Source organism: Carex rostrata, chromosome 7 (genome assembly GCF_964058835.1).
Source record: "Carex rostrata chromosome 7, lpCarRost1.2, whole genome shotgun sequence".
NCBI lineage: Eukaryota > Viridiplantae > Streptophyta > Magnoliopsida > Poales > Cyperaceae > Carex > Carex rostrata.
In genome coordinates, this window is record NC_135924.1 from 12672963 (window position 1) to 12786785 (window position 113823).

Below are 113823 nucleotides of genomic sequence, written 5' to 3' on the forward strand. Positions count from 1 at the left end.
GGCTTGCGAATCAATGAGTTGAGTGGCCCAATATTTCATAACGAATTGGACTCGAAATTGAAAAAAGTTCGAACTCAACTCGGCTCACTTTTGAAAGAAAAAAGCTCGGCTCGGCTCAGCTCGCGACCCGACTCATATTCTTACTTATTTTCTTAGGTTTATTTTCATGTTGTTGCATTTTGTTATTTTTTCCTAGATCAATCAAAACAAACTTGCCTCCAAATTTCGTAAGAAATACAGAAAGAGTGGTATTCACAAAAAATGCATCGATTTTACTGTGTCACATATTAATTGTCAGCTAAAATCTAGACTCAGTCTTCTAAATATTGTTTTTTTGCAGATGTCACCAGCAAATAGCAAATTTTTCCACCGCTTTTACATTTTTTTCACCGATTTCAAATTTCAATTTTTTTCCAATTTCAAATTTTTTCCAAATTCAATTTTTTTTTCAAATTTCAATTTTTTTTCAAATTTCAATTTTTTTTCAAATTTCAATTTTTTTTCAAATTTCAATTTTTTTTCAAATTTCAATTTTTTTTCAAATTTCAAATTTGTTCAAATTTGCATTTTGTTTCTATTTTGGGTTTTAGCTTTGAGTACAGTAATTAAAGAGTCTTGATAGTGGCAGCCGAAAGAAATTAACAATCCTGTAAAATAAAAGAGGTACACAGATTGAAAAAGGGTATAGTGTACCAGACAGAGAACTAATTAATACGCTTATATAAGCACATATTGTAAAAATATGAGCCGGTTTGCGAGTTGGCTCGCGAGCTTCTGTTATATGTATAGTTTATCTTCTTCTAAATTCAATCATAATATTTCATTAGTATTGTAAAAATATGAGCCGGCTCGCGAGTTCGCGAGCCAAGTTGAGCCAAGTATTTATATGAGCTGAGCCGAGCCGAGTTTGAACCGAACCTTAATCATTAGCAACCCTACCGGAGATGCAGGTTAGCTTGCTAATTATACTGTATTTGTTCGGTGTTATAAGTATTAATTTGACCGAATTTTTTTAAATACCATAATAAAAGAAAATAAACCAAAACACCTCCGTTTTGGGAGAATTCTAACTTTACCCAAGCCGTAGATTGGCTATGCGGCCCCATTTTGGGGTACCACAGAGCCAATTTGCGCCCCACTTTGTATGTTACAACAATCCAAAACACTCCCTGTGGCTCGTTAAGTGGGGCCGAAGATTGGCTCTGCGGCCTGAATAAAGTTGGAATTCCCTCAAAACTGGAGTGTTTTGGTTTATTATTATTATTTTTTAATTATGGTATATAAAAAAAATTCGGTTAATTGGGGCATCTCCGAATCATTGAAAACAAAACTATAGTTGTAGGTAATTTTTCGAATCTTTTGTTTGTTTCCAGTAAATAAATGTTATATAGAGAATCACTTTTAAATAGTGTAAAACACAAAAAAAACTCTGATATTCAACTAGATGAAATGGGATAATAACAAAAGTAAATATGAGAATAAAATAGAACTAACTTATGATCTAGTGATCAAGGCACATGGTCTCTATATAAGAGGTCATATATTCGAAATGAAAGAAATTATTTGTTGTAATAACAATAGTATTAAATAGTTAAGTGGCTTCATTTCTAATTTTTACTAAAAAAATATGAGAATGAAATACTAGATCTTCATCTTTTTTTTTTTCTGAAAAAATAAATGTAATATGTCTACATCTAGGGGCAGAGCCAGGATTTACTAAAAATATTGAATCTGATTTAAATTGCTTATCGGATTTAAACACATTAACTAATTTGGTACTCGATAAAAAAACAATGATTTGACTTATATTTTTCAATGCTCTGACATATAATTTATGATGCTTTAACTTATAATTATAATTGCCAATCATAATTCAAGAAATTTATTTTGATTTTAACACTAAATTTAACCCGAATTACAAATTTAACATTCAGAAGGAGGCACAAAAATTTCCAGAAAGGGGCAAAGTCAATCGGTACTGATAAATCACAACTAAAATTCGAAATCTAGGGGGCGACTGCACCCCTAGTTCTATACTGGGTCCACCCCTGTCTACATCACCAGCTGCTTTTCATATCCTTCAATAAAAGAATTAAGTGCGTTAAAAGTCGTAAATATAGTTAATTTTGTGAACCACAGTAAGGGTGCAAATGGATCTAGTTTGAATTCAATTCTGACCCATATACAGACAATTCACAAATTCAAATTTTAATATGAGGAGGATTCCAATACCACATGTCTTTCATACTTTATTATATCTTCGTTTTCAAAGTTTAAACTGTCAATCATAACAGCTCAACATGATATTCATACTAAAATATGCTTAAGAATGAAATTTTATAATTTTTGGAAATTTTTTATTATTTTTAAGATAAATACAAAATTATTGTTTCTAGATCCAAAAATAATAATTTCCTACTTATCTAAAAAAATATTAAAAATATTTCAAAAATTATAAAATTTCTTACTAAATATAATGTTAATATAAATATTATGGTGAGCGATTCGAATCGATAATTTAAACAAAGAGGAGAGTTCTAACACCTGATATCTTTCATACTTCATTATCCCTCGTATTTTATTTATGAAAAGAACAACTGAATCGGGAGATATGGATAAATTTGATAATTGAAAAATTCTCCTCATCTCCACTTTCCTTCTCTCTATCTCTATCTCTCGGAGTCTCACGCTCGCTCTTTTTATATAAGTTATAGTGTGGTCAAGTGATCTGACTGGAGAACTTCCCGAGATATGTCTTCCGTGCGATTAAAACACTAGCTCGTGCAAATATTCGTTTTACACGTTAAGTGTTTGTCCTTCAAAAATCAATAGCATGACAAGCCAGTATCGCGAAGCTGCTTCGAAAGGAGAATTTTGTCCTTTATAAATTGAGAATATATATATTTTGGAGTCCGCATGGTCAAGAGCATTTTTTTTTAATTAATATATATGAGGCATCTGATTGTAAACGGAATCCATTCGATCTTGTTTAATACATAAGAATCTTTAATACTAGTGCATATTTATTTTGTATGTATCTTAAAACTGATCGGACGGTTCATATACATTAACTCAAAAGATTTCTTTTTGAGTTAATGCAAAGAATACAAATTCTAAATTTTGATGGGGATGCAGGTTAGCTTGCTAATTATACTGTACATGTTCGGTGTTATAAGTATTAATTGTGGCATCTCCGAATCATTGAAAACAAAACTATAGAGGGTAATTTTTCGAATCTTTTGTTTGTTTTCAGTAAATAAATGTTATCTAGAGAATCACTTTTTAAATAGTAAAAATAAATAAATAAATAACCAACTCATTGATATTCAACTAGATGAAATGGGATAATAACAAAAGTAAATATGAAAATGATATAGAACTAGCTTGATCTAGTGGTCAAGGTACATGATATCTATGTAAGAGATCATGAATTCAAAACTTGAATAGAATTAAATCATTTGTTATAATAACAATGTTATTAAATATAGTTGAGTGACTTGACTTTCATTTTTTTCTAAAAAAAATAAATATAATATCCACATCACCAACTACTCTTCAAATCCTTCAATAAAAGAATTAAGTGTGTTAAAAGTCGTAAATATTTTTAATTTTGTGAACCACAGTAAGGGTACAAACGGATCCGGTCTGAATTCAATTCTGACCCATATACAGATAATTCACAAATCCAAATTTTAATATGAGGAGGATTTCAATACCTCATGTATTTCATACTTTATTATATTTTATGTTTTATATCTTCGTTTTCAAAGTTTAAACTGTCGATCAGAACCGCTCAATATGATATTCATACTAAAATATACTTAGAGATGAAATTTTATAATTTTATAATTTTTTTTTACTATTTTTAAGATAGGTACAAAATTACTTTTTCTGAACTCCAAAAACAATAAATTTCTACCCATCTAAAAAAATTTAAAAATTTAAAAATTCCTTACCAAACATATTTTAATATAGGGAAGGACTAACAGTACCACCCATTCAGTTCCCTATCTGTCCCTCGCGCTAAAAGACAAAAAAAAGTACAACGGGGAATCACTAACTGACGCGCATATGATAACTACCTTCAATGAGCAGGGTTAACACGATTTTATGTATTGTCAAAACGTATAGTATTCATATCTACGAATTTATAGTATTTATACTTATTATCTATAATATTCGTTATATGTAAACACAAACTAGAGGGGACCATTAATCTTGAGTACCAGTAACGACCAGAGGGACCGCTAACTACGTCTGATAGCCTGGATTGGAGATCGCAATCGTCTGAAAGCGATATTTTCCAAGATTGGGGACCACTTCCATCTATATACTAATTATTAAGTATTCATATCTAACTAATGAAGTATTCATATATATAAGTATTCATATGTTGACAATGAAGTATTCACATGTACGAAATAATTTATATAATTCAAAATCAAACACCTCTTCCAAGATACCTTTTCAATTCATTTAAAAAAAAATCTTTTTTATAGTAAATATATTGTGTTCATATCTAACCAATGAAGTATTCATATCTAACTGGTGAAATATTCATATCTAACTAGAGAAGTATTTATAACTAATTAATGTAAATATGAAGTATTCATATCTAACCACATGAAGTATGCATATCTAATTAATGAAGTATTCATATCTAACTAATGAAGTATTCATATGTTGCACTTTAACAACCTTCGCTGGACTAGCATGGACCCCCTTCGACGGTGCACCACGCTCTCCCCACCAAATCTCATCACTAGATCGCACTGGATCTCGATGGTGCACCACGTTCTCCTCATCGGATCTCGACGATGCATGCTCTCCTCGCCGGATCTCAACGGTGCACCACGCCGAGAAAGAGAAGAGGCGGAGGCCTGATCGGAGGCGGAGGAGAGACTTCAGTCTAATTTTGTAAGCTTGTTAAAAATTGAATCTGTTTGCAGGGGTATATTTATGCATATCATAGAGGGTGCTAAGCCACCCTATAATTTTAAAATTAGTGATTATGTATATTAAAATTTAATTAAACTTTTGAGATTTTTGAATTTTATATAGTCTAGCCCCCCTCATAAAATAACAAATATGTGATGATAGTCTAGTGGTTTGAGCTCTAGTTAGTATATGCAAAGTCATGGGTTCAATTTCCACTAAGCACACCCTTTTTTTTTTTTTTTTTTTTTTTGCCTTTTTTACATATTTCATTTTATAGATTAATCCCCCCTATTCGAATTTTCTAGTTCCGCCCCTGTCTATTCGTAAATAATTTGGAGATAGATAACAGTTAGATCGTTAGAGGGACTAATAGGGGACCAAATAGCGGGGGATATAATCATTACTCTTTATACTTTCATGTTGAGCAATTCAGATCGATAGTTTAGATAAAGAAAAGAGTTCCAACACCTCATGCCTTTCATATCTCATCATACCTCGTATTTTATACAAAACACAACTGAATTTGAAGATATGGATAAATTTGATAATTGTAAAACGGATCCGATATCCGAGTTTTATTCAGAACGGATCGGAGTGGATAACATTAACATCCATCCAGTTTTCTTTTTTTAAATCGCAAGTTATCTTGACCATTAACCAAGTTGTATTTTAATTTCAATTGTGGGGCTAATGCTCTGGGAATCTGGATAGCTGCCTTTAATCTTTCAAACTTTTGACTGCATTTAATTTTCAAACTTTTCGCTCCTTTCTTCGATTCTCCATTCCCACTCCCTGCTCTTCTCCATTTCTTTAACCTTTTTTTTTTTTTTTCTTCTTCTTCTTCTTCTCCATTTTACTTCTTTTTATTTTCTAATTTGATTAGATTACCCGATAATTAATTATTCTGTATCTATATTTGAATAAGTATTTGTAGATTATCCGTATTCGTATTCGTTTAAGATGGATTTAATTTTAATTTTAATATTCATTTATTATCCGTATTCATATTTATATCTTTCCAAATAAATAGATGAATTAAATGAATTTCAACATATTTTTAAATTTTTATGTCATGACAAATTATATCCAAATTATTCTCCAAAAATATTTTTCTTCTTCTCTAAAATATCATAATTTTACATACTGGTAAGCATTACAAAAAAACTATTTCCGAATAATATTGATATTATATATATCCGTATTACTAAATTTATGACAAGAAATTCTCTGAACCACCCGGTTAAACGAATCTTGCTTTCGATGCAGTTCAATTTGGATCCATATCCTCTCAGGTACCTAACTGAACCTGACCAAAACGGACGACCCAGATTTACTCTCAGCCATTGATTATTTTACTCAGGGTGACGTAGGGAGCAGTATTATTTGTGCTTTAAGATTCGTGCCAATTAAAAAAAATCTGGACTGAGAGTAAATTTGAACCGTCCGTTTCAGTCAGATTCAATGAGGTACCTGAGAGGATGTGAATTCGTTCAATTTATGAATAGTTTAGTGGGATTAAATCGGTCTAAAAGTGTCGGCCATTAGTGTTTTAAACTCTTTTCGAGGCCAAGGAGTCAATGTTTTATTAATTAATTGATTTTTTTTAGAAAAAAGGTAATGTCTCCGGTCTATAGTCTCTCAAAAATCTCCGTGTATAAAAACCTTCTATTTTTAGTTTAGTTCTGACGCATTTTTAACTGCCACAACTGCCATAATTTCAACTGTTATAATTTCAAGTACAATATGTATGTTTACAGAATTATATGTATTTGTTTATAGGATAATATGTGTATATTTACATGATATTATGTGTATGTTCACAGAAGGTGGTCCTCAACAGATGTCACGTGTTTTCAACAGCTGTCACGCGTTTTTAACAGGTTTCACGCGTTTTTATGTTTACAGGATTTAGTATTGATGTTTACAGGATTTAGTATTGATGTTTACAGAATTAGTTGAAAATATTCAGAAATTTTTGAGGAACTGAAGTTGGGAGACTGTTAGCTGCTTCCTTTTTTTTAATACGGCACAGTACTCCTCCTTACCTAACAAGCGAGAACATTAGTGTTTATCCTTATTAGCCAAGTGAAGTGGTTTATAAGGTGATTTCTTTATTTTACAAATCCAATCAATTTTATCTCTGTTCATATCTAGTTCTAACTATCCAACTTATAAAGGTGAATTTCAAATCCTATTGCTTTTATACAAATCTACCTCAGCTATCAAAGTCTAGTTCTAACAAATGAATTTTTCAAAAATTATACACTAAAATTAGCAACCATTAATTTAATTGAGTTGGAAGTAAGTAGTTTAAATTTGTCAGGACTCAAAATGCTTCACACCAAGAGAGGAACATGTATGTATGTATATATATATATGTTTAATGTGATTTTCATTTCATTGAACAAGTGACAATAGAATAGACTGATGGTATATCTCTGAATTCGTATCACCTAAGTTAACTGTCAAAATTATTAGAATAATATAACAAAGAACAAGAACACAATCACTCCCATGAATCTCCCTTCCCTCCCTTTGTTTATTTCAATCAAATATTTATTTTTCTTACATGCTTCTCTCTTTGTTACAAAGAATATTTTATAGCAAAGTTCACCTCTTTAGAAACAAATCGTAATCCAATCTAAACTTGGAAATAAATTACACACCAATCAATCATGAAAAATAAAGGAAATATAGAACATTTTGGTCCAGCCGTATAAACCAAGAATATATGATTTCCTTCTTCATTTTCTTCTAGATCGGATGTGGACCTTGTTGTACGTATTAGCTTGTAACTTCAACACCCTCCTTCAAGCTCATACGTAGATATCTGTCATACCGAGTTTAGATAGAGATTCCTCAAATGCCTTGCTTGATACCGCCTTTGTGAGCATATCTGCCAATTGTTCATGTGATCTCACGAATGGCATTGAAATAATCTTGGAGTCCAATTTCTCTTTAATAAAATGCCTATCCACTTCAATATGTTTTGTTCTGTCATGCTGCACTGAATATTGAGATATATCTATAGCAGCTTTATTATCACAAAAAAGTTTCATTTCAGCACGGGGCTCAAAGCCTAATTCTGTTAATAGTTTTTTCAACCACAACAGTTCACAAATACCTTTTACCATTCCTCGAAATTCAGCCTCAGCACTGGAGAGTGTCACTACATTTTTTTTTTTACTCTTCCAGATTACCAAGTTTCCACCTACAAAGGTAAAATATCCCGCGGTAGATTTCCTATCAACCACACATCCAGCCCAGTCAGCGTCACAGTAACCGGTTATATTCATGTGTTGGTTTTTCTGAAAAGAGATTCCTCTTCCAAGTGCACCCTTCAGATACCTCAGGATTCTTACTACTACCTCCATGTGCTCTCTGCTTGGAGAATGCATAAATCTACTAACAACACTCACTGCATAAGCTATGTCAGGTCTAGTATGAGATAAATAAATCAATTTTCCAACCAATTTTTGATACCTTTCCTTATTTTCAGATTTTCCATCTGGGTCTATGTCCAGTTTTAAATTTTGAACCATGGGTGTATCTGCTGGCTTACCATCTATCATTCCAACTTCAGTTAGAAGATCAAGTATGTATTTTCTTTGAGAGAGAAATATACCTTCTTTGTTGCGTGATACTTCTATTCCAAGAAAATATTTCAAACCACCCAAATTTTTCATTTCAAATTCTTTTGACAATCTAGCTTCTAATTCTTTTATCTCCATATGATCATCTCCTGTAATAATCATATCATCAACATAAATTATTAACACAGATATCTTACCTCGACATTTCTTAAAGAACATCGTGTGGTCAGATTCACTCTGGGTGTACCCATAACCTTTCATTGCTTGAGAAAATCGTCCGAACCACGCTCTTGGTGATTGTTTCAACCCATAGAGTGCTATCTCCAACTTACACACTTTCATAGTTGTTTCTGGGTACCAATATCCAGGTGGGATATCCATGTAAATCTCTTCCTTCAGATCACCATGCAAAAATGCATTTTTAACATCAAATTGATGTAGTGGCCAGTCTAGATTTGCTGCAAGAGATAAGAGAACTCGGACAGAATTTAATTTTGCAACAGGCGAGAATGTTTCCTGAAAATCAACACCATACGTTTGTGTATATCCTTTTGCAACTAATCTTGCTTTATATCTCTCAATTTTTCCCTCTGCATTGTATTTTATAGTATATACCCATTTGCACCCGACTGTTTTTTTCCCTTCTGGTAATGTTACTAATTTCCAAGTACCATTCTTCTCTAATGCATTCATTTATTCTTTCATTGCTTTTACCCAATTATGGTCTTTCAAGGCTTCTTCTATTTTTTCTGGTACATTTACCGAAGATATTTGGTTCACAAAGGCTTTCAAAGGTTCTGACAATTTTTTAGTGGTTGTATAATTAGCAATAAGGTATCTTACTTCCTCACTTGTTCCATCCTCCGGAACGTACCTTTTTGGTGGTTTTCCTCGGTTATTTCTAGATGGTAATTTACAGAGAGTGTTAGTAGCACTTACTTCGGGAATATCCTCAGGAGATCTTGGCCCTTGTGATACTTGGTCGGATTCTATTACTGCATCATTTAGGTCTATCCTGATTTTCGGTTCAGATTGGATGACCCGAATTGGGTCAGATTGGATGACCTGAATTGGACCTGTTTGGATGACCCGAATTGGGTCATGGCTCTGATTTGACTGGTTTGCATTTTCGGCATGATTCTGATTTGACTTATTTCCAAATTCTATTGGATATGGATTTATTTCATTTCCGGCAGCAGGTACGTTTCCTAATTTGGTAAGATATGGATTTATCTCAATTTCCAAATTTTCGGCAGCAGGTTCATTTCCAATATTTTCGGTAATAGGTGGATCATTTTCGGCAGGAGAGCTTAAGAAATGTAAATCAGAGAAATCCAATTCTACCTGATTCTCGTCCTGAATTGGATTTTCGGTTTGTTTAAAAAAATATTCACCTTCTAAAAATGTGACATCCATAGTTGTAAAGAATTTTCTCGTGTTTGGATTATAACATTTATATCATTTTTGATGTGTACCGAATCCCAAAAAAACACATTTTTGTGCACAAGGTTCTAATTTGGACCGAAAATTCTTTTGAATATGCACATATGCAATGCATCCGAAAATTTTAGGAGATAAATTTAAAACAGACGGAATTCTGATATGAGAGGATAACATTTGAAGAGGAGTTTTGTAATCATGTACTCAGGTTGGTGTACGATTAATTACGTAAATTGCAAAAGACACAGCATTATCCCAAAAATTCAGGGGCATATTACTCTCAAACAATATTGACCGAGCAGTTTCGAGAATATGCCTATTTTTCCTCTCTGCTATTCCATTTTGTTGAGGGGTTCCCACACACGAGGTCTCATGTATAATCCCTTTATCTTTAAAGTAATTATGCAAATTTTTATTTACATATTCTGTCCCATTATCACTTCTGACAACTTTTATCTCTTTTTCGAACTGAGTTTTTATCATGTTAAAAAAATCTTGAAATACTTTCGTTACTTCATCCTTAGTTTTGAGTAAATAAAGCCATGTCATCCGTGTACAGTCATCGGTAAAAAGAATAAACCATCGACAACCAGACTTTGAGACAACCGGGGATGGTCCCCAAACATCAGTATGAACTAAATCAAAAGGAAGAAGGTTTTTATGATAACTATCAAGATAAGTTGTACGATGACTTTTAGCCTTAATACAAGTTTCACAAACTAATTGTTCATTTAAACCAGAAAATAAATGAGGTGAGAGTTTTCTCATGTACCCAAACGAGGGATGCCCTAATCTCCTATGCCATAACAAAACTTGCTCTCTCAGTTGTTTTGAATCGGTTTTTGACATAAATGAGTTTCCAGTCTTCATCTCCTCCAAGTAATACAATCCATCTCGTTTAGTACCACGGCCAATGATCTCCTTGGTGAGGATATCCTGAAAAATACAATGATTGGGAAACATGAGAGCTACACAATTTTGTTCTTCTGTTAACTGTCCAATAGAAATCAATTTTGTAGATAAAGATGGCACTAGCAAGGTGTTTTTAAGAGTAAGAGTTTTAGAAATCTGTACATCTCCTGCCTCGTTTACCGGATAAGCGATTCCATTCGCATTAAAAATACCATCCTTTTTGGTTTTCTTTCTCACCATAAAATCTTTTTCAGAATATGTCATGTGGTCGGAAGCTCCTGAGTCAATGACCCATTCTTTGTTACCCGAGTTGCTCAAACTACCTACAGCATGAAGGGCAATAGATCCAGACCCATAGCTGGTTTTGGCTTGAACTGCACCATGAATCCCTTGCTGAAAACCTGCTTCTGGTTGAGCCGAATTCACACCACCGAGTTGAATGGCCATAATTTGGGTTTGTTGTAGTGCAACAAGTTGGGTTAATTTTTCCAACAATGTTGTTGTGTTCTCATCTCGTGAGGAGTAAGAACTAGCTTCAGGTTCACTCATGATAAAAGGGAGAGATTATTGGTGAGGTTTTGGAATATTGAAGTTTTCGGATCGATCACTGCTCTGATACCATGTCAAAATTATTAGAATAATATAACAAAGAACAAGAACACAATCACTCCCATGAATCTCCCTTCCCTCCCTTTGTTTATTTCAATAAAATATTTATTTTTCTTACATGCTTCTCTCTCTGTTACAAAGAATATTTTATAGCAAAGTTCACCTCTTTAGAAACAAATCGTAATCCAATCTAAACTTGGAAATAAATTACACACCAATCAATCATGAAAAATAAAGGAAATATAGAACATTTTGGTCCAGCCGTATAAACCAAGAATATATGATTTCCTTCTTCATTTTCTTCTAGATCGGATGTGGACCTTGTTGTACGTATTAGCTTGTAACTTCAACATTAACAGAATATATTAAAGAGGCTCTTGCATTGTATCTCGAATCATATTAGTTCGAATTCTAATCGAACGGCCGTAATCCTAACAGAAATATTCTGTTACCTCAGAGGATACTTCTATATTCTAAGAAGTCAGAACCCACTAGAAGGCTTTGGATTTACCAAAACGACAAATAAACCACCCAATTAGGGGTGTCAGGTGTGACTGGGTTAACAATGATTTCAAAAAGAGTTGGCTTGACTACTAGATTTCCACTTTTCAGTAGGAATGCTTTGCTTGAACGGAACAAGATCCTTTACTTGAACGGAACAACGAACAAGATCCTGCTCTTCAAAATTCCTGCCATATTCTTTTTCTCTTTTTTTTTTTATTCAAGAGAGAAAAAAGTGGACAGCAACACCATGCTAATCTTCTTAGAATAGCATCAGATTTTGGATTCTATTTGAATAGCATAGATTGGGGAAGGAGAGTTAAAATATCGAGTCCAATAAAATATTTCTATGTAGCATAGGAATGTCGCACAGGAATGTTTACTGGACTTAACATTTTAACTTTTTTTCATAGTCTATGTTTTTATTATTTATCTTTCTTACAATGAACACTTGACATTTGAGCCTTTAAAGGCCCAGTCTATGTGGGCTCTCCTTTGCGGCCCGTATCCGATTGAATTAGATAAATTCTAATTGTATCACACAATCCGGAGGCAAACAATTAATTCAATCATTTGGACTTTACAAAATAGCAAGAAGCCATTTTCTGACAGAATTTCAACTTGCACTAGTATTTTAAAAAAAGTAGCTGAAAAAAGGCCACGCAATACCAATGTAAAATAGCTCTCTTTTAAGTCTTTAACTTCTTGTTGAATCTGTTAAAAATAGTTTTCTCTGACCTATAGTGATGTCTAATGTATGAATAGATTCCTAGAAAATGGTTTATGGTGTTTCATAATAGAGATAGATTTTAAAGCTGTGCTCCACAAACACAGAGTAAAACTTCATTAAAGTAAGGGAAAGGGAGAAGACGGATGAAAGCTCCTCTCCAATCCTCTCCAAACAGTAATTTGTACACCCCGATTTGAGAGGAAACAACTTCGTTAAAATTGAACACGGAGCTCATCTCCGAACAGTGTTTTCTCCCCTCCGCTCCATCTCCGATTATCTCCTTCTAGAGCAAGTTAACTCGCCCGATCAGATCCGGTCTGGCGAGCTCTCACCTCTGCACAGTGAATTCGCCCTTCCCCGCCCCCGCATACCCCTGTCTGGAGCACGTCCTAAAGGTGGTTAGAAAGAATAATTGATAAGATTGGATTAGTGCATTGTTTGAAGTACAAACAATATTATTATACATGGAAAGAAAATGTTTTAGTAGTATGCATTAAGCAAATTCTACAACAAATTAAAAGCTATTCAATAAAGAAGTATTGAGTTTATTGCACAATAATACAAGTTCATTCAAATTTAATTCCTAACAAAATATTATTAAAACTTTCCAAATTACACACACCAATCTTCGACCACATTATCTCATCGAGTATATATGATATCTTCAGTACTTTCCTATATATCTAGTGCCATGAAAAATAATAATTAAAAGCTCCTTATCTAATGTTACTACGCAATTAGGAAAAATAGAGATAAGCATGAGAATTAGTTTCCAGAAGAATAAATAGGTCTAGATCATGGTGCTATAAATATGATATGTTGATGCTTAAATCGCTGTTTAGGGAATTGACAAATTGCAATTCACAGCTAAATAATAATGCTAATATGTGCAGTACCACCAATTAATTATCATTACTTTCTCTGGACCATAAGGGTAAATTCCTCAGCATCGATCAAAGAATTTAACATAAACTGAGTTTGATTTAATTTTATAAAACTAAGAAAGAGTGTTTCTGTATATAATATGACCTTAATTAACTAATTATAGAGAAGGACAAAAGATTCAGAATTTGCCTCAAATATAGACTCGATACTTGGCCTTCGAGAGAAAGGAAGACAAAAAATATATATCGGGACCTATAGAGAGAGCAAAGCGAAAGAAGATCTCAATCGTGAAATCTGCATCACACCAAGCAAAAGCAGAGGTGTTACTGTAGCATTACTGTTGTGCTACAGTAACACTTCCATCCAAGATTAAAGAGTGAGTCTATGGTACTATGCATATTACGATTTGGCACCGTGTTACGGCTCTATATTCGAGTTTTCAAATCCTAACGGTCGATCCGAACCGTTCATCTTGTTCTCCATATTAATATATTAATATGTGTTTGGAGACCAAATTTTACATTTTTTAAAATTTTTTTATTATTTTTTTAGATATTTAGAAAATCACTTGATCTGAAAATTCTGGACCATCCAAAAATAGTGATTTTCAATAAATTTTAAAAAATAGTAAAAAAATTTCAAAAAATGTAAAATTTGATCTCCAAACACATATTAATATGGAGAACAAGATGAACGGTTCGGATCGACCGTTAGGGCTTGAAAACTCGAATATAGAACCGTAACACAGTGCCAAATTGTAATATGCATAGTACCATAGACTCATTCAAGATTAAATATATAGATAGATCTTATATATTTTAATTGTTTGACAAGCATGCAATTGCCATTTGCCGACATCAGAGAATAGACATGGATTTGCATTAAATTACCAATGTTTTTCATGTCGGTTTCGGATGTAATTAATTAATTGTGCGAGTGCCTTTGAAGTTTGAATGGTCAAATATATTAGATGAAAAAAATATTTTAAAAATATAATTCTGCAAGTTTTTACGGAAATAAATCTGTTATTCTTATCAACCTTTCAAATTTTCTTACATGTGAATCTCAAAGAAGTAATTTTTTCATGCACGGATCTCGACAAAGATCAACGGTTGATATCAGAATAACAGATTCATGTTATTAGAGTGGAAAAAACGTGTCGTGTTGTGCCGTACCATGACTAACACACTGTGACTTTGGTCTCGTGTCGTGTCATGACCAAGTTAATTTTTCACGTGCCGTGCGGTGACTAAAATATTAAGGGATGATCACGGCACGTGAATGGTCACGACATGGGAGTCACGCGGTGCCCAAACGTGCCTCACATGACTCGCGTAACCATTTAATCATAATTTAAGTTAGTTTATTCACATGACTCGCGTGATTACGTGCCGTGCCGTGCCATGACTAAAATATCAAGGAATAGTCATAGTACGCGAATGATCATGACACAGGATACGCCAGTCAGGGCACGTGTCGGACAAACGTGCCATGCTGTTTCGTGACGGAGCTGATTTCGCCGTGCCATTTTTCATTATTTCAATAATAACAAATCGATTTATTTCTAGTTTTTACAGACCTTAAACAACAAAAAAATATATATGACAACAACTATTCAATTAACTTAAGTACTTCAATATTTAATTCTCTTCGTTACTTGAGCGGAAACATTTATTTTTGTGATTGTTGAAATTATATAAACTTTAGCTTTAATTTCGCTAATTAATTTTTATATATTTTTAGATGATTACTGGGGTACGACCCAGTATAAATAACCTGACTCCGGTTCTTTTTCTGAATTATTAAAGTTTTTATTAAAATAAATTGTTTTCTAAAAAAGTAATAATAATAAGGTAAACAAAATTCTTTTGACTGCTTCTAATTAATTTATTAATATTATTCTCCGAGTAGTATACATGTTCCTCGCCCTTAGTTTAATTTGTGTTTATGCACTGTAGTCCTTAATTAGTCAAACCATATATATATTTTGGATAAAAATTAAAAATACATAAAATAAATAAATACAAAATAAATTATATGAATAATAAGTAATTAAATTGATTAAATATGAACTTCTCTGGACTGTTTCACCTGAATCCTCGATAGCTTGCAGATCACACAAACACCCAAATAGTCACCAACGAACTGGTCGGCTTGACTAATTAATCAATTGCTAGCTGGACGGCGTTGACGCTGGTTCACATTAATATATATGTATACGCGCTCATTGGGAACAATCCTGTCATTTTCCTTGTTAATTCTAAGAAATCTCACACGTAAAATCACACTATAAACGCGCTCATTTAATTCTAAGTAAACTTCCTCTATAACCGACTATATATAGCCTTCTTATAAAACCAATGAAGATATTCTCTCATAACATAAAGTTCATCAATAAACCTTAAAGATCATCCGGATACAAGAGGAACGATCGATGACACCTAAGCGGCACCCGGCATGCCCGGGAAAGAACCGATGCCAACTTCAAGGCTGCATTCACAATGCATTCACAATGCCCGGGAATGAAATTTCCAATGATTTACATGAAGATAATGCCAATTTCGATGGAGGACTGTTATATCAACGACTTGGGGCTGCCGAACCCAAGAAAGCCACTGGCATGATGGTTGCGCAAACGAAGATTAGGAAGGTGTCTGGCATTGTACTAGACAGGATCAGGTCTTGCTTGGGTTATGAAACGAAGAGATGTAGGTCGTAAACTTAATTAATTATCAATTCATGTGCAAATGTGTAGGATATATATTAATTAATTATAGAGTTAGGCTAGTGTCATGCGGTGCTATGTATTTTTTAACCATTGAATGTACTTCAAGATCTGTGCAAAGAAGTTTGCTTAATGAGAAAATGAAGATGGGAAAGTAAAACTAAGTCTCTGTTAGGTAAAAGAACAAAATTCAAAACAAACAATTCTCTCCTCTCTCCCTCACGTGGACGCCTCTGTACTTTTTTCTCAAATTCAAAAGGAAGAAGAGAGGACCAGCACTGCGCCTCCAGCCACCAGCCTCCTCACACCTCAAGCCGACATACGTGTCGCACCATTAGCCACCTCTTGCCTCGTGCAGTCGTGCCTCCAGCCCACTAAACACGGTTGGCGGCGGATTAACCAAAAAGGATGGTGAGGCGACAGATTGAGAGTGGTCAGGAGGCACCGGATCAAGGGAGGACTGGGGAAACCAGATCGAGAGCGGCAGTAAGGGAACAGGGGGTTGCAACTTCACAAGAGACTAGCCATCAAGTCATCAAGAGGAGGCTTTGAGAAAGATGGAGACGATTAATAGAGGAGAGGGGTCTGTCGAAGACTTCAAGTCAAACATCTAACGGAGGGATCATTTTTAATTTGTTCTCTGTTAACTTTCGCCAGCGTTTAATTTTTGCACGAATCTTAAAACACATCCGATGGTTAAAAAATGCATAGCACCGCATGACACTTTATACGCATAGCACCGTAGCCTAATTCTTAATTATATGAGAACAGCTTGGGTCCGATGGCCATGGGACCCAAAGTGGTTTCAATGGGTTCGTTCACTATTGAATCTGCTTTAGAATTCGCGCTTGCACTTTTGCATATGCTTTAAAATTCGTGCACACGAATCCTAAAACAGATCTGATGGTGATTGAACCCATTATAACTACTTTGAGTCCAATGGCCATCGAACTCAAGCTGAAGTCTAATTATATATGTTAGTTTTTTGGTGTTATGGTGAATTAAATAGTGTAGGAAAGGAAGTAACTGTATGCAAGTGTACATTAGCTCGTGTAAAAAAATTATGTAATATTCTTTTTGTTGATCAATAAAAATAATTATATATGATAGCAACTTCAAAATTATTATTGAATTATTAACTTATTAATATGATAGTAAAAGAGTCTGGCCAGTACATATGATATCAGTGTCATTTGATCAGTCTATATAACATCAACTCTAAATTATATCAAATCGACTTTAAACGGTAAATTCAAACCGTTTAAATTCATCTATTTTATTAGTTGTGTGTTTCATGCAAAATTTATAATTTTTCAAATTTATTTAGTATCAAGTCAAGCGGTCAAATGTGCAAGAAGTTAATTTTAATGCATTCATTTTTTAACATTTTTGACCGCTTAATTTGATACTAAAATAACTAAAAAATATAAAAAAATTGCATCTAAATGCATCACTCATAAAATAAATCGGTTTGAATTAGTCGTTCGAAGTCTATCCAATCAATTTTGTAGTTGGCGACATGTGACACCGATGTCATACTAACCGGACTCTGATGAAAAATATATTTTAGAAGTATACTTCTGCATTTTTACGGAAATAAACCTAATAACATGAACCTGTTATTCTGATCTTAACCGTTCAAACTTTTCTATATGTGAATCTTAAAGAAGTAAGTTTTTCATGCACGGATCTTGACAAAGATCAACAGTTGATATCAGAATAACAGATTCCTAGTATTTCAAATAACAACAGATTTATTTCCAGTTTTTACAGACATTAACCAACAAAAATATATATATGACAACAACTATTCAATTAAGTATTTCAATATTTAATTTTCTTCGTTACTTGAGCGGAAAAAATTATTTTTGTGATTGTTTAAATTATATGGACTTCAGCTTTAAATTCGTTAATTAATTTTTAAATATTTCTCGATAATTACTGGGACCCAGTATAAACGGCCATTTTTATTAATATCCCTAAAAGAAAAGAAAATTTTAAAAATGCCCCTGTTCTCAAATTTTTATCAAATCTGCCCTGACCGCTTGGGCCCAGGGCGGCCCAAAACACCCAGTGAGGCGCCCCAGGGACCGGCGGCCCATATCACAAGTGAGGCGCCACCCCCTGGGGCGCCCCATTAGTCCTGTGAGGCGCCACACACCCCCCCCCCGCCCCCAGGCGCCCCATATGGACTATGATTTAAGCCCGTTTTCTGCCTCTGCCACTTCCCGATTTGAGAACTTCTCTCGAGGCGAGAAGCTGAATGAATATGTATGTTTTAATTATAATAATTAGTCATTACTTTTTAATTATAATAATTAGTCATTACTTTTTAATTATAATAATTAGTCATTACTGTTGAAAATTTACTGTTGCAAGCACTGTAGCGTACTGTACATTTACTGTTGCACGCGCTGTAGCTTACCGTACATTTACTATAGAAATTTACTGTTGCACGCACTGTAGCGTACTGTACATTTACTGTAACAATTGCTGTACACCTATTGTAGAAAAATTGTAATTTTTTTTAACTTTTATTTATTTATTTTTCAATTAGTCATTTATTACTGTACCCATTATTATGTCATGTAATACTTGTAAATTTTTTTTTTTAAATGTAGTTTGTTAAAGAAGAGATGTTAGTTGCACTGTATGTCGGCGGCAAGCTAGAAAGGGATGAAGATGGCGTGCATTACACGAAAGAAGTCGCATTTGGCTTCGAGATTAATGAAAATACCACATTTGAGGAACTGAAGCAGCTAATATACGAAAAGACATCTGTAAACCCCAACAGGTATGAAATAGAATTGACTACACAAATTGACAACTCACGTGGGGGGGGGGGGGTAGACCTTACTTTGTTAAGTTTCCAATAACAGATGCCAATTTGTGGAGAGTTGTGTATACTCAATTTGTAGCTTGTGGGGTCCCGGTAATGGACATATATTTGAAGAGGGTTCCCCGAACGAGGGCTGGACCTTCAGGTTATGACAATTCGGGTTATGATAACCAGGGGTACCATCAGCACTCCCCTTATGTCCACCAGGAGTACCACCAGCAATCCCCTTATGACAACCAGGGATATCACCAGCACTCCCCTTATGACAGCCAGAGGTATCACAGCCCCGGTTATGACAACCAGGGGTACCACAACTCCCCAGAAAATACTGAAGAGTTACCACTACCACCCAGACAGACACCCATAATCCCTAGATTTCTAACTATGCTAGAGTCAGGACCGGTACCCGTTAATCGAAATGATATTGATATTGATGTTGATGCTATTGATGCCGTACCAGAAAGGGAAATGGAAACGGGGGATGAATACCAAGGGGTTTGGGAAGATAATGACTTATCAGATGGTGATGCAAATGTAGCACGGTTGTCCAGGGCAGAAAAATTCCCGATTAGAGGTTGGGGGAATAAGCATCCGGTTGCCACATTCAACGACACCACAGCTTTCGAAGAGGCAGACATTAGTTTCTTTGGTCCTCGTGTTGAATACAACAAAGAACTTGTCGCAGGGCAAGTTTAGACCAACATAGACGAACTTGTAAAGAAACTAAATGAGACTCATGTTCACGGCAACTGGGAATGTATAATACACAAAAGGGACCGTACAAGGTTAGTTGTGCTTTGTACAACTCACCCGCGCTGCGAGTTCCGCCTTTTTGCAACCCCGCGGGTTCAGGGGAAGCATGGATGATTAAGAAGTGTGAACCACCTCATACATGCAAGTCTGCGTCCACAAGGACAGACCATTCAAATCTGACAGCATCACATACCCTGTAGTCACGTGATGGCGGTATGCCGAGTGAGGAACTACTGTGAGGATCACTATGTTGCTGACATGTACCGTACCGATTACCTTGCTTCCACTTGGGGTGGATCTTTCCATTCTTATCCTGATCAGCATGAGTGGCCTGCATATGTCGGAGATAGAATATTACCTTCAGAAGGATGGATAAGAAAGGGAAGGAGGAGACACAAGCGTATTGTAATGACCATGGACGAGATGGGTGGTAGGCGACCGTCGGGAAATTGGGCTCGCCGTTCTGTTTTCGAGAGGCGCAGGGCAGGTACGTAGAATTGTACAAAATTTATTTATGCTTTAATTATATTACTAACTGAATTGCATTGTTACATTTAGATGCAATAAACGAACACAACGAAAGAGAAAATGCCAGAGTTGTTGCTGAAGCAACCGGTAGAACACAACCCCCTCCTCCTGTAAGCCAATCATCTAGTAATGCCGCACCTGCCACTGGTACCAGAAGAACTAGTCGTTTGTTAGGTTTATTCATACGTGGTGGCAGATAAACTTGCTATTTTGCTTATGCGAATTGATTTATTTGGTATATGTGTATGTGTATGTGTATGTGTATGTGTATGTATGTGTATGTGTATGTGTATGTGTATTTGTATGTGTATGTGTATGTGTATGTGTATGTGTATGTGTGAGTTTTTTTGTATGTGTATGTGTATATATGTATGTGTATGTGTATATATGTATGTGTATATATGTATGTGTATATGTGTATGTGTATGTGCATGTGTGTATGTGTATGTGTGTATATTATACATATAGTTCACCAAAAAAATAAAAATAAAAAAAATCAAAGTTATAAAAATTTACGACATCACTTCGTAAATATATCAAATATTTTATTTTTTGGCATACACATACACATATACATAATATTTTATTTTTTGACATACACATACACATATACATAAATCCAACACTTTTTTCAACAAAATTATTCAAATCAAAATACTAGGATTTCTCAAAAAAAAAAAAAAAAAAATACATATGAGGCGCCCCAAGGGGTGGCGCCTCACTTGTGGTATGGGCCGCCGGTCCTTGGGGCGCCTCACTGGGTGTTTTGGGCCACCCTGGGCCCAGGCGGTCAGGGCAGATTTGATAAAAATTTGGGGACAGGGGCATTTTTAAAATTTTCTTTTTTTTAGGGATATTAATAAAAATGGCCGCAGTATAAATAACCTGACTCCGGTTCTTTTTCTGAATTATTAATTTTTTTATTTAGAATAAATTATTTTGTAAACAAGTAATAGGGTAATCAAAATTCTTTTGACTGCTTCCAATTAATTAATATTATTCTCCGAGTAGTATACGTGTTCCTCGCCCTCTTTTGCACGGTAGTCCTTCGTCAAACAATAAAATAAAATAGGAACTTCTGGATAAAACACATAAAATAAAATAAATACAAAATAATTCATATGAATAAGAAGTAAAAATTAAATTGATTAAATAGGAACTTCTGGACTGTTTCACCCGATAGAATTCTCGATAGCTTGCAGATCGAACAATTAAACACCCAAATAGCTAGTCACCAACGAACTGGCATGGCCGGTTTGACTAATCAATCGCATGCTATGCTAGCTGTACGCTGGTTCACATTAATATTATATATACGCGCTAGCTCATTGGAAACAATCCTATGATTTTCCTTGTTAAGGAATTTCATACGTAAATTCACACTATATACGCGCTCATTAATTTAATCTAAGTAAATTTCCTCTATAACCGACTATATATTGCATGCCTAGCTTTTTATAAACCAGATCATATTCTCTCATAACATAAGTTCATCAATAAACCTTAATTAAAGATCATCCTCTTACAACTCGATCAGATCTGCATTCAAACAATGAGTTCTCCGGCTACAAGAGGAACGGGGACAACTAAGCGGCACCCGGCATGCCCGGGAAAGAGCCGATGCCAACTTCAAGGCTGCATTCACAATTCTTTCACAATGCCCGGGAAAGAAATTTCCATTGATTTATATGAAGTTAATGGCAGGTTTGGTGCTTATTATCCTTCCGTTAGGCTCGTTGGAGGTTTGTTATATCAGCCACTCGGGGCTGCTTATGAAGTTAATAACGAACCCAAAGAAGCCATTGGCACGATGGTGTATATTGCGCAAACAAAGATTAGGGAGGTGTCGGACATAGTACTAGACAGGGTCAGGTCTTGCTTGAGTTATGAAACGATGTAGGTCGTAATTAAACTTAATTAATTATCAATTCATGTGAAAATGTGTAGGATATATATTAATTTTTTAATTGGTGTTATGGTGAATTAAATAGTATAGGAAAAGGAAGTAACTGTAAGTATGTGTACATTAGCTCGTGTAAAAAAAAAAGTGTAATATTCTTTTTGTTGATCAATAAAAATAATTATATATGATAGTAACTTGAAACTTATTATCGAATTATGAACTTATTAATATGATAGTAACTTGAAAATTTAATCACAAAGCATATATAGAAAAAAAATATATAATGTTTCGTGTGGATCATTTGAATGCATGTACATATATAATTTAAATAAAGAAATTAATTATGGAATATCATTTAAATAATATAATATGAAGCTCTAAAAATAAATTAAACAATACTCTGACCAATTACTCTAAACATACATATATAATTTAGTTTCGCAACTTAAATAATCAACAAATTTACAGGCAAAATTGAGAATGACTTGATTTATATAATCATGACCAAAACTAATCCGTAAAATAATTCTAACAAGTACTATAATTTAAGGACTTGCATATGTATTACAAAATAAAATAAAAATCTGGACCTTGAAATTGGCACACACAGATTAATTATATAGTGACGCAGCCGTGACATCATAATCATTCTATTTGACTAATCTATTTGAATGGTCAAATATTAGATGACATCATAATCTTTTTTTTTTTTTTGATAAAACTGATAGTGGCTATCAGAGAATTTACAACATTAATTACACCTGGCTATTAGCTAGATGACATCATAATCATTTTAACCCTTTTAACTTTCTGGCTATTTGATTTCAATTTGCTGAACACCGTAATTTGATTTAGTCTAAAACCGGCAATTGCTAAAATTTGTTGTGCTAGAAAAGCCCAAACTAAATAATAATAAATGCTGATAACTGATAAGAGCCTCATACATTCTAAAAACTATAAAATTTTGTCTCTAAGCACATTTAAATACGGATATAAGGACGTGAGGCATAAATCAGACATGAAAACAATGATGTATTTAAACCTATTCATATAATACAAATATGATTTCACATATATGGACAAAATTAGAAAATTAAGATATATAGGAGAGTTAGATGAATAATTATTATGTGATTTTATTTTATTATGAGGACTAATATTGATAATTTTTATAAAAAAATAATAAGTCTAAAGAACAAAAATGAAAATTTTCAATTCATTGGAATAACCCCTTTCAGTTGAACTATGTTCATTGTTCCGCCATATTCACATATGCGTTTATCAGTACCAAAATATATACATACCTTTTTTTAAGAAAAGGTGTCATATTTTCTCCACATATACTCAAAATAATGTGAAAAGAAGAAATGTAAAAAGATGCAGTTTTTTTAGGAATAGAGATAAAAAAAAAATTAATAACAAGAGCAGAACAAAATTCAGAACTCCCCTAACAAATTACTTCCCATGAAACAGTGCTACCTTTTTTTTAATAGAATAATTACTAATGCCGACTATATTTAATTAATTTCTCGGATCGATATTCCTGGAAAAGTGTCAGAAAATGTTGCCAAGAACTGATATTTGATTGGTCTTTCTTTAAGGATAATGCAATAAATTTTAATTGTTTGACAAGCATGCAATTACCATTTGCCGACATCAGAGAACAAACATGAATTTGCATTAAATTACCAATTATTTTCCTTTCGGAGATTGTCAGCGTTTCAGCGTTTCAGCGTTTCAGCGTTCCTCGCCCTTAGCTTTGTGTTTGTTTTGTGCAGGTCGTCCTTAGTCAAACCATATATTTCGGATAAAAACACATAAAATAAATAAATACAAAATAATTTATATGAATAATAAGTAATTAAATTGATTAAATAGGAACCTTCTGGACTGTTTCACCCGAATTTCCCAATTCTAGCTGGTCATCAACGAACTGGACGCTGGTTCACATTAATCAATTGCATGCTATGCAAGCTGGACGCTGCTTCATTGGAAACAGTCCAATTATTTTCCTTGTTAATTTTAAGGAATCTCATACGTAAAATCACACTATATACGCGCTAGCTCATTTAATTCTACGTAAACTTCCTTTATATATAACCGACTATATATATATATAGCCTTCTTATAAACCAATGCACACACCGCCACACCCAGATCATATTCTCTCATAACATAAGTTCATCAATAAACCTTAAAGATCATCCTCTTACAACTCCATCAGATCTGCATTCAAACAATGGGTTCTCCGGCTACAAGAGGAACGGGGACAACTAAGCGGCACCCGGCATGCCCGGGAAAGAGCCGATGCCAACTTCAAGGCTGCGTTCACAATTCTTTCACAATGCCTGGGAAAGAAATTTCCATTGATTTATATGAAGTTAATGGCAGGTTTGGTGCTTATTATCCTTCCGTCAGGCTCGCTAGAGGTTTGTTATATCAGCGACTCGGGGCTGCTTATGAAGTTAATAACGAACCCAAGGAAGCCATTGGCACGATGATGGTGCATATTGCGCAAACGAAGATTAGGGTTAGGGAGGTGTCTGGCATTGTACTAGACAGGATCAGGTCTTACTTGACTTATGAAATGCCGATGTAGGTTGTAATTAAACTTAATTAACTATCAATTCATGTGCAAATGTGTAGATATATATTAATTATATATGTTAGTTTTTTGGTGTTATGGTGAATTAAATAGTGTATGAAAGGAAGTAACTTTAACCATGTGTACATTAGCTCCTGTAAATTTTTTTGTAATATTCTTTTTGTTGATCAATAAAAATAATTATATATCATATATAGCAACTTGAAAATAATATTATTGAATTATGAACTTATTTATATGATAGTAAGTTGAAAATTTAATCACAAAGCATATATAGCAAAAATATATATAATGTTTCGTGTGGATCATTTGAATGCATGTGCATAATTTAAATAAAGAAATTCATAACGTACGGAATATAATTTAAATAATATAATATGAAGCACTAAAAATAAATTAAACAATACTCTGACCAAATAGTTTGAACATAAATAATTTAGTTCCACAACTTAGATAATAAACAAATTTACAGACAAATCCAGAATGACTTGATTTATATCGTTAATAATCATGACCAAAACTCATCCGTAAAATAATTCTAACAAGTTTGACTAGAATTTAAGGACTTAAGTATGTATTATAAAATAAAATAAAAATCTGGATCTAATTAATTACCTTAGAAAATCTGTATCTGTTTTAGGTTATTGTAATTCTTCGGAATTATAGAATTGGACCTTTGAAATTGGAAACACACAGATTAATGATTTTTTTTTTTTAAATAGAATCAAATTTAAATATTTCAAGAGAACAATCAAGTTGGACAGCGGAGACAACTACTATGCTTATTGTGCATACTTATTATGCTTACTTTTTTGCCTCCACAAATCCCACAGGATCGGTGAAGCTGTTTTTTATAAAATCAAAATTCAGTTTGTTTATTTCGTTGAAATATTTAAATTTGATTCTATTTAAAAAACATCCAAATTAATTATATAATCGCGAATATCCGTGACATCATCATCATTCTATCATTAAGTTGTTAATTATATAGTACATGTACACCTCCACAGCCAGAATAATTGTTTGGAATAATTTGAACTTTCTTTGAAAGTATGGTTATGTTTTCTAGGGGCATTAATTTATATTTATTATTATACAAAATAAGTATACAATTATATCTTGTTTATAAATTTCTTACCCACCTTATTTATTTTCTGGCACCACCTATGTATGTATGAAATCCAAAATGATGTATGCCTGCGCGAATTGTTATTATATATATAATTAATTCAGCTGATTTGGATGATATTTGACAAAAAGAGCTGAGTTGCCTGACCATAATTTGATTTAGTCTTACATCCGCAATTGCTACCAATTTTTTGGACCAGGAAAAGCCCAAACTAAATAATAATCAACGCTTTTAGCTGACCTTCAAAACAAAACAAAAAATCAAGGCCCAAACGAGTTTCTTGCTTGGACTCAGTTTACCACAATTCGTGCTATAGACCACCGCAGAAGTACCAACGTGTGGGTCCTCCGTTCAGGTTAATTTGTAGGTTCATTTCAATGGAACTTGTCTATGTAAGAACCAACCTCCGTACGCGCATATCCCGTTAATTTGAGGAGTCGGTGCTTTGATCTTTCTGATTACCTTAAGGACCGTGCCGAGTACGTATGATGCTGCTTTTATGGCAACTGATCCATCTACTGTTGATTCAGGTTCTTCTTTTGCTAGTGTCTCTATTTCTCGTTTTATTGACAGGGATGCATGATTAGTCAGTCTTAGTTTGTGATTTGTTTTGTGGTTATATCTTAGTATTCTTGTTACTTAGTTATCATCGCAAAATGTTATGCCTTGTATGATCTATGAATTTAGTATTAGATATCCTTTTGGTGCTTCACACCTTCAGGATCTTTATCTTTTCTAGTTTTATCAGTTTTGTATGAACTATTTTGTTTCTAACGAAACAGGTGACTTGCCACTTCTATATATATATATAAAATTTGGTTCATTTGAGCCTATTAAGACCAACTTAAAAAATTTACAATACCTTTTTAAATTATATTAGAGTACTAATGACAGTTAGTTAGTTAGTTAGTTAGTTAGGTTGTTAAGGAATTGGTTAATACCCCCTGCGGAAGGATAACACCCACAGATCGAGAAATGGTCCAAATTTTTTTCACATTTCTTGCTTTCTATGCTTCTGCTTTCCATATGCATGTCCAACCGATTTTTTAAAAAATATCAAAATAAAAATAAGTTATTAAAAATAACCATGTTTCAGAAAAAAATTTAAAAATGTTCAAACCGCTCAATTTTTCAGCGGTCCTGAATATTTATTCCGAACCATCAAATTTCCTGGCAATCCGAGAATTTTTTTTTTTCTGAATCGGCAATATTTCTCGCGGTCCGAGATTTTTTTTTTTTTTTGCAATTTTTTTTAGGCACCTCAACTTTGCACCTTTGATTAATATAACAAATCACCTTCAAAAATTGTAAAAATTGACCGATATGCAGTCTTGACATGGTAGAACAGGATTATGAAGTTTCATACAAAATCTCGCAACAGGTCGTGAGATATCGACTCCCAAAAATTGCCCGAATTGCTGAATATTTCATTCTGAGTCCAACTTTGCACATCTGGTTAACATAGCAAAATACCTCCAAAAATCGGGAAAATTTACTAACATGCAGTCTTGACATGGTAGAACAGAACTGTGAAGTTTCATACAAAATCTTCGAACAGGTCGTGAGATATCGGCTCTCAAAACTTGCCAGAATTGCTGAATATTTCATTCTGAGTCCAACTTTGCACATCTGGATAACATAACAAAACACCTCCAAAAATCATGAAAATTGGCCGACATGCATTTTTGACATGGTAGGACAGAACTGTGAAGTTTCATACAAAATCTCCTAACAGGTCGTGAGATACCGACTCTCAAAAATTACCCAAATTGCTGAATATTTTATTCTGAGTTCAACTTTGCACATCTGGATAACATAGCAAAACACCTCCAAAAATCATGAAAATTGGCCGACATGGAGTCTTGATATTGTAGAACATGACTGAACTTTCATACAAAATTTCCGAACAGGTCGTGAGATATCGGCTCTCAAATATTGCCTGAACTGTAGAAAATTGGCTGTGAGACCAACTTTGCACATCTGGTTAACATAGCAAACTATGGACCAAATTGCAAAAGTGATTATATCAGCATATAGAGCATTAAAAAATACACAAAATTAACATAAATTTTAATTTATTTGGATTTTTTTACAGTTAGTTATGAATTTCTAAAATTCAACTTTTGGAAAAACTTTAAACAGCTTAAACAGCTATAAATTTGGCTAGGAAAGTCGGATTTACGCGTAACTTGAAACAGCTATAACTGAATGTCAGTCAATTTTCACGATTTTCGGAGGTGTTTTGCTATGTTAACCAGATGTGCAAAGTTAGACTCAGAATGAAATATTCAGCAATTCGGACAATTTTTGAAAATCGATATCTCACGACTTGTTCGGAGATTTTGTATGAAATTGTATAGTCTTGTTCTACCATATCAAGAATGCATGTCGGTCAATTTTCACAATTTTCGGAGGTGTTTTGTTATGTTAACCAGATGTGCAAAGTTGGACTCAAAATGAAATATTTAGCAATTTGGGTAATTTTTGAGAGCCGATATCTCACGACCTGTTCGGAGATTTTGTATGAAACTTCACAGTCCTGTTCTACCATGTCAAGACTGCATGTTGGTCAATTTTCACGATTTTTAGAAGTGTTTTGCTATGTTAACCAGATGTGCAAATTTGGACTCAGAATGAAATATTCAGCAATTCGGATAATTTTTGAGAGCCGATATCTCACAACATGTTCGGAGATTTTGTATGAAGGGAAAATTGTGAAAATTCCACTCTAAAATCTTCAAAATGTCAAAATGCCACTCCAAATATCAAAATTGTAAAAATGCCACTACAAACTTCATTAATTTGTAATTTTGCCACTCCAAATAATTTTTTTTGATGGTTAGCGACAAACAGTCGCCAACGATATATTAATTAAGAAAAAGTTTTATTTACACAATTTTGGGCTAAGTTAAAGCAACCTAGCCTGATAAAAGAGAAAGGAAAAGAAAGATGTAAAATTAGTTCGAAAATGTGGTCGCCAGAAGGATGCAGTATGCCCCTGCTGGCTCCATGACCGCAAATGAACTAAGCAAAGCGCGACCAAGAAATGACATCCAGAGTTGTATCATTTATCAATTGTCTCACGTGGCGCCTCTTGTTTGTGAAGTACCGCCTATTCCTTTCTCTCCACAGGGCCCAAGCACCCGCCGCCCAGGCCACACTCCACATTCGTCTTTCTCTCGGGGGTTGGTTAATTTGTCCTTTTTTCCAGGCATCTGCTATGTCCTGACCTCCTCTATGTGGTAAGTTGAAGTACGCACATAGCCCTCTCCAAAAATTCACCGCATAAACACATTCCCATAACATGTGATTCCTAGTTTCTACCAACGTATTTCCGCAAAGATGACATCCTGGCTGGATGGTGCATCCTCTGACAAGAAGGATTTCTTGTGTAAGGATCTTTTCCTGTAACATTAACCACTCCAAATAATTAATAACTAAAATGCCCTCCTCTTCTATTTAGAATTAGTAATTATTTAATCCTAAGAAGAACATATGCATTTCAGCATTTCAATTATCACCGTTTCAATGAGAATTCAGGAAAGGAAGAAAACCATTTCAATTACCAAATGCGAATTCATCAGGGAAGGAATTGAGAGCGCGCCTGTTCGATCAGATAGCAATAATTAACCCCTTTGCTCTTGGCCAACATCTCACTCCCTTGCGCCGCCATGGCAGCCGAGCTCGATTCACCTTTCTCACCTCCCATCGTGCCAGAATAATTGTCGTCTTCGTCGTCGTCATATCGATCCCAATTGGATGGGAGCTCCGACCGGTGCCGAGGCCGCGGAGCAATTCTCTTCGACTGAACTCCGGCGCCTGAGGCGGAGAAGGAGGTGGAGGCCTTTTTCTTGGCGGTGATGGAGGAAGACGGGTTGATTCTCCGGCCGTGCAGAGAATGCCCTCGCTTCGACTTCACTGTTGCTTTTGGATCCATTACAGTGACTAATACAATGCATGTTGACACGTTTACTTTTTGGTGGATTGGAAAAAAGAACTATTGTACGTACAATACACTAATACACAGCACCAATTTGAGACGTGTGCTCTGTTGATTAGGTGGCATTAGATGTTTACTTTCGCCATGACAGGAGAAGGAGAGGAAGAGGAGTTGAAGAAGGGAGGGCATTTTAGGTATTAATTATTTTGAGTGCAAAATTACAAATTAATGAAATTTGGAGTGGCATTTTTACAATTTTGAAATTTGGGATGACATTTTGACATTTTGAAGATTTTGGAGTGGTATTTTCACAATTTTTCCTTGTATGAAACTTTACAGTCCTGTTCTACCATGTTAAGACTGCATGTCGGTCAATTTTCACGATTTTTGAAGGTGATTTGCTATGTTAATCAGATGTGTAAATTTAGGGTGCCTAAAAAAATTTGCAAAAAATAAAAAATAAAAAAATCTGGGACCACCAGAAATATTGGCGGTTCGGAAAAAAAAAAAATTTCTCAAACCGCCAGGAAATTTGGCGGTTCGGAATAAATATTCAGGACCGCCGAAAAATTGGACGGTTTGGACATTTTTAAAAATTTTCTTGAAACATGGTTATTTTTAATAATTTGTTTTTTTTTTTGGGTAAAAATCGGTATATCCAGCTACCAATGCGCCATTTTTTTGGGGGAAATTTGCTTTAGTTCTTCATCGCTTTTTCAAATTTGTTTAGCAAGTAGTTGTTTTCAATCTGTACATTCGTACCCCTTGAACTTTCAGGCTATTGGATCTGAATTTGCTGGTCGATTTGTTTGTTTCTTCTTCCTTCTTGTTGATATCTTCTCCAACTTGACAGCTCGATTTTTCTTTTATGCTTCATTTGGCTTTGTATCAGTTTGGGCTCTGTTTTTATTTTCTTTTTTAAGATTTTGTTCTTCAGATTTGTCTTCTTTAGGCTTGCCTGACGTTCGATTGGTTTTTCAATTACTGAATTGCTTATATTTCCCCTCTTTTTGCATTTTCCTTATTTTGTAATTCGATTCTGTTCTATATGATTTGTGCGTGTCATCAGTTCTACAACAGATTTAATTACCGAAGCACCGACTCCTCAATTGTGGTCTGTGCCATTGCTTCTCCGTTTTCTCTTAATGTATCTATTTGCAATTTATGAAATTATGGTGTAGCAATTTGGTGTTATACCTGTTCCTGTTGGCTCCTTTTGCATAGCCATTGTTCCAAATCATACCTTGCATTTCTGTTAATTCATTGAAATGTGGTAATACATACTGAAAATGTGCAAATCAGTCTCTACCATTTATTTTGTTCAATATGATCAAAGATGTGATGAAATTACAAAATTACCACTTTATTAATCTGAAATATCTCACTCCATTACCACTTTTAGTATGCAAAGCAGTACCCTTTTCTGCTAGTCAGCTGTTGGTTGCTGCTACTTTTAATTGGAAAAATTTCTTGTGTAACCCTGAATTATGTTGATCCTATATTAAACTCATGAATGGAAAACATGTGTTCTTAATAATCATGAGATATATTCCTCCTAACTCTCATCTCTTCCCTTTTTTTTTTTTTTTTTTTTTTTTTTCTGAAAGTGCTCAATTTACCCTTCTCGCTCATCTTGTTTAGATCTATTAGCAAGCCAAGTTTTGTTCACTAGTGGAAAATATGGAATAAGGATCGGTTATACACGCATATTAGTATCGGATTAAAACCGATCCTGATAAAGGCGATACTGATACTACAATAATCTGGATCGGTTATTTAACCGATCCAAATAGAAACTATCAAGATCGATTGTTTAAACAACCGATTCAGATAATAACTATTAGGATCGGTTGTTTAATATAACCGATCTTAATAGTCTTTAATCTGGATCGATTATATAGAATAACCGATCCTAATAGATCTAATCTGGATCGATTGTTACAAATAACCGATCCTAAAAGTTTTTAAAATCGGATATATAGTTACTGGTGCTTATCAAGATCGGGCCTATATTTACAGCCGATCCTAAATGTGCTTATCAAGATCGGGCCTATATTTACAGCGGATCCTAAATATACTTATCAAGGTCGGACATATATCATACCCGATCCTGATTCAATTTTTTTTTTCATTATTAGTGGGTTCATTTAATTAATAGCCGATTCACCCTGATTCTTTTTCTTTTTTGCAATTTTTTCTGTAATGATGTGCCCGCCACAATATTAGTTCACCAATAATTTCAGCACTCATAATTTCAATTAATCATACTAAATTATATCAAAATATCACTAAATTGTAAGAAAATAATTAAGTGGTCCAAATAAAACAGGCCATTTAAACCATGCCGTTAATCAGCCAATTTAATTAGGCCCTAATTAAATGGCTTAATTAACAGGTGCGTTGATATAATTCATTGTGTTGATTATCCAAAAGTCTGATTCAATGCATTGACTAAAGGATGCATACTCATGTTGACTAAAGGGTGCATGCATATGGCGCATATCCATCTTTTGGCTTGATTAAATTAACAGATGCATTGCCTTAAATTAACAGGCGCTATTATATGCATCTGATTAAAGGGCGCTATTGTATTATTTGGCTTAAAGGTGCGCAGATAGTGTACAGATTAATATTAAAAGGTGCATATTGATAGGTGCGCTATTATATCCACCCTTTCGTTTCGCACTGGCTGTGTTAATTCATCTCCCTATAAATAGATGCTTTAATGACAGGCATTAGTACGTGTATTCTAATAGTAAGGTTGATCCTCTCTTCATCTATATTCATAAAGAATAAGTTGTCATTGCTTAGAAAGAGAAAGAGGAGAGAAATCACTTTGCAGTTCTTCTGACGGTTTGCGAAGAACAATTCAAGTATTGTTCTAAATTGCTTTGCAGTTCTTCTGACGGTTTGCGAAGAACGATTCAAGTATTATTCAAAAGATTACTATGGACAAAGGTATGTAATCTATTTAATTGATTCACACGTGGAGACTTTGATTTGCTTTTGATGATTTTTAATTCCGCTATCGAAACTTTAAAGATGATTAGTTGTACTCATGATAATGATTGTGTGTAAATAGTTGAGCACGAAATAACATCTACTTACATAAATAACATATTATCCAAATTACCAAATATTTACATTTACAAAATCAAAGTTTATCATTATTCAACACAATTTCATAAATCTAGAATCAATGAAAAATTAAAATCAAACCACAATAGGCACAATTCACCTACAATTTCACTCAAAAGCACTTATCTAGCACTTAATCAAATCGCAGCCAACCCCTCTCCTCGTCAGTACCAACATCGATATTTTCGCACCTTCCTCGTGCTATTTAGCATAACATTTTGAAACAAGTAAACTAGCATTTAGCATTAAGCATTAACAGTAATATTCACTAATCAGGTGATGCATCAAAAATTTACATAGGTCATGCATGAAAAATTTATGACTCCAAATATAAGCATCCAAATATCTACTATTTCCTTGGCACATCTTCAATGACCAAACAATTCATGAATCAAACAAAACAAAACTTAAAGACAGATTTTTACCAGTAAAGGTGTTGCCGGCTCCAGTTGTATTGACTATTTCCTTTGATGTAGGAATGACAGATCTTTCCCTATGCCTTCACACCCTGCTTTCATTCCACAAAAGAAACATGCATTGTGATTAATTCATAGTATACTTGAATTAATGCAATTTTGAGGCAGTATATAAAATAATTCCACAAAAGAAGGAAAGTATGTATTCTTAATTTTTGTAAATAAGATTACACTGTCTTGATTTGTCAATACTAAAAATTAAAAAGGAAAGATTAAAAATTTCAGTTCCTGCACAGCCAACAGAAATTTGTCAATTTAGAGTTTACCTGCCAATTTGTCAGTGCTAGTTGGCTTCTAGTGTCTTGCACAACCAAATAGAGACGCGGAGCCGTGGAGGGAGGAGATGCGTGGAGATCAGAGAAATTTGGTATTAAAACAATGAATAAAATTTGTAGTAGTATATACACCTTGCTTGTTATTCGTTAATTATTTCTTTTAGTAGTGGACACTGCTTTAACTTGTGGAGAACTATTTTTTGCAGAAAGAAACAACTCTTTTTTTGCAGATTCACACCAAAACAAACTTGGCATCGAAGCAATTCACCTCAAGCAATAAATTTAATTCAACAAAATAAATTTAACCGGTACAAATGATTTGATTTTATCAGATCAAATTCTAGCACCTATAATGTAACATAAAGACCTGGATTGAATCACAGCTTGAACCCTAAATGTAAGAAAATCCCACAAAATCCAAATTCTCGGCTAAGAAAGCTAAACCCTAGAATCACAACTTGATTCATAAATTCTACGGTAAATATTTACCTGAGGCGCGGAGGAGTCAGAGACGGGGAGAGAGACGAGTGGCAGAGCAACGTGTCGAGAGACCTGCAGGGATAGAGATTTGCGGCAAGGCTGAGTGGAGGAGAGGGGGGATGGGGAAGGGCGGAGGAAAGATGAAATGGTGGAGGAGGCGAGCCGAGGAGAGGTGAAACCCTAAACTACGAATGAGAGGAAGCGGGACTTGGAAAGAATTGGGGAAGATGTGAGCGCGAAGTAGAAACTGAGGAGCGGGAGCTCTACATAAAGCGAATTTGGGCATTATCTGGATCGGTTTTTTATTGTTAACTGATCCTGATAGTCCGATCCTGATACTATCAGGATCAGTTATTTTTGAATCGATCCTAATATTACACTACATTAGGATCGGTTTTTTATATTAACCGATCCTGATAGTATCACGATTGGTTATTATAAAGAACTGATCCTAATGTATGTACCATCAGGATCGGTTCCTTATAATAATCGATTCTGATACTATCAGGATCGGTTAATATAAAGAACCAATCCTGATGGTGACGGCATTAGGATCGGTTCACTAAAAATGCCGATCTGAATAGTTTTTAGGATCGGTTTTTTCAAAAATACCAATCCAGATAGGTATTAGTATCGGTGGTTTAATATAACCGATTCAGATAGGCCGATCCTGATTCTAATTTTTCCACTAGTGGTTGTAGGCAAGAGTAGGGACATACATAACAAGAGCATGGATAAAATTTCTTGATGATATAATGATATCGAGACCATAAGGTGTGATGGTTGGTACCTTGATTGTTAATTAGTGGTTCGTAATAGAGTTGCCACTAACCAGGAATCAGCTTGTATGGGTCTATGTAATTTTATTCTTTCTTTTATACCTGTTGATCTGGCCTGACCCGCATAATTTAAATATGTTAATTTGTATAAATATTTATCATCTTCAATTGATCAAGATGGAGCAGCTGAGTTGGTCAGCTCAGTACAAGAGTTAATACTACGGATATGGTTCGAAGCATCAAATTCCACTTCGAGGTAAGCATATAATTTTGAGTGACGGTATGGTATTATGCTTAGCACGGATTGGTACATACTACGGATCAATATTTTTGTTTTCAAAATCTTAACGGTCGATCCGAACCGTTCAACATAGTCCTCCATATGAATATGTACTTGCAAACTAAATTTAAATTTTTTAGAATTTTTTTACAATTGTTTTAGATGGGTAGAAAATCACTGTTTTTGGATGGTTCAGAAATTTCAGATCAAGTAATTTTCTACCCATATAAAAAAAATTAAAAAAAAATATAAATATAAAATTTAGTTTACAAGTACATATTCATATGAAGACCATGTTGTATGGTTCGGATCGACCGTTAGAATTTTCAAACCGAAGATTTGAAATATGCGCTATGCATAGTACCATAGCCTCACTCATTTCATTTTCTATTGGCAAGTTTGGGCCCCATATAAGTTCGTCAACATATTAAATATTATGTTAAACAGCCTAATTGGGTCGTTTTGAATTCGGTTGGTGAAAGACCACACATGGTCTCCCATCCTTGCTCCGCTAACAAAATCTAACCCACCAATGCACTTCGATACCAACATCATTTATTAGTATAACCATCAGATGCATTTTATCTCTGAATTCAGCAGCCGCATCATCCGACGACTGTAGCTGAATCTGATCGAGAGGAGACTTCCTTGTGCTCTCTGTGGCGCACAATGCCTCTTCTATCTGCCACTCTCTCTCTCTCTCTCTCTCTCTCTAATGCTGACAGCAACTGTCAAGCCATACATTGAAAAATATAAAAAACAATCCTTACATCATGCTTAAACACCACGTACTACTATAAAAAAACTAGTACCAGTAATTGGTACCGGCACACAAAAACAATCTCATCTCTGTAAACAACATCTACACTAGGCTGGCACTAGCACTACCCAAGCCGTACCAGCAGCCACCTCCCGTATCAATCCACTGTACCAGAAACTGATTCACATCAGATGTGTACTAGAATCGGTACCATGTGCTTACCTTGTATCTCTCTCTCTCACCTCTCCTCAACTCTAGGTATATAACCGCCACGCTCCCCTCTCCTTCCTCTCACCATCCTCTCTGCTCTAACGTACGACACGAGAAAGGAGAAGGGGTTGGAGACAAGCGAGAGGGGAGAGGGGCAGGAGGAAGTGAAGAGGGGGTGGTGGCTCAGATCTAGGGTTTTGCCTCTCTATCGCCAAGAGTCGCCTCTCTTTTTGTCCCTCAGACTGATTTTGAGCGGACCGTCAATTGTCTCTATATTCACCATCAACAGAACTTTGGATCAAGGTGCTATAGATTTAATTAACAAATTGTAATACATTGCATTTCAAATGGATCCCGATATGTTTCTAGAAGCTGACATTATGCCCAACATCAATCAAATGGATAGTAGATTTCAGGTGGAAAATGTTGTGCAACAATTTCTTGAACCAGATCATTGCATTCCGATATCACTTTGCGTATTATCCTGATTAGATGATACAAGCATTCAACTTCTTGACATAATCAATTTGTGAATGATACAATCATTCTTCCATTATTTTCTAACTTCTTATTCCTCAATTGTCTATAAATTTGCAGCTCTGCCCTTCAGTCCTTCACAACTGAAAAAGTACTTCCGGTTCTAGAGCACAATTCATTATTATCAAACATTTCACCATACCTTTATTGTTACACAAGTACTATTCGATTCTATATTGATTGTATTGATGTGATTTAATCGTGTTTGTTAACAGCTAGAGTAGAGGAATGATTGAGAGTAGGCAAGAAGAAGCAAAGATTGAAGGCAAAGGTAATGGTAATAAGACACAAATTTGATTAAGCATAAGCAAATTTCTAGAAGTATCATCATCCATAGAGATACCATAGGATATCTTAAAACAGTTGCTAAATTTGAGCCACATAAACAAACTACCAAAATGCAATCCTCTACTGGGGCACTGAAGCTATGGAAAGAGCCCAACCTTTCAAGTTTCTATATACACAATACAAAATAGAGATTTCATAAAACATCTCTGAACAAACTAAAGGAAATACAATTTTATTTCTTTTTCTGTTATTCCATTGATTATATTCAAATTGAATTCATTGGACATTCGTCTGATCCAATTGATACCAAACTATGTTATTTAACCGTTATACTTTGTATTAACTCATAATACACGTGACATCATTCTATAACTTTTTGTTCAATGTTAAGGTGTGGTGTCAACATATATATCTTAATTCTTCCAAGTTAAATTTAAACGGAACAAGGGGATATATAGCTTGATAATTATCTCGCTCTATTCTAAACACCTTATTTTAATATCCATAGTCCAAATTAAAACGGGTTATTGACTGCATATTATGAGTTCAGCATTAAATGCTCCTACTGGTTGAACTAATTAAATAACTATTAGTTAACAAATAAAGTTTTTTAATTACCATCTATATATATGAGTGCGAATTAAAACAACCTCATTAATTCACGAAGTAACGTAGCCTTACTCATATATATATATATATATAGAGATGGGCTATGGTGCATTGCAATGCATAAGCCATGGTGTGCATTGGACCATAAATCACTGATTCAAAGTTCAAATGACCGATCCAAACCGTTCATCTTGTTCTCCATATTAATATGTGCTTGGAGACCAAATTTTATATTTTTTGAAATTTTTTTACTATTTATTAAGCCACTTTGAAAATCGCTGATCCAACGGTGGCTTCTGATTTTACTGTTCCAAACAGTCACCGTTGGATCAGCGATTTTCAAAGTGGCTTAATAAATAGTAAAAAAATTCCAAAAAATATAAAATTTGGTCTCCAAGCACATATTAATATGGAGAACAAGATGAACGGTTTGGATCGGTCATTTGGACTTTGAATCGGTGATTTATGGTCCAATGCACACCATGGCCTATGCATTGCAATGCACCATAGCCCATCTCTCTCTCTCTCTCTCTCTATATATATATATATATATATATATATATATATATATAGATGGACTTGGGTGAGACGCGGAGTATACGCGTTTGGTGCTCCATGGTACATTTTAGCCATTTTGAAAATCCAAACAACCGATCCGAACCACTCAACACGATCTCCATATTGAAATGTGCTTGGAGACCAAATTTTACATTTTTTGAAATTTTTTTACTATTTATTAAGCCACTTTGAAAATCGCTGATCCGGTGATCCAGAAATTTTTACTGTTTTTTACTGTTCATCCGGATTTTCAGATTTTCAAAGTGGCTTAATAAATAGTAAAAAAATTCCAAAAAATGTAAAATTTGGTCTCCAAGCACATTTCAATATAGAGATCACATCTAACGGTTCGGATCGGTTGTTTGGACTTTCAAAATGAAAATATGGCGTGAAGTACAAACTCGTGGTGCTCCGCGTCTCACCCAAGTCCATCTCTCTCTCTCTATATATATATATATATATATATATATATATATTATGTTTTGTGACTAATTGCATAAATGAAGGTTTAGTGAAGCCGTGATAGTACCAAGTGCCTACCTATGTAAAACAGTACCTACCGTTAAATATGGATTGCCACATTTCAAATGCCACAGTCGATTTAGATTTGCAGTTTTCTTGTATTGATTTGACTAGTTGAACACTCTTATCCTGCTGGAACTAATTACTCTAATAAAGCAATCCTATTGGATTAGTTTTTGTGTAGTAGGTAAGGCAGGAAGAGGATAGAAGAGATCAGGATGAATTAGCATAGCGCGCATTAGTCCGTACTACGGATTAATATTTTGATTTTTAAAATTCTAAAATGGTTGATCCGAATCGTTTAACATGACCTAAACTATTAATACTTGTAAACTAAATTTTACATTTTTTTAGTATTTTTTTATTATTTTTTTAGGTGGGTAGAAAATCACTGATTTTCAGATCAAGTGATGTAAGTGGTCAACCAACCTAGCTCATGAATTGTATTATGTGAAATATTAAGTTTAAACTCAACCATATATATTGTCATCTCTATAGCGACTGAACCAAATCTTTAAACTTAAAAAAGTACAATGACATGACATCCGCTTCTCTAAGACCTCTTTTAGTTCACCAAACAAATAGGTGAAGTTGGGTATTTTCATTTCATTAAATCTATATGCGCAAACTTTTAAGTATTTCTTTACCAGAGAACAGTTGTGTATGGAGCAGTATGAAATGCAAGTTGGATGTCAAAAGAAAATAATTTGCAATAAAATACAAGTCTCATTAAATTCCAAATTTATTCAATGTTCATCACTGCATAACAGTCTCAACTCTCAATTAACACCATTAAATATTATGTATTACAAACACACCACATTCAACACGCATTAACCGCTAATATGTGATGGTTTGTAGTACGCCATAATAGAATACAGAGTTTGCAAAAAAGTTAAGAGCAAAAGTACAATAGCAGCAATAAACGATATAAATGGACCATGGGTTGCTGAAATAATCTCGGTGCAACTTTGCTTTGTTCTTCTGCAAAGGAGAGTTGCAATAGTTCTTCACTTTTTTGAAGAGCTCTGCTAGGTGGTGATTGTCATAGTCGAGGTAAGAGCAATACCTGAGCTGGTTAAAGAACTCAGCGACCGCCTTTTCATTGGCCAACTTATTCTCAATTATTCCATTCTGTTGTAGTATCAACACATCCCTTGGCGTGTTCCCAATGCAATCCATGAAAACCGCGTAGCTCGTCAACGGCTTGTACTTCTTACCATTGCATTGCTCGAAAGCTGTGAGATTCATTATCTGTGGCCTTCTCGCTTCCTCGACTGAGCTGTAAGGGATCGTGAGCACACCATTGGAGAAGTGTACACTGAAGATGCTCTTCGCTTTGGCCTTCTTGAAAGTGATCCCTGCCTCTTGAAGCTCAGATGCATGGAGGATCTATTTTAAAATATATTTTAATTAATAAACAATAAATACTTTTAACTTAAGCCTTCGTAAAAATGAATTTGATGAACTTATCTAGTCATACAACCAAATCGTACATTGAAAATGCGAATTCATTTCAGGGGAGGATTGGTGGCATAAATTAGGGAATGTGCTCAGTAGGTAACATATTCTAGTAACGATATCTTTCGGTCTTCACAGCTAAAGTTGTCCACAGTGTGAGTGGTGTGCTCTAATGATGTTTGTGAGCAACTTTTTCTTATTTGGAAATTACAACTGAAAAGTGATCACAAACATGCATGTACTTTTAGTTCCGTTATTTATACATAGTCTGACTAGTATGATACCGATGTTATCTGACACTAACTTCAAAATTAATTGAATAGGCTTCAAATGAATAATTCAAACCGTTCAAACCAATTTACTTTATAAGTGATGTGTTTACATACAAATTTTCTATATTTCCAAGTTATTTTAGTATCAAGTGATAAAAATTTTAAAAAATAAATATATTAAAATTAACTTAAAAAGTCACACATTTAATAGCTTGACTTAATATCAAATAAATTCAAAAAGTTATAAATTTTAATTAATAAATTAATTAATGAAATAGATCTGTTTGAACGGTTTAGATTCACCATTTTAATATATATACGCGCTATATAGCTCATTGGAAACAATCCTATGATTTTCCTTGTTAAGGAATCTCATACGTAAATTCACACTATATATATACGCGCTCATTAATTTAATTCTAAGTAAATTTCCTCTATAACCGACTATATATTGCATGCCTAGCTTTTTATAAACCAGATCATATTCTCTCATAACATAAGTTCATCAATAAACCTTAATTAAAGATCATCCTCTTACAACTCGATCAGATCTGCATTCAACTTGACCGGGTCAGGTCTTGCTTGAGTTATGAAATGCCGATGTAGGTCGTAATTAAACTTAATTAATTATCAATTCATGTGCAAATGTGTAGGATATATATTAATTATATATTAATTTTTTAATTGGTGTTATGGTTAATTAAATAGTATAGGAAAGGAAGTAACTGTAAGGATGTGTACATTAGCTTAATTAATTATCAATTCATGTGCAAATGTGTATGATATATATTAATTTTTTAATTGGTGTTATGGTTAATTAAATAGTATATGAAAGGAAGTAACTCTAAGGATGTGTACATTAGCTCGTGTAAAAAAAATATGTAATATTCTTTTTGTTGATCAATAAAAATAATTATATATATATGATAGTAACTTGAAAATTATTATCGAATTATGAACTTATTAATATGATAGTAACTTGAAAATTTAATCACAAAGCATATACAGAAAAAATATATATAATGTTTCATGTGGATCATTTGAATGCATGTACATAATTTAAATAAAGAAATTAATTACGGAATATAATTTAAATAATATAATTAATATGAAGCTCTAAAAATAAATTAAACAATATTCTGACCAATTACTCTGAACATACATAATTTAGTTTCACAGCTTAGATAATCAACAAATTTACAGGCAAAATTGAGATTGACTTGATTTATATAATCATGACCAAAACTAATCCGTAAAATAACTCTAACAAGTTTGACTATAATTTAAGGACTTGCATATGTATTACAAAATAAAATAAAAATCTGGATCTAATTAACATTACAAAATTTGTTGTGCCAGAAAAGCCCAAACTAAATAATAATAAATGCTGATAAGAGCCTTATAAATTCTAAAAACTATAAAATTTTGTTTCCAAGCACATTTAAATACGGATGTAAGGACGTGAGGCATGAATCAGATATGAAAACAATGATGCATTTAAAACTATCCATATAATACAAAGTTGATTTCACATATATGGACAAAATTAGAAAATTAAGATATATAGGAGAGTTAGATGAATAGTTGTTATGTGATTTTATTTTATTATGAGGACTAATATTGATAATTTTTATAAAAAAATAATAAGTCTAAAGAACAAAAATAAAAATAAAAATTCATTGGAATAACCCCTTTCAGTTGAACTATGTTCATTGTTCCGTCATATTCACATATGCGTTTATTAGTACCAAAATATATACATATCTTTTTTTAAGAAAAGGTGATGATCATGTTCTCAAATTCCTGACACAAGATGTGCCATATTTTCTCCACATATACACAAAATAATGTGAAAAGAAGAAATGTAAAAAGATGCAGTTTTTTTTAGGAATAGAGATAAAAAAAATTAATAACAAGAGCAGAACAAAATTCAGAACTCCCTAATAAATTACCTTTTTTTTTAATAGAACAATTACTAATGCCGACTATATTTAATTAATTTCTCAGATCGATATTCCTGGATAAGTGACAGAAAATATTGCCAAGAACTCATATTTGATTGGTCTTTCTTTAAGGAGAATGCAATAAATTTTAATTGTTTAACATGCATGCAATTACCATCTGCCGACATCAGAGAACAAACATGAATTTGCATTAAATTACCAATTATTTTCCTTTGGGAGATTGTCAGCGTTTCAGCGTTTCGGATGTAATTAATTAGTATTATTCTCCGAGTAGTATACTTTTTTTGAGTAAATCTCTGAGTAGTATACTTGTACCTCGCCCCTTAGCTTTGTGTTTGTTTTGTGCAGGTCGTCCTTAGTCAAACCATATATTTTGGATAAAAACACATAAAATAAATAAATACAAAATAATTTATATGAATAATAAGTAATTAAATTGATTAAATAGGAACCTTCTGGACTGTTTCACCCGAATTTCCCAATTCTAGCTGGTCATCAACGAACTGGACGCTGGTTCACATTAATCAATTGCATGCATGCAAGCTGTACGCTGCTTCATTGGAAACAGTCCTATGATTTTCCTTTATAACCGACTAGGCACGTTAATTTTAAGGAATCTCATACGTAAAATCACACTATATACGCGCTAGCTCATTTAATTCTACGTAAACTTCCTTTATAACCGACTATATATGTATATAGCCTTCTTATAAACCAATGCACACACCGCCACACCCAGATCATATTCTCTCGTAACATAAGTTCATCAATAAACCTTAATTAAAGATCATACTCTTACACCTCGATAAGATCTGCATTCAAACAATGAGTTCTCCGGATACAAGAGGAACGAAGACACCTAAGCGACACCCGGCATGCCCGGGAAAGAGCCGATGCCAACTTCAAGGTTGCATTCACAATTCTTTCACAATGCCCGGGAAAGAAATTTCCATTGATTTATATGAAGTTAATGGCAAGTTTGGTGCTTATTATCCTTCCGTCAGGCTCGCTGGAGGTTTGTTATATCATCGACTCGGGGCTGCTTATGAAGTTAATAACGAACCCAAGGAAGCCATTGGCACGATGATGGTGCATATTGCGCAAACGAAGATTAGGGTTAGGGAGGTGTCTGGCATTGTACTAGACAGGATCAGGTCTTACTTGACTTATGAAATGCCGATGTAGGTCGTAATTAAACTTAATTAATTATCAATTCATGTGCAAATGTGTAGATATATATTAATTATATATGTTAGTTTTTTGGTGTTATGGTGAATTAAATAGTGTATGAAAGGAAGTAACTTTAACCATGTGTACATTAGCTCCTGTAAAATTTTTTTGTAATATTCTTTTTGTTGATCAATAAAAATAATTATATATGATATATAGCAACTTGAAAATAATATTATTGAATTATGAACTTATTTATATGATAGTAAGTTGAAAATTTAATCACAAAGCATATATAGCAAAAATATATATAATGTTTCGTGTGGATCATTTGAATGCATGTGCATAATTTAAATAAAGAAATTCATAACGTACGGAATATAATTTAAATAATATAATATGAAGCACTAAAAATAAATTAAACAATACTCTGACCAATTAGTCTGAACATAAATAATTTAGTTCCACAACTTAGATAATAAACAAATTTACAGACAAATTCAGAATGACTTGATTTATATTGTTAATAATCATGACCAAAACTCATCCGTAAAATAATTCTAACAAGTTTGACTAGAATTTAAGGACATAAATATGTATTATAAAATAAAATAAAAATTTGGATCTAATTAATTACCTTAGAAAATCTGTATCTGTTTTAGGTTATTGTAATTCTTCGGAATTATAGAATTGGACCTTTGAAATTGGAAACAAACAGATTAATGATTTTTTTTTTTAAATAGAATCAAATTTAAATATTTCAAGAGAACAATTAAGTTGGACAGTGGAGACAACTACTATGCTTATTGTGCATACTTATTATGCTTACTTTTTTGCCTCCACAGATCCACAGGATCAGTGAAGCTGTTTTTTATAAAATCAAAATTCAGTCTGTTTATTTCGTTGAAATATTTAAATTTGATTCTATTTAAAAAAACATCCAAATTAATTATATAGTCAAAATACCCGTGACATCATTATCATTCTATTATTAAGTTGTTAATTATATAGTACATGTACACCTCCACAGCCAGAATAATTGTTTGGAATAATTTGAACTTTCTTTGAAAGTATGGTTATGTTTTCTAGGGGCATTAATTTATATTTATTATTATACAAAATAAGTATACAATTATATCTTGTTTATAAATTTCTTACCCACCTTATTTATTTTCTGGCACCACCTATGTATGTATGAAATCCAAAATGATGTATGCCTGCGCGAATTGTTATTATATATATAATTAATTCAGCTGATTTGGATGATACTTGACAAAAAGAGCTGAGTTGCCTGACCATAATTTGATTTAGTCTTACATCCGCAATTGCTACCAATTTGTTGGACCAGGAAAGCCCAAACTAAATAATAATCAACGCTTTTAGCCAACCTTCAAAACAAAACAAAAAATCAAGGCCCAAACGAGTTTCTTGCTTGGACTCAGTTTTCCACAATTCGTGCTATAGAGCACCGCAGAAGTACCAACGTGTGGGTCCTCCATTCAGGTTCATTTCAATGGAACTTGTCTATGTAAGAACCAACCTCCGTACGCGCATATCCCGTTCCGGAACTCGGAAAGTGCAATTTCAAATTAGCATGCCCGTGCGCAAGGATGACACGCACAGATCGAGAAATGGTCCAAATTTTTTTCTCATTTCTTGCTTTCTAGGCTACTGCTTTCCATATGCATGTCCAACCGATTTTTTTAAAAATATCCAAAAAAAATAAGTTATTAAAAATAATCATAAAAATTTAAAAATGTTCAAATCGCTCAATTTTTCAGCGGTCCTGAATATTTATTCCGAACCATCAAATTTCCTGGCAATCCGAGAATTTTTTTTTTTCCGAACCGGCAATATTTCTCGCGGTCCGAGATTTTTTTTTGCAAATTTTTTTAGGCACCTCAACTTTGCACCTCTGATTAACATAACAAACCACCTTCAAAAATTGTAAAAATTGACCGATATGCAGTCTTGACATGGTAGAACAGGATTATGAAGTTTCATACAAAATCTCCCAACAGATTGTGAGATATTGGTTCCAAAAATTGCCCGAATTGCTGAATTTTTCATTCTGAGTCCAACTTTGCACATCTGGTTAACACAGCAAAATACCTCCAAAAATCATGAAAATTTACTAACATGCAGTCTTGACATGGTAGAGCAGAACTGTGAAGTTTCATACAAAATCTCCGAACAGGTCGTGAGATATCGCCTCTCAAAAATTGCCCGAATTGCTGAATATTTCATTCTGAGTCCAACTTTGCACATCTGGATAACATAACAAAACAGCTCCAAAAATCGTGAAAATTGGCCGACATGCATTTTTGACATGGTAGAACAGGACTGTGAAGTTTCATACAAAATCTCCGAACAGATCGTGAGATACCGACTCTCAAAAATTATCCAAATTGCTGAATATTTCATTCTGAGTTCAACTTTGCACATCTGGATAACATAGCAAAACACCTCCAAAAACCATGAAAATTGGATGACATGGAGTCTTGATATTGTAGAATATGACTGAATTTTCATACAAAATCTCCGAACAGGTCGTGAGATATCGGCTCTCAAATATTGCATGAACTGTAGAAAATTGGTTGTGAGACCAACTTTGCACATCTAGTTAACATAGCAAACTATGGACCAAATTGCAAAAGTGATTATATCAGCATATAGAGCATTAAAAATACACAAAATTAACATAAATTTTAATTTATTTGGATTTTTTTACAGTTAGTTATGAATTTCTAACATTCAACTTTTGGAAAAACTTTAAACATCTATAAATTTGACTAGGAAAGTCGGATTTACGTGTAACTTTAAACAGCTATAACTGAATGTCAGTCAATTTTCACGATTTTCAGAGGTGTTTTGCTATGTTAACCAGATGTGCAAAGTTAGACTTAGAATAAAATATTCAGCAATTCGAGCAATTTTTGAAAGCCGATATCTCACGACCTGTTCGGAGATTTTGTATGAAACTGTATAGTCCTGTTCTACCATATTAAGAATACATGTCGGTCAATTTTCACAATTTTTAGAGGTGTTTTGTTATGTTAACCAGATGTGCAAAGTTGGATTCAGAATGAAATATTCAGCAATTTGGGCAATTTTCGAGAGCCGATATTTCACGACCTGTTCGGTGATTTTGTATGAAACTTCACAGTCCTGTTCTACCATGTCAAGACTACATGTCGGTCAATTTTCACGATTTTTGGAGGTGTTTTGCTATGTTAACCAGATGTGCAAATTTGGACTCAGAATGAAATATTCAGCAATTCGGACAATTTTTGACAGCCGATATCTCACGACCTGTTCGGAGATTTTGAAGGTGGTTTGCTATGTTAATCAGATGTGTAAATTTGAGGTGCCTAAAAAAAATTGCAAAAAATAAAAAATAAAAAAATCTGGGACCGCCAGAAATATTGGCGGATTGGAAAAAAAAAAAATTTCTCAGACCGCCAGGAAATTTGGCGGTTCGGAATAAATATTCAGGACTGCCGAAAAATTGGGCGGTTTGGACATTTTTAAAATTTTTCCTGAAACATGGTTATTTTTAATAATTTGTTTTTTTTTTTTGGGTAAAAATCGGCATATCCAGCTACCAATGCACCATTTTTTTGGGGGAAATTTCCTTTAGTTCTTCATCGCTTTTTCAAATTTGTTTAGCTCGTAGTTGTTTTTAATTTGTACATTCGTACCCCTTGAACTTTCAAGCTATTCGATCGGAATTTGCTGGTCGATTTGTTTGTTTCTTCTTCCTTCTTGTTGATATCTTCTCCAACTTGACAGCTCGATTTTTCTCCAACTTGACAGCATTCGCGGTTTACGTTCCACAATCATTCGCGGTTTACGTTCTGCCTCTTGAAGCTCAGATGCACAGGGAATCATTCGCGGTTTACGTTCCGCAATCATGGGAAGGTGATGCGTGCGCATTGTTAACTTTTTAAAAAAGGAAATTAGGGGGAACATCTTTATTTTTCGCCCGAAAATTTTGAAAGAAATTAGAGTTTTCTTCCTTGGCTTCCCTTGTGCGAGCATGTAGCACTGGTAATAGAAATCGAGCAAATGACAATAAGGTTTATTTCCTTTTGGTACCAATAAGATCTCGTCCCCGTGCTGCAGAAACTCAACTAAGCAATCAAATAGAGTTGCTTTCTCACTATATTCACTCAGAGTAGATTCCTTCTCAGACTCAGTAGTCATGGAATCGTCACTGGAAGGAGAAATCAAGTTAGAGGTATCATCGTCATTGCTCGAAAAAAGGTCGAACACATGCTGTAACACAAAGAAAGGGATCTGATTCTCGAGCATCAGGAGGTCACTCTTTATGAGAGGAATATTCCAGCTGATCTCGGGAAGAATATCAGAATCTGGAAAACTCCAATTCACAATCAGTTGAACAATAAAACATGCATCGTACAACAACATCTCAATAAACTCGTTAGATTCCAACTCTATGTTTATAAACAGTGTCTCAAGAAAAACTAAAATTAGCAGCCACCGTTGGATCAACAATTTTGTAAAATACTTAATAAATAGTAAAAAAATTCAGAAAAATGTAAAATTTGGTCTCCAAGCACATATTAATATGGAGAACAAGATGAACGGTTTGGATCGACCATTTGGATTTTGAACTTTAGATTTATGGTCCAATGCACAAACCCCTCCATGGATTGCAATGCACCATAGCCCGTCTCTCTCTCTCTATATATATATATATATGTTGCATGAATTATAATCTTCTACCTTTTCTTGTTACTAAGTAATACCAAATTATAATTTTAGTATGCACCAAAGCAAAAGTGTTACACCAAGGAGCAGATCAACCATGTTAGATGTATGTGGGCAAGGTGGTTTCAATTTAAATTTTATAATGCTCAATATAGATTTGTATAATTTTGTATAATTTAGTGTACATGAATTATTTATATTGTTGTATAGTTTTAGAATTATGAGTTTAAAATGTCTCTGTTTAATGTTTCTCTGTTTTGGAATTTTAATTTTAAATGACTAGCAAAATTGGAGGCTAGCCACCAAAAAAAAAATTGGAAAAAAAAAGACAATTCTACACGGACATTTAACTAAAGTCCGTACAGAAAGATATTTAAACATTAAAAAAAATTGGGAAAAAAAAGACAATTCTACACGGACATTTAACTAAAGTCCGTACAGAAAGGTATTTAAACATTAAAAAAAATGGGAAAAAAAAAATAATTCTACACGAACATTTAACTAAAGTCCGTGTAGAAAGGTATTTAAACATAAAAAAAATAAGAGAGCTACACGGATATTTAGCTAAATATCCGTGTAGAAAGAGTAATTGTACACAGACATTTACCTAAATGTCAGTGTAGAAAGAGTAATCGTACACGGCTATTTATGTAATAATCCGTGTAGCTCGGTTATTTTGAGAGCGACGCTAACAATGGTTTGTACACAGTTGTTTATGTAATAATTTGTGTAGCTCTCGATAATTGAACACGGGTAAATATCCGTGTGTAAATATTTAAGAATTTCTACACCTTTACATACCACACGGCAGAAAATTCGTGTAGCTCCCCTGTTTATGTCCTTGTATAATCACTTATTTTGTAGTAGTGATCAGAGAACAAACATGGATTTGCATTAAATTACCAATGATTTTCCTGCCAGAGATTGTCAGCGTTTCGGACGATGTAATTAATAGTGCGAGTGCCTTTGAATGGTCAAATATATTAGATGAAAAAAATATTTTTAAAATATAATTCTGCAAGTTTTTACGGAAATAAATCTGTTATTCTACAAGTTTTCAACGGTTGATATCAGAATAACAAATTCCTATTATTAGAGTGGAAAAAACGTGTCGTGTTGTGCTGTACCGTGACTTGGTCTCGTGCCATGCCGTGACCAAATTAATTTTTCACGTGTCGTGCCGTGACTAAAATATCAAGGGATGGTCACGGCACGTGAATGGTCACGGCATGAGAGTCACGCGGTACCTAAACATGTGTCGCATGACTCGCGTAATCATTGAATCATAATTTAAGTTAGTTTATTCAACATTTATCATTTAATAAATATCTAATGGTCTTAATTAAACGTGACTCGCATGACTACGTGTTGTGCCGTGCCGTGACTAAAATATCAAGGGATGGTCACGGCATGTGAATGATCACGGTACGGGACACGCGAGTCACAGCACGTATCGGATAAACGTGTCGTGCCGTTCCGTAACAGAGCCGGTTCCGCCATGCCATTTTTCCCACTCTACGTGTTATTTCAATAACAACGAATCGATTTATTTCCAGCTTTTACAGACCTTAAACAACAAAAATATATATAACAACAACTATTGAATAAAGTACTTCAATATTTAATTCTCTTTGTTACTTGAGCGGAAACATTTATTTTTGTGATTGTTGAAATTAAATGAACTTTAGCTTTAAGTTCGCTAATTAATTTTTAAATATTTCTCGGTGATTACTGGGACCCAGTATAAATTGTTTTCTAAACAAGCAATAATAATAAGGTAAACAAAATTCTTTTGACTGCTTCTAATTAATTAATATTATTCTCCGAGTAGTATACTTGTTCCTCGCGCTTAGTCAAACCGAATAAACACCCAAATAGTCACCAACGAACTGGTCGACTTGACTAATTAATCAATTCCATGCTATGCTAGCTGGTCACTGGTTCACATTAATATATACACACGCACTCATTGGGAACAATCCTGTCATTTTCCTTGTTAATTCTAAGGAATCTCACACGTAAAATCACACTAGCTATAAACGCGCTCATTTAATTCAAAGTAAACTTCCTCTATAACCGACTATATATAGCCTTCTTATAAAACCAATGAAGATATTCTCTCATAACATAAAGTTCATCAATAAACCTTAAAGATCATCCGGATACAAGAGGAACGATCGATGACACCTAAGCGGCACCCGGCATGCCCGGGAAAGAACCGATGCCAACTTCAAGGCTGCATTCACAATGCATTCACAATGCCCGGGAATGAAATTTCCAATGATTTACATGAAGTTAATGCCAATTTCGATGGAGGATTGTTATATCAACCACTTGGGGCTGCCCAACCCAAGAAAGCCATTGGCACGATGCTTGCGCAAACGAAGATTAAGAAGGTGTCTGGCATTGTACTAGACAGGATCAGGTCTTGCTTGGGTTATGAAACGAAGAGATGTAGGTCGTAAACTTAATTAATTATCAATTCATGTGCAAATGTGTAGGATATATATTAATTATAGAGTTAGGCTAGTGTCATGCGGTGCTATGTATTTTTTAAACATTGAATGTACTTCAAGATCTGTGCAAAGAAGTTTGCTTAATGAAAAAATGAAGATGGGAAAGTAAAACTAAGTCTCTGTTAGGTAAAAGAACAAAATTCAAAACAAACAATTCTCTCCTCTCTCCCTCACGTGGCCGCCTCTGTACTTTTTTCTCAAATTCAAAAGGAAGAAGAGAGGACCAGCACTGCGCCTCCAGCCACCAGCCTCCTCACACCTCAAGCCGGCATACGTGTCGCACCATTAGCCACCTCTTGCCTCGTGCAGTCGTTCCTCCAGCCCACTAAACACAGTTGGCGGCGGTTAACCAAAAAGGATGGTGAGACGACAGATTGAGAGTGGTCGGGAGGCACCGGATCGAGGGAGGACTGGGGAGACCAGATCGAGAGCGGAAGTAAGGGGACAGGGGGTTGCAACTTCACAAGAGACTAACCGTCAAGAGGAGGCTTTGAGAAAGATGGAGACGATTAATAGAGGAGAGGGGTCTGTCGAAGACTTCAAGTCAAACATCTAACGGAGGGATCATTTTTAATTTGTTCTCTGTTAACTTTCGCCAGCGTTTAATTCAAACATCTAACGGAGGGATCATTTTTAATCTGTTCTCTGTTAACTTTCGCCAGCGTTTAATTTTTGCACGAATCTTAAAACACATCCGATGGTTAAAAATGCATAGCCCGCATGACACTTCATATGCATAGCACCGTAGCTTAATTCTTAATTATATATGTTAGTTTTTTGGTATTATGGTGAATTAAATAGTGCCTAATTCTTAATTATATATGTTAGTTTTTTGGTGTTATGGTGAACGAAAGGAAGTAACTGTATGCAAGTGTACATTAGCTCGTGTAAAAAAATTATGTAATATTCTTTTTGTTGATAAAAAAAAAAAATTATATATGATAGCAACTTCAAAATTATTATTAAATTATGTTAATAGTAACTTGAAAATTTAATCACAAAGCATTAATAATAAGATCTGAACAAAATTCAGAACTCCACTAACAAATTACTTCCCATGTAACATTGCTACATTTTTTTTATAATAGAATAATTGTTAATAATTACTAATGCCGACTATATTTAATTTCTCGGATCCAATATTCCTGGAAAAGTGACATAAAATGTTGCTAAGAACACATATTTGATTGGTCTTTCTTTAAGGAGAATGCAATAAATGTTAATTGTTTGACAAGCAAGCAATTGCCATTTGCCGACATCAGAGAACAGACATGGATTTGCATTAAATTACCAATGATTTTCCTGCCAAAGATTGTCAGCGTTTCGGACGATGTAATTAATAGTACGAGTGCCTTTGAATGGTCAAATATATTAGATGGAAAAGAGTCTGGCCAGAACATATGATATTAGTGTCATTTGATTAGTCTATATAACATCAACTCTAAATTCTATCGAATCAACTTTAAACAGTGAATTCAAACTGTTCAAATCCATCTATTTCATTAGTTGTGTGTTTCATGCAAAATTTATAATTTTTCAAATTTATTTAGTATTAAGTCAAGCGGTTAAATGTGTAAGTTTTTAAGTTAATTTTAATGCATTCATTTTTTAACATTTTTGACCGCTTAATTTGATACTAAAATAACTAAAAAATATAAAAAAATTGCATCTAAATGCATCACTCATAAAATAAATCGGGTTGGATTAGTCATTTGAAGTCTATCCAATCAATTTTGTAGTTGGTGACATATGACATCGATGTCATACTAGCCGAACTCAAATGAAACAAATATTTTAGAAGTATACTTTTGCATTTTTACGGAAATAAACCTAATAACAGGAACATGTTAATCCCATCTTAACCGTTCAAACTTTTCTATATGTGAATCTTAAAGAAATAAGTTTTCATGCACGGATCTTGACAAAGATCAACAATTGATATCAGAATAACAGATTCCTAGTATTAATTTCAATAACAACAGATTTATTTCCAGTTTTCACAGACCTTAAACAACAAAAATATATATATGACAACAACTATTCAATTAAGTACTTCAATATTTTAATCCCTTCGTTACTTGAGCGGAAACATTTATTTTTGTGATTGTTGAAATTATATGGACTTTAGCTTTAAGTTCGCTAATTAATTTTTAAATATTTCTCGATGATTACTGGGACCCAGTATAAATAACCTGACTCCGGTTCTTTTTCTGAATTTTTTTTTTATTTAGAATAAATTATTTTCTAAACAAGTAATAGGGTAATCAAAATTCTTTTGACTGCTTCCAATTAATTAATATTATTCTCCGAGTAGTCCTCTTTTTGTTTATGCACGGTAGTCCTTCGTCAAATTAACCATATATATATAGGAACTTCTGGACTGTTTCACCCGATAGAATTCTCGAACTGGCATGGCCGGTTTGACTAATCAATTGCATGCTATGGTAGCTGTATTTTTTTTTTTTTTTTGCTTTTAAAACTGCCCGTAGGCTTTGCATTTCCTCAGAAGAACATAGGAACCCTTACAGAGATAAAACCAATTCATTTTCACATAAAAAAATAATATTTTAAACTAATTATTTTAGACATGCATAAATTTATTTTATATAAAGTGACTAAAATATATAATTTAAATGACAATTTCATTTGCAATTTAATAGATATATGATAATTTCATATATTTTAATGAAATTACTTTCAAAACGTCATATTGACAAGAATATTAATTTTTATTTGATCCATCTCATAAATTAATTTGATATATATATTTTTTTATTTTTGAACACTAAAAGTAATAAAAAAATTAATTGCATGAGTACATTTCTTTGTTTTTTATTTATTTATAATTTACATATGTTTCAATGAAATTGGATTTATAATTTATTTATATTTCAATAAAAAAATGAAAATTTTTATTTATATTTGATTATAACAAAAATTATTGAGTTCAAATATACAACCATGTCAAATGAATTTTAATTGGTATAAATTTGGATTTACAATTTATTGGTTTTCAAAGAAAAAAAAAATAGAAAAAAAAAACATAAAACAAAAACAGAAAACAAAAACAGAAAAAAACCGGATCCGGACTGGACCGCCCAGCCCCCCGTACCCGGACCGTCCTGCCCCCGAACCCGTGACGGGCACGGATATTAAACGGGCAGGGCAGGATTTTTGAAAAAAAACCCGTGATGCCAGGCCCGTTTACCAAACACTAGCCAGTACATATGATATCAGTGTCATTTGATCAGTCTATATAACACCAACTCTAAATTCTATCGAATTGACTTTAAACGGTGAATTTAAACCGTTCAAATTTATCTATTTCATTAGTTGTGTGTTTCATGCAAAATTTATAATTTTTCAAATTTATTTAGTATCAAGTCAAGCAGTGAAATGTGCAAGTTTTTAAGTTAATTTTAATGCATTCATTTTTCAACATTTTTGACCGCTTAATTTGATACTAAAATAACTAAAACAATATAAAAAAATTGCATGTAAATGCATCACTCATAAAATAAATCGGTTTGAACGGTTTAGATTAGTCGTTCGAAGTCTATCCAATCAATTTTGTAGTTGGCGACATGTGACACCGATGTCATACTAGCCGGACTCTGATGAAAAATATATTTTAGAAGTATACTTCTGCATTTTTACGGAAATAAACCTAATAACAGGAACCTGTTATTCTGATCTTAACCGTTCAAACTTTTCTATATGTGAATCTTAAAGAAGTAAGTTTTTCATGCACAGATCTTGACAAAGATCAACAATTGATATCAGAATAACATATTCCTAGTATTAATTTTCAATAACAACAGATTTATTTTCAGTTTTTACAGACCTTAAACAACAAATATATATATATATATATATATGACAACAACTATTCAATAATTAAGTACTTCAATATTTTATTCTCTTCGTTAATTACTTGAGCGGAAACATTTATTTTTGTGATTGTTGAAATTATATGGACTTTAGCTTTAAGTTCGCTAATTATTTTTTAAATATTTCTCGATGATTACTGGGACCCAGTATAAATAACCTGACTCCGGTTCTTTTTCTGAATTATTATTTTTTTGACTGCTTCCAATTAACTAATATTATTCTCCGAGTAATATACGTACGTGTTCCTCGCCCTCTTTGTGTTTATGCACGGTAGTCCTTCGTCAAACCATATATATATATTGGATAAAACACATAAAATAACTAAAATACAAAATAGGAACTTCTGGTCTGTTTCACCCGACAGAATTCTCGATAGCTTGCGGATCAAACAATTAAACATCCAAATAGCTAGTCACCAACGAACGGGCCGGGCAACGGGTCGGCTTGACTAATCAATTGAATGCTAGCTGTACGCTGGTTCACATTAATATATATACGCGCTCTATAGCTCATTGGAAACAATCCTATGATTTTCCTTGTTAAGGAATTTCATACGTAAATTCACACTATATACGCGCTCATTAATTTAATCCAAGTAAATTTCCTCTATAACCGACTATATATTGCCTAGCTTTTTATAAACCAGATCATATTCTCTCATAACATAAGTTCATCAATAAACCTTAATTAAAGATCATCCTCTTACAACTCGATCAGATCTGCATTCAAACAATGAGTTCTCCATCTACAAGAGGAACGGGGACAACTAAGCGGCATCCAGCATGCCCGGGAAAGAACCGATGCCAACTTCAAGGCTGCATTCACAATGCATTCGCAATGCCCGGGAATGAAATTTTTATTTATTTAGATGAAGTTAAAGGCAGGTTTAGTGCTTATTCTTCCACCAGGTTCACTGGAGGTTTGTCATATCAGCGACTCGGGGCTGCTTATGAAGTTAATAACGAACCCAAGGAAGCCATTGGCACAATGGTGTATATTGCGCAAACGAAGATTAGGGAGGTGTCAGACATAGTACTAGACAGGGTCAGGTCTTACTTGAGTTATGAAATGCCGATGTAGGTCGTAATTAAACTTAATTAATTATCAATTCATGTGCAAATGTGTAGGATATATATTAATTTTTTAATTGGTGTTATGGTGAATTAAATAGTATAGGAAAGGAAGTAACTGTAAGCATGTGTACATTAGCTCGTGTAAAAAAAATGTAATATTCTTTTTGTGGATCAATAAAAATAATTATATATGATAGTAACTTGAAAATTTAATCACAAAGCATATATAGAGAAATATATATATATATATATATATATATATATATATATGGCTGTGGCTAATTTGCTGCCGGCAGCATTTCTGCCGGTGGTGCTGCCACTGTTTTTTCTATTTTTTGATGTTCAAACGACAAATCTAAACCGTTAGATGTTTAATCTATATTATAATCTACTTGGAGACCAAATTTTACATTTTTTGGAATTTTTTTACTATATATTAAGCTGGTTTGAAAACCGCTGATTTCAATGCTGCAGAAATTTACTGAAATCAGCGGTTTTCAAACCAGCTTAATATATAGTAAAAAAATTCAAAAAAATGTAAAATTTGGTCTCCAAGTAGATTATAATATAGATTAAACATCTAACAGTTTGGATTTGTTGTTTGGACATCACACGGCTAAATATAGCCCCGGCAGCACCTCTGCCGAAATGCTGCCAGCAGCAATTTAGACAGACCCATATATATATATATATATATATATATATATATATAGAGATGGGCTATGGTGCATTGCAATGCATAGGCCATGGTGTGCATTGGACCATAAATCACCGATTCAAAGTTCAAATGACCGATCCAAACCGTTCATCTTATTCTCCATATTAATATGTGCTTGGAGACCAAATTTTATATTTTTTGGAATTTTTTTACTATTTATTAAGCCACTTTGAAAATCGCTGATCCAACGGTGGCTTCTGATTTTACTGTTCCAAACAGTCACCGTTGGATCAGCGATTTTCAAAGTGGCTTAATAAATAGTAAAAAAATTCCAAAAAATATAAAATTTGGTCTCCAAGCACATATTAATATGGAGAACAAGATGAACGGTTTGGATCGGTCATTTGGACTTTGAATCGGTGATTTATGGTCCAATGCACACCATGGCCTATGCATTGCAATGCACCATAGCCCATCTCTCTCTCTCTCTCTCTCTCTCTCTATATATATATATATATATATATATATATAATGTTTCGAGTGGATCATTTGAATGCATGTACATAATTTAAATAAAGAAATTAATGACGGAATATAATTTTTTTTTTTGAAAACTTGGTAGTAGCTACCAAGGTTCGTGAGGGGGAATCGAACTCTCGACCTTTGGGTATAACAACTCTAGGACATTTTCCTAGCCAATTGTGCTACCTCCCCTTTCTCAACGGAATATAATTTAAATAATATAATATGAAGCTCTACAATAAATTAAACAATAGTTTGACCAATTAGTCTCAACATAAATAATTTACCTTCACAACTTAGATAATCAACAAATTTACAGCCAAAATTCAGAATGACTTGATTTATGTCGTTAACAATCAAGACCAAAACTCATCTGCAAAATAACTCTAATAAGTTTGACTAGAATTTAAGGACTTGCATATGTATTACAAAATAAAATAAAAATCTGGATCTAATTAATATTACAAAATATGTATCTGTTTTAGGCTATTGTGATCTAAAATTGGTACACAGATTAATTATATAGTGACGCAGCGAATAACCGTGACATCATAATCATTCTATTTGACTATGCGATTTGAATGGTCAAATATTAGATGACATCATAATCATTATTATTTTTTTGATAAAACTGATAGTGGCTATCAGAGAATTTACAACATTAATTACACCTGGCTATTAGATGACATCATAATCATTTTAACCCTTTTAAACTTTCTGGCTATTTGATTTCAATTTGCTGAACACCATAATAATGAGTTAGGCTAATATGACATTGGTGTTATTTGAAACTAAATAACACCAAATCTTAAACCCTTAGATCTGTTTTAAGATTCGTAATATCCGTTTTTACTGTTCAAGCACTTTATTTTGTACAAATCTTAAAACAGATCTAAGGGTTTAAGATTTGGTGTTATTTAGTTTCAAATAACACCAATGTCATATTAGCCTAACTCCATAATAATTTGATTTAGTCTAAAACCCGCAATTGCTAAAATTTGTTCTGCGAGAAAAGCCCAAACTAAATAATAATAAATGCTGATAACTGATAAGAGCCTTATAAATTCTAAAAACTATAAAATTTTGTCTCCAAGCACATTTAAATACGGATGTAAGGATGTGAGGCATGAATCAGACATGAAAACAATGATGCATTTAAACCTATTCATATAATACAAATATGATTTCACATATATGGACAAAATTAAGATATATAGGAGAGTTAGATGAATAGTTGTTATGTGATTTTATTTTATTATGAGGACTAATATTGATAATTTTTATAAAAAATAATAAGTCTAAAGAACAAAAATGAAAATTTTCAATTCATTGGAATAACCCCTTTCAGTTGAACTATGTTCATTGTTCTGCCATATTCACATATGCGTTTATCAGTACCAAAATATATACATATCTTTTTTTAAGAAAAGGTGATGATCATGTTCTCAAATTCCTGACACAAGATGTGCCATATTTTCTCCACATATACTCAAAATAATGTGAAAAGAAGAAATGTAAAAAGATGCAGTTTTTTTAGGAATAGAGATAAAAAAAAATTTTAATAACAAAAGCAGAACAAAATTCAGAACTCCCCTAACAAATTACTTCCCATGAAACAGTGCTACCTTTTATTTTAATAGAATAATTACTAATGCCGACTATATTTAATTAATTTCTCGGATCGATATTCCTGGAAAAGTGACAGAAAATATTGCCAAGAACCCATATTTGATTGGTCTTTCTTTAAGGAGAATGCAATAAATTTTAATTGTTTGACAAGCATGCAATTACCATTTGCCGACATCAGAGAACAAACATGAATTTGCATTAAATTACCAATTATTTTCCTTTCGGAGATTGTCAGCGTTTCAGCGTTTCAGCGTTTCAGCGTTCCTCGCCCTTAGCTTTGTGTTTGTTTTGTGCAGGTCGTCCTTAGTCAAACCATATATTTCGGATAAAAACACATAAAATAAATAAATACAAAAATAATTTATATGAATAATAAGTAATTAAATTGATTAAATAGGAACCTTCTGGACTGTTTCACCTGAATTCCCGATAGCTTGCAGATCACACAATTAATTAAACACCCAATTCTAGTCACCAACGAGCTGGACGCTGCTTCATTAATTGGAAACAGTCCAATTATTTTCCTTGTTAATTTTAAGGAATCTCATACGTAATAAAATCACACTATATACGCGCTAGCTCATTTAATTCTACGTAAACTTCCTTTATATATAACCGACTATATATATATATAGCCTTCTTATAAACCAATGCACACACCGCCACACCCAGATCATATTCTCTCGTAACATAAGTTCATCAATAAACCTTAAAGATCATCCTCTTACAACTCCATCAGATCTGCATTCAAACAATGAGTTCTCCGGCTACAAGAGGAACGGGGACAACTAAGCGGCACCCGGCATGCCCGGGAAAGAGCCGATGCCAACTTCAAGGCTGCGTTCACAATTCTTTCACAATGCCCGGGAAAGAAATTTCCATTGATTTATATGAAGTTAATGGCAAGTTTGGTGCTTATTATCCTTCCGTCAGGTTCGCTGGAGGTTTGTTATATCATCGACTCGGGGCTTCTTATGAAGTTAATAACGAACCCAAGGAAGCCATTGGCACGATGATGATGCATATTGCGCAAACGAAGATTAGGATTAGGGAGGTGTCTGGCATTGTACTAGACAGGATCAGGTCTTACTTGACTTATGAAATGCCGATGTAGGTCGTAATTAAACTTAATTAATTATCAATTCATGTGCAAATGTGTAGATATATATTAATTATATATGTTAGTTTTTTGGTGTTATGGTGAATTAAATAGTGTATGAAAGGAAGTAACTTTAACCATGTGTACATTAGCTCCTGTAAATTTTTTTTGTAATATTATTTTTGTTGATCAATAAAAATAATTATATATGATATATAGCAACTTGAAAATAATATTATTGAATTATGAACTTATTTATATGATAGTAAGTTGAAAATTTAATCACAAAGCGTATATAGCAAAAATATATATAATGTTTCGTGTGGATCATTTGAATGCATGTGCATAATTTAAATAAAGAAATTCATAACGTACGGAATATAATTTAAATAATATAATATGAAGCACTAAAAATAAATTAAACAATACTACGACCAATTAGTCTGAACATAAATAATTTAGTTCCACAACTTAGATAATAAACAAATTAATTTACAGACAAATTCAGAATGACTTGATTTATATCGTTAATAATCATGACCAAAACTCATCCGTAAAATAATTCTAATAAGTTTGACTAGAATTTAAGGACTTAAATATGTATTATAAAATAAAATAAAAATTTGGATCTAATTAATTACCTTAGAAAATCTGTATCTGTTTTAGGTTATTGTAATTCTTCGGAATTATAGAATTGGACCTTTGAAATTGGAAACACACAGATTAATGATTTTTTTTTTTAAATAGAATCAAATTTAAATAATTCAAGAGAACAATCAAGTTGGACAGTGGAGACAACTACTATGCTTATTGTGCATACTTATTATGCTTACTTTTTTGCCTCCACAGATCCATAGGATCACAGGATTAGTGAAACTGTTTTTTATAAAATCAAAATTCAGTCTGTTTATTTCGTTGAAATATTTAAATTTGATTCTATTTAAAAAACATCCAAATTAATTATATAGTCAAAATACCCGTGACATCATTATCATTCTATTATTAAGTTGTTAATTATATAGTACATGTACACCTCCACAGCCAGAATAATTGTTTGGAATAATTTGAACTTTCTTTGAAAGTATGGTTATGTTTTATAGGGGCATTAATTTATATTTATTATTATACAAAATAGGTATACAATTATATCTTGTTTATAAATTTCTTACCCACCTTATTTATTTTCTGGCACCACCTATGTATGTACGAAATCCAAAATGATGTATGCCTGCGCGAATTGTTATTATATATAATCAATTCAGCTGATTTGGATGATATTTGACAAAAAGAGCTGAGCTGCCTGACCATAATTTGATTTAGTCTTACATCCGCAATTGCTACCAATTTGTTGGACCAGGAAAGCCCAAACTAAATAATAATCAACGCTTTTAGCCAACCTTCAAAACAAAACAAAAAATCAAGGCCCAAACGAGTTTCTTGCTTGGACTCAGTTTACCACAATTCGTGCTATAGAGCACCGCAGAAGTACCAACGTGTGGGTCCTCCATTCAGGTTCATTTCAATGGAACTTGTCTATGTAAGAACCAACCTCCGTACGCGCATATCCCGTTCCGGAACTCGGAAAGTGCAATTTAAAATTAGCATGACCCCTGCGCAAGAATGACACGCACAGATCGATAAATGGTCCAAATTTTTTTCTCATTTCGTGCTTTCTAGGCTACTGCTTTCCATATGCATGTCCGACCGATTTTTTAAAAAATATCCAAAAAAACACAAGTTATTAAAAATAACCATGTTTCAAAAAAATTTAAAAATGTCCAAATCGCTCAATTTTTCGGTGGTCCTGAATATTTATTGCGAACTGCCAAATTTCCTCGCAGTCCAAAATTTTTTTTTTCCCGAACCGCCAATATTTCTGGCGGTCCGAGATTTTTTTTTTTTGTTTTGCAATTTTTTTTAGGCACCTCAACTTTGCACCTCTAATTAACATAGCAAACCACCTTCAAAAATCGTAAAAATTGACCGATATGCAGTCTTGACATGGTAGAATAGGACTGTAAAGTTTCATACAAAATCTCTCAACAGGTCGTAAGATATCGGCTCTAAAATATTGCCCGAATTGCTGAATATTTCATTCTGAATCCAACTTTGCACATCTGGTTAACATAGCAAAACATCTCCAAAAATCGTGAAAATTTACCGACATGTAGTCTTGACATGGTAGAACAGGACTGTGAAGTTTCATACAAAATCTCCGAACAGGTCGTGAGATGTCGGCTCTCAAAAATTGCCTGAATTACTGAATATTTCATTCTGAGTCCAACTTTGCATATCTGGATAACATAACAAAACACCTCCAAAAATCGTGAAAATTGCCAACATGCATTTTTTACAAGGTAGAACAGGACTGTGAAGGTTCATACAAAATCTCCGAACAGGTCGTGAGATACCGACTCTCAAAAATTGCCCGAATTGCTGAATATTTCATTCTGAGTTCAACTTTGCACATTTGGATAACATAGCAAAACACCTAAAAAAATCGTGAAAATTGGCCGACATGGAGTCTTGATATTGTAGAACATGACTGAATTTTCATACAAAATCTCCGAACAGGTCGTGAGATATCGGCTTTCAAATATTGTCCGAACTGTTGAAAATTGGCCGTGAGACCAACTTTGCACATCTGGTTAACATAGCAAACTATGAACCAAATTGCAAAAGTTATTATATCAGCATGTAGAGCATTAAAAAATACACAAAATTAACATAAATTTCAATTTATTTGGATTTTTTTACAGTTAGTTATGAATTTATAAAATTCAACTTTTGAAAAAACTTTAAACAGCTATAACTTTGGCTAAGAAAGTCAGATTTACGTGTAACTTTAAACAGCTATAACCTTAAACGGCTATAACTGCATGTCAGTCAATTTTCACGATTTTCGGAGGTGTTTTGCTATGTTAACCAGATGTGCAAAGTTAGACTCAGAATGAAATATTCAGCAATTCGGACAATTTTTGAAAGCCGATATCTCACGACCTGTTCGGAGATTTTGTATAAAATTTTACAGTCCTGTTCTACCATATCAAGAATGCATGTCGGTCAATTTTCACAATTTTCGATGGTTAAAAAATGCATAGCGCCGCATGATACTTTATATGCATAGCACCGTAGCCTAATTCTTAATTGAGGAGGGTTCAAATGCCTCCATGTTTTTGTGCCTCCATCTCTCTTCATTATTTTCAAAGTTCAAACAGTCGATCTGAACCGCTCAATCTAACCTCCATACTAAAATATGTTTGGAGACCAAATTTTATATTTTTAGGAATTTTTTTACTATTTTTTTAGATAGGTACAAAAATACTGTTTTTAGATGGTTCAAATTTACTGATTTTGTACCTATCTAAAAAAATAATAAAAAAATTCCTAAATAGTATATTAATTTTTTAATTGGTGTTATGGTTAATTAAATAGTATAGGAAAGGAAGTAACTGTAAGGATGTGTACATTAGCTCGTGTAAAAAAAAATTGTAATATTCTTTTTGTTGATCAATAAAAATAATTATATATGATAGTAACTTGAAACTTATTATCGAATTATGAACTTATTAATATGATATTAATATGATAGTAACTTGAAAATTTAATCACAAAGCATATATAGAAAAAGAATATATATAATGTTTCGTGTTGATCATTTGAATGCATGTACATAATTTAAATAACGCAATTAATTACGGAATATAATTTAAATAATATATATAATATGAAGCTCTTAAAATAAATTAAACAATACCCTGACCAATTACTATGAACATACATAATTTAGTTTCACAACTTAGATAATCAACAAATTTACAGATAAAATTGAGAATGACTTGATTTATATAATCATGACCAAAACTAATCCGTAAAATAACTCTAACAAGTTTGACTATAATTTAAGGACTTGCATATGTATTACAAAATAAAATAAAATTCTGGATCTAATTAACATTACAAAATCTATCTGTTTTAGGCTATTGTGATCTGGACCTTGAAATTGGTACACAGATTAATTATATAGTGACGCAGCGAATAACCGTGACATCATAATCATTTTTTTTTTTTTGATAAAACTGATAGTCGCTATCAGAGAATTTACAACATTAATTACACCTGGCCGGCTATTAGATGACATCATAATCATTTTAACCCTTTTAACTTTCTGGCTATTCGATTTCAATTTGCTGAACACCAAAATTTGATTTAGTCTAAAACCCGCAATTGCTAAAATTTGTTGTGACAGAAAAGTCCATACTAAATAATAATAAATGCTGATAACTGATAAGAGCCTCATACATTCTAAAAACTATAAAATTTTGTCTCCAAGCACATTTAAATACGGATGTAAGGATATGAGACATGAAAACAATGATGCATTTAAACCTTTTCATATAATACAAATATGATTTCACATATATGGACAAAATTAGAAAATTAAGATATATAGGAGAGTTAGATGAATAGTTGTTATGTGATTTTATTTTATTATGAGGACTAATATTGATAATTTTTATAAAAAATAATAATTCTAAAGAAAAAAACGAAAATTTTCAATTCATTGGAATAACCCCTTTCAGTTGAACTATATATGTTCATTGTTCCGCCATATTCACATATGCGTTTATGAGTACCAAAATATATACATATCTTTTTTTAAGAAAAGGTGATGATCATGTTCTCAAATTCCTGACACAAGATGTGCCATATTTTCTCCACATGTACACAAAATAATGTGAAAAGAAGAAATGTAAAAAGATGCAGTTTTTTTTAGGAATAGAGATAAAAAAATAAAAAAATTAATAACAAGAGCAGAACAAAATTCAGAACTCCCCTAACAAATTAGTTCCCATGAATAGGGGTGTCAATGGATACGGTACGGGTCGGGTGGAGACATTTTCATACCCATACCCATTAAAATTGACCTTACCCATACCCTATCCATACCCATTAAAAATTGATCTTACCCTACCCTACCCTACCCTTACCCGTTAATATTATCGGGTAACGAAACGGTAGCGGATGAATAACGGATAATACTAGTATAATAATTAGTTTTATTATATTTTACAAATTAAACATCAAAAACTCATTCATTTTAACACATATACATTTAATTTTTTAAAAATAAAATAGATGTGCAATCAATTCCAACTAAATTAATTTTTAAAAAGAATAAAAATTGAAAAACACGAATATACATTTCAGTGGGTTAGAAATTGAATTGAATATACATTTAAGTGGGTTGGAAATTGAATTGAATATATATTTGGATTTTATAATTACCCTATAGGGTAACGGGTACGAAATAGTCATTACCCATACCCTTACCCATTTATTTAACGAAAAAAAATTCTTACCCATACTCATACCCAATAAGCTAACGAAAAAAAAAACTTACCCATACCCGCCTTATCGAATACGATACGGATCGGATAAACGGCTAAAAAGGTACCATTGACACCCCAACCCATGAAACAGTGCTACCTTTTTTTTAATAGAATAATTACTAATGCCGACTATATTTAATTAATTTCTCGGATCGATATTCCTGGAAAAGTGTCAGAAAATGTTGCCAAGAACTGATATTTGATTGGTCTTTCTTTAAGGATAATGCAATAAATTTTAATTGTTTGACAAGCATGCAATTGCCATTTGCCGACATCAGAGAACAAACATAGATTTGCATTAAATTACCAATTATTTTCCTTTTGGAGATTGTCAGCGTTTCGGATGTAATTAATTAATATTATTCTCCGAGTATAGTATACTTGTTCCTCGCCCCTTAGCTTTGTGTTTGTTTTGTGCAGGTCGTCCTTAGTCAAACCATATATTTCGGATAAAAACACATAAAATAAATAAATACAAAAATAATTTATATGAATAATAAGTAATTAAATTGATTAAATAGGAACCTTCTGGACTGTTTCACCTGAATTCCCGATAGCTTGCAGATCACACAATTAATTAAACACCCAATTCTAGTCACCAACGAGCTGGACGCTGCTTCATTAATTGGAAACAGTCCAATTATTTTCCTTGTTAATTTTAAGGAATCTCATACGTAATAAAATCACACTATATACGCGCTAGCTCATTTAATTCTACGTAAACTTCCTTTATATATAACCGACTATATATATATATAGCCTTCTTATAAACCAATGCACACACCGCCACACGCACCCAGATCATATTCTCTCGTAACATAAGTTCATCAATAAACCTTAAAGATCATCCTCTTACAACTCCATCAGATCTGCATTCAAACAATGAGTTCTCCGGCTACAAGAGGAACGGGGACAACTAAGCGGCACCCGGCATGCCCGGGAAAGAGCCGATGCCAACTTCAAGGCTGTGTTCATAATTCTTTCACAATGTCCGGGAAAGAAATTTCCATTGATTTATATGAAGTTAATGGCAGGTTTGGTGCTTATTATCCTTCCGTCAGGTTCGCTGGAGGTTTGTTATATCATCGACTCGGGGATGCTTATGAAGTTAATAACGAACCCAAGGAAGCCATTGGCACGATGATGATGCATATTGCGCAAACGAAGATTAGGGTTAGGGAGGTGTCTGGCATTGTACTAGACAGGATCAGGTCTTACTTAACTTATGAAATGCCGATGTAGGTCGTAATTAAACTTAATTAATTATCAATTCATGTGCAAATGTGTAGATATATATTAATTATATATGTTAGTTTTTTGGTGTTATGGTGAATTAAATAGTCACATATATATTAATTATATATGTTAGTTTTTTGGTGTTATGGTGAATTAAATAGTGTATGAAAGGAAGTAACTGTAACCATGTGTACATTAGATCCTGTAATTTTTTTTTTGTAATATTCTTTTTCTTGATCAATAAAAGTAATTATATATGATATATAGCAACTTGAAAATAATATTATTGAATTATGAACTTATTTATATGATAGTAAGTTGAAAATTTAATCACAAAGCATATATAGCAAAAATATATATAATGTTTCGTGTGGATCATTTGAATGCATGTGCATAATTTAAATAAAGAAATTCATAACGTACGGAATATAATTTAAATAATATAATATGAAGCACTAAAAATAAATTAAACAATACTCTGATCAATTAGTCTGAACATAAATAATTTAGTTTCACAACTTAGATAATAAACAAATTTACAGACAAATTCAAAATGACTTGATTTATATCGTTAATAATCATGACCAAAACTCATCCGTAAAATAATTCTAACAAGTTTGACTAGAATTTAAGGACTTGCATATGTATTATAAAATAAAATAAAAATCTGGATCTAATTAAATTACCTTAGAAAATCTGTATCTGTTTTAGGTTATTGTAATTCTTCGGACTTATAGAATTGGATCTTTGAAATTGGAAACACACAGATTAATGATTTTGTTTTTTTAAATAGAATCAAATTTAAATATTTCAAGGGAACAAGCAAGTTGGACTGATTTCTTTTATGAAAAACAGCTCCACTGATCATGTGGATCAGTGGAGACAGCTACTATGCTTATTGTGCGTACTTATTATGCTTACTTTTTTGCCTCCACAGATCCACAGGATCGGTGAAGCTATTTTTTATAAAATCAAAATTCAGTCTGTTTGTTTCGTTGAAATATTTAAATTTGATTCTATTTAAAAAAAAATCAAATTAATTATATAGTCGCGAATACCCGTGACATCATTATCATTCTATCATTAAGTTGTTAATTATATAGTACATGTACACCTCCACAGCCACAATAATTGTGTGGAATAATTTGAACTTTATTTGAAAGTATGGTTATGTTTTCTAGGGGCATTAATTTATATTTATTATTATACAAAATAGGTATACAATTATATCTTGTTTATAAATTTCTTACCGACCTTATTTATTTTCTGGCACCACCTATGTATGTATGAAATCCAAAATGATGTATGCCTGCGCAAATTGTTATTATATATATAATTAATTCAGCTGATTTGGATGATATTTGACAAAAAGAGCTGAGTTGCCTGACCATAATTTGATTTTGTCTTACATCCGCAATTGCTACCAATTTTTTGGACCAGGAAAAGCCCAAACTAAATAATAATCAACGCTTTTAGCTGACCTTCAAAACAAAACAAAAAATCAAGGCCCAAACGAGTTTCTTGCTTGGACTCAGTTTACAACAATTCGTGCTATAGAGCACCGCAGAAGTACCAACGTGTGGGTCCTCCATTCAGGTTAATTTGTAAGTTCATTTCAATGGAACTTGTCTATGTAAGAACCAACCTCCGTACGCGCATATCCTGTTCCAGAACTCGGAAAGTGCAATTTCAAATTAGCATGACCCCTGCGCAAGAATGACACGCACAGATCGAGAAATGGTTCAAATTTTTTTTCTCATTTCTTGCTTTCTGGGCTACTGCTTTCCTCATTTACTAATCGAATTTTCTTCTTCTTTATGCACTTTCAAGGACCTCCGCACCAAGCAAATTATCCTTCAAGTTTCTCGCACTATAGGCCTCTACCTCATTTCTTTGCCTCATCCCTCCTCTCCTCAAGCCTATGTTGGAGCTCGGGTTTCAGCCAATGTGTGGCATGCTCGGTTTGCTCACACCAATCATGATACCACTTTACTTCTTTTGAACTCTTGGAAGTTACCTTTTAATTGAAACAAGTTGCTTAATTGTCATTCCTGTTGTTTGGCAAAAACACATAAGCTGCCTTTTACTCACTCTACTTCTTGTTCTTCCTCTCCTTTAGAACTTGTTTATTCGGATATTTGAGGTCCTTCCCCGATAACCTCTTCTAGTGGTTTTCGTTATTATGTGATATTTGTGGATGTTTTCTCGAAATTTACATGGATTTATTTTATGGCAAGTAAGAGTGAAGTTCTTTTTATTTTCACTCATTTCAAGGGGCAAATTGAAAACTTACTCTCCACTAAAATTAAAATTTTTTGTACCAATGGTGGTACGGAGTATAAACTCATTCAAAAAGCTTTTCCTATCATAATTCACCAAACTACTTGTCCTCATACGCCCCAACAGAATGGTGTTTCCGAAAGGAAGCATCGTCACATTGTGGAACTCGTTTTAGCCTCCATGACTCATGCCTCTATCCCGATGTCCTATTGGGATCACATTTTTGCAAGTGTTGTTTACATCATTAACCGCATGCCTTCCCATACAAAATCAGTTCCATACACATCCTTTTTCAAAACTGAACCCGATTACAATTTCCTTCGTGTTTTGGGATGTCTTTGCTTCCCTCTCACGAGACCCTATAATGCTCATAAATTGGAAACTCGCTCTTTACCATGTGTCTTTATGGGCTATGCTCATTCTCAAAAAGGATATCGATGCTTGCATTTACCGACTAACATGATTTTTGTATCACGACATGTGGTCTTTGATGAAAACTGTTTCCCCTTTCACAATTGAAGAGAGGATCTGGAGGGAGGGGACACGTGGAGGAGCCAGGGAAGAACAGCTGTGGACGGGAAGAGCAAGAGCGGTAGCGAAGAAGTATTTTCAACCGTGCGATACAAATCGAACGAAGAAGAGAGAGTGTGTCACTGTAGATGATACTGTTCATATACAGTAACCGATCCATCCAAGATTATATCTATAGATAGATTCATCCGTTTACACCCCTTTCAAGCCGAAACGGTTTTCTCGAGCATGGCCCAGAACGGGGTTTTGGCGGAATTCTGGACTGTAGCAGGCCTGTTCCCCGTGGTTAGAGGTATGGGTTTTATTCTTAGTCTTGGTTCGGTTCTTTAATAAAGGTCCGGAACCGGTTAATCTTGACTGAAGTCTAGTCTTTTGAGGACCTTCTTCATATGACCCTATCAGCAAGTATCATAGGCATCTTATTTATTTATTTATTTATTTTAAATCTGGGCACCATTACTTTGATATATAACGCTGATTGATCACATGGTATAGCTTAGACTTAGGGGTGATTAATGAGCGAGCATGAGCGAGTTAGGGTATGCTCATGCTCGCTCATTAAGTAAATGAGCGAGTTGTTAATGAGCGAGTTTAAATGAGCGAGTTATGAGCGGTTCACGAGTTATGACTTATGACTCATAACAAAATTATATAGTGTGCTCACGCATAACAAAATTTGTTAAAAGTCATCATAACAAATTGTCATAATTTATTTAAAATAAAATATAATAAAAATTCAACAAAAATATAATTATATTACAAAAATAAAATAATCCAACATAAACTAACAACAGAAACTAATAAAAATTCAACAACTATCGTCTTGTCGATTTTGACGGTCCTACTTGTGACATACAGATAGATATTTCATTGTCACATACCTACAAATTTGTATTATGAAAACAATAATGAAAATTCATCTTAAACAAGCAACAAGCAGTTGGAATTTTAAATTGCTAGTTTAGAATTAAACTTTCATCTTAAACAAGCAACCTTGGTTCTGCCGATTTACAAAAAAAATGAATATGAAATCATGAATATTAGTATATTACACAAGATTAAATGTTACATTGTGCTCACTATATTACACATGATTAAATATGAAATTATGCTCACTATCTATCAATTTTAATGAGGCAAGGTTGATGTTACACAGAATTACACATGATTAAATGTGGCAGGGATTAGATGTGGCAAATTCTTAATGAGCGAGTTGAGTCATGCTCATGCTCGCTCATTAAGTAAATGAGCGAGTTGTTAATGAGCGAGTTTAAATGAGCGGATAAATGAGCGAGTTTAAGTGAGCTTTTAATGAGCGAGTTATGAGCGGCTCACGAGTTATGAGCGATTTACTCACCCCTACTTAGACTACTGTCAACAATCTAGAAATTGATGAACTGGTACGGTAACATTTAAGGCAGGTACAAAGGTATTAGGAACTAGTACGTACAAAGGTGTTGTAACTCATGTAATCTTGTGCATCAGATTTAGTCTTTTATCAAAATTAATGATTCTAATTAATTTGAAAAAAAAATGGAAAAAATTAAGGACAGCAACTCTTTGAAGACCAAACAGAATCAGATTCATTCATAACAAAAGAGAACATAAAGGGAAAAGTATGATAATGACTCTTAACTCTAATAATTGAATTTGAACAAACAAAAAGGATGTTCTGAATGCAAAAACAAATCTGACAAAAGAAATATGCGAAAACTGTAGATTTAATAAAAAAAACACCCCGCATGCAAATGCAATGTTTGAACTACTTCCCCAATCCATTACTAAAAGTTTAATTAATATTAAACAAAATTAATCGTCTCCTTGCATGCCCTTTTTCTGGGAGTGCGAGCTCTGTACAGTTTTAGTGCCATTAGCACAGATATTGCAACTTGTCAGAATGACCTGACTCATGTTTGACTCCTCTCGTATTTTTCTCATCAGTAGTTTTACCATCATCCTTCCTACTTCATCTTTCTCATTATTCCTGCAAGCACAAACAAGTTGTTATGGGATAATTTATTTTTCAACAATTTGTTGGTTCAAAACTTCAATTATCAGTTTCTTAGCTACCTACTCACACTCATTAATTACAAGGAAATGTGGTAATTCATTGCCAAAAGAATAAAAAAATTAGGAAGATTGAACATCCAAAAGAACAAAAGTTAATTTTTCATCTAATTTAGACAATCAATATATATATATATATATATATATATATATATATAGAGGTAGGCTAATATACAATCGATTGTTCCTGAGGTCCCGTACAACCAAGTCATTTTCCGATTTTTAAAGTCCAAATGATCAATCCAAACCGTTAATCTTGTTCTCCATATTAATATGTGTTTGGAGACCAAATTTTACATTTTTCTGAATTTGTTTACTATTTATTAAGCCACATTGAAATCCGCTGATCCAACGGTGGCTTAACAAAACAGTAAAATCAGAAGCCACCGTTGGATCAGCGATTTTCAAAGTGGCTTAATAAATAGTAAACAAATTCAGAAAAATGTAAAATTTGGTCTCCAAACACATATTAATATGGAGAACAAGATTAACGGTTTGGATTGATCATTTGGACTTTAAAAATCGGAAAATGACTTGGTTGTACGGGACCTCAGGAACAATCGATTGTATATTAGCCTACCTCTATATATATATATATATATATATATATATATATATATATATATATACAGAGAGAGAGAGAGAGGGGCTAATAAACAATCGATTGTTCCTAGCCTCCCGTGCAACCAAGTCGTTTTCCAATTTTTAAAGTCCAAATGATCGATCCAAACCGTTAGATGTGATCTCCATATTAAAATGTGCTAGGAGACCAAATTTTACATTTTTTAAATTTTTTTTACTATTTATTAAGCCACTTTGAAAATCGCTGATCCAACGATGACTTAACCAAACAGTAAAATCAGTATATAGTAATTTAGATAATATATATATATATATATATATAGAGGTAGGCCAATATACAATTGATTGTTCCTGAGGTCCCGTACAACCAAGTCATTTTTCGATTTTTAAAGTCCAAATGATCAATCCAAACCGTTCATCTTGTTCTCCATATTAATATGTGCTTGGAGACCAAATTTTATATTTTTCTGAATTTTTTTACTATTTATTAAGCCACTTTGAAAACCGCTGATCCAACGGTGACTTAACAAAACAGTAAAATCATAAGCCACCGTTGGATCAGCGATTTTCAAAGTGGCTTAATAAATAGTAAAAAAATTCAGAAAAATATAAAATTTGGTCTCCAAGCACATATTAATATGGAGAACAAGATGAACGGTTTGGATTGATCATTTGGACTTTAAAAATCGGAAAATGACTTGGTTGTACGGGACCTCAGGAACAATCGATTGTATATTAGCCTACCTCTATATATATATATATATATATATATATATAGAGTACGGCTAACGCGCTTCCTCTAGCATATGGGCCGAAATGCTTCCGGTGAAAATTTGAAATTTCAAAATCCAAAAAGTCGATCTGAACCGTTCATCTCCTTCTCCATATTAATATCTGCTTGGAGACCAAATTTTACATTTTTCTGAAATTTTTTACTATTTATTAAGCCACTTTGAAAATCGCTGATCCAACGGTGGCTTACCAAACAGTAAAAATCAGAAGCTACCGTTGGATCAGCGATTTTCAAAATGGCTTAATAAATAGTAAAAAATTTCAGAAAAATGTAAAATTTGGTCTCCAAGCAGATATTAATATGGAGAAGAAGATGAACGGTTCAGATCGACTTTTTGGATTTTGAAATTTCAAATTTCCACCGGAAGCATTTCGGCCCATATGCTAGAGGAAGCGCGTTAGCCATACTCTATATATATATATATATATAATCAGTGAACTCTACGAAATTAAGGTTATTTGAGACCTTCAAAAAAGAAATTAATGTTATTTGAACATACTTGCAACCAAAAATTTCACATTCAACCTCCACACATTCATCACTGTGCAGATGTAGAAAGTAGCCCATATCTTTGCATATTTCACAATCCATAACATCAAACATGTTATGCATACATCCCTTTGTTTTCGCGATCCGCTTCTTCATTCGCTTGCAGAAGCTGTACGGGCAATTGACTGATGTACAATTCCATGTATGCCCAATTGTATCCACAGCTTCTTCAATCTGCTTCAAAGTTGAAACCACAAAAGTAAGCAAGCTAGAACTTATCATCTAAACATGTTGGGGTTTAATAATAATAATAATTAAAAAAAAAAAAAACAATAGAGAGTACAGTACCTCCCCTGGATCCTTCAAGCCAGGACAAATGCACCTGGTCAGTTTCTTATCCGAGGAGGAGAACATAGCACTTGAGCTGGGAGGGTTGCTATGCAAATGCAAATGCAATGCATGAGGTCATGTACAGAGTTCAAACAACAAGATCGATCAACCGGCTCATTCAAGACAAATATGAACGTTAATTAATTTATCAACCGGCTCATTCATACGAGAAATTACATGCATGAACAATCGTGACTATCAAAGAAATTAAATCAACACAATCGATCGATCGATATCTTTTAATTCTTTTCAGAATAGACAACTCGAAAATCTGTAAAGGTGTGTGTACCTGGTCATGGGGATTAATTGGAACTCCTTCTGGTACCTGTTTAGTTAAGCACTCGATCGATCGATCTCCTTTTTCTTGATTAGTGGAGGGATATAATTTCTTAATGGATGTTTTTATATAGACAAAGAAGATGGAGATTTTTTGTTAAAAAAAGGTTGATTTATTTTATGCGCCAGTTAAATTGATCCCTAAATTTAGTCTTTTTTTTTTTCTTTTCTGAACAGTACTAAAAAAATAAAAGTTATATTTAGGTCAGAATTATTGTCACAATTAGATTTCATGTTTTAATTTTCAGAATATAAACAACTTATTTTTTAATTTAAGCAACTTATATAAGTCAATATATTTTCTACATCCCAAGTATTATATTAAGCAACTTATAGAATACTACTTTTTACTATTTTTCGAATTTTTTTTTTACTATTTGTAATGATTTATGAAAGATGATCAATAAATGGCCTAAAACATTAACAATTTTATTTTAAACCATTTTTTGCCATCTTTCATAAATCATAAAAAATAGTAAAAGAATTCTAAAAATAGTAAAAGTTTGTGTTCTAAAAGTTCATTATATAACTAATTTATTGAGCTACTTAGATCTAAGTTTAAAGTTTATACGATAGGTTTATACATGGGAGTCTCGGCATTCGCAGATGAATATCGCATTATCGTGTCATACCATTGGGACACCCTATAGGATCAATCGAGAGACCTAGTCAAGTAAAGATTGTGACTTTGGGTTAATCACAGATTTTCTTGCACTTTTAAAGTCAAGCCTTAACGGAAAGGCTTGATTAGTAGTGTGGCTAATATGCGAAAACAACGGTCATTGTGTTAGGATTATAAATCCTCTTATCACAACTGAATAACAACATCAAATCAAAATAAGAATCAAAACGGATTAAAGTAACAATGGTGTGCCGAAACCCAAGAATTTAACATCTCCTTTCGACTACTCTATTTCATCTTTCGATTTGAAAATGCAAAGTTGCATCTTTGATCACCAACAACTCTCAAATTCTGATTTTGTCTAGCCCTTCAACGGCTCGTGATTTGATTGTTCAAGACTGTAGACCTTATTCCCTGCAGATCAACACTCGATTATACAACTCACATATGATTAAGTTATTCCACAATTATTCATTTTGTATTGTATTGATATTCGAATTCGTATTTATAAATTATCCGCTATATCCGTATTCGTTTAAGGCAGATTTGATTTAAAATTTTGACATTTATTTACTATATGTATTTGTATTTGTATTTGTATTTGTATTTGATCCTATCGATCGAGTTGTATAAATTTTGACATTTATTTAATATCATAAGCGCGTGATCCTATTGGTGCTGTTCGGCTGGACAAGATTTAGCTTCCTTAAGGCTCCTTTAGGTCTTAATCCATGTTAATCCGTCCGAACAGCAGCTCCTCAAGCAAGATTAAGATCTTCTCCTTAGCACAGAATCTAAATCTGGGGTACCCCTTCCTTAAGATTTTGACTTCCTTAGTAACCTCCTTAAGACAAAAAGTGCATATTTTATGGACAATTATACCCTTAAAATCTGACCTCCTTAAGGCCCATTTCATTTTTAATTCATTTTCTATCTTCTCTTTCACTTGAGCGGGAACGCATCCCTAGACACGGGAAAGAAAAAAATTCTCTTCCTCCGGTGCAAATTCATGCCTCTCCGACGAACTATTTCTAAATCCGACACCACACTGCTATTCTCGTCGACGAGCTCTCTCTATTGACACCCGAATTGCTCAGAGGTATTTTTCTTTTAGCATATCTCTTGATACAATCACAACGAAGATTTCGTTACTGAGTCGCTATGCATGTCTCCGAGCAATTTGATAAATTTCTCCCTTTTCATTTTGGGATTCTCTTTGATAATATATATTGTCTCCGAGAAATCCAAACATGGTCCAATTTCTGAGATTCTGTTTGATTTATTTGGTTGATTTCAAACCTAATCCCTTGAAGGATACTACATCTACAATAACTGGTAACTCTTTTTTGCTATGATATATTTTTTTTTTGATAAATCAATGTATATTTGTTTTTCTCATTTGCATAATCGTCTCTAAAGATTACAACCAAAGATGGTCAATTCATAAAAGAAAATTTTCAGGTAAGGGGTTCATGTACAGTTCACGTAAATATTTGACATAAATGAATCCAATTTAGCCTCCTTTATGCTATAATCAGTGCTGATGGTTATCTTTGTGCTTACAATTAATCCATTGACGTTCCACCTCAACTAGTACAAATTTGCCAATTCCTGAGCCGGTACATGTTGATGCTCCAAGAGTTACACAAGTCCATTCCGTCCATGTACCTTCAGGGGACTCCAACTACTCGGGTGCAGTACCAACACAAAACCGCAAAAGAGGTAACAACACACATGGAGATGAGCCACGTCGTACCAAACCAAGAGAATGTGCTAATCGCATGGACGAGTTTGCTGAAAAGTTTCTCTACCAGCAGCAGCAACGAACTGAGATCATTGCTCAAATAGGTCATGCAAATCGTACGGCACATGACCAAGTAAGAGAGAAGTTAAAAGTGTTAGAATTACCCTTTGATGTTCATGTTGATATGGAGTTAAGTTTGGGAAATTCTTGGATAAGAGAATGTTTTATAAAAGAGGACAACAAAGAACGTTTGATGGTGATTGTTGACCGTGCAATTGGAATGTTTCGTTCCGGCCATCTTTCCATCAACCCCTAATCTATATGACTACTTACTGTGTCATACTTTTGTTTAATGTCTAACTTTTGTGAAGCTAAAGGTCATATCTTAGTCAACTGATATCATACTTTTGTTTTAATATTTAGTGATATCATACTTTTGTAATTATAGTGTCATATCAAGGAAAATTAGAATAGTGATGAACACTAATTATGATTGTGATAAGCATGGAATGAAATTTGTATTAAACTTTATATTATTGTAGTGAACAAGTACGGAACTTTGTTTAATTTTATTTTTTGAGTTATGAAGATGAGACTTTGACTATTGAATTCATGGTTCATTTGAAATGCATAGCACAAACATCACTGTGCTATTAGTATTTTTGGTTATGCATAGCACATACTCCATTGTACTAGTTAGACATAACAGAGGCTCCAGTGGTTAATTTAGTGTTTAATTTAGTATATAGCACATACTCCACTGTACTGGTTATGCATAGCACAGACTCCGGTGGTTAATTAAGTGTGTTTTGTGCTTCACTTTGTTTTCAATTAAAGAAATGTAATCTAGTGTGTTAATTTAGTGTACTGGCTATGCGTAGACTACTGATATCAACTAATAAAAATAGTAAGGTTTAGAAAAAATTTCAATTAAAGAAATGTAATTTTGGCACACAGGCCTTGTAAGCATAAAGAAAAAATTAATTTTGTTTATTTTTCCATTCTTTTAATAAACTTGTGTCTTTAATTTATAAATGCAATATATTTTGGAAAACAATGAATCAACTATATACCGTTATCAATCAATAATGTTATATAACAATCTACAATGAGGGTATATTGGTCTTTGTCTCTTGTTACATAATAAAATAGACTTTTTCTATATATAATTAATCTTTTATCTTAATCTTTCACTTGCCGAACATGAGCTCCTTAGCGCTCCTTAAGCTCTTAATCCTTCACCCCTTAATCCATGTTGCCGAACGGGGCCATGAGTTTTAAGAGTTTTAAGATACAAATAATAATTAACAAAGTTCAAACAGGAAAAAATTTGATGTCCCAGATGTCCGTCTATCATGCTTGAATTCATGAAAGTTAATATGAAATATTAATTGTTGACTTATAATATAATATTATTTACCATGAATTAATTATTCACCAAAATTCAAATGATTACATGATAACTTGAGACAATCTGAATAAAGCTAGAAGGACAGTACAACAATAAAACATTAGATATTTTACAAGATCTGATCAAATTTCAGGCTTGCAGCGCATATCTATCTTTATTCTTTAGTCTATGACTCATGTTATTAATTTGTGACGCTACTTATATATAGCAACATCGCAGTTAGATTAAACAATGACACACATCTCATGAGATCCAACGGCTAGTAATATTAATACTATTAAATGGACGGGATGTCCGGTTCTAATTCTGTCCAGGTTGTGCGAAGGCTTAGTCCCACTCTTAATAGAAACAGTCAGAGAGAGCGGTGCTTCAGCTTAAATAGTAAGATAGCGTCGATATTGGGACTTGGGAGACAGAGCGCGGGTTCTGAACTTCTGATAATCAGATAATATTGTGATAGAGCTCTATTCTAACGGGTTTTAGATTTGAGTTCACACCAAGAAGATTTGATAAACTTAAGAACACCTTAGTTCTACTAAATACATATTAATAGTGTCCATATACATTAATTGTTTTTTATTGTATAAATTCAATATTGTTTTTCTTTCTTAATATATATAATACATTAATATTTTTTGAGAGAAAAAAATATACTGTCCATGTAAACTTTTATTCGGATCTGTTCAGCAGATTCGTAGCCAGATCCGTTTACACCCCTAAATATAATACACTACTAGTTTTTATCGTATAAATTCAAAATTGTTCTTCATTTCTTAATATATTAATATATTAATTTTATTTTTAATATATAGTGTCTATGTAAACTTTTATCAGGATCCGTTTACACCTCTAAATCTAATACATTAATTATTTTTATTATATAAATTCAAAAAAAAAATTCTTAATATAATACATTAATATTTTTTGTAAAAAAATATAGTGTTCATGTAAATGTTTATCCAGATCCGTTTAGACCTCTAAATATAATGCATTAATTATTTATTGTATATATCCAAATTGTTTTTTCTTTCTTAATTTAATATGTTAATATTTTTTGAAAAAAAAAAGTGTCCATGTAAACTTTTATCCGGACCCGTTTACACCTCTAAATATAATACCTTAATTGTTTTTATTGTATAAATTCAAAATTGTTTTTCTTTCTTAATATAATAACATTAATATTTTTTGAAAAAAAAAATAGTGTCCATGTAAACTTTTATCTGAATCCATTTACACCTCTAAATATAATACATTAATTGCTTTTATTGTATAAATTCGAAAAAAAAATTCTTAATATAATACATTAATAAAAAAAATTAAAAAAAATATAGTGTGTTGTGAACTTTTAAAATAGTCAATTTTTCCACGAAAACATCATAATATTCAATATCCTCATAAAAATTAACATCTTTTATTTATCCTTTTTATTTATTTAATCTTTTATTCAGTTATTTTAAAATAAAAATCGATAATATGCCCTAGCATATCGTTACACAACCGCTGGAGACATCCATTTAGAATTCTTTGTGTACTAATTTAAAATATGATTAACAAATTAATCTACGAGATTAAAGGGCGGAGTCAAAGAGAGAGAAAGGGGTCAATTGACCTCCATTTTCTCTTAATTTTTTTGTTTTTAGGTATGATTTTTTATATAATTTATAGTAAAATGTCATGGTAATGTAAAATTGATTCTCATTCTTCTCATTATTAACGAATTAATTGAAAAGAAAAGTGTGACCAATGAGATGTACCTGAAGTCCCCATGAAGAGATCTAAATGGGAGATTTAACTAAGGTTTACAATTAACTGCACTTATAACAAATTAATCTACTTGAGTTTATTGGTGGAGTTGAGGAAGATGACTTATGATCTCCATTTGACAAAGCAAGGGATACAGGGCTGCACAAAAAGTTCGTAGTTTGTGATTTGATTTGAGTTTGATTCGAAAAAAGTTCATAATTAATTTGATTTGAAATTAGTTCATTCTGAAACAAATGACAGAGGAACCTTGTTATAATCAAAGGAACAAAATAAAATAACTTTTTTTTTTTCTGGATACCAAAGATTTGATATCGCAAATGAAATAAATGACAGAGGAACCTTGTTATATATCTTACAAGGGTGTAGCTGGATTTACAGAGAACTCCTTAATTAATTTGATACAGTGTTCCTTTTGTTATTTCAATTATGCACAGTGCCAATCAAATTTACAAAAAGAAATTATTTTAGGCACAAACAATTGATGTAGTTATGCCTTCAATGATCAATGGTGGATGAATGAAACATTGAAGAAACTTTTTTAATACAACAAAATTTTTAGTCTCAAACAAGTTGGGGTAGACTAGAAATAAAACTCAATCACAATCATAAAATAAGAAACTTTTTCAATAGTTTGAAAACAAAAACAAAAAAAATCGACCAAAAGACTTGTGGTATTTTGGTACCGTGGTACTATACCTATTTGTGGTATTTATAAGTACAGCTGTACCAGATCTTGATCAATCGTAATCTATCGATCTATGATGAAGGGCTAGGATCGACTCTATTCTACTCAATTATTTTAACAACAATTTATCTCTTCAATAATTTCCATCTCCATTAATAATTCAAATGATTCCTGTCAAAAGAAACAAATGAAAAGACAGCTCAAATTATTAATCAACAATTGTTCTTTGGTTATATATATAGCATTGCATTATAACTAACCAATTTGGGTTAAAAAAAAAATACTCTTTTAGAATCAAATATGTAACAATAATTCAAGAAGAAAAATAAATATGTAATAGATAATAGTCATAATGCAGCACTAAGTTGACGTACCATACCCAACGAGCAATATAATGCATGCGCGCAGTGCAGTTCAAAAGGTATTTGTAATTCTTCTATTAATTGAACAATCAAGCAATAATAAACTAGTAATAGTTTGTATTGCTAGAACATACAAGTATGTATGTATCCCATATTTGGAAGCTAGCGCAAAAAGAATAAACCATCTAGGTGAGAGTAGAGATGAAATAGAGGCAATGGAGGAGAGATTTTCTTTAATTGCCTTTCTGAATTATAGAATCATCAAGGTGAGAGTAGAGATGAAATAGAGGCAATGGAGGAGAGATTTTCTTTAATTGCTATCCTGATTGGGTGCAATATATATATAAGGAAGAGGAATATTGCAATATTAATTTGGACTCAATTTTTTGAGTTAAATATTAAAAAGATTTTTTCAAAGTTCGAACTTCGAAGGAGTTGCATTTTAATTTCTGCCTAATATTGCACAGGAGCAATATTTTCATTGCTCACTACTTTATAAGAAAGATTTTCATGGCTTATATATATAATTTATATCAAAAATATAACAAACAAGGCTCATATACTAAATATCATAAGACGATTTTGAAAATTTTAAAATTTTATATGTAAATAAGATGATTTTGTATTTTTGTGACTGTTAAAAAGGAAGGTAATTATGAGGCGTTTTTAAAAGAAAACTAGAGAAACGTTCAAAATAAAACCAACATGTTCATGTTTATGTTTATTTCCATATGTTTCAATTAAAATACGCTAACTAATAGCAAAATATTTACATTCACTTTTTTAGTTCGAAATTTTTATAGATCTATTAGGCAATGTTATCAAAACCGGACCGCACATCAATTATAAAACTCCAAATTAACAGTTTACTAATGAGTCAACTGGTTCAATTATTGATTTTTTAAAATATTTATATAATTATGAGATATAAATTATATTATAAAAACTATCATTTATATAGTGTAAATAGTATTAAATAATGTACTGTAAAAATATATTTGCAAATTATTAAAAATTACAAGAACTACATTTCTTTATGCCTAACTATATAATGAGGAGGGATCTACCTACACCTTTTTTTTTATGACACCGGATTACATCTTACATTTTCAATGTTCAAACGGTCGATTCAAACCGTTCAACATCATGGATATATTAAAATGTACTTGCAGATCAAATTTTAAGTTTTTTTTAACACTTTTTTACTATTTATTAAGATGGGTATAAAAATTCAATGGTCTCAACATAATGATTTTGTAAAATACTTAATAAATAGTAAAAAAAATATATAATTTGATTTGCAAGCACATTTTAATATATCCATCACGTTGAACGGTTTGGATCGACTATTTGGATTTTGAAAACTTTGAAAATGTAGGATGTAATTTGATGTCTCCAAAAAAGATGTAAGTGGATCCCTCCTCATATATAATTTATACTTAAAATTATTAAAATAAAACACTGTTGGAACACTTTGATATAATTTTACATGAAAGAGATTTATAGCTTTATACTTTATTTAGAATTGAATAACTACACAAATTTCATTTTTTGTGATCAAGCAAACGTCTGACAACCTATATAGTATTTAAAAAATATTGTAAAAAATATATAACGTTGTAATGACTATTTGATCATACACAGATACATAATTGTCTAAAAAAAATGTTACATAACACAAAAATAATGCATACTTGTTCACAGAAAAATATATACACATGTTACATTTTCTTCTCAAAAGGTGCTTACATTTTCTCTCTCAATAAGAGAAAACATGTGCAACTATTTTTTTTTGTTGTTTGGTTCACCGGTTTTCTTGAAAAATTGCTGTTTTTTTTTTTCGATTTACATGCATGTTTGATATTTTATTCGAATCGAACCGGATGTGGTTCCAGAAAAAAAAAAAAAACTGTCGGTCCAGTCTGATTTTAATAACAATGCTCTTAGGTTATGAACATATAACCTTGCAATTTTGTAGTTATCTCCTCGTTTTCTTTTACTTGTAATCATGTTCTCCTATCTTACTACGTAAGTTTTTTTTTTTCCATATCGTTGAGACTAAAATTTGTCAGACATCAAATTAAGTGGGTGGGTAGAAATTGTTGGACAGGAGGGGATTGGTGAGTAATACCTGCACTAGCTTGTTTTAGTTTTTAATTATACTTCTTCTTTTTTAATTTGAGCTTAATTATTAGAAGCTGTGCTTTTTTTGGTTTTCAAGCTGAAGCAGCTAAAAAGAGTTCAAAAAATTTGTAGAACATATTTTCTTCACTTATAATTGTAAAGCATGGTTTTCAAAAAATAGCGTCTTAGTTTACAATAGAGATACTTTTCTGGAGAACACATAACAACCTTCAATAAATTTTTCATTCCATAATTATAATTTTTTTATTTATAGATATTATTAAAAAAAATAAGAGATGAAAATAGAAACTCACCTGTACAAGATGGCTAACTTTCATAATATCTGACCATAAAGATGATTTAGTTCGCATCTGACCTGTACTATTATATTTGTCAACCAAAATAAATTTCCATGTACATGTAACTCTTGAATTATAAAATCTGAATGTCCACTTAGCCAACAAAGGTGAATTATTTCTCTTTAAATCCAATACACCTAAGCTTCCTTGTTTCTTACTCCTACAGACTTGATCTCAAGCTATCAAAGAATGTTTTTTCCTCACAGTACCTCATTTACGAGTAATGTGTCTATATATTAAAAAAATTAATTTTGAAATTAATTTTACATAGAGTCAAGTGATCAAAAAACATTCAAAAAATGAATGCATTAAAATTAATTTATTAACCTTCTAATTTTGACCGTTTGACTTTATACTAAATTAATTCAAATGTTTAAAATTTTCACATGTAAACGCATCACTCGTAAGATAGACGGGTTTCAATGGTTTAGATTCGTTATTTGAAGCCAATTTGACGGATTTTAGACTTGAGTTCACTAAAGAGCTTGGTGAACTTAAGAATACCCTAGTTCTAACAATTAATATAAGGATGAATCACCGCTTAGACTGAGAAATATAAGGATGAATCAATTTGAGAAATAAACAATTAAACATATGCATAATAACAAATAATATCGGAAATGAACATGAGAAATGAAACCGATTAATACATGAAAAATAAAATAAAATAAAGATGAATAAAACAGTCTGATTAAAAAAAAATCAGATAAATTCAGCTGGCACCAAGATGATCATAATGCATAATTTATTTATTTTAGTTAACACGCCAGATCCCTTATATGAGATTTTAAAGGATCAGCTTTATTTATCAGTATTTTCAAATGGGCTATTTTGTGAAATATCTTAAGTCATAATGCACGAAATTTGAGGACATTTGAACCCACCATTATATTACTTTGACAGATAAGTGGATTTCATTTAGTAACCGACAGTACACTTAAAAACAAAATCAAACAAAGTGAACTGAAATTTAGATTTCCAATTTCACATAACTCATCATAAATAAGATTTGGTTGATTTGATTACGGAAAAAGTCTGGGCTAACTTGCCATGTTTTGACATTGATTTAAAGGTTGAGTGTTATTTTACACCTGAAAGAAACAAGAGCATGCACTTGAGTATGGCCAGAATCAGGTAGAAACCCACAAAATAGACGAAAAATTAGCATAGGCTAATCCAAATTAAGCTAGCTGGTTCATAACCCTAAATTTACAATTTTATTGTGATAGATATAATTAACGTCATGAAGTGTTTTGCAATTAAAAACACGCAAACCAGAATCCGTAAATTCAAAATAAAATAGCAAATAAATTTAAATCTTACAGTTCTGAATTGAAGACATCTTTAGGCGGAAGCGTTAGTACTGATCTTCAACGGTTTTCCTCAGATCTAATGATGGAGACCCTTTTGCGTTTTCTTTACTTCTTTTTCAAAATGGATGCAAAGTTTTTCAGAATAATATTAGTTCTGAATTAAAACTCCTCTTATTAATCACTCTTATCTATATCTTATTATTATATTTCATGTAGAGAGAGAGACTAGAGAGAGCAAAAAAAATCAAGAACCGTATATCTTTTTATTCTGTTAAAAATAAATAAATAGGGCCATTCCTGATTTATCCAAAAAAAAATAGGTGCATGCATATCTTACGCCTCTTCTCATCAGGCACCTCTTTAGTTTAATTATTCAATAGATTAATTAATTAATTAATTAATCAATCAATTTTTTTTTTAATTGGCATAAAAACGTTTTTAGAAAAATGGCATCCGTCCAAATAGAGAAGGGGTCTTTTGTATATTCTAAGGCAACCTTTGGAACCAGTACATTTATTAATAATAGTAATCTGAATTTTTCCATCAAAAATTCAGATGCCTTTTCGTTAATTTCTTTATATGAAATTGGTGCACAATAATAACATAGGCCACATAATAAAATAAAACTAACATATTGCACCATACCTTATTCTCATCGAAATCATCATCCACTAAACTGCTCCCTGTGGGAACATGAAAGTTACTGGAGCCAATGTTAAATAACAGAAAAAAAAAATAGGATGGCCTTTACCTACATGGGGATTGAGGAGATTGAGGGAGAGAACGACTTTATCTACAATCGGGTTCTGAGTACGTAGGATCGCCGGATCGAGCCAGACGAACTGGAGGTGGCGCTAGCAGCTTGTCAGGATCGGTGCTGGTGCTGATGCTGAGGAACGTCGGTCTGATGTGAGAGAACAAAAGAGAGAGATGGTGTGTCTGAGGCGAGAGAGAAATGGTGGAGAACGTATGTTTGGGGCTGAGCGGAATGGTTTTTGATCTGGCGTTAAATTATCGCGCTCCTTTTTTTCACCGAGACTTTCAGCAACCGATGTTGGGTTCGGTTGTCGAACCGGTTACTGAAACAATTGGTCACCTGATTTGGTGATTTATTATTTTATTTTTTAAAAAAGAAAATGGGTATCAGCGACCGGCGACCACACCGGTCACTAATACCGGTCGCTGATGCCCTTTTTTGCTATAGTGCTCTACAGAACAAAAATAAACTATGTTCCGCCATATTCACATATGCGTTTATCAGTATCAAAATGTATAAATATCTTCTTTTTTTAAATATGATGATCATGTTCTCAAATTCCTGACACAAGATGAAATGCTGATGTACTGTCAGGTCTTGCTTGAGTTATGAAATGCCGATGTAGGTCATAAACTTAATTAATTATCAATTCAAGTGCAAGTGTGTAGGATATATATGGTGAACTAAATAGTGTAGGAAAAGAAGTATATGTAAGCATATATGTGTACATTAGCTCGTGTAAAAAAATCACGTAATATTCTTTTTGTTGATCAACAAAAATAATTATATATGATATATAGCAACTTGAAAATTATTATTGAATTATGAACTTATTAATATGATAGTAACTTGAAAATTTAATCACAAAGCATATATAGCAAAAATATATATAATGTTTCGTGTGGTTCATTTGAATGCATGTACATAATTTAAATAAAGAAATTAATAACGGAATATAATTTAAATAATATAATATGAAACTCTAAAAATAAATTAAACAATACTTGACAAATTAGTCTAAACATAAAGAATTTAGTTTCACAACTTAGATAATCAATAAAAATTATAGGCAAAATTCAGAATGACTTGATTTATATATATCGTTAATAACCATGACCAAACTCATCCGTAAAATAACTCTACAAGTTTGACCAGAATTTAAGGACTTGCATATGTATTATAAAATAAAAGAAATATTTGGATCTAATTATAGAATTGGACCTTTGAAATTGGAAACACACAGATTAATGATTTTTTTTTAAATAGATTCAAATTAAAATATTTCAACGGAACAAGCAAGTTGAACTGAATTTTTATGAAAAACAGCTCCACTAATCCTATGGATCGGTGGAGGCAACTACTATACTTACTTTTTTGCCTCCACCGATCCATAACTTTTTTTTTATAAAAACAGAATTCAGTGTGCTTGTTTCATTGAAATATTAAAATTTGATTCTATTTTAAAAAAAAAAAAAAAAAAGGTAATGTCCCCCGGGCTACAGTCCCCCAAAAATCCCCGTGTATAAAAGTCTTCCTTTTTTAGCTTAGTTCTGACGCGTTTTTAACTGCCACAACTGCCATAATTTCAACTGCTATAATTTCAAGTACACTATGTATGTTTACAGAATTATATGTGTATGTTTATAGGATAATATGTGTATGTTTACAGGATATTATGTGTATGTTCACAGAAATAAAAGGTAATGTTTACAGAATTATATGTGTATGTTTATAGGATAACATGTGTATGTTTACATAATAATATGTGTATATTTACAGGATATTATGTGTATGTTCACAGAAGGTGGTCCCCAACAGCTGTCACGCGTTTTCAACAGCTGTCACGTGTTTTCAACAACTTTCACGCGTTTTTATGTTTACAAGATTTGTTGAATTAGTTTACAGGATTTAGTATTGATGTTTACAGGATTTAGTATTGATATTTACAGAATTAGTTGAAAATCTCCAGAGATTTTTGAGGGACTGGAGTTAGAGGACTGTTAGCTACTTCCTAAAAAAAATCCAGAACTTATCTAGTTCATTTCAATGGAACTTGTCTATATAACTTGTCTATGTAAGAACCAATACACGTTCCGGAACTCGTCTATGTAAGAACCAACCTCCGTACGCGCATATCACGTTCCGGAACTCGGAAAACGCAACTTAAATTAGTCCCACAACAAGATATCAAAATATTAAGAACGCCGATATATACGACACACTCTTTTGTCTCTTCGGAGACATCCGATAAAAGTGTGACGCGCACAAAACGAGATATTGTTCAAATTTTTTATCATTTTAGATCGAAATTTCCTTTTGTTCTTCATCACTTTTTCAAATTTGTTTAGCTCGTAGTTGGTTTCAACCTGTACATTCTTACCCGAACTTTCAGTCTATTCGATCTGAATTTGCTGGTCCATTTGTTCGTTTCTTCTTCCTTGTTGATATCTTCTCCAACTTCACAGCTCGATTTTTTCTTCTTTGTTTCATTTGGCTTTGTATGAGTTTGGGCTCTGTTTTTTTTTTTTTTTTTTTAAGATTTTGTCCTTCAGATTTGTCTTCTCTTGCCTGACATTCGATTGGTTTTTCTTTTTCAATTACTGAATTGCTTATATTTCCCCTCTTTTTGCATTTTCCTTATTTTGTAATTCGATTTTGTTCTATATGATTTGTGCGTGTCGTCAGTTGTACAACTGTTTTAATTACCGAAGCACCGAGTCGATCCTCAAGTTGACCGCGTAGGAGTTGATCTAAAGTTGACTGGTCCAATTTGACACGGATCAATTCATTTAGCTAGCCTACTAGCATGAGAAGCATAAGGCTAAGAAGGATCCCGAGCATGCACGCAATCACAAGATTAAGGAGGAAATTGCAGCTCCTGTCGCAGTTGGCATTCAAACAATGAGCTCTCCGGATACAAGAGGAACGAAGACACTTAAGCGGCACCCGGCATGTCCAGGAAAGAGTCGATGCCAACTTCAAGGCTGCATTCATAATGCCCGGGAATGAAATTTCCATTGATTTATATATAATAATAACTAACAATTAGTATCGGTTGTTTATTTATAGCCGCCACTAAAGTATTAGTGTCGGCTATTTAATTATGAAAAACCAACATTAATACTTACTATTAGTATCGGCTATTTATTTTGACCGACACTAATAGTATTAGTATCGCATTTTTAATACGTCCGATACTAATGAGACGACACTAATTGTACATTTTTCACTAGTGATATGAAGTTAATGGCACGCTTGGTGCTTGTCCTTCCGCTAGGTTCGCTGGAGGTTTGTTATATCAGCGACTCGGCGCTGCTTATGAAGTTAATTACGAACCCAAGGAAGTCATTGGCACGATGATGGTGCATATTGCGCAAACGAAGATTAGGGTTAGAGAGGTGTCTGCTAGACAGGATCGATATTGCTTGGGTTATGAAATGTCGATGTAGATCGTAAATTTAATTAATTATCAATTCATGTGCCAATATGTGTAGGATATATATTAATTATATATGTTAGTTTTTTGGTGTTATTGTGAATTAAATAGTGTAGGAAGGGAAGTAACTGTAAGCATGTGTACATTAGCTCCTGTAAAAAAATTATGTAATATTCTTTTTTTGATCAATAAAAATAATTATATATGATAGCAACTTCAAAATTATTATTGAATTATGAACTTATTAATATGATAGTAACTTGAAAATCTAATCACAAAGCATATATAGCAAAAATATATATATGGGATTTGGCTACGGTGTTATGGGTTACATAGAGGGCTACGGTGCTACGGCTCAATATTCAAGTTTTCAAAATCCTAATGGTCGATCCGAACCATTCATCTTGTTCTCCATATTAATATGTGTTTGGAGACCAAATTTTACATTTTTTTTGAAATTTTTTTACTATTTTGTTTATATTTATTGAAAATTATTGTTTTTCAGACAAATCTGGACCATAAAAAAACAGCGATATTTAATAAATCTAAAAAAATAGTAAAAAATTTCCAAAAAATATAAAATTTGGTCCCCAAACATATATTAATATGGAGAACAAGATGAACGGTTCGAATCATTTGAATGCATGTACATAATTTAAATAAAGAAATTAATTACGGAATATAATTTAAATAATATAATATGAAGCTCTAAAAATAAATTAAACAATACTATGATCTATTAGTCTGAACATAAATAATTTAGTTTCACAACTTAGGTAGTCAACATATTCACAGGCAAAATTCAGAATGACTTGATTTATATCGTTAATAATCATGACCAAAACTCATCCATAAAATAACTCTAACAAATTTGACTAGAATTTAAGGACTTGCGCCATTAGCCACCTCTTGCCTCGTGCAGTCGTGCCTCCAGCCCACTAAACACAGTTAGCGGCTGATTAACCAAAAAGGATGGTAAGACGACAGATTGAGAGTGGTCAGGAGGCACCGGATCGAGGGAGGATTGGGGAGACCAGATCGAGAGCGGAAGGGGACAGGGGGTCGCAATTTCACAAGAGACTAGCCATCAAGAGGAGGCTTTGAGAAAGATGGAGACGATTAATAGAGGAGAGGGACTGAGGAGTCTGTCGAAGACTTCAAGTCAAATACCTAACGGAGGGATCATTTTTAATTTGTTCTCTGTTAACTTTCTCCAGCGTTTAATTTTTGCACGAATCTTTAAACACATCCGATTTGAATTTTTGTTTCCAAGCACATTTTAATGAACATGAATATCATGTTCACCGGTTTGAATCGCATGTTTGAATTTTTTAAACGGATATAAAAATATGGGATATGAATCAGGCATGAAAACAATGAGACATTTTAACCCTACTAATATAATACAAGGATGCTTTCACATACATCGACAAAATTAGAAAATTAAGATAGGAGAGTTAGATCAATAGATGTTATGTAATTTTATTTTGTTATGAGGAAGACTAATATTAATAAAAAAAAAATTAAGTAAAGATTGGAGGTCAAGCCACCCAACTATTTAATACCTTTGTAATACAATAAAGGATTTTTTCTATTTGGGTTTCGAACCCATAACCTCTCATATAGAAACCATGTGCCTTAATTTGTCACTAGACCAAAGACTAGTTCTTTAATATTAATAATTTTTATAAAAAATAATAAGTCTAAAGATCAAAAATGAAAATTTTCAATTAATTAATAGGGATTAATTGAGATAACCCCTTTCAGTTGAACTATGTTCCGCCATATTCACATATGCGTTTATCAGTACCAAAATGTATACATATCTTTTTTTAAGAAAAGGTGATGATTATGTTCTCAAATTCCTGACACAAGATGTGTCATATTTTATTCACATATACAAAAAAAAGTGTGAAAAGAAGAAATGTAAAAAGATGAAGTTTTTAGGAATAGAGAGAAAAAAAAAATGAAAAAGATTTAATAACAAGAACATAACAAAATTCAGAACTCCACTAAGGCGCTAACAAATTACTTTTCATGTAACAGTGCTACTTTTTTTATAATAGAATAATTGTTAATAGTACTAATGCCTACTATATTTAGTTTCTCGGATCAATATATATTCCTGGAAAAGTGTCAGAAAATGTTGCCAAGAATACATATTTGATTGGTCTTTCTTTAAGGAGAATGCTATAAATTTTAATTGATTGACAAGCAAGCAATTGCCATTCGCCGACATCAGAGAACAGACATGGATTTGCATTAAATTACCAATCATTTTCCTGCCAGAGATTGTCAGCGTTTCGGATGTAATTAATAGTGCGAGTGCCTTTGAATGGTCAAATATATTAGATGGAAAAGAGTCGGGCTAGAGATTGCCAGAGATTGTCAGCGTTTCGGATATGATTCAGCTTATATAACACCAACTTCAAATTCTATCGAATCGATTTCAAACGGTGAATTTAAACCGTTCAAATTCATCTATTTCATTAGTTGTGTGTTACACAGTGTAATAAAATGCAGCCTATGCGGCCGCATATACGGCCGCATATGCGTATGCGGTCCTCGACCGCATAGAATCCGACTATGCGGATTAATATGCAGATTTTAGTCCACTTCAAATATTTTACATATTTTAATTCTTAAGGGATATCGGATCACATAGCTGATACAATCCGAAATCCCTATTTAAATATCCATCCGGACAACAGTCCAGTCAGATGCTTCCTCCTCTACTATCCAGCTTCTTTTATAGGCTACCCGACACTATATTTGTTTTGTTTTGGTGCTGTGGCACTAAGTATTACTTCTATTATGCCGGATACCTCCGAAGTCCAAACTCCCAAGCGATTCTCTTATTTTATTATTAAATACCAATACACTGAATGTTTGTTGGGCCGAAGGTTTGGAGCCCAAATTTAATATTTATATTGTTGCGCTCAAGCCTGGAGCCGTTTTTGAAACTTTTTATGAAATGTTTTTTAATCAATCATATTTCATTAATACTGGAGACCTCGCATTGTTAATGAAATTTAATTAAATGCTCAAATATATTTGATATAGATGATTTTATTCAAATATTTGATTAGATTAAACCATATTAAAATATTAAATATTTAATTAAGGGTGTTATATTTAATATTAAATGAAAAAAAACCCGCATATATAAATCCGCATAAAAATCCGCATATGCGGCCGTATACCGTATATGCGGTATGCGGTGGCCTTCCGCATACCGCATAGAAACCGCATTTTATAACATTGGTGTTACATACAAAATTTATAATTTTTTAAATTTATTTAGTATCAAGTCAAGCGGTCAAATGTGCGAGTTTTTAAGTTAATTTTAATGCATACAAAAATATAAAATAACTAAAAAAATATAAAAATTTTGCATTTAAATGCATCACTCATAAAATTTTGAATTAGTCGTTCGAAATCTGTCCAATCAATTTTGTAGTTGGTGACATATGACACCAATGTCATACTAGCCAGACTCAGATGAAAAAATATTTTAAAAGTATACTTTTGTAATTTTACGGAAATAAACCTAATAACATGAACATGTTATTCCGATCTTAACCGTTCAAGCTTTTCTATATGTGAATCTTAAAGAAGTACAAAGATCAACCGATGATATCAGAATAACAGATTCCTGTTATTTCAATAACAACATATTTATTTCCAGTTTTTACAGAACTTAAACAACAAAAATATATATATGACAACAACTGTTCAATTAAGTATTTCAATATTTTATTCTCTTCGTTACTTGAGCGGAAACATTTATTTTTGTGATTGTTGAAATTATATTGATTTTAGCTTTAAGTTCGCTAATTAATTTTTAAATATTTCTCGATGATTACTGGGACCCAGTATAAATAACCTGATTCCGGTTCTTTTTCTGAATTATTAAAGTTTTATTAAAATAAATTATTTTCTAAACAAGTAATAGGGTATACAAAATTCTCCCTGATGGCCTCCGTGTATTTGAAATTGGCCTTGTAAACCGGTTAGAAGCATTAGGCAGGAAAGTATGAACTCTCTCTTGTGTGAAGGTAACCTCGAACTCGTTGGACTGGATATTAAGGTTATACGGACCCTGATCCAATCCCAAATTCTAAAAAATAACCATCTTAAATCCCACATAATCAGTATCCGACATTACCGGAATCATAGTAACAGATCCGAGACTATAATTAATTAACCCCATTATGACTTATTAAAACCTCAGCAGCTTGGGTACTTCATTTCTATACAAAAATCATAACTACTTAGTTGGGTATTCGGTACACCATTCATGCCACATTTTTTCAAACTATGTGCCGAAGAGAAAAGGTAAAATTAGAGCCTGTTCGGCCGGGAATGAATGTAGACATAGGAATTGAACTATTTTTTACTGTTTCTGTGAGAAAAAAAAATCAATTGAACTGAATTTTTATTTTCCCACGCGAACAGTAACGGAGCCGAACATACCCTTAGAGTGTACCAATTAGGCTACTCGATCGGTACCTTGTTGAATATATCGAATATCCAATCTGTTTATATGGTTTTTGCAACAAAAAAAAAAAATTGCAATTAATTTGGTTTGGTATAGAGAGAAAAAAAAATGAAAAAAAAAACGAAGAAATGTAAAAACATGCAGTTTTTTTAGGAATAGAGAGAAAAAAAAATTAATAACAAGAACAGAACAAAATTCAAAACTCCGTTAAGCGCTAACAAATTACTTTTCATGTAACAGTGCTACCTTTTTTTTTATAATAGAATAATTGTTAATAATTACTAATGCCGACTATATTTAATTTTTCGGATCAATATTCCTGGAAAAGTTCCAGAAAATGTTGCCAAGAACACATATTTGATTGGTCTTTCGTTGAGGAGAATGTTATATATTTTAATTGTTTGACAAGCAAGCAATTGCCATTTGCCGACATCAGATAAGATACATGGATTTGCATTAAATTACCAATGATTTTCCTGCCAGAGATTGTCAGCGTTTCGGACGATGTAATTAATAGTGCAAGTGCCTTTAAATGGTCAAATATACTAGATGAAAAACTAAAAAGAGTCCGACTAGTATGAAATCAGTGTCATTTCAACCTATATAATACCAACTCCAAATTTTATCGAATCGACTTCAAACGGTGAATTCAAACCGTTCAAATCCATCTATTTCATTAGTTGTGTGTTACATGCAAAATTTATAATTTTTCGAATTTATTTAGTATCAAGTCAAGCGGTCAAATGTGCGAGTTTTTAAATTAATTTTAATGCATTCATTTTTTAACATTTTTGACTACTTGATTTAATACTAAAATAACTAAAATATATAAAAAAAAAATTGCATGTAAATGCATCACTCATAAAATAAATCGGTTTGAACGGTTTGGATTAGTCATCCGAAATCTATCCAATCAATTTTTGTAGTTGGTGACATATGACACCGATATCATACTAGCCGGACTCAGATGAAAAAATATTTTAGAAGTATACTTTTGCATTTTTACGGAAATAAACCTAATAACAGGAACCTGTTATTTTGATCTTAACCGTTCAAACTTTTCTATATGTGAATCTTAAAGAAGTAAGTTTTTCATGCCCGGATCTTGACAAAGATCAACAGTTGATATCAGAATAACAGATTCCTAGTATTAATTTCAATAACAACAGATTTATTTCCAGTTTTTACAGACCTTAAACAACAAAAATATATATATGACAACAACTATTCAATTAAGTACTTCAATATCTTAATCTCTTCGTTACTTGAGCGAAAACATTTATTTTTGTGATTGTTTAAATTATATGGACTTTAGCTTTAAGTTCGCTAATTAATTTTTAAATATTTCTCAATGATTACTGGGACCCAGTATAAATAACCTGACTCCGGTTCTTTTTCTGAATTATTAATTTTTTTTTATTTAGAATAAATTATTTTCTAAACAAGTAATAGGGTAATCAAAATTCTTTTGACTGCTTCCAATTAATTAATATTATTTTCCGAGTAGTACTATACGTGTTATAAGCTTTGTGTTTATGCACGGTAGTCCTTAATTAGTCAAACCATATATTTTGGATAAAAACAAATAAAATAAATAAATACAAAATAATTCATATGAATAAGAAGTAATTAAATTGATTAAACACCCAAATATATAGTCACCAACGAACTTCATATGAACTTCTGGACTGTTTCACTCGAATTCTCGATAGCTTGCTGATCAAACAATTAAACACCCAAATATATAGTCACCAACGAACTGGCCGGTTTGACTACTCAATTGAATGCTAGCTGGACGCTGGTTCACATTAATTAATATAGATACGCGCTCATTGGAAACACTCCTATGATTTTCCTTGTTAATTTTAAGGAATCTCACACTATATATGCGCTCCTATAATTCTAAGTAAACTTCCTCTATAACCGGCTATATATAGCCTAGCTAGCTTTTTATAAACCAGCATTATTCCACACCCAGATCATATTCTCTCATAACATAATTAAGTTCATCAATAAACCTTAATTAAAGATCATCCTCTTACAACTCGATCAGATCTGCATTCAAACAATGAGTTCTCCGGCTACAAGAGGAACGGGGACAACTAAGCGGCACCCAGCATGCCCGGGAAAGAGCCGATGCCAACTTCAAGGCTGCATTCACAATTCTTTCACAATGCCCGGGAAAGAAATTTCCATTGATTTATATGAAGTTAATGGCAGGTTTGGTGCTTATTATCCTTCCGTCAGGCTCGCTGGAGGTTTGTTATATCAGCGACTCGGGGCTGCTTATGAAGTTAATAACGAACCCAAGGAAGCCATTGGCACGATGATGGTGCACATTGCGCAAACGAAGATTAGGGTTAGGGAGGTGTCTGGCATTGTACTAGATAGGATCAGGTCTTACTTGAGTTATGAAATAACGATGTAGGTCGTAATTAAACTTAATTAATTATCAATTCATGTGCAAATGTGTAGATATATATTAATTATATATGTTAGTTTTTTGGTGTTATGGTGAATTAAATAGTGTATGAAAGGAAGTAACTGTAAGCATGTGTACATTAGCTCCTGTAAAAAAAATTATGTAATATTCTTTTTGTTGATCAATAAAAATAATTATATATGATAGCAACTTCAAAATTATTATTGAATTATGAACTTATTACTAATATGATAGTAACTTGAAAATTTAATCACAAAGTATATATAGCAAAAATATATATAATGTTTCGTGTGGATCATTGAATGCATGTACATAATTTAAATAAATTAATTAATTACGGAATACGATTTAAATAATATAATATGGAGCTCTACAAATAAATTAAACAATATTATGACCTATTAGTCTGAACATAAATAATTTAGTTTCACAATAATCAACAAATTTACAGGCAAAATTCATATTATATATATATTTACAACTTAGATAATTCTTCGGAATTAGAATTGGACCTTTAAAATTGGTACAGACAGATTAATTATATAGTCATGCAGCGAATACCCGTGACATCATCATCATTCTATCATTAAGTTGTTAATTATATGGTACATGTACACCTCCACCGCCAGAATAATTGTTTGGAATAATTTGAATTCTCTTTGAAACTATGGTTATGTTTTCTAGGGGAATTAATTTATATTTATTATTATACAAAATAAGTATACAATTATATCTTCTTTATAAATTTCTTAACCACCTTATTTATTTTCTGGCACCACCTATGTATGAAATCCAAAATGTACGAAAAATATTTTTGTGATTAATTGTTGAAATTATATGGACTATAGCTTTAAGTTCGCTAATTAATTTTTAAATATTTCTCGATGATTACTGGGACCCAGTATAAATAACCTGACTCTGATTCTTTTTTCTGAATTATTAAAGTTTTTATTAAAATAAATTGTTTTCTAAACAAGTAATAGGGTAAACAAAATTCTTAATTTTGACTGCTTCTAATTAATTAATATTATTCTCCAAGTAGTATACTTGTTCCTCGCCCTTATCTTTGTGTTTATGCACGGTAGTCCTTAATTAGTCAAACACATAAAATAAATAAACACAAAATAATTCATATGAAGAATAAGGAACTTCTGGACTGCATGTTTCACCCGAATTCTCGATATCTTCCAGATCACACAATTCAACACCCAATTCTAGTCACCAACGAACTGGATCGACGCTGGTTCACATTAATATATATATATATATATATACACACGCGCTCATTGGGAACAATCCTATCATTTTCCTTGTTAATTCTAAGGAATCTCATACGTAAAATCACACAATATACGCGCTCATTTAATTCTGAGTAAACTTCCTCTATAACCGACTATATATAGCCTTCTTATAAAACCAATGAAGATATTCTCTCATAACATAAAGTTCATCAATAAACCTTAAAGATCATCCGGATACAAGAGGAATGATGACACCTAAGCGGCACCCGGCATGCCCGGGAAAGAACCGATGCCAACTTCAAGGCTGCATTCACAATGCATTAACAATACCCGGGAATGAAATTTCCATTGATTTAGATGAAGTTAATGGCAGGCTTGGTGCTTATCCTTCCGCCAGGTTCGCTGGAGGTTTGTTATATCAGCGACTCGGGGCTGTTTATGAAGTTAATAACGAACCCAAGAAAGCCATTGGCACAATGATACATATTGCGCAAACAAAGATTAGGGAGGTATCTGGCATTGTACTAGACAGAATCAGGTCTTGCTTGGGTTATGAAATGCAGATGTAGGTCGTAAACTTAATTAATTATCAATTCATGTGCAAATGTGTAGGATATATATTAATTATGTATGTTAATTTTTTGATGTTATGGTGAATTAAATGGTGTATGACCAGGATCAGGTCTTGCCTCTGTACTTTTTCTCAAATTCAAAAGGAAGAAGAGAGGACCAGCACCGCTCCTCCAGCCACCAGCCTCCTCACACCTCAAGCTGATATACGCGTAGCGCCATTAGCCACCTCTTGCCTCGTGCAGTCGTGCCTCCAGCCCACTAAACACAGTTGGCGGCGGATTAACCAAAAAGGATGGTGAGACGACAGCTTGAGAGTGGTCGGAAGGCACCGGATCGAGGGAGGATTGGGGAGACCAGATTGAGAGCGGAAGTAAGGGGACAGGGGGTCGAAACTTCACAAGAGACTAGTCGTCAAGAGGAGGCTTTGAGAAAGATGGAGACGATTAATAGAGGGGTCTGTCAAAGACTTCAAGTCAAACACCTAACGGAGGGATCATTTTTAATTTGCTCTCTCATGCATCTCTGTTAACTTTCCCCAGCGTTTAATTTTGCACGAATCTTAAAACACATCCGATGGTTAAAAAATGCATAGCACCGCATGACACTTTATAATTATATGCATAGCACTGTACCCTAATTCTTAATTATATATGTTAGTTTTTTGGTGTTATGGTTAATTAAATAGTGTAGGAATGGAAGTAACTGTATGCAAGTGTACATTAGCTCGTTTAAAAAAAGTATGTAATATTCTTTTTGTTGATAAAAAAAAAAAAATTATATATGATAGCAACTTGAAAATTATTATTGAATTATGAACTTATTAATATGACAGTAACTTGAAAATTTAATCACAAAGCATATATAGCAAATATATATATATATATATATATGGGATTTGGCTACGGTGCTACGGCTTGCATAGAGGGCTACGTTGCTACGGCTCAATATTCGAGTTTTCAAAATTCTAACGGTCGATCTGAACCGTTCATCTTGTTCTCCATATTAATATGTGTTTGGAGACCAAATTTTACATTTTTTGGAAATTTTTTACTATTTTTTTAGATTTATTGAAAATCGTTGTTTTTCAGACAAATTTGGACTATAAAAAACAGCAATATTCAATCAATCTAAAAAAAATAGTAAAAAATTTTCAAAAAATGTAAAATTTAGTCTCCATACACATATTAATATGGAGAACAAGATGAACAGTTCGGATCATTTGAATGCATGTACATAATTTAAATAAAGAAATTAATTACGGAATATAATTTAAATAATATAATATGAAGCTCTAAAAATAAATTAAACAATACTATGACCTATTAGTCTGAACATAAATAATTTAGTTTCACAACTTAGGTAGTCAACATATTCACAGGCAAAATTCAGAATGACTTGATTTATATCGTTAATAATCATGACCAAAACTCATCCGTAAAATAACTCTAACAAATTTGACTAAAATTTAAAGACTTGCATATGTATTATAAAATAAAACAAATATCTGGATCTAATTAACATTAGAAAAATAAATATTTTAACTTTGAAATTGGTACACATATTAATTATATAGTCACACGGCGAATACCGTGACATCATCATCATTCTATCATTAAATTGTTAATTATACAGTACATGTACACCTCCACAATCAGAATAATTGTTTGGAATAATTTGAACTTTCTTTGAAAGTATGGTTATGTTTTCTAGGGGTATTAATAATTTAGAACATTGAATTTAGTATCCATCTTAATAAGTAGTAAAAAAAATCAAAAAAATGTAAAAATTTGATTTGGAAGTACATTTTATTGTGGAGATCATGTTGAACGGTTTGAATCGACGAATTGAAATTTGAAAATATATAAAATGGTTATGACAACTTTGTAGTAACTCAAAATTGTGGTAATCGGATCCCTCCTCTTATACAAAATAAGTATATACAATTATATCTTGTTTATAAATTTCTTACCCAGCTTATTTATTTTCTGGCACGAGCTATGTATGAAATCCAAAATGATGTATGCCAGCGCGAATTGTTATTATAATTAATTCAGCTGGTTTGGATGATATTTGACAAACAGTAAAAAAATTCAATGGTCTGAATTTGATATTTTTTGTACCCATCTTAATAAATAGTAAAAAAATTCAGAAAAATGTAAAATTTGGTCTCCAAGCACATATTAATATGGAGAACAAGATGAACGGTTCAGATCGACTGTTTGAACTTTTAAAATAAAAATATGTTCATTTTACAAATAGGTCCTTATGTCCATAGAAGCATCACTCTTTATTAAATAATATTGTTTAGTAAATTTTGAAGTGTTAAATATTATTATTTTAATGTTTTGGGGTATATTTGATATATTATAGAGTTAGTATGGATAAATATGTGAGTTTTTGAAATTTTGAAGAGTAAATATGTTATTACAAACTTTTGAGGGGGGAAACGTAATATTGAAGTTTTTGAGAGGATACATGAAATTTCCCCTAATTTGATTGTCTTACATCCGCAATTGCTAGCAATTTGTTGGGCCAGGAAAGCCCAAACTAATTAATAATCAAGGCTTTTAGCCAACCTTCAAAAAAAAAAATTCAAGGCTGATTAGAACCTCATACCCAAACGAGTTTCTTGCTTGGACTCAGTTTACCACAATTAGTGCTATAGAGCACCGCAGAAGTACCAACGTGTGGGTCCTCCATTCAGGTTAATTTGTAGGTTCATTTCAATGGAACTTGTCTATATAAGAACCAACCTCCGTACGCGCATATCACGTTCCGGAACTCGGAAAACGCAATTGAAAATTAGTCCCACAACAAGATATCAAAATATTAAGAACGCCTATATATATGGCATTCTAGAACACTCTATTGTCTCTTCGGAGACATCCGATAAAATTGGAACGATACAGAGAAGATTAGCATGGCCCCTGCGCAAGGATGACACGCACAAATCGAGAAATGGTCCAAATTTTTTTCTTGTTTTGGGGGGGGAATTTCCTTTCGTTCTTCATCGCTTTTCCAAATTTGTTTAGCTCGTAGGGTTAAAATCTGTACATTCTTAGCTATTCGATCTGAATTTACTGGTTGATATGTTCTCCAACTTCACAGCTCGATTTTTCTTTTTTGCTTCATTCGGCTTTGTATGAGTTTGGGATCTTTTTTTTCTTTTTTTTTTTGCTTCATTTTGCTTTGTATGAGTTTGGGCTCTGTTTTTATTTTCTTTTTAAGATTTTATTCTTCAGATTTGTCTCCTTTTGGCTTGTCTGACGTAACTAAATTGCTTATATTTCCCCTTTTTTTGCATTTTCCTTATTTTGTAATTTGATTTTGTTCTATATGTTTTGTGCGTGTTTAGGGTTTAGGGTTCTATATCTATTTGCAATTTATGAAATTATCGTGTAGCAATTTGGTGCTATACCTGTTCCTGTTGGCTCCTTTTGCATAGCCATTGTTCCAAATTATACCTTGCATTTTTGTTAATTCATTGAAATGTGGTAATACATACTGAATATGTGTGCAAATCAGTCTCTCCCATTTATTTTGTTCAATTTGATCAAAGATGTGATGAAAGTACAAAATGACCACTTTATTAAATCTGAAATATCTCACTCCATTGCCACTTTTAGTATGCAAAACAATACCCTTTTTTTGCCAGTCAGTTGTTGGTTGCTACTTTTAATTGGGAAAATTTCTTATGTAACCCTGAATTATGTTGATACTATATTAAACTCATAAATGGAAAACATGTGTTCTTTCTTAATAATCATGAGATGTATCCCTCCTAACTCTCATCTCTTCACTTTTTTTTTCTGAAAGTGCTCAAAATACCCTTCTCGCTCATCTCGTATAGATCTATTAGCAAGCCAAGTCTTGTTGTAGGCAAGAGTTGGGACATACATAACAGGAACATGGATACAATTTCTTGATGATATAATTAATGATATCGAGACCATGAGGTGTGATGATTGGTACCTTAATTGTTAATTAGTGGTTCGTTATAGAGTTGCCACTAACCAGGAATCAGCCTGTATGGGTCTATGTGATTTTATTATTTCTTTTATACCTGTTGATCTGGCCTTACCCGTGTAATTTAAATATGTTAATTTGTAGATGGAGCAGCTAAGTTGGTCAACTCAGTCAAGAGTTAAGATATAGGGTTTGAAGCATCACATTTACTTCAAGGTAAGCATATAATTTTAGTTTTCTTTAGACAAGTTTTGGCCCCAGAAAAGTTTGTCAACACATTAAATATTCTGTTAAACAGCCTAATTGGGTCGTGTTTTAGTAAGCAACCCAACCCATGGGGGTCAAATCTCCTGTGGGTGAGGTCGGGTTGGGTTAGTGGTTTGCAACCCATAAGCATATGGCAGCCAGGAAATTAAACTTGACAAATAAAATCAATTTGTTGTACTATAGAAAGCCCCTAATCATTAAATTCTTGCACAAATAGTTAAATTTAGAGTTATGTCAAATAAAATAAACCTTCTAAACTGTACTAATTGAGCGCATAACAAAATCAATGGAGAGTTAGAAGATTACATGATTTTGGGAAAGCACGAAGGCATTTTGTTACACCATTTGATATATTTTCAGCAAATGTGTACTGCATAATTGCTATCTTTTCTTATTCTTCCCAAATAAGGCACAAAGTCAATTGCTCGAAGAGCATAATTGTATGTGGCAATATAATGTTGAGCTTTTTTAGTCATTTCAATTAGTACTATAAAAATCAGTAAATTATTTGGAATAATAAATGTGTATATTGATGATGTGGTTGATGACCACTGTGTGCTGTGGGCTTGCTATTCGGAATAGCAAATCTTATGTATAATTTGACATGATATTTCTTGTCTGCATACCAACAAGTTGATCAAAATCCTAAATAAATTATGAAAGAGGTATAACCGAAAGAAAGCACCGATTCAGACAATTCTACTAGCACTCCTACCATTTTTTTTTCCTGAATTTAATAACTTGTAACATCTGATAATTGCATGCTTCTCTTTCTTTTTTTTCCTTTCAGATACACTGCCAAGTATTTGTATTGAATTTTGCTTGAAAAAAAAAATGAACTGGAGAAGTGCTGTCTGACTGGAGGCGTTCTTCAGATTAGTTAGAATTGTTTGACACTCGCTTATAATATTGTTTTGTATAGTAATAAGACTGACTGACTGAACAATGAAAGAATAGTGCTTCTCTTTTCTCTTTTTCTGCTTCCTCTTTTTCTTCTCTATTTCACTTCATTTGAGCATACTGGTATGCTTGGTCCAGTACTTAAAAGTCCATATTTCTCTGAAATTCACAGCATTAGTTGGCCATATTCGAAAATTTGGGTTGTGATACTACAAAAACATTACATCTGATAAGATCAAAATTATTTATAGCATGGATTGTTCAAAATTATATTAATTTTAAGGAATTTCTCATAATTATTTATCAATATGCCAGTACATCGATACATTTCGTACCATCAACGTATGAGTATGACATTTCACCAAAAATAAAATGCACGTCTTCTACATCAATGTTTGATTTTTTTTTTCTTTCCTACAACTCTATTTATTTGAAAATAAAATGAAATTAGCTTTAGTAATTATACATTAATTTGGTTCCTAACTCTACATACCATCAAACATAATATAACTAAATGTCAGCATCAAACTATTTTACAGAACCAAGTTGTGAATTATACAATCATTCTTCCATTATTTTCTAACATCCCATTCCTCAATTGTCTACAAAATATGCAGCTTTGCACTTCAATCCTCCATAAATTAAAAAGGACTCTAGTTCGAGAGCACAAATTCATTATTTTTAAACCCTTAATCAATATAGAGTAGAGGAATGATTGAGAGGAGGCAAGAAGAAGCAAAGATTGAAGGCAAAATCAAAGTAATGGTAAAAAGACATAAATTTGATTATGCTATAATGAGCAAATTGCTAGAAGCATCATCATCCAAAGAAATACCACATGGGATATCATAAAACCATTGCAAAATTTGAGCCACATATAAACAAATTATCAAAATACAATCCTCTACCGGGGCTCTGAAGCTATGGAAATAGCCCAACCTTTCAAGTATCTATGTACACAATACAATTGGGATTCATAAAACATCTCTGGACAAACTAGAGGAAATGTCGATTCTGAATGTCACCCAAAATGTTTCCACCCAATCCAATAATTTCAACTGAAGAGTTTGAATGGCCTTTCAGAAATAAATCAGTAACCTATACAATAACAAAAAAAAAAAAAAATTAATATCTCAACTAAGATACATATTATACAATATTCCAAAAAGTTTCTTATGGATCTTTCTACAGTTTTCGAGTTCCATACCAACCACTGAATAACAAAGTTAGTTTCTAAATATTGTAAAGGAAAAATGAAAAGAAAAAGGAAGTATGGATAATGCCTGGGTGCAGCCAAAGAGCTTGACAGTCTTCAAAGAGGAACAGCTGTCGACCACGAGGCCGAGAGCCTGATCGCTCATCCTGCGACAGAACGAAAGATCCAGCTTTTGTAAGCACATGCAGCGCCTCGAGATTGCAGTTGCCGTTTGGTGACCCACCTGAGTGCAATCACATATGACCAAATCTTAAAATGATGAACTGATCCAGTTTCTGATAACATTGACTGAATGCTCATTGATAGAGGTACAGCTGTCCCGGGAATGAGATTTTGAAAAAACAAAATAAAAAAAAGAGACAACTGAGACATCTGAACAAATTCAGTGTGTGCAGCTCTTTTCATGCAAATCCGAAAAGCAAGATGCTTCTTTTGTTTTGTAATTACTCAACTGTGTAAGGTTTTCTTTATGAAATTCTCCTTTTTGCAAATTTTACAGAGATAAGTTTACACTTGTGCTTGATACTCAATAATACAGAAAATGAACAACTACTACCACAACCAAAAAAAGGAAATGAATGTGGTACCTTGTCAATATTATTTAGTGATAGCTCAATGAGTTTGGTCCCTGATGCCTCCACAAAAGCAGCAATTGCTTCATCGCTGTCATTTGAGCCAAATTAATCAGGTTGCAAAAAGATCAATTTTCCAACTTGGATCATTTTTTGTTAATAATTAACAACTCAATCTGCTATATGATACCGATAAAGAGGTTCAACAATGTGTTCAATCTTCAAATGAGGATCTACACATACAACTTAAAGCCAACTGAAACCAACAAGATGTTACATTTTGTGGAGCTATGACAGCTTTTGAGGCGCTAAAATTTTTGTCAAGACAAATATGTAATCAGGGCATGGAACTGAAAACATCAATATATGGAGATAACCTTAAAGAGCTGCGACGGAGAAGTAGTCTATTGATGGCTCTGCAACCATTCGCCAAGTGTCCTAGAGCGACATCCTTCAGCCGGTTCAAGTAGCGGATATCAAGAACTAAGAGTTGTGGACAGTTTTCCCCAATTATTTTAATTGCAGATGCAGTCAATTTCCTGTCTCAAGTAAAAAGGAGTGGACAATGAGGATGCAGCTAATTAACATCTAGCTTTCAAAATTAAAAAGTTACTTTAATGGTGTCGTAAGGGAAAGCATGGAAATGTCCTCAGGAATGTCAAATTGGGTACTTAATGCAAAATGATGGGATATGGAAAGCTTGCCGGAAAACCCTAAATTTCCAGTATATCAAAATTTGTGAGTAAAAATGCGCATTACCAATTCCTGGCAGTTTCTCTTACTCAAGAGAAGTGAATCATACAAAATTTTAATGCACCAGATACAATGAACCATGCACGTGAATCGTACAGCGTGCCTCAATATTCGTGCAAGCACCTGGATGAGCGTTAGGCAGACACTCCTAGAGCGATATTATCATTTCCCCTTCTTATTGATATTATGTATGAGACTACGATTGGGTTTGATTTCTAGCCTACCCGAACTTGTTTGGGACTAAAGGCTTGGTTGTTGTTGTTGTTGTATTGATATTATGTATGGAAGGCAAACAGTTGATTTTGCCTTTCCAACTTCCTTTTTGGATCTTTCTATTTATGCTTTCTTTCTATAATTTTTCTGGGTTGCAATTAGGAATGAAAAGGTAACCAAAGGACTAAACATAAATATAGGAAGAAAGAAGAATGGTGGCATAGGAGAAACTCTCTTTTTGTGTAAGGTTGCAATTGTACTAAGTTCACTACAGTGTAGTACATATAAAGGAAGAAATATGGAAGCACCTTTTCTGTCACGATCGCAATTGTAACAAAGAAAATTTTATGTCTTTTGTCCAGATTGCAAAACAGTATACAGCTGTTAGATATGAGACAGCTTTAAACAATAACCTGACAACAGATACAATACCTGGAGACAAATATGATTCTGTATCGATGAATTATTTACAGTATTAATGACTTTTTGTCAGTTGCTTAAGGCTCTTACAATGTGGGTTATAAACTCTCTTTTAATCACATTTCAAGGTTCTTCTCAAAAGCAATGTTGTAAAACTAAGCATCAACTAAACTTTAAGTTGGGCAATAGCCTCGCTACCTCAATAATGCTTAGTGCATAATTTTAGACTATCAATAATTTAATATAATTAGTTTCAATAAAACAATCAATTGGTGTAAGTGTCAACGAACCAAGACAAAAAGGAGGTGAACACTGTCAGCTCAGTAACAATAGCATACCAGAAAGTACAAACCGGCTTAAAAGTTTATTGTGGGTACGTGGTATGTAAAATTAAAAAGTAAAGACACTTACGAGCATCCAGCAAAGTTGAGTTCCTTAATAGTTGAGCCGCACACAGGGATAAGCTCTCTTACAAATTTGTTGGACACGGATGAAATCCTGGCCATTGATAGCACCTCCAAGCAATTGGCTTTCTTCAGTGAAGGTAGGATCGACATGGCACACACGTTCTGGCAATTGTCAATATAAAGTTCTCTGAGTGTTGGGCCCAGGTTATCTGCAAGATAAGTTATCCCCTCAGAGGTGAGGAGAGAACATTGGCACAGGTTCAGAGAGCTTAACAGTGGTGCTGCTGAAATGATGGCCGCCAATCCATCGTCAGAGAGACTGTAGGCGCCCTTGAGAGACAGCTTTGTTAGTGAAGGCAAGCTGTTTGGCGCGCTTGCCAAGCTGGCGCGCAGGATGTAATCAGGCAAGCACCGACCACATAGGTCAAGTTGCAATTCCTATTCCATTAAAGAAATTCAGATGTGAAGGTAACTTAGAATAATAATATTACAATAACACTTAAAAGAAGCTAATGAGTACAATATCAAATTAAGAAATAAAGAAATGGGCTCATATATATAATAAAAGAAAACTAGCTGTTACAGAAGTTTGCAAAAAATATGGTAATACAACCCACAGGATTCATTTTAAAATCTATCATTACTAAGTATGATATTCTTCATTTTAATCGGCATTTTTTATTATTACTCTGTTAACAAAGCTGGCCATGTCTCCTTCTAACATGTGCATTTACCTGCTATACATGCAAAAAAAGGGGTGCAAACAAGCATCATTTCACCAAACTAACCTTTTATTTGCCTTGCTGAAAATAAACACCAAATAAGCCAGGAAGAAAAAAATGTGTTAAACTAGGCATTAGGGCAGTCACAGTAACACACGCTGGCATGTACCAGTTCCAGCTGATAGAAGACATGACAACATAGTAAAGGTCTGCAATGCACTGGCCTACACTGTAACTGTTTACTGAGCCGCAGGAACTAGAAGCCCAAAATACTAGGCAAAAATGGTTTTCTTAGAAATACTCTTGGGGGCATAACTTTACAGTTTCTCATAATATTGATGTTATTTTTACTGCATTACATGACATAGTATCCTAAGGCTCTTGGGGGCATAAATTTACAGTTTCTCATAATATTGATGTTATGCACTGCGTTCCATGACATAGTATCCTAAGACCCGAGGAAAAAGCTTGCCTTGAGTTGAGAAACATCACAGCCGGTAAAAATGTCCTCAAATTCCTTCTCACTAGCCCAGGAGCAGTCGCTCAATCGCAGCTCCACTGGGGAACCTCGAACCAGCTCAGACAGATGGTGAGCAGTCATCTTTCGGGAATGACACAGTATGGGAACAAGCATGCTCTTCACCATATCAGGCAGAGCCTCCAGAGATTCTATCTCATGAGCATTGTCAGCCAAAACATTGATGCAGAGGGACTGGAGAGAAGGCGGCTTCCTAGAAAAGGAACTCCAGTCTCTTGATGGTATCCATGAAATTGGGGCAGAAGCCGGTTGACGGCCCTTTGATGAATGAGCCTCCTGACGAGCTCGCAGAATAGCTTCACGCTCCTCGATAATTTTCATGGCTGTAGAAAACGGGCCTGGCCAGTCATGAGCGCCAGCATCAGGGACGGATTCGGGATCAGTGTCACCCTCGCTGTCGGCTATTTCATCATCATTTCTGAAATAGGCGTATTTGGGGGCCAGGTCAATGGCCATTCTCCTCTGGGCCTCCCTCCGTGGTAGTGGCATGGGCCCAGGGGCAGGGGGTGTCCCCTGCAGCACGGGCCCAACCTCTTCTCCCAATGTAAACTGCCCGTCATGCTCCTCCACATTAATAAAGTCATAATCGGAATCAGATTCAGAATCCTTGTCAACAACCATTCTGGCCTTGCCTTTATCCATGAATCTGCTGCTCCCAACTCTGTGAGTTTTGCCCCCGGATTCTTCATCTATGATTAGTTTACCCTTACCCTTGTCCTTGTCTCCTCCTGTTCTACACCTTAACCTTAAGCTCAGATCCATTTCCTCCAGTGTCGTCTCCTCCTCCTTGCCATTGTCATCACCACCACCCATTTCTTTTTCTTCCTGCTGTTGTTGATGAAGATCTTGATCAGCTGGGTTATGTCTCTTAGGCCGTCCCGGTCTCCTCAAAGCAATTGCAGTAGCTGCTGCAACTGAGCTATTGCTGTTGTGATTGGCTATTTCAGTATTAGAAGTGGTTCCTTCTGGTGTGACTCTGATCTGAGAACCAGACCGCAGGGTCATGCGCCTACCCTCTCCTGCCCCCATTTCGGCACCAGTCCCAGTTCTCTCCTTTTCTACACCTATGATTAGTTTACCCTTACCCTTGTCCTTGTCTCCTCCTGTTCTACACCTTAACCTTAAGCTCAGATCCATTTCCTCCAGTGTCGTCTCCTCCTCCTTGTCATTGTCATCACCACCACCCATTTCTTTTTCTTCCTGCTGTTGTTGATGAAGATCTTGATCAGCTGGGTTATGTCTCTTAGGCCGTCCCGGTCTCCTCAAAGCAATTGCAGTAGCTGCTGCAACTGAGCTACTGCTGTTGTGATTGGCTATTTCAGCATTAAAAGTGGTTCCTTCTGGTGTGACTCTGATCTGAGAACCAGACCGCAGGGTCATGCGCCTGCCCTCTCCTGCCCCCATTTCGGCACCAGTCCCAGTCCCAGTCCCAGTTCTCTCCTTTTCTACACCTATGATTAGTTTACCCTTACCCTTGTCCTTGTCTCCTCCTGTTCTACACCTTAACCTTAAGCTCAGATCCATTTCCTCCTTGTCATTGTCATCACCACCACCCATTTCTTTTTCTTCCTGCTGTTGTTGATGAAGATCTTGATCAGCTGGATTATGTCTCTTAGGCCGTCCCGGTCTCCTCAAAGCAATTGCAGTAGCTGCTGCAACTGAGCTATTGCTGTTGTGATTGGCTATTTCAGCATTAGAAGTGGTTCCTTCTGGTGTGACTCTGATCTGAGAACCAGACCGCAGGGTCATGCGCCTGCCCTCTCCTGCCCCCATTTTGGCACCAGTCCCAGTTCTCTCCTTTTCATTTTCTTTCTGTACTGAGGGTCTTCCCTGGTCCGACTTTCCTTTTCTCTTCCCCAAGGCACCATCTGTGGCCGAGGTGCTCCCTGGACCTGAAATAGCGCTATGGTTAGGGCTAGGGCTTGTCGATACCGTACAGAGGCGGAGACTCCGTCTAGGGATAAGCGTTGGAGAAAGAGAACCGGCGGCGCTGTCTGATGATGGATTATTTGTATTTGCATCGTTGACCACTGACGACGAAGTTTTTGCTCTTTTCCCTCTTGATTTCGATACTGAGACTGGCGCCATCTCACACTCGCTCTCTCGCTTCACTTCACTTGTTTACTTCGATTCTCTTTCTAATTTAAGTTGCGATCGGAATGGTGTGTTGCTTCTTGCCGAAGAAAGATAGATGGTAGGTAGGGTTTCCCGCGCAAAACCCAATGCCCAAAGGGGAAAGGAAAGGGACTTCGTATCTGCTGCATGAACTCAAAAGCGAATCTTTTGAGTTAATGCATCTCGACAGTTTGATTTGCTTTAAGATGCGTGCGGATTAAATTCATACTAATATTAAAATAATTTTGAATTATACTGTGACTGGATTGGTTCCGTTTAAAATCAGGCGGTCGAGAGATATTAACTCAAAATATACTCTCTTTTGAGTTAATGCATAGTCTCTCTGCGAGAGGGACAGGACATGAGATCGATTCTGCTTGGGGCAGAATTGGAGCCTACGGTCTTTACTCAAAAAAAAAAGACGATGCAGACTCGAGAAAAGGAGAATTCGTATCCTCTGAGATATCTCAAACTTCGCGTGACTTTATGGAAAATCCCAACCGTTTAAATATGTTCTGCACTAATCTCAAAGCACACATAATACTGACCCCCTACATCACCTCCGAATAGGCACCGGACACGTCGGTCACGCAAAAGTTGAGATATCTCAGAGGATACGCACTCAGGAAAGGATAGATGGATCGACTCATGAGTCCGGATCCTCAGCATTTCCTCACTTTTTGAATTTAAATCCGGACTGTCCGATCACAATCCAACTCAAACCTGTAATGGACGGGTGTCTTCAAGATTCGTGCTATATATAATTAATGGACTGGATTCTAAGAAAAAAGGGTGAGATGAATTCGATCGGGTCACCGGTACTTTTGAGGGACTTTTTGCACTTTTGTCATCTATCTTTTCGTTTTTGCACTTTCACCTATCTTTGATTTTGGCCGACTTAGTACTTTACTCTTCAAAGTACATTTATATGGTTCTTCCTTCGCATTTAAATGACATTTAGCGCTGTTAATTTTGAAGTTTGTACCACCAATTCTTAGCTCAGGTTATCTCATGAAGAGATACATTACATATGGATACAGTAATGTGTTGTGAACTGCAAACTAGAAGGTATTGCTCCTACAATTACATGGTTCTTTTGAAATTGTTGATAGCGCACATTAATAACATGGTACCACCAAGGCACCAATTGAGCGAACTCAAAATAAATCCTTTGCGGCTCATAATATCTATGGTCGTTACTGAAAAGGAAACAACACGAACATTTGCTTCAAAGAATTGACATGAAAATAGTATTCACATTTGCCAGCAGCTCCTTGTTGCCCCTTACCAACTCCATCTCTAATATCGTACCAAATTGGCATGAAATTGAAGTTGAACTACCACCGAACGGTAAGGAAATAAGCAAATGGAATATATGCATAGCAATATGCACGCAACAAATCGTGCTACAGATTAATAGAATCATATTTTAACCAGTACCTGTGTATCCATCATCATATGTAAAAGCCAATACTAAAACGACAAAAGCATTGCCTCAAAACGCCCGTATCTACTGTACAGCTCCTAATATTCAAAACAAAAACATTATATCAGCCAAGAAAACATTTACGTACCCCCAACATAACAACCACAACACTAGTACCTTCAAAACATCACCAAAAGAGGAAAATCAATTTCAACACATTACAAGTCATGCATCAAACTACAGCTAAATAGCATTACATATCAACAATAGCATCTGACTAGAAATGTACTTGATTGATTACCCATTTTAAAATTTATCAAAACAATGCCTACAGGCATTTTACCAAAAAAATAAAAAAACTATCAAAACTAACTCAAGTTTGATCAACTAAGCTAACATATGGCCATCTACTTCACATACAAAGGACCCACCATGCCAATTATGACTCCTCCCGCTTCCTTCTTGCGAGCTTTAAAACAGCCATATGAAACAACTGACAGCATATCAGCTACCAGCCGCATTTTGTGGTTTGCTAAATCAGCAGGACACAGTAGAACCTCACAAAAGACTGAAGAAGTCGGAATTGAAACAATTTTTATAAAGCATTCGTGAAAAACATGTTTAGAGTTAAAACAAGCAGCTCTTTTGCCACCTTAATTTCACCTTTCTTGTACAGCCATCTTAGTGGTATAAGAGCCAACGTCAGTCCATCCTTCTTGTACAGCAACCTTTTAGCCTTCTTAATTTCACCTTTCTTGCACAGTCCATCTATAAGAGCGGTATAAATCACGTGACTGGGTTCATGATCTCCAGAAATCATGGTAAGCAGCAATTTCTCTGCCTTATCGATTTGTCCTGTCTCGCACAACCCATCAATAAGAGTGCGGCAAGTCATGACATCGAAAGCTCCTATAGATGGGTTGTGCAAGAAAGGTGAAATCGAGAAGGCAAAGGAGTTGCTACCTGACATGATTTCCAAACGGCACAAGCCCATATTCTTTAGGAGTGATTCATTTGGCTGATTAAGCGATCGAAGAGGAAAATGAACGGTAGGGTAAGAGTTGCAAAGCAACCAGGATCTGATTGAAGGAAGGGATGGAGGTTGGAGGGTTATGGAAAGCCAACATGCTGTGGAAAGACGAAGCACCTCTTGGGTAGAAATGGGACCCACCTTCCAGTGTCTCCTTCTGTCCACCTTCTCCAGTTTCCCCTTCCCCTTGCAACATTGGTGTCACTGATGACTACGACTGGGATTGGGATTTGGAAGCTAAAGGTGAAAGTGAAAAGAAGAGAGCAATAATGCAATTTCGATTATTGAAATTGTCCAATATTGCCATATTCTAGAGAATATGAACCTAAGAACAGGCTAAAGAAGCAGATTTATACACCCACTAATCAAATGTAATATAAGAAATCAAATATATATTGAAGTAAATTATATCCATTTTTTTGGCAACATACAGAATTGACGATAAATTCAATAGCTGACTACACCATAGACTACCTTGTGATATATGGTCTTTAATTTTTAAAGCACCAAAACAGACACAAAGTCGAACAATTAACTACAAATGGGAAGAATGAAGTATTGAAGAAAAAGATAGCCAACAAAATGGAAAATTGTAAAACAGAGATAGAAGGGGGCAAAAGAAGAACTCATGAACCCAAGCCAAGGACATCACCAGTTGAGTTGTAACAAGTTCTAGAACTAAATTGGAGAAAGGACAGGAATAAAGGGTTGGATTTAAGCGGGAGGCAAGAGGAGATAGGTACCTGTGGTTAAAAAAAATTTGTAAATTTCATTTGTAATTTGTGCTATTTTTAATAAAATTCTATAGCTTGCCCCCTCTATTAATAAAACATTTGTTTAATTACAGAAATAAATATAACTTGTTGTATATCATATTTACCAAATTCAGCTATCACTTGGTAAACTTCTGATGGAAACCAAACAATAGGCATGAAGAGTTGAGCATATCAAAAAAAAAAAAAAAAAAAAAAAAAAACAGGAACACACAGAATGCTATTTCTCCTGTGATGCCTCTTTTCTGGATCTACAAGCATGGACGAACAGAAAAGCAAGACCCAAGGAAGAAGAAAAATTGTGGATATTATTTGTACTATGATTGCAATAAAATAAAAAATAAAGATTATATTAGATTACGGACAAAGCGACTTGATTAATGGAATTATGTCATCTAGCATGCCTTTGGTTTATTACAACACCATGAGATCAAGGCAAGACACAGATTTCCTCTCTAGTTTTCTCTAGAGACCATGAGATCAAGGCAAGACACAGATTTCCTCTCTAGTTTTCTCTGGAGATTGCTGAATTCAGGGAATATGCTTTGGTTTATTACAACAACCATGAGATCAAGGCAAGACACAGATTTCCTCTCTAGTTTTCTCTAGAGATTGCTGAATTCAGGGAATATGTTTTGGTTTATTACAACAGCCATGAAATCAAGGCAAGACACAGATCTTCTCTCTAGTTTTCTCCAGAGATTGCTGAATTCAGATCCAGTGAGGTACCTGAGCTGGTAGAATGAGATCTGCACCGACTGAATAAAGATCCAGTCAGGTACTTGATTGCTTCACCCTCCGACCGAACTTTGAAAGCATAATCCAGTTCTGACAATGGAATAAATACACAGTTCGATTCTATGACCACAAATGAGATATCTCTGTGAAAATTACCAGATTGTCGACGAAACAAACAACGAGAGGAAGAGAAAGAGAAAGAGAAAGAGGAAGAGGAAGAGATGAGATGGTCAATCCCAATTCGTCCATAGTTGGTACATCCAAAGCAAAGGCAGCTAAAGACTAAAAGAGAGGAAGAGATAGGGAAAGAAAGAACTATGCTTTATCCTCTTATAGGCTTTGCGCCGCTATAAGGTCAAGACTGTGTGCCCTCTCAGGTACCTGACTCAATACAATTGGAACGG

General features: G+C 33.4%; 2 protein-coding genes, 1 long non-coding RNA gene, 1 other non-coding gene and 2 pseudogenes across 7 annotated transcripts; 4 read left to right on the top strand and 2 right to left on the bottom strand.

The window, feature by feature from the left end:
- Nucleotides 1-30691: 30691 nt before the first annotated feature.
- LOC144556449 (uncharacterized) lies at nt 30692-102846 on the top strand. Its single transcript, XR_013512454.1, has 3 exons — nt 30692-31349; nt 100990-101545; nt 102387-102846. It is a non-coding gene; the product is annotated as an uncharacterized LOC144556449 (long non-coding RNA).
- On the bottom strand, nt 39649-48261 carry LOC144556448 (UPF0481 protein At3g47200-like). The gene is made up of 2 exons (XM_078304804.1): nt 47671-48261; nt 39649-40307 (listed from the first exon to the last, which is right to left on the bottom strand). The coding sequence occupies exons 1-2, from the start codon at nt 48238-48240 to the stop codon at nt 39783-39785; spliced, it is 1095 nt and encodes a 364-aa protein (XP_078160930.1). The 5' UTR covers nt 48241-48261; the 3' UTR covers nt 39649-39782.
- Nucleotides 61525-61587, top strand: LOC144557666 (U6 spliceosomal RNA; annotated as a pseudogene).
- On the top strand, nt 68252-68312 carry LOC144557665 (U6 spliceosomal RNA; annotated as a pseudogene).
- Nucleotides 100234-100336, top strand: LOC144557664 (U6 spliceosomal RNA). Its single transcript, XR_013512745.1, has one exon. It is a non-coding gene; the product is annotated as a U6 spliceosomal RNA (small nuclear RNA).
- A 408-nt stretch (nt 102847-103254) lies between the features above and the next one.
- On the bottom strand, nt 103255-109599 carry LOC144556446 (uncharacterized). 4 transcript variants are annotated; one of them, XR_013512452.1, is made up of 7 exons: nt 107272-109599; nt 106082-106515; nt 105559-105631; nt 104662-104823; nt 104300-104375; nt 103780-103935; nt 103255-103594 (listed from the first exon to the last, which is right to left on the bottom strand). XR_013512452.1 is itself a non-coding variant. In XM_078304799.1 (6 exons), the coding sequence occupies exons 1-6, from the start codon at nt 109423-109425 to the stop codon at nt 103493-103495; spliced, it is 3084 nt and encodes a 1027-aa protein (XP_078160925.1). In that variant the 5' UTR covers nt 109426-109590; the 3' UTR covers nt 103255-103492. The 4 variants fall into 4 exon arrangements, 3 of the variants coding, with proteins under 3 accessions (XP_078160925.1, XP_078160926.1, XP_078160928.1); XM_078304799.1 differs by lacking the exon at nt 105559-105631 and having other exon boundaries at nt 107272-109590; XM_078304800.1 differs by lacking the exons at nt 104662-104823; nt 105559-105631 and having other exon boundaries at nt 107272-109593.
- Nucleotides 109600-113823: the final 4224 nt, after the last annotated feature.

Coding starts and splice junctions, on each gene's coding strand:
- LOC144556446 (XM_078304799.1), bottom strand. CDS start 109,425: ATGGCGCCAGTCTCAGTATCGAAATCAAGAGGGAAAAGAGCAAAAACT. Junction 106,516..107,271: donor GTGATGTTTCTCAACTCAAG/GCAAGCTTTTTC, acceptor TTAATGGAATAG/GAATTGCAACTTGACCTATG. Junction 103,595..103,779: donor AGCTCTTTGGCTGCACCCAG/GCATTATCCATA, acceptor GTTATTGTATAG/GTTACTGATTTATTTCTGAA.
- LOC144556448 (XM_078304804.1), bottom strand. CDS start 48,240: ATGTTGTTGTACGATGCATGTTTTATTGTTCAACTGATTGTGAATTGG. Junction 40,308..47,670: donor GTGCATCTGAGCTTCAAGAG/GCAGAACGTAAA, acceptor GAGCTTCAAGAG/GCAGGGATCACTTTCAAGAA.